Below are 144,179 nucleotides of genomic sequence, written 5' to 3'. Positions count from 1 at the left end.
ACTCTCGACTTTCAATACTCTGTTCTTTACCTGTGGTAGGGAATTCTCGACTAATTTCGTTACAAAAAGGTGTGGATATGATTCACTACCTGGTTTCAGGCCGCTGTTAATACCAAAACATTTTTCAAAACGAGAATAAAAATCACTAGTGTCTTCATCGGGTTTTTGTTTACAGGCTGAGATTGCACCCCAGTCTTCCTTTTTCGTACTTAATAAACGTGGCAACACTTGTACTAACAATCCCGGTAACGCTTTAACTTTGTCCCCAAGCCCTAGGCCTGGAACCCGAGTATTCTCTTCGTTCTCTAATGCTGCCCACTCAATCTTTGCATTTCCCACTTCCCACTCTTTTTCTTTAAGTTTCTCGTAAATGCCAGCAGGCAGTAGTACTTTCAGTATTTTCATAAGGTCAGGATAAGTGTAATCACCCATGAGTAACATGTCTTTTATTTCACGGTGAAAACCTGCGGGATCTTTGTCATGGCTGGGTACTAGTTTTTTCATTTCCAGTAATTCTATTTTTGTTATGGGTGTGTACACAAACACACGTCTAAGTGTATTATCAGGATTCTGAACTGGGTGCACTTCTCGTAACGGATTCTGTCTGTCCATGTAATACATTTTTCTTTCCATGGAATGTGCTGAATCAGACTGTGGACACAGGAAGGCACTATATCTATGCCGATGTTCTAAAATCACTTTAATTAGATCGGTACCTAGACCTCTCCATTTATTCATGAGCAGTTCTGCTAATATATCCGGCAGGGGCCCTGGATCAGAGTGTTGACTTCTATACAATAAGAGCAGATGTTGTATCATGTACATACCAGCTAAACGCTGTTCACTTGGTGTCATGTTCAAAAATGTGTGTGCTAACGCATCATCACTATATTTCCCCGCATCGTCAGCCCATTGTACTGCTGACCTAGCTAATTCTTGTTCATCCATCGAATCGAGTACATGGTACCCCATTCGTTCTCGAAGTCTGTTATCAGTGGCTTGGAATAAGTGTTCAGGAGTTCTCGGATTACACATGGCTTCTTGAAAAATTCTTTTACTTTCTGGACGCACTGGGCGCATTGAATTATTAAAGGGTCTTCCTTTACCTACATACGCTATTGTTTCTCTAACTGGTAATTGTGCTTGTCCTGTTCCCGTTTCTGGTTGCTCCTCCTCCCCTGAAGACTCAAACTTGTCTGATTCCAGTTCTGGTTCGGACTGTCTTGTTTCATGTATTTTTATTACTACGCTTCTGATTCTTTGATACATGTTTTTTATACAATTCTGTTTATCGTGGTTCCCATCTGCTATATTCTGACCCCATCTATGAAGTGCTTTCATTTCCTCCGGGTCTACACCCGGTCTATCTTGTTCTCTTATTAAGCAGTTTATAAAAAACCGTAATATCTTGGCTTGAGTGTCAACTTTCTGGTGAGCCATGGCCTGGCCAATACTCTCAGGGCCTTCCCCTGTTTGAACAAAATGATATATTCTGTCTAGATGATCAATCATTCCGGGTAGTGTCAATAAAAAGTTGGTGACCCGTCTTAGTCGTACTGATGCGAGTATTAATCTGTCATCATTTCTACCGGGTACTGGATCATATCTACAATCCCCGAGACGTTCCTTCATTATATCAAAATCGGCTGCCCGAGGGGTACGTTGTTGTGCTAGATCCCTGTAAGTCCATCTATGTGCTTGTGGTGGTGTCTGGAAACCTGTCGCCCCTCCTGACGCACCTCCAGATGCACCGTCTCCGAAGGGATTCAATGGGTGTAAGGTAGAAAGGTTAGTTGTAGGAGGAGGTGGAAGGACTGCTGGAAGACCAGGAGGGACAGCCGGGACGGGAAGAAGAGGAGGAGGAAGAGGAGGAGGAGTAGCTTGTCGCGGAGGTGGGGGCGGATTGTCTCGGGGTGCAGCGCCGCCAGGAGGAGGTGTGTGTGGCGGTGCAGTATTAACATATTCGGGGGCTACATCATCTAGATAGGAAGAAAGGAAAATGTCCTTTGCGGTTTTCTGATGTATTTTAGTCGGGAGCATTGGAGGTGGTAGATCTTTTGATACTTCCGGGGTGGCCTTAGGTAAACCTTCGGTTAAAAGAGGGTACATACCATTCATGAGTGTGTTTCGTTGTCTATCTACTTGTTCTATTTTTACTCGGATACCTTCCTCAACTAATACGTTTTCTTGGGCCTTGTCTGAATCCTCTTTCCTTTTCCCTTCCTTTCTGTGTGCTTTTTCTGTGCGCCTATGCGATTCTTTACGCCATAATTCAATGGCATCTTTCTGTGACTGTCTGGCTTTCTTTTTCCATAATGCTTCTTCTACTCTCATGATGCAATCTGCATCCCATGTCCCAGCAGCGGGCCATCTCTGATTCTCCGCTAGATCCTTAGTGTAGTCTACCCATAACTCGAGATATAAAACGGCATCTAGGCCATGTTTGTGGTACATAAAGTACCCTGGAGTGTCCCTAGGTGGAATGGGAACGGCTTCCTCGAGTATCCCTTTTCTAGTGTTTATTTGTCTTAATTTAGAGAATAACGGCATCTTAAAACCAGGCTACTTGATCCTTATTCAGATATGAATACACTAATCACAATAATGAAGATCGAACAATCACTCATACCACGACATTTTAAGACACATTAAAACATTTTAAGACGAACAACAAGGATTAGAATAAAACTAGCTGACTGCATGATACTGGATGTACTGCTAAACAGTACAGATACACTGCTAAACAGTGCAGACGAGATATACTGCTAAACAGTACAGATACACTGCTAAACAGTGCAGACCAGGCCTGTGTACCCAGACCCGTCTTGACCGGCACAAACTAATGCGCTCGTCTAGATGCGACCCCAGCAACGGTACTCACCGGGATGCACGGAAACAGAAGGCCTCGGAAACTCTGGACTGGACTGGACCGGACTGGATTCGGACTCGACTCGTGACGCGGATACTTCGGAACTTCGGAACCTGGTGGGCCTCCGTATACCTCGGATCTTGCTCTCTCAGCTAGGCTCTGGTCGGGATCCTCCGCACTCCTCACCGCCTCGTCTGGGTGTTGATCGCAGCCTCAGTCACCTCCGTTGGCCTGAGGGAGATACAGGAAATCCTGCGGGTACGCGTAGTGGTCCGTCCGGCTGTGGCAGGGGGCCGGGCCTGCAACGCACCTCCGGCGCGTGAGATGGGAGAGGGGTCCCTGTTCGGGCGCCAATTATGTGGTAAAATTAAATTACCTATACTTAATTTATGCGGTAAAGTTCAATAAGAATAACTCATGAAAAATAAGAGGCAAAATCCGTGATATTTGAGGTTTTAAAAAGGGGTTTTATTCCTTAAAAAGGAATTGGGTAATTGGCTCGAGCCAAGGTGGCATACCATTCCGTCACCACATAGGTTCGGGAAGGGACTGACAGACAACATTTTATTAACAGACATTCATATATATAGTCAATGCATTACAGTAATGTCATATTGCAGAAGGCGTAACAGCTGAGAGGGGAGATAAGAATGCATATACGTAATAGAAAAGGCGTTATAATAGGCGTGCATAAAGGTGTGAACTAGAAACGTCATTAACATGAGGTCACAAGTAGGTGGATCCATAAGTGAATCCTACGGTGTCAGCAGAATTACATGGCAGAGATGCGCACGCAGCAGCATGACGTGTGATTTACGTGTAACTGTTGGGTGAAGGGGGACTTGACATTTGGCCCTACATGTGAAGACAGAAGTCTGGAGTGTCAGATCAACCTAATCCCGAATCGTATCTAATATCTTATGTTTAAGGAACAGTATTATCTGGAAGGGAAAGGTCTCTCAGACAGAAGCTATTCTATACTGACTGTGAGTGCGTGTATAAGCGTCTACGTGTCTGCATGCGAGGGGGCATGGGCCTACCATGGTAACAGGAGCTATGAATTACTTGCACGGAGACAGTGAGGCCGGGCCCTTTGCTCTGCAGCTGGAAGGATGTTTACTTGAACTACGAGACAGGAATGTATTCTCGAGGAGCGGAGCAGATAATTCGAAGGTTGAATACAGTCTTGGCAGGCAACAGGCTGAGCCAAGCGCCGTTAGCCGCGCAGGGAGTAAGGCAGAGGTCACGGTACAGAGGCAGACCCAGGCTGAGGCCTTTCAGAGTCAACAGGCAAGAAAAAGCTTGATGGCAGAATTCAGGGCCTACTTCGCCAGAGCTGAAAAACGTGTAAAGTACACCACAAAAAGACGTTGGCATGGCATACTTAGAAGCGGACTATTCGACCCATTCAGGATGGGTCTGGAAGAGGACATGTTAACGTTGGACGCAAATGTGTTTGCGTCTTCATAACTGGCTCAGGAGGGAAGTTACATGCACTTTAAGTTCGTACATGGAAACGGTGGGGTACACGTTAGGGAACATTTCTTGACCATAAAATTTATATTTCCTCAATATCACACCAATGCTATTCATAAATACAATGCAAAGAGCTGGTACAAGGGCATCCTGGGGACTAAGGAGCACCTTGGCTCCAGGTGACAAGCACAATGGCAGTCCTTGATTGATTATGAAATTGATTTGATGACCAATAGAAATACATGGTATCAGACTATTGGATATAAGAAGAAATTATCCAACATCTGCCATTGCGCCTGCCACCTGGAGCCAAGGTGCTCCTTAGTCCCCAGGATACCCCTGTCCTGAAGAGACCCTCACATTTCAAGTAGGGTCAAAACGTTGTCAGCAACTTCTAAGGATAGCCTAAATAAAGTAAGCATCCGGTTCTTGGTCTGGACTATTGAAACAGAACCACACAAGAAATCCTCAGACAGTCCAATAACCTGTCGTTTGATTTAAGTCACTATGGGGCATATTAGGAAGAACCTCGTTAAAATTATCGCTGTTTTAGTGGCAGGAAACTGCTGCTAAAATGGCAATAATGGGTTTGCTAATATGCGTTATAGAATTCCAATAGAAGCCCAGGTTAGATGGGCAAGACATCTAACCTGGGCTTCTATTGGAACTCTATAACGCATATTAGCAAGCCCATTATTGCCGTTGTAGCGGCAGTTTCCTGCCACTAAAACCTGATAATTGTAACAAGGTTCTTGCTAATAAGCCCCTAAATGTTCGATAGAGCGTTGGTTATGGTCACTTCAATGGGGTCACAATTGTCACTGTTCTTTTCCTGTTTAGAAATAACAAACTTACAAACCACTGCTTTATAAATAAAATTTGGCATGTTATATGTCTGAAACTAATGAATAAACGTATTACTCATTTTGGCTGAAGTGAGTATAAACTATCATATCCCACGGCGCTACTTTCTTCTCAGAATAAATAAATATTATGTTGATTTAATTGATTAAGGGCAGATAGACTCTACCTTACGTTTAACTAAATCTATCTTTTTTGTCTTGGCTGTTTTGAGCTGCGTCCTCATCTCGGTCTGTGCACCCCTCCAGTGGTTTAGCCCGGCCCGGTGTTTGTGGTCAGTGGTTGCTGTCTTCACCAGCTCAGAGCGCAGTTTAGTGGGAAGGCTCTGTTCTGGATTTAGCAGTTGATGTTAGGTAACACGCGAATGCACACCCATAATATCAGAACTGCCGTGACATTGCTTGTGGAAAGTTTAACGCAACTTTCTATTGCAAACCTTTTAGTTACAAGTGAGATTGAGTGCAAGACTTTTAGTTGCAAGTAAGATTGTGTTGCTAGTCTTTCATTATAGCTTTCTGAAACAAGTTAACGTTTCCAGTTGAGCAAGGAAATGTTCAAGGGTCCCACGCTCTCCTATATTTGTGGATATTGAAGAGCGAGACCGTTATTGCGAGACATTGGTGTATCCTAAACCACTTATCCTTCCACATTGTGTAGAAACGTGGACTATGACAGCGTAGGACATGCATAGTCCTCTTATCTGATCCTGAGCAGAAGTGAAGCAACTTCTGATACATGTTCTACGCTCCAGTTATGTTATGTTATGTTATGCATGGTTTTGTAGCGCGCTCAATTACTAGGAGTATCCTGGCGTGTGAAAGGCAGAGAGGCATCAGAAGAAAAGGAGTTAGACTATCATTTTAAAGAGATGGGTTTTAAGTGCTCAATAATTCCTGTGCTCCGGTGGTGGAACTGGCCATCCGAGCGGTCCAACGCCTCTACAGTTGTTTGTTTAATTTGTTGTGATGTTTGTTTAAGTAAGTAAGGCCTCGATTAAGCATAATTGCTTTGAAAGAATACTTGGTGAGTTATGGGTAACTGTAGGAACTGATATTATTGTGTTCTTGTTACAGCAACAACCTGTTACTGCTTCTCTACTGAACTCTAAACTACACACCACATCGATAGGCAGCATTCCAGTTGATCACAGATACTGGGCCAACCATTCAGAGTGTTATCATAGGATCACGGGTGGGAAGACAATTCAACAGTGTGACTATTAGTAACCTCCACTCCTTTTTCCTTAAAGGTCCACAACAGGACTACTATCAGACAGACGACATCTCTGGACGGCCCCCCTCCTAGGCTTTATCAGTTATTCTGTGTGATTTCTAGTACATCCTGAGAGAGGTAGGGCACTAGGAGGTGGGTCCATATCGTCTCTGCAACGTTGAGGTGAACCTTAGCAGGTAAGTGTGTACCACAGCACCTTAGCAAGGAATTCTCAACCAGGATCCAGAGAACACCATCCACCCCTCACAAGAACACAGGGAGGCCCTCTCAGTCTTCTTCCACAGCAATATCGTCACAAGCGACAACAATTTCGGCCCCTAACCCACCTCACTCAACCTCACCAACCTCAAACACCCAGCACACACCAACCGAATGATCACCAACGGGTCTCCGCTCACCAACCAGACCACCACGGCCATCATGTCTTCAATACACTGCGGGGTTTCCTCTGACCCCTGTCCCCACCATCTTTTCAACCTCGGAACCAACCCTATCAGTACAGAACTCACCTGTATCAGCACACAGCACAGCACCACAGAAGCCTTCCCGATCAAATGGAAACACTTAGAGGTCAGACCCCTCCTAAAAAAACACTCACCCAACCCCAGCTATCTCAAAAATTACAGACCAATCTCGCTGCTTCCTTACTCTGCCAAAGTACTTGAGAAAGAAATCAACCTACAGCTCACCGACAACCTGGAACAAAACCATCTTCTCCATACCTCTCAATCAGGATTTTGTGCCAACCACAGCACTGAGACTGTGCTGATCGCGACCACAAATGACATCAGAATCATCCTCTACCACAGAGAAGTTGTGGCCCTGATTCCCTTAGAGCTCTCTCCTGCGTTCAACATCGTCTCCCACCACACCCACATCGAAAGACTCTTCAACATCGGCATACAGAAAATCACCCTTAAGTGGATCACCTCTTTCCTCACAGGGCGCACACAGAGCATCCGGCTCCACCCCCATCACCTCCAAATCTAAGGGCATCATATGAGGTGTACCCCAAGCCTACAATGCTAAACACCTGCCTAACACTCCTCACAGTTGTCCTCAGGTCCCACGATCTTAAAATAATCTCCTAAGAGACACCACTCAAATAATCTTCTCGCTCACTGAAGACCCCTCCAAAGCCATAACTAACTTCTGCGACGCCATGAACAACGTAGCCAAGTGGATGAGAGACAACTGCCTCAAACTTAACTCCAACAAAACAGAAGTACTGATTTTCAGAAAGAACACCTCGGTCTGAGACCACAGCTGGTGGCCATCAGAATTCGGACCAACACCCACACCGACAGACCATGCATGCAACCTAGGCATCATTCTCGACAGTAACCTGACCATGAAACAACAAGTTAACAGTTTAGATTATGGCTGTTGGTGGAGGCCACTGGATTAGAAAAGCATTCTACGGAATTTACATCTAGTCATGTAGCTAGGGTATGCTATGCCCCTCTGGGGCTTGCAAAGAAAAATTAGCTTTGGGGAAAGAGGTAAGGCAGGGTGTGTCTTGACAGCGTTTTTATTTTTATTTATATTAATGGTTTAAATCAATTTTTGGTAGATCGGGAAAGACCTCTAACAGGTGGAGAGAAGGTCAGTTACGGTACTGTTATACACGGATGATGCCATATTGTTATCAAGAACAGCAAACAGGCTTCAAATTCTGATTGATTCTTTTACCTTATTTATGAAGCATTTGGACCTAAATATAAACAGAAACAAATATTATGTTATGACTAGTGAGCCCAGAAGTACTTCAATAAAAACTCATTTGATTGATAACTTAAAAGTTGACAGGGTTCATCATTTCACCTACTTTGGGTTTGCCATTTGAGGCTACGTTAGAATGGAAACACTGATTCACCATCAGAACCCACAGATGCTAAGATCTTTTGAAGCAGTTAAGAGATTTGCCCCAAAGATAGGAGGTAGACCATCTAGAACCATTTTGGAAATCTACAGGATAAAATGTCTGAAAGTGAGCACATCTGATTGGAAAGGTGGGCAGTCGGGCATTGGTCGATGGGCCGGTACCTAAGGGTCAACCGTGGGCCGTTTATTGTTAGCTCTATCAACCGGCCCACTGATCGTTACTGCCTCTTCCGCGTTCAGCCACTGTAATTTGAAGCCAGCCTCATGGGCAGGCAGGCTCAGAAGGAGGAGCTTGCAGCAACATCGCTCTGTCAGTAGTCTGACCACTGCAGACTTTAGCTTGGCCCCCGTGGGGCCGGGGAAGACAGTCAGAAGCAGTGTCTCACTTCACTGCTGTGCTGTTAATCTGAGGCACCTGGCTAGGAGCAGGTTATGTGGCCATTATCACGGTAACTCCCCTGGAGCTGCTGCAGATCTGTTTCACCCCTCCCCTGACAGACCATAGCCCTGAGGCTTTTGCTGACTGTGAAGGGGGAAGAATAATTGAAGGGGCCCTCTGGGGACCTGTTGTTGGCACCTCAGTGCCAGAGTCTTTCAGGCCTTGTTGGGGGGGGGTGTATGTTTTCATAGGCCTCGCTGTGAGGCATCTTTCTCAGAGAGAAAACTTGAGAGGATGTAATGTTAGGGTCAGAGATGCTGAATTTGGAAATAGGTTCAAGTCCCAGCCTCAGCTCAACATCCTGTGATTCTGGGCAAAGGACTTCTTGCCGAAGGCCTAAAATAAAAATAAATGTGATCTTCTGTAATGGGACTGGTGCTCATATGTTCACTGATAATGTGTCAGCACAAATCACTTTACATGATCTATTTTGTACTTTATATATATATCTCCGGGGAAACGCTTTCTGCCAGTTATTAAATGTTTTAATATTCTCTCTTACAAGGAGGCATTTCTTTTACTTAAGGTTCCCGCTGAGCATTTACGTTCAGTTGTTTTATATTTTATTCGAGCATCCTTAAATACCACAAAAAGTTATGTGAATGAACTATGATTTATCAAGTATGCCATCTTAGAGATAGTTTTCGTACATTATAATAATTGTGCAAATCACAATGTTGTACTGTATTATTGATACTTTTGTTGTAGTGCCTCGACCATAGCCGAATAAAGACTGATTTTACTTTATTTGGTTTGGTTTTATCAGCTGACATGTTCAGCATATCAAATGTCATCCTTTTTTTGTCAATTCTCTTCAACACTCTTGTAAGACTTGGCCCTTTCTTGCTAAAGTTCCCTAAACTTTTTGCTTTTCCCCTAGACGTTTTTTCTGACACAGTATTGCCAACTTAATGCTTTGGTCACTTTGCCACTGTTGATTCTTAGAAATAAACAGTGTGGCTGATCATGGTTAGGCACCTCAGTTTCAAAGTAAACTTGTCAGTGCTTGGTTTGTGCACAGCACATCCGGAGCTTGCCACACATATGCTCCACAGTAGAAACAGATACAAACTTTTGAAAACAAGGATGGTGCACTAAGGAACAGAGTTCAGAGAGCTTCTAATTTTGCCAAAATGAGGTCCTTTATTTTTTTTCAATCTTTAAAAAGCCTCAGCCAACGCATTTCGTTCTATTGGAACTTCGTCATGGCTCGGATTCTCTTATGGTTCCAGCACAGAGGTCAAGAGCAGAGTAATCAAAGTGTTTTCAGTTCACATTCTCATCAAGAAGTCCTTTTCCCAATTAAGACAAAACAACATTTTCTCAGAGTTCAGATCAGGATCTAATGGTCCAACGCCTTTGCTCACGTACCTTGTGTACAATCTTTGTAAGGACAAAATTTAGCAACCTTATTCCTCCCGGATCAGAGGGGGTTCCAGTAGCACATAGTCTTGACACATGTATGTCTATATTCTGTGAAACACTTGGAAACGCCGTATGTTTCGAGTTAAAAATCAGATGATTCCAATATTAAGATCGTAGTGTGCCCATAATACTTGATATACAACAGGGCATATATAACCTCTGAAACACAAATACTGAACGGCCCACTCGTCTACATTCGTCCTCCCTTGCTGTTGGAAAGGCCACCACAATCTCCGTGAGCTTGAAAAAGCTTCGCGCTGAGCATTTACGTTCAGTTGTTTTATATTCTATTCGAGCATCCTTAAATACCACGAGAAGTTATGTGAATGAACTATGATTTATCAAGTATGCCATCTTCAAGATAATTTCGGTATATTATAATAATTGTGCAAATCACAATGTTGTACTGTATTATTGATACTTTTGTTTTTATGCCTCAATCGTAGCCAAATAAAGATTGATTTTACTTGATTTGATTTGGTTTTATCAGCTGACATGTTCAGAAGATCAAACGTCATCCTTTTTTTGTCAATTCTCTTCAACACTCTTATAAGACTTGACCCTTTCTGGCTAAAGTTCCCTAAACTTTTATCTTTCCCCCTAGATATTTTTTCTGACATAGTATTGCCAACTTAGATGCCAACTTAGATGCTGTGGTCACTTTGCCACTGTTGATCAGTGTCAAAGTGCAAGTGCTCCCTGTGTAACGTATAATGGGAATTTGTTGTCCATGATTGGTATGTTTGCCTTACGAGTAAAATCCCTAGTAAAGTGCACTATGCACTATGTGTGCCAGGGCTGGTAATGCAATTGCTACTAGTGGGCCTGCAGCACTAATTTTGCCACCCACACAAGTAGCCTTAAAGAGAGAAACTCAAACCTGCCACTGCAGGGCCTGTGAGCAGTTTGGTAAACTGCCATGTTATTCTGACAAGTGCACCAACTTGCCAGACCTTACCCTTCCCTTTCTATGCACATCAGACACACCTATGGTAGGTTCAAGGTACCCCCTAGGCAGGGTGCAGTGTATGTGAAAGGTAGGACATGTACTGAGGTGTGTACCATGTCCTGACAGGGAAATAATCTCAGTTATCACTGTTGAAAGGCCATCTTGCCCGTAGGACAGAATGGGGAGGCTATGTAATATGTTTTCCAGATTATCTTCCCAAAGGCTTAAGATGGAGAGGTGAAGTTTAGTATGCCTGAACTCACAATGTAATAACACATCTTTTTTTAAGGGTGGTTTTTGCATTGTGTGTTTTAGAAGCCACTCTTTTAGAAGTGGCTGGGTTTTTGTGCTCTAATATTTCCGTGTGTCTCAATCTGGTTGTGCATTGACTGTCTGGATTTGAAAGCAAAAGGATCTGGGGAATATCTTGATCCTAGGGAGGAGGTGAGACAGCAACAGGCTGACCTGCATCTGGAGTGTAGGGGAGGAATAGACCCTTGAGGTGAAGAGGCCTGGGTTGCTGCCATAAAACAATTGTCCCATCTCCTGCTGAGTGATTGAGAATCCAGACATCCACTAATCAAAGGAAGACGGTGTCGCTGGCAGGGAGACACCCATAACTGGTTTGAACAGGGGTCAGTGCCCACCTGAACACATAGACTTCAAAGACATTTAGGGGTATAACTATGAGAGCTGAAACCCCTGAACTTTGGAGAAATGGATTGATCAAGATTGAACAAGTCTGAAGCCACTTCGTGGTCAAGAGGAACCTTTGACAAGGAAGAAACCACTGAAGAGACTGAAGGACAGGACTGACCCTTGCTGTGTGTTCTGGGGCTGGCCTGCAGTTTGCTGTTTTAACCAAGGAGAGGCTTAAGGGACTTTGCTGTGTGCTGTGTCCCCTTGCTTGAAAGGACTTTGCTGTGCTGTGTCCTGAAGTAACTTATCCCCAAGTGCCCGAGGTGAGCTGACTCAGGAACACAAAAGTTTCCAGGAGAGTCTCAGCGACGCTGTGTGTGTGTGCATTGTGCAGCCTGAGACCCTCGTAAGGAGTGCTCTGTGATCGTGGGCACCTGGAGTCCAAGCGAAGCCCAGCGATGCTGTGTGCGTGTGCTTTTTGCAGCTTGAGGCCGTTGTGAGGATTGTCCTATGTGTGAGAAGTTGGCCTGACATATGCTGTCCACTATTCTAGTGGACACCTTGCACGAGTTCAAACAACCCTTATTGATGATAGGTTTTAAAACAACCTATATTGAAAGCTATCCTAGTGGTAGCTGTGGAGTAGCCTTCAGGCTAAGTCTTGAAGGAGTGTAAAGCAGCTTGGTTTACCAGAATATAACCTCTTGAATGTCTAAATGAAAGGAAAACCACACAATGTATATACATAAAATATATGTATTTATTACTAAACACTGTCTAGTAATATCTTTAAGAGATTACAGAACAAAGCACACAATTTCAATGCAATGGAACTTCAGCAAAGGGCACAATATACGTTTAGCCCTAGGGAAGTACCAAACCATATATTAGGAAAGTGGTATAAGAACCATGACTTGACTAGACACAAGGCCTAGAGCCTGTAGAATTGCTGGGACCCCAATGAACCACCCAAAGTAGTGACACAGGGGACCCCTGGGGGATGCGTGCAGTGTAAGAACACAGCCGCGAGACACCGTTAGCTTCTATGAGAAAAGTTGCAGTTGGAAATGTAAAGATTAAGGACACTTAGGAGAGGACTTTGAGCAAACCCCTTTAGTCTTAAGGGGTTCTAGGGCCAACACCCATGGGAACACCGGAGTACTCGAGCTACCTCAACCAGGGAAGCCAGGTGCATAGGTGTCTTTTGGTGTCAGGCATCGTCTTTGATTTCAATGGCGATCAGCTGCAAAGTGCTGCTGCCGTCGAAGTGGAAAGTGACTGGCATGATCCAAGCCTGGATCAAAGTAAAGAAGAACCTGAAAGCAGAGGGGATAGAGTCTGAGTCACTTGAAAGTGACCAGAGGCAGGATAGATGAATGCCCACCGATGTCAGGGAATTTCAGGTTGAAGAGGTGAAGCTTGATTCTGCAGCCACGAGGACCAGGAGGTGTCTATGACAACCAGGAGCTGGGTTTGAGCTGTCGTGCAAAAAATGTAGAGTGCTGCGGCGTTGGAGAACAGATTGAACCCAACAAGCCTTGGCAACAGCAACCCACACAGAAAATGAAGAAAGGCTTCGCTGTGGACCAGCAAGGTCCGAGAGACTCACCAAGTGGTGGAGAGTCAGGGCACATCTGGAGCAACCAGGGCAGGAAAGCTCAAGGAAAGTCAAAGTTGCCTTCACAGAGACCCACCAGTCAACAGACTGGGGATCGCAAAGGTACCTCAAGCGAAAACACAAAGGGCCGGCTCACGGAGTACTCGTGGAGTGTAGGCCAGCAATCTTCAGTGATAAAGGTGCTCGGAGTCTGGGCTACAAGTAAATCAATGCACAGTCTCGAGGGACATCAAGAAACGAATGCTCTTGCAAATGTGCATAGTGTCCAGGGGTTCCAGTTCCACGGTACCCACAAAGGCTGTGGGTCTCAGCTCTGTCGGGGACACAGTGCGGCCTCGGGAAAGGCTGGAAACCCACCTCCTGTGTTGCAAATACTTTGGAGTCTGGCAGGGGCTTCGGATATGCAAACCGGTCAGATGCTTCTTTGGTGCCTGCCAAGAAGGGGAGTAACTCCTTTACTCCAAGGGAGATTTTTCAGTCATCCAGCATCGTGCAGATCGTCACAGTTCCAGGATTCAGTATCAGAGTTTCATCAATGTGTAATCTAAAATCCTGTGGTCAGGTGTTCCTTTCTTATACCCAAAGAGGAGGTTGGACATACTCTGGGGACCCGCCTATGGGAGGTTTTCGAAAGAGGGGTGGCTACACCCATTTCCTTTGTCCTGTTTTGCACCAGAGCAGAGGCTGGTAGCCCCTGTAACTGGTTTGAACTGGGCTATGCACAGGGACACAACATTTGCCCCCAGTACAGACTTCAAAGCACACTTGGAGTGCACCCACCAGCCTGAATACACTAAAGCCTGTCTTGGAGGTGGTGACACCTCCCTGTGACAGAAAACCTATTGTTAAGGCCTCCCTTGCTGGGGTTTCATCCCGGCAGGAGGCCAGACTCATGTCTGTGGCTGCAGCATCCATTTTGTGATGACAGGGCTCTTTTAAACTGGTACCGGGTATACCGGTGTGTACATGTCTCTCCCTCTAGAAGGGTGGAATCTTACCCTACCCCCGCCACCAGAACTGGCGGGGGGTAGGATATCAAAGTGTTTGACATCAAACACAACATGTTTCCTTGCCGTCATTCCAAAGTTAGCATTTACCGCGAGGTTATAATGCACTTAAGAGTATATGGTCTGGCTGCATCACATAACAGCCCTAGAGAATAGGTTCCAAATGCTGCAGAGGGGTCCTGCTCATGCATGGGCACCCTACCACACAAAACCCCGCACCCTGCCTTCAGGATTGATAAGGCCTGCCATAGGGGTGACTGATAGGTTTATATGTGTAGGGAACCTATATCTAAGTAAGGGGTGTATACACCACCTTCTACAGGCTGCAGTAGCAGACCTGTGGTGTTATTTTGGAAAGCTTCCCAGGGGTGGCATAATGCATGCTTCAGCGCCTGGTAGGCCTCTGGGGTACCTATGCCCTTGGTACTTAAGGTACCATATACTAGGGACTCATAGGGGTACCCCAGTAACCAAACTGGAATGTACCTAAAGTACTTGGAATCAATTTAGAGAGGAAAGCAGATAGGCTGGGGCCCTGAATAGCAGGATTCCAGCCAAACTAAGTCAAAAACCATCAAAAGACCAGGAAAAAAAGTGGAGGCCAACCATGTAGTCAGATTCCACCTTCCTATAGTGTGATCGTGTGCACCGGAGTCCAAGTGAGTCTCAGCGACGCTGCGTGTTTGTGCTTTGTGCAGCCTGAGACCTTCGTGAGGATTGCCTTGTCATCGTGCACCCGGAGTTCAAGTGAGTCTCAGCGACGCTGTGTGCGTGTGCTTCGTACAGTCTGAGACCTTCGTGAGGAGTGCCCTATGATCATGCACCCGAAGCTCAAGGGAGTCTCAACGATGCTGTGTGCGTGTGCCCTAGCAGCCTGCGATCTTCGTAGCAGTAGCGGCCCGGACCTGCAGCCCTGGAGGAGCTGAGCCGCTGGCAGGAGCCAGCCGTTGCCAGAGTGGGACCTCGAGCCAACGTCGTCGAGGGAGGGCTCAAGTCCCACTGCCCGGAATTCACAAGGATTGCATCGGAGGCCCCAAGTCGCTGGGAGAGGAGAGTGAAGTTGCGCCCCCTGGTAACATGTGTCGACGCCTGGGGCGGGTGCTGGCTCAGAGGGAGACGCTCTCTGCCTCTCTCATTCCGGCAGGGCGGGCCTCTGCTTCGGCTCGTATTGCGGCCCGTACTTGCCAAGGGAGTGGCAGTACCGGGGCCGGAGTGCGGAGCTGCACTTTTTGTTACACCATACCCATGTTGGGGGAAACTGTTGACAGAGGCTGACTGCGAGTCAGCAGGAGTAATTGGGAGACCGCCTAAGGCACCGTGATCAGTGCTGGAGTGTATTACGCATTGCATTATTCCTGCATAACGCACTACCTGATTAGTGTATTACGCTTGGCATTATTTCTGCATAACGAACTACCTGATTATCGTATGATGCATTGCATTGTTTCTGCATAAAGAACTACCTGATTAGCATATTACGCATTGCATTATTCTTGCATAACGAACTACCTAATTAGTGTGTTACGCATTGCATTATTTCTGCATAACAAAGTACATGATTGTTGTTTCATTGCATTATTTTTACATTGTAAAGTGCCTGATTCTAGCATTACAAACTGCATAACATTATGTTAGGACTCCAGTGGAACGTTTAGAAGTGCTCATTCATATCGCCAGAACTTACAAGGACTGACTGCCTAACAACCGGCCAGAAGTAATATCACAAATACGCATATGTTGGATTTATATTGTGTGGTCTTATCGTATATCTTTTTATATAAATGTATACTTGTTTTTATGAAACTCGTGTGGAGTCCATTTGTGGTGTCATCATTGGTATGCTGTGAGCATGGTCGCAAATACTTTATACATTTGCCTTGAAGATAAGCCTGGCTGCTCGTGCCAAGATACCAAGGGGGTGAGCTGGGGGCTATCTGAGAAGGTGTCCTTTCCCTGATGTGGAAGCGAGGGTCCCTATTTGGCCTATGGTACCTACCTCAGCCAACCAGGGATCCCGGGTCTAACAACTCTCATGATTCTCCTCGCATCAGTTCTACAAAACCACAATGTCAGCCTCCACATATCCATCAATAACACCCAAATACATGTGACGCTCCCCAACAAATCCTGAAAATAGATGGGAAGTAAATGAATGCCTCACATATATGCATAAAATGGATGACAACAACTGGACTGGGGTTGACCAGCAGAAAAACGGAGCGGCTCCCCCTCAAGAGAGAGAGGGAGCCAGTGTGGTCTTGCTGTCTCTTAATACACCTCTCCAGTTCTAATTCGGTTATAAACAATGGAGGCATCACTGATACTGAGTTATCCTCCCAGCCAAGAATGTGTTATTTCTCTTCAGCCTCTATAGCATGGGTACTCACAAACTTTCTGTTGGGGGCCAAAATTACGGTGTAGTTTGTGGCCGAGGGCCGAACCGGTTGAGGTGGGGTCAGTGGGGGGGGGGGTTGGGGTCAGTGGGAGGCGGGGCTACAGTAAACAAAATCAAACCCGGTTCAAAACATTAGACAATGTGACTATGCTGTATTTCAAAAGCAGATGTAACTACAAAGAGCACATTTTGATAATACATTTATATTAGCAGACAAAAGCAATCTTAAGAGGCATTGCATAGCTTCATACAAACGTTGACCCCAATTCCATCACAGTCTCTCTCTCTCTCTCTCTCTGTTAGTCATTCTCTCTCTATCAGTCAGTCAGTCTCTCTCTCTCTCAGTTAGTCAGTCTCTCTCTCTGTCTCTCTCTCTCTCTCAGTCAGTCTCTCTCTGTCAGTCAGCCTCTCTCTCTCTCTCTTTCTCTCTCTGTCAGTCAGTCTCTCTCTGTCAGTTAGTGTCTGTCAATCAGACAATCTGTCTCTCTGTCAGTCAGGCAGTCTCCCTCAGTCAGTCAGTCACTCAGTATCTTTCTCAGTGGGTCAGTCAGTCAGTGTCTCTCTCAGTCTCAGTCAGTCTCTCTAAGTCAGTCTCTTTAAGTAAGTCCCTATCTCCCTCTGTCAGTCAGTCTTTCTCTCTCAGTCATTCAGTCTCTCTCTGTCAGTCAGTCTCTCTCTCTCTCTCTCTCTCTCTCTCTCTCTCTCTGTCAGTCTCTTTCTCTCTCATTCAGTCAGTCTCTCTGTCAGTCAGTCAGTCGCTCTCTCCCTCAGTCAGTATCTCTCTCTCTCTCTCTGCCAGTCAGTCAGACTCTCTCTCTCTCCGTCAGTCAGTCTATCTCTCAGTCAGTCTCTCTGTCAGTCTCTCTCTGTCAGTCAGTCTCTCTCTCTCTCTCTTAGTCAGTCTCTCTCTCAGTCAGTCAGTCTCTCTCGCGCTCTCTCTCTCAGCCAGTCAGTCTCGCAGTCAGTCAGTATCTCAGTCAGTCAGTTTCTCTATCTCTCTCTTCTCTCTTTCTACTCTTGCTCCACTTTCTTGCTCCCCACTGTCTCTCGCTCTCTCCACTCTCTCTCGCCTCTTTCTCTCTCTGCACTGTCTCTCTCCACTGTTTCTCTCCTTTCACTTTCTCCACTTTCTCTCTCTCCACTCTCTCTCTCCACTTTCTCTCTCCCTCTCTCTATGCTCTCTCTCCACTCTCTTTCTCCACTCTCTCTCTCCACTCTCTCCCTCTCCACTATCTCTCTCTCTACACTCTCTCTCTCTACACTCTCTTTCTCTCTCCCACTCCCTCTCTCTCTCTCTCTCTGGGGGGCCATGGGTACATTACCTGCAAAGTCTGCGGGCCCCCACGGAAGGCCTGCCGGGCCGCTGGCGACCCGCGGGCCCTACTCTGATTACCACAGCTCTATAGGATACCGATAGTGCTTTATTTGACATGGTGGTTGCCGGAGGGCCCACCGTCACTCACTCTTGGGGACTAGCTCTTATCATATCATAACATACCATAACAATACATAACATAACATGTGCATTTGTAAAGCGCAATTTCACCTGGGGCATCTTGGCATTGAATAACAGATGTTTATGCTTACCCAACTCTATGGTACTCAGCATTATTTGTCCTCAGCAATCTGTGAGCTGGAGCAAAAGAGGGAACACCGCAAAAGGGAGAAGGAAGGGGGAAGAGAAAAGTGGAGAACAGTGACTAGGGTGACCAACCGTCCGTAAATTTCACTGACTGCCCGCAATTTGGGCCACTTGTCCGTTGTCCGTAAGGGTTTCTTCCACGGACTCCTTATGTCCATAATTTCAGACATTGCTGTGAGCTGCCCTCGGCATGCAGCCTGTTACTCTCACTGCGGGGGGCCAGCTCACGCTCCTGCTATGATTTGTGGCCTGCAGCAGCCCCTCCCCGACCGGGCACAGCCTGCCATCAGGCCCATTATCATTCTGTATGTTGGACTAAATATTACCTACAGAATGATAATGGGCCTCTCTGCCCAGTGACAGCATTTGGGATTTTATATGCAAACACAGGTGTGTTCCACCCGCATACACAACAGATGCAGTGAGTGGAAGGTTCTTTCAACCTAAAAGAAACTTATTTCGACTTGTGCTTGTTTTGGTTGTCTATTACTTATGCACTATTGCGCAACTACCTCTGATGTGTCTGCAAAACGTACCTTCTGTCCTGAATTTTTGTCCTGAATTTTGACCCTTCGTCCTGAATTTTTGCATCCATGCCAGTTGGTCACCCTAACAGTGACACAGGGAGAAGGAGGGATGAGGAAAAAACCAGCAAGAGTGGGATAAAGAGCAGAGAGTGTGTATGAGGGTGCATTAAAGAGCCATTAGAGGAGCACAAAACTGGTCTCGAAGTTCTGATCAAAACCGGTCTCTGGCACTTAGTAGTTTTACAGATTTAGCACTGGTGCTCGCACTTCACGAGCTCTGAATCACCCTGTCCCAGCTGAGCCATTACGCGCTGTAGCGGAGTTTGAGAAGCCCTTGACACGAAAACAGTCAGCAAACTTCAAAACAGCAGCAAATGTTACGACCTGACTCGTTTTCATCTTGAAAGGCCTCAGTCCCCGCAGCGCGTGCCAGCTCGTGACCCATCATAAGGGCGCGTGCTGATTCCAGAACCATCTGCCCCCGCGCGGGAGCTCATCTGACGCTGTCATCACCCCGCTCGGCGCGAGCGTGACAAGGCTTACAGCCACCGGGGGCTTCTTACAGCTCTTTAACGACCCGGGTTAACCGCACGGACTTCTGGGAAGCCAGCAGTGCTTCTGGGGTCGTCGCAGGTATTGATGTGGGACGGAAGGCCCTCTCCCACGCGCTCTGGATCAAGGGCGAAACGCATATCTCAAAAACAGTCATAAATGTGTGGAGGCAAGCCCAGGCATCATGAGGGCGGCACATGAGGACGCTGGAGCTGCAACAAAGATATCAGGACACAAAGCCTTGCTGTCAGTAACTGCTAAAGGGATTTTTGCAGCATAATAAAGACAGGGTTCCCGTCTCGTAAATATTAAACTTCTAAAAGACTCGCATAGCACATGGACTCCTCGCATTGCCGCCAGATCTAACCGGAAACTCTGCAAAAAGAACAGATCTTGGGATTCAGTGGCCCGCGGTGCAGCACAGAGGGCGCGGGGGAGTCGAGGCAACAGCCTTACTCGAGTACAATCTGGAACTTGCATCAGTGCTGCCATTGCCACCATGGGGACTCGATGCAGCCATGGTGGATTATTCGATGCAACCATGGTGGATTCCTCAATGCCATCAATGGTGGATTGTTCAATGCAACCATGGTGGATTGCTCGATGCCACCAATGGTGGATTGCTCGATGCCACCATGGTGGATTGTTCAATGCCCTCAATGGTGGATTGTTCAATGCAAACATGGTGGATTGTTCGATGCAACCATGGTGGATTCATCAATGCCCTCAATGGTGGATTGTTCAATGCAACCATAGTGGATTATGCGAGGCAACCATGGTGGATTCCTCGATGCCATCAATGGTGGATTGTTTGATGCCACCAATAGTGGATTGTTCGATGCAACCATGGTGGATTCCTCAATGCCCTCAATGCTGGATTGTTCAATGCAACCGTGGTGGGTTGTTCGATGTAACCATGTTGGATTCATCAATGGTGGATTGTTCAATGCAACCATGGTGGATTGTTCGATGCAACCATGGTGGGTTCCTCGATGCCCTCAATGGTGGATTGTTCAATGCAACCATGGTGGATTCCTTGATGCCACCAATGGTGGATTGCTCGATACCATCAATGGTGGATTGCTCGATGCCACAATGGTGGATTGCTCAATGCCACCAATGGTGGATTGTTCGATGCCACCAATGGTGGATTGTTCGATAAAACTATGGTGGATTGTTCAATGCAACCTGGAAGGCACCTCGGTCAGTCCTGTCGGGTAATGGAATCCTTAATATTACTTGGGTGGTAATAGGGATTGTGTGGATTTCTAAACTGAGAATTGTGAACAGTGATTGTTCCCCAGTTTGCTAAAATTGTGAGAGGGGTGGGGTAACCGTTTGGTAATTTTCATATTGTCTGTTCCACAGCAAGGACATTAGAGACTCCTTCACCTATTTATCAAACTAAATTTCAAGAGAGGATTGGTCTCAAAAGGCCTAAGCAGTAATGTGAAAAGGTTCCCCTACTTTAAGTTCTGACCAAATGCAATGCTTATGACCTCACAACAAAACAATAGTAGCAACAGCCTAAAGCACAGCGTCAATAACAACAATGCAAAACAACACATACTCCAAACACATTATATTCATTGTGAGGTTTTGCAGATTTGCCAAAGCACATTATCACCCAGGTGGGTATCCTTGTGCTGAGCAGGCAAGAGACTAGCATCTTCTAAGGCCACAAGAGATTACTCGAAAAGCAAGGTCTTCGGCTTCTTGCGAAATTCAAGAAATGAGGAGGAGGGTCATATGAGTGTGCTGTCGTTCCACACTCTAGGAACAATGTACTAGAAGGCACAACCTCCTGCTCTGTTTCTTTATGTGCATGGGATGTGTGTGAGTAGAAGTCCAGCCAGGCAAGTTGTCCGGGGAGGTTGTGGAACCATATACAATTGTTGAGGTATGTTGCGCTTGAGTTATGTAGTACCTTGAAGGTATGGAGTTTTAGCTGTGCTCTTTTGAATGGGCAACAATTGTAGCTCCTTGGGGTGAGTTGAAATGCGTCCGCAGCGTGAAGTTTGAGTGTAAGTCTGGACAAAGAGTTCGGAATGGTCTGCAGCCTCCCGATGAGTTGCTTGTTGATTCCGGCTTAAAGGGTTTCCCCATAGTCCATCTTTATTGTGACTACGGCGTCAGTGATGGATTTCCAGATGTCAATTGGTAGCCACTTGAAGATCTTCCTCAGTGGCTTCAATGTGTGAAAATATACAAAACACGTGATGAATGGAAGGCTTGAATTAATCACAGCCACTGGTAATTACTCAGGCCACATCCCAATCCATTGTTATTTTGCATACCATGTCACTTTAGTTTGGACCAAGCTATATGCAAATCTGTCTTGACCCTGCTCCAATGGGAACAGTCCAGCCTGAAGTGCTAGGTCAGGGCCTCCCGGAACCAGAACACAAGCAGCCCAGGACCAGTTTCGCCAAGCTATGGGCTCATCAGCCAAATACAGCTTGGTTCCAGTGACACAGTGTGCACGGGACCCACATCTTGGCATACCCGTCGCACTTAGGGAGACACATCAAAGTATTCAAAAAAGTGATGGATGGAATGCTTGAATTAATCTACACCACTGGTAATTACTTGGGGTCGCATCATAATTCATAATTATCCAAGATAATTGTTAATTAATTATTATTTTCCATGTCACCTCCCTCAAATTGGAACCAGTTATATGCAAATCAGTCTTGGCCCTGCTCCGATGGGAACAGTTTAGCTCGAACTGCCAAGCCAGGTCCACCATGATTTGGAACACAAGCAGCACATGACCGTTTTCTACCTAGTTATGGACTCATCACCCAGGTACAGCTTAGTTCCCGTGCACAGAGGGTGCACCAGACCCACGTCTGGACTTACCTGTCCCACTTACGGCGACACATCAAAGTATACAAAAAAGTGATGGATGGAATGCTTGAATTAATCTCAACAACTGGTAATTTCCCACTCCAATGTTATTTTGCACACTCTGTTTGGCATCCTGGTTTGGACCTAGTTATATGCAAATCAGTCTTGACCCTCCTTGAGCCTATAACTAGGTTAAAAATCGGTCCTGGGTTTCTTGTGTTCTGGTTCAGGAAGTACCTGGGTTGGCAATTTGGTCTGGACTGTTCCAAATGGAACAGCGTCAAGATAGATTTGCATATAGCTGGGTCAAAACTGAGGCGACATGGTGTGCAAAAGGAATGTGGCCAGAGTAATTACCAGTGACTGAAATTAATTCAAGCATTCCTTTCATCACTTTTGTATACTCTGATGTATCTCCCTAAGTGAGATGGGTATGACCAAATGTGTGTCTCGTGCACACTGTGTCACTGGAACCAAGCTGTACCCGACTGATGAGCACATACCTAGGGCAAAACCAGTCCTGGGTTGCTTGTGTTCCGGTTCAGGGAGGAACTGCCTTAATAGTTCGCACTGAACTATTCCAAGTGGATCAGGGTCCAGACTGCTAGGCATATAGCTGGTGACATGGGGTAGAAAATAATGATTGATTGGGCTGCAGCCCAAGTAATTACCACTGGCTGAGATTAAGTGAATCATTCCATTCATCATTTTTTGTATACTTCAATTTGTCGAAGCACGAGGCAGTGGCGGCGTTGACTTGGACGGTCATGCCGAGTTTGTAGTCAATGATGAGCCTGAGGCTCTTGGCGTGGATGGCATAAACAAATGAGTTTTCAAAACCCTACGAAATGTTAGGATACTTGGCTTAGGCATAACTGAGAGGTAGTCTGTCCACCCCTGAGCTTGGGACCTGCTCGTAAGGAAGGAACAGATCCATCCAAGAACGGGTCCTCGGATTCTGATATTGAGTAGCCGTTGAATGAGAATGGAGTGGCAGACCATGTCAAATGTTGCGGAGAGGTTTAGTAGAATGATGGGCGCCATATCTCCTCTATCTAAAATCATGTGAATGTCATCTATGGCAGCAATGAGGGCAGTTTCCATGCTAGGGTTAATTCAGAAGCCAGACTGGGAGAAGTTGAGGACTTGATGGTAGTTGAGGTAGTCAGCATGCCATTTGTTGATGATCTCCTTCAGTAAATTAGCCTGGTACGGAAGCAGGAAGTTCGCTCTGTGGTTATTTAGGTATTGAGGGATCTGCAGGGGTTTCTTCAGCACAGTGAGGACTGTTACCTGCTAACAAGTGTCTGGGAAGGCTGCTGACAAGACAGAGGTGTTCAGAATGGATGGTGCTAATTGTTGACTAGTTAATGTTAACTAGTGTTAATGCCAATATGATGCGAAATCTGACCGGAAATATACGATTTATATCTTTTACAATTGCATATCAAATCAAGGGTAAGGTCATGAGCATTGCATTAGTTCTGCTAGTTAATGACTGTGAAGTTAACTATAGCCAGGGCCACTGGAATTATGTGATTGTGCGGCCTCTGCAATTTTCGTATAATTATAGTTTTGCTGATTTTGCTGCATAATCTATCTTTTGCTGCATAATCTGCAGATTTTAACAAAAAGTATAATGTTTGTATCTCAAACGGTTCACAAGTTACTAAAAATGCAACAACACATTTGCTGCTCAATTTCAAGGACTTTTGCAAAGCTGGACTTTTCACCTTTCTGTTGTTCATTGATATATTTTGTTAAATTGGTACTAATGTAATGGATCTAAGGGCCAGACAGTATTATCAAGTTTAAAAATTATGACGAAATGAAGCAATACTATTACAAAATGTGCCACATTATACCACATAATTTGCCTTTTCTTGATGCATAATTTACTCAACTCTGCTGTATAATTTGGCCCTCTCAGCCCGCATAATTCCAGTGGCCCTGACTATAACCTGCAGATTCCATTGGGTTTTTGTGTTTAATTTGTAACCATAATTGCACTTTAACTGTGTTTTTTAAATTAATGTACTTTTTTACACGCCCTCCAGTAGAAGTGATACTTTTAACTGTCCTGTTGGAATTTCCACAAAAGGGTAGGAGAACGTGGTTATTTTAATAACAATGTTAACCAGGCTCCTCCCAAAGTAGTGTTTTCAGAAGGACTCAGACCCTGCAGACTAGCAACACTGGTGTGGCACTCTGAGACTGTGTCTCTGAAAAGTCACATTTGGCAGAGACAGAGTTCAAAAGCGGATTTCCATTAAACCCAAGCAAACCCCAGGCCGCCTCTGAACTATGTCACCAAGGGTGAGTGGATTTTAATTTCTCATTTTCAAAACACTTACCATACACTGAACATTTGTACCCCATAAAACTCCACTGTGAGCAGCATGAATGCCATTAGCACATGGGACGGCGCGCAAGTCATGCGGCACTAATGTCCCTAGACTGAGATTTCATTGAATTTCTCGCATTTGATTGTCTTTGAACTCCTTGAAAGTAGAAATGTTTAACCAGCTCTTAGGAAAATAAAAGGTCTGCCATGGTGTGCTACGCTGGAAAGGTAAGGTTGTGTTTTTTGTGACAGCTGAACAATTCCGCCTGAGCAGCCTGGAGCTCACAAAACTGTGAAGGGGGTGCCCGCTGTGTTGGAAGGGTCATTGCTTGCTCAAAGTTAACCTTTTCAAAGGCGTGATTGGCGTAAACAAGAGGCGTAACTGCTGCGTCTCAAGCCAGTTCCAAACAGAGCAAGCGGGCACGCGAGGACAGGGAAACAGAAGAGCAACAAAACACCCACAGAACACCCACACATACAAAGCAGCAACCAAAAAGTTACATCGATACAGCTGTGATTGTTTTAATACCTCCAACAGGAACCACACCACTGCCCTTTCCATTGGCCAAGGGATAGGGGCATAGGGGCCTCGGGATAGATCCTCAAACATGTCACAAAAGTGACACTAACCAGCACAAAATGTATTTCCCAGCTCAAAACTTGTTTTCCACTGGAAAGTACCTTAAAAATAGTGCAAACCAGCATGAAGCACTGTTTTGCGTTACTTAGCGCCAAGGGGGAGTTACATGGGTGGTACATGGGCGTTTCCATGCAACTACCCCTGCCTTTTGAGTCAAAAGCCTATCTACAAAGATTTGTTAACGTCACTTCAAAGAAGGCGCTAACAGGAGAATGTTTTTATTTCTCTTTCCTTTTCTGACTTTGCATGCGTACTGCACTGTGCAGCACACGTACAAAGTGTGAAAAGCTTTTACACTTGTCAAGGCATGATATTTTGTGCAGGAAAACCCTATGCTAGACTCACGCACACACCCTAGCGCTGTGGGACTAAGGTGTGTGCATTGAGCTTGGAAGCTGAATTCAGCCGCAGCGGTAGGGAGAGGGGAGGAGATAACCATATCTCTGTAGATGAGGCGCTCTCCTGCTCCCTCCCCGTCATGCAACGCAGCACAGCTTCTTTGGGTGCTACTCTGCGTAACATGTATTTAAAAAAAATCTGGCCCCTCATTTACAATAAATTGGCTTGGGCAGTGCCGGAAGTCTTTTCGCGGCCCTGGCCTATCTCAATTTGAAAGTGCAGGAATGCACCATATTTACGTGATACCGTGCATACCGGTCCTTTCTAACTACGCCGGTGTACAATTAGGTGCCTAGCCCCAACACAGGAACCCTTGCACAATGGTGTCTGTATTGTTGGCAGGATTGTTTATGTGCAGGAAGGACCACCTTCTTGCACAGAAACTATCCATGGAGGTGTTTTCCTCCTTCTGCTGCAAAGTGCAGCACACATGGAAGGAGGAAAAAACAAGGAGAAATGAAAAAATGATCCTGTTACACCTGCATTGGGGAGGCATAAGGTTTTAGGGCTGCTCCAGGTTTATGTGATTTCGTAAATCTGGGGCAGCTTCAAAATCCATGGGTGTTGTATGGGAACATCCACCGCAATGCCCATGTAACAACTCCTTGATGCAGAGTAAGGCAATGCAGTGCTTCGCGCTGCCTTCCCTTGCTCCATATCTATGAGGTCATGCTAAGCCACGCAGCGCGGCTTTTCCATAACCTAATAGATATGACTGAGGGGCCGGTGCCACCAGAGCATCAAAACAAGTGACGCTTCGGTGGCACAGGTCTCTTGTAAATAAGCCTCTAGGATTAAAGATTATGGGGCATATTTGTGAGAGCTTTGTATTATGCTTGCACAATGCAAGGAGGTACATGCATGATGCAAGTCTCTAAGTCAGATTTTTGAGATAGCTTTGCGTGGCTTTATATGGCTTCATAAATCTGGAGTAAGGCATCGCAGTGCAGGGCAAATTGCTGTGTTGCATTACGCTGCAGAAGGGAGGCATTCCATGGGTGTTGTGCAGGTGTCACAGCTCCCATGGTTTTTGATGCATTTCCAGATTGACTAAACTTGGTAAACCTGGGAATGTGCCAAAAAGATAAGCCTCCCCAGGAGAGGCATAACGAGGAGAATTATGCTTATTTCTCCTTGTATTTCTCCTTCCATGTGTGCTGAATTCTAAAGCAAACATAGGAAGAGGAAAAAGCCTCAGGAATGTTTTCTACCTTCAACACAGAGGCACTCACACCAAGGTGCAAGGGTGCCTGCATTGGCTCTAGGCTGCCAAAATGGAGCCAGTGCAAGGAAAAGGACATGAATGCACTGTAACAGATACATTCCTGCCCTTTCCCTGTGATGCAGAGCAGCACGGTGACTTTCTACACTGCCCTCTGACACAAATTTAATAAATATGCCCCTAAGTACTTCAATAGTCCATCAAAACACAATATAAACACAAGAAATGAAGAAACCGGGAATGACCATGGTTCATCTGTGTCACAGAGAAAAAACTTCCCTGATCCTCCTGCCACACCTTAGCACTCGGAGGATACTGCAATTTTGAAACTTGTTTAGTCAACCTTCCTGTTAAACCTGTCAGCCTGAAGGTGTTCTTCCTCAAACTGTTTACCTTACTACTCCATTTTTTCCTGATCTTCCATTTTTAGTGGCTATAGGACTCTGGGCACTTTACCAAAGTAAAATACATGTGGTCACTTCCTAAAACATGTTAACATTGGCGGCTTAAGTCCCATTGCCACATTTAATTTTCTTGTAAATCCCTAGTAAAGTGGTACTCATGTGCTCAGGGCTTGTAAATTAAATACTACTATTGGGCCTGCAGCATTAATTATACCATCCACTCAAGTAGCCGTTTAAGCATGTCTCAAGCCTGCCATTGCAGCCTATGTGTTGAGTTTTAAACTGTAATTTCGACCTGGCAAAAGAAACCTTTTCCTGTCCTAAACCTTCATTTTTAGCTCGAGCATGAGTCAGTGTACATGCACTGCTTAGGCAAGCTGCAGTAGTGGAGTATGGAAGAGAAGCTCTGCCCACTTCCCACAAATATTTGTCATTGACTTGTGTCTTTGTCCTTCGTAAATGCTGGCTTCTGATTCCTTAATAGGCTTGTTAGTCCCTCCTTGTCTTCATTTGTTACCTCCCATGGCTAATGGCCCCTTTACTTCAGTTGTTCCACGGTATGTTTTATTTAGTCTTGTAAGCACTATTTTCGCTTTGGAGTTTTTCTTACTGCAGGCACGACGCACTTTCCTTACATTCAGCGCATCCGCCATGCTCTATTTCTCTTTCAAGCAGCCGGGACAATGGAGGCCACTTATTTCAGATGCATTGCAAATGTTTTTTTACTCTGCTTTACAATGGTGGCACTTACGATTTAGATGTAAACATCTAAAGCTAAAGCGCGGGTGCCGAGATTGCTTCAAAGTTAAAGCAATCTGAAAAAAATGCACCAAGCAAACAAACAAGCAAATCATCAATGTATTGCACCAACACTGAGTCTTCTGGCATTACCAGTAACTCTAAACGCTTTTTTAAAATTTGATTGAAAATTGAGGGACTCTCTGTATACCCTTGAGGAACTCAGCACCATGCCAAAACACGGTCTGCGAACCAGAACACAAATAAAGATTGGCTATCCGGATGTAAGGGTATCGAGAAAAATGCTTGGCATAAGTATATCACTGTGATCCATTCCGCATCACAAGGAATCTGGTAAAGAATCACTGCAGGGTTTGGCACTATTGTACAACAAGGTATCACTATCTCATAAATTTTCCTTAGATCTTGCAGTATTCTGTACTTACCACTCGGTTTCTTGATCCCCATAATAGGCGAATTACAAGGACTCCCTAGTTCCTCCCTCTATCTATTTTTACCCAAACAGTTTCTGTTGGAGAGATATTTCCCTTCAAATAGGTAATGACCTGGTCATATTTCTTCATCAGTTAATCTAATGGTGCTCCTGTCTTTGCATCCCTAGGATATTCTTCTTTTGGCCAGTCTACCACAATCTTACACCAATCCCATAAACAGCTGGAACCATCTAAATCTTTCAAAATAACTTTTGGAACTTTTACAAATCTTTCTACTTGTTAGTGCCACTCAATTGGTGTTTCTCTCCATCTGGGAAAAGACAGTATATTCTGCCTTGACCATGGAACGTGAACATATCGACCTCCTAGTACCTCCCTCATTGGATATACCATTTTAGTCACTGTTGTCTCTGTCCCTGTCTCTCTTACTAGAAACATCGATGAAGCTCTTTGATTCGCATCCATTTCTTCTTTCTTTTTAGCCCATCTGCCTTTCCAACGTTCCAATCCACTCCATCATCTCAATGTGTTAATCAGCACCTTAATTTGCAATCGCTTTCCAGAGGCAATCAAACTTTCCAAATCTTTATCACTAAAATATCAATCTATATGTCTTTTGTAAAGCCTTTGATTTTTCTGTCAACCCCATAATTTAGTGCAACTTCCGCAAATCTTTCATGAAGACTCCTCGCTCTCATTGTAATATTCTTACACAAAAACAACAATTCTTCTTCCTGAAATTTACTCAGTGTTTCAGGACTAATCATACCTAAAATCATTTCCTCCAAGTACACTTTTAGTCTACTCACATCCATGCTTGCATTCATTTTGTTAAACACATCCCCCTAATCCATTCATTCAATTCTTCTGGTGATGGTCCCATTGAACCTCCTGATATAGGTGTCACTTCTCTCACATTCTGCACTAATCTTCTTCGTTCCAACCGCACATTATGCCTTGGGGTTTCCATTGATCTTTCCGAAATATCAATCAATGTTCCTGTCTCACTTACTCCAGCACCACCACTAGTCCGATTATCATTAGCAGGTACTGTCAATGCATGCACTTGTGAAATATTTTGTCCCTCACGATACAATGGGACCATAAGACCAATAATCAAGAGCACTGATAAAGCTTCTGCATTCAAATTTATTTGAGTAATCTTTTGTGTCAAATCATCTTTCTCTTGACTCACTACATTTGTATTTTTCACTTGAGAAGGCTGAGGAATTTCTACTTGAATTATTGGGGCACTCGGGGTAATTCTTTCTTGATTCTCCTGAGATGGTAGAGGTCTAATCAGTAATAATTCATCCAACAACTCATCATCAATATGATTTAAATTTGGATCTGCAGACTCAACATTTTTCTTTTTCTCTTTATCCTTTCCCCCTTCCTGATCCTCTGCTACAATAACTGTCTGCAATCACATCTCTTCTCCACATATTCATCTGGGCATGCCATTTTGCCTCTGAGTTTCTACTCACAATGTTTCTGTATTTATTCTCTTTTACATGCCTCATGTTCCCATTCCTCAAGCGCTTCGAACTGCATAGGTCTAGCTTTTGGTCTCAATTGATTCACTTGATATCTCAAATTTTCTAAAATCCTTACATTAAAAGTACCAAACTCTGGTCTGTATACTTCACCCAATTCTCCAACCATGTACACGTGTGATGCCTCGTTCTAAAGACATAAAAGAAGCAGGCGTACCATCAGGCGGAATAGGAATTCCTTCTCTAATAAATATAGGCTCATCTTTCCTAAACAAAGTCTTCATCATTTTCAATAACTTCATTCTATTTTGTTTATCATGCTAAAACCCAAGCAAACTAAAGAAAACTCTTCCGTATTTACAAAAAACTCTATTCGTTAACACTGACCAAAACCAGTGCGATTCACACTAACCAATCAATAACAGCACAGCACACTTTTGTGACTATTCACACTAGCTGACCAATGTCAGCACAGCTCTCTGTGACATCAGTGTAACTCCTGTGACTGACCCTCCCTTTACAAATATATTCAGTAGTAAAATTACAAACTTTTCTCAAAGGGAAATAAAATTACAAACAACACATAACAAACCTGCTTGTCTGGTCCATTAAAAGAAAGAGATAGATTCAATCACACAAAGTATTCTTTCGCTACTAGTAGAATAATTGACCAGCGTAACTCCACCCTCGATCAAGTGAAAAATTCTCGGGACTTCTTCAGCGGCACTTTCTAAAGGTACCCAAATAAACCTCCACTATACTAACTTCAAAGTTCCCTATGCAATGTTAACAATCCATGTGTTGCCTAATACCACATCAGCTGACAAAGCAATACTACTTAGTGTATGCCACACTAAACCTGCCTATTAGGCTAATATCATCCCGGGATCTTATGCCACTTTAGACCCATCTCTCTTAAGGTCAACGGCGGACCACAACATACAACATTAATACAAAATGTTATTAATCAAAATCATTAATTCTGTCCTAATCAATTGCCAATTTAATCAATAAAAACCATCAAGTCTGCTACAAAAACTGATGCAGCAGACGGGGATTTTGCTAATATTTACTATCTGGACCCAATTTAATACCGTACCGTTACCGTCCCTTTCGCACTGTATAAGTTTAAAAAATGGTACCAATTTCTTTGCCTATTCTGGTCCTTTCTCCTCTCGCAAAGGATCTTGGAAAGTTGATGGGGATTGGCAAAAGACTAACAGAATTCTAATAATAAGGACCTGATTAAAGAAAAAGAATCATTCAATATAACCTTTGAACATTAATAAAGACACACTCTAATTTCTCATCAATAAGCTTTCACCTAATTAATATGAATGCTCATCAGGTTCATTACAGCTCGAATCATGGATCATCATACAAGAGAAACCTCAATACAGTATTTCTCAGAAACACATCTCAAATATGAGTGACATAAGAGAGTGGATAGGGAAAAGGACAAAAGAATAAAGACATTTGCAAATAAAATATATGCAAATTCAGAATATACGCACCATTGAAATAACTATAGCATGAATTGCTAATAGTCAGGAATGTTACCCTCCGGGCGAAAGAGTAAGCTGGGGCACCCTCAAAGATTGAGGAGCAAAGATGAGAGTCCGGATTAGCAGAACGAAAGCCAGCCAACAAGATTAGGAGACAGCAACGTGGCTCTCTCCTCTCGCAAAGTCTTTCCTAGTCTGCCAAACTATGAAAAAGCTGTCACTAATAGTTATACCCTAAATCACTAAAGATCCTCCCCCCCCATGTATCATCACAAGAAAAATCCCCTATCCCTATTGGTCAAAACCAGGGGGTGTCTGGTCACTCCACGTTCATTAGGTCTAACTTTCCAACAGATCCTTTGTCTTGAGACAGCTTTATCATTGACATTCAGTAGAGGAAACTTAGGGGCATATGTAGGAAGGCGTTTGCGAATTGCAAACGCCGGAATTGGCAGAATTCCGGCGTTTGCGAATCGTAAACGGCGTTTTGGAATGTAGGTGCCACAAAGCCCACTCTACCACCCCAGTTCAGACATGGCCATATGCAAATCATTCTGAACATGTGCCTCATGGGAACAATCCAGCCTGAACTGCCAAGCCATGCCTTCCTTGGACCGGAAACAAGCTTCCGAGGACCGGTTTCTGGCATTTCAGCCGTCTTCAGCCCGGCTTGCTTGAATCCAGTGGCAAAGTGAGCAAGGGACCAATCAAACACTCACACCCAGTCAACAGATCTGGGTTTAATCCATCACCGTTCTTTAGCCCACTCTGCCACCCCAGTTCAGACATAGCCATATGCAAATCAGTCTGAACTTGTGCCTCATGGGAACAGTCCAGCCCGAACTGCCAAGCCATGCCTTCAATGAGACACAGGGTCAAGGCTGATTTGCATGTCTGAACTGGGGACGTGTGGAGTGCAAAAAAAGATGGATTTAGGCCCAGATCTCTGTACTGGGGTGAATGTATGAAATTGTTCTGCATTCTGTCCATCACCTGTTGTTTTTACATTTGTCACCCCGAGTTGGATGGGTATGCTCAGACGTGAGTCCCGTGCTTTCTACACCACTGGAGTCAAGCTATCCTGGCTGAAGACGGCTGATAGCCAGCAACCGGTCCTAGGATGCTTGATTCCGGTCCAGGAAAGACATGGCTTGGCAGCTCGGGCTGGACTGTTCCCATGAGGCACAGGGTCAAGGCTGATTTGCATATGGCCATGTCTGAACTGGGGTGGTGTGGAGTGCAAAATAACGATGGATTTAGGCCCAGATCTCTGTACTGGGGTGAATGTATGACATTGTTCTGCATTCTGTCCATCAACTGTTGTTTTTGCACTCTCACATATCAGCACTTGAGGCTTTTCACAGATTTTGGTTCCTAACATGAGCTAATCAGTGCGTTTTGGAACACTTCGAATTTCGTTTTTCAAAGCTTAACAATATCTGTGAGCAATCTATTAAAATGTGTCCACTGATGGAGCAGGGTTTTGTGAAAGAAAACCTGCTCGGATCAAACTTCTCATTGTGTGAATCGTTAACAAATTGTGTGAAAATTAATACCGAAAAACTAAAAGGATGATGAAAAACCATGCAAGCCCAAACGCGTGCTGGCATAGAAAGCTGATTAATGCGAATGTATAATGCAAAAAAATTACAGCTCTAGAAAATAATAATCTTTTAAAAACATACATAACGTATAGAATAATTGCGCGAATAAGTGGAGTTTTGTAAAATAACAGCGATAATCACACATGTATTTGTTTTTCCTAGAGCACATTACACTGCTCTGCAGAGAACGCCTCGAGAGTCATTTTAGGTTTGATTTGCTAACTAAAATGTATGACACAAAAAAAAGGAATAATATTTGTTCTTGGAGAAGTTCCTGATGATGGCCAAGGCTATCTGGAGGAAATAATGAACATTATGAATGGAATCTATCTCCTTCCGCGTGGAGTATGTGGACACTTGTATGAGTTTGATACAAAAGCGATATGGAGAAATGTACAAACTGTGGAAGAAAGATATCTAAGGGGCATATGTAGGTATTTACATTTTGCGATTCTCAAATAGCGACTTTTAAGGACTCCCTATTTGAGAATTGCAAAATGGAATGTAGGTAATAATTCGCAATTTTTTTGCGAATCCCTAAAAGGTTCAAGAGGCCCATAGGAATGAATGGGGATACATTCTCAAATTGCGATTTTCTATGAAAAAATCGCAATTTTAGAATCGCAATTCCAAGGGTGCCAGGGTGTCCAAAGGACACCTGTTGCACCCCTGGAATGTGCCTGTAAGTACATGTGGCGCACAGACATGCCCTAAGGGCATGTCTGTGCGCCACATGGCACTCTGAATAAAAATAAAATGCATTTTGACAGGAAATCGTAAAATACCATCTACTTGGAGTAGGTGGTATGTTGCTATTCCTTAAGCCAAAATCGCAATTTAAAAGGCACCCCTACATAGCATTTGAGGAATCGCAAAATTGTGATTTCTTAAATGCTTGAGAAAAATAAGGAATCGCAATTTTGGATATTGGATATTAACACTGCAACCCACTTTTTTAAGCATTTTATAATTATATTAATGTTACTTATAATTCCTTGTTTTTTTCTAATTATGACTTTCCGTTTTTAAAATAGCATATGCTCTTTATGTAGTTCTTTATCTCATTTGTATGGGTAACTTTCAAGAAATCTGCAGTTTTAAGTAAACTTTTTTTAATTGATATGCTGCACTCTCACATATCGGTACAAAAGGGGGCGGTGATGGACAGAGTATCTGAACCAATCAAACACTCACACCCAGTCAACAGATCTGGGTTTAATCCATCACCGTTCTTTAACCCACTCTGCCACCCCAGTTCAGACATGGCCATATGCAAATCAGTCTGAACCTGTGCCTCATGGGAACAGTCCAGCCCGAACTGCCAAGCCATGCCTTCCCTGGACCGGAAACAAGCTTCCGAGGACCGGTTTCTGGCAATTCAGCCATCTTCCGCCCGGCTTGGTTGAATCCAGTGGCAAAGTGAGCAAGGGACTCACGTCTGAGCATACCCTGCCACACTTATGGCGAACAAAGCGGTACAAAAGGGGGTGGTGATGGACAGAGCATCTGAACCAATCAAACACTCACCCCCAGTCAACTGATCTGGGTTTAATCCATCACCATTCTTTAGCTCACTCAGCCACCCCTGTTCAGACATGGCCATATGCAAATCAGTCTGACCCTGTGCCTCATGGGAACAGTCCAGCCCGAACTGCCAAGCCATGTCTTCCCTGGACCGGAAACAAGCATCCTGGGACCTGTTTCGGATTCATAATCCTCATCAGCCAGGCTATCTTGAATCCAGTAGCCAAGAGAGCAAGGGACTCATGTCTGAGCATACCCTGCCGCTGTGCGATGCATCTCAAACACATCACCGACGACGGATTTCGCATCACAGCCCCTCAGCTCCTTGGAACCACTGCTGTGTGATGCATCCGAACGTTAGACCTCACATTGCAGCCGCGCAGCTCGACGGAACGGGCACCCACAGGAAAAGTTTAATAGAGTGGTAATCCACAAAAGAGAAGCTGCTCGCTGGCTCAATGGTCCAAGGAAGCAATGCTCTACTCTAAACTTATGGTCCAATGAACTTTTCTCGTGGACTATCCAAACTTTTTTAAACCACTCACTCACATCCACACATATCCCTAGGGCCCTCACACCCATGGCACCATACGGCAGGAACAGAAGATCTCAGCTAAAGATTCCCTTTATGGGTGCTCATCGGGTATTGCACTGCCGACCCGAGGACCAGCGAGTCCATATGATGAAGCATGACACCTGGCTTGCTGGGTGTGTGAGGACTCTAGATCCAACAAGGAGATTTCCCCTCCTATCTGTCTCCACTCACGTTGGTTCATCCCCCGCATTTGGGGAACTGCGTACTCTCCTTTGTTCCACAGTATTTGGGCACGTACGCTGGACCCCGTTAAACAGCCCTCTCAGTCTCTCTCTTAGTTTAAGATAATTTGAAGTGAAATCTGTACTTATCACAAGATCAATTCAAATCATATTAAAACTCTCCAGCACTTACATTGTAGCTAAGAAAGACGTCCTTGTTCTTCGGAATAAAATATTCATGTTGAAGAATTTTCATGAGTCAATCAAAATATTGTGTTAATACATGTTGTTGTTTTGTTTGTGACATATTTGCATTGTATCTGACCACAACAAAGATGATGCAATTCAGCTCAGATTTCACTTTAAAGTAGTATTTACTTCTCTCAGTCTGGCTTCACAGTAAAGGAGGTTGAATCTAGATGCAGCACTTTAAAAAGCCATTAGAGGGTAGCAGGAACAAATGAACCAGGACCGACAAAACACCTAAAGCCTGCGGATGAGCCTTTAGGCTATGCAGCTAAGAAACAGACACTTGTACGAGTTCTTTTCAAATGGTGTGTTTGGGATTATCTCTTTTTAGCCTATGATTTTGTTGAAATAGGGTACCATTATTGGTTGCCCGGAATTAAGGAGATGGGAGTTACTGGGGGCAGAATTAACAAATTCAGTCAGTATATGTACAGTATATGTATATAAGTGAAGTTTAGCCATGTACATCATTTAGATCAGCGGTACCAATCTCTTCAATTCTATAAATTTCCACTGAATCATTAATGGAAGTTGGGGGCGCCAGCCTAAGTAAACATAAAATATGGAAATTGTTCATTTTAATGGAAAGTTTGGAACTTTTCTACATTTAGTTGAGGCCACCCATTTTCCGTACTAGATTTTGTGTGATGTACTTGCATTTCTCCCCGAATTCATCTGGGGAGTCCAACTTAATTTTTAGCTTCCAGTTTTAAATTGTTCCACATTTTACAGAACAATTTAACATTTCAATGTTCCTTCTTTATTTTCATACACTTTATTGATCTGTTAATCTTATTTTATTTTCTAAGCATGTGTAACATGATCTCCGGTGTACAGTTAAGAACAGGTGGAGAACCACAGATTTAGAGAATTTATGCACATCAAAGAATACAGCACAGCTCATCCCAAAACCCTTGGAGTGGCTACCATCTAAACCAATTAATGGGTCTCTTGCTAAGACACATGATTACACTGTGTTTCTATGGAAGAGAAGTGGTCCACTGGAAATACCAAGTCTATATCGGTTTTCACGTTACATGTATTAAGAGGAACACACTCAAAAAATTCTGGACCGCTTGAGTTTTATAACAAATGAGTCTTTGGAGGGGGTGATGAGTGTGTTTGGCCAAGTTTGTTGGTGTCCTTAGGCTGAATCCTTATTCTTGTAATCAACATCAGGAGTCCATATGATGTGGAAAAATTGCTTTTATTAAATAAGATTAAAACATGAACAGCCGACACATGTTTCGCCCCCTGTGGCGATTTGCGCCGGGGCTTTTTCAAGGCTATTTACAATATCATATGTTGATTTTGCAGGTCTTCATAGTATTGATTTATTTTTCACAAACTCCAATTATTTTTCAAAATTTGATATGGACCGTCCGTCTGCCCAGCCTCATATCCGTTGTAGGTCGCTGGACACCAACAAACTTGGCCAAACACACTCATCACCCCCTCCAAAGACATGATTACACTGTGATGACCTATGGGCCTGCAACATGACCATATGTATACACTACCAATCTAGCAAAGTCAAAAGGTGAGTAGACTTGTTTTATGACTAACAACTAGTCACACTACTTATGTGAACAAAGTGTCAGGAAAGAAGAGTGTCAGCAGTAGCCAGAGCAAACGTCAGAGAGGATTCACCAAAGTTTGGGTCCACAGGAACTATAGGAAAAGAGAGTGAGTTGGGTGCATGAACAGCACTGAAGCTGGGAGATCATGGGCTGGATCCAGAGTTAAGATCCTCTATCAATCCTCACTGTGCATGCATCTTTGTATGCGTATGCATTTGTGCACATTTATGTTTGTTGCTGTCTGCGTGTGTTTTTTTTTTATTGCCGCTTCAGTTGACATGTAAATGAGTCTTGACAGAGGACACACAACAGTCCTCATTCTCTTGGACCTCTCTGCACCATTTGACTCAGTTTCACACCACATCCTCATCAGGTGTCTGCACGAGATTAGGATCCGAGGACCCACTCTTTGCTGGATCTGCGCCTTTTTAACAGATAGAACACAAGCTGTCAGCCTGACACTTTATTCCTCAGAAGCCCGCAACCTCATCAACGTGGTTCCTCAAGGATCATCACTCAGCCCCACCCTATTCAATGCATGCACAATTCTTCTGGACAATTTTATCCATGCACACATCAACAACCTATCCTATGCAGACCACACACAACTCATACTCTTTTTCATGGACAAGACCCCCAACACAAGAAACAAGTTCACCACCTGCATGACAGAAGTCGCTAACTGCATGAAAGCTAAGGCCTGGTATCCTTGGCATGGTTTTCTCTGACTTTTTTGCCTTGTGACCGACCTCCTGTTTTGCTGACTTAATTGTTGCTGGCTTTAGAAGTTTGGGCACTTCACCACTGCTGACCAATCCTAAAGTGCATGTGCTCTTTCCCTAAAACATGGTATCATTGGTTTATCCACAACTGGCATACGTAATTTACTTATAAGCCCCGAGTAATGTGCACTACCTGTTCCCAGGTTCTGTAAATTAAATGCTACTTGTGGGCCTGCAGCACTGATTGTGCCACCCACTTCAGTAGTGCTTTAAACATGTCTCAGTCTAACCACTTGAGAGCCTGTGAGTGTGTTTTGAACACACACAGTCCCTCTTCTATGTTGTGGTTACAATGCAGTTTTGAACTGCCATGTCTGGCCTGGTAAGTTAAACCTCTTGAGAGGCCCAAATCTTTCTTTTTAATACAAATGTCACCCCTAAGGTAGTCCCTGAACAGCCCCAAGGGCAGGGTACAGTGTATTAAAAAAGTTAAACATGTCACTTTTAAGTTTTACATGTCCAGGTAGAGGAAAACTCTTAAATTAATTTTTCATTGCTGCAAGGCCAATTTCTCCTAAATGGTGACATTGGGAATACCTTATTAGATTTTATAAGTGTAATTTCCAATTGGGAAAATATATATATTTCACGTTTTGTGTCTCTGGACTCACAATTTTAAATCACAGCTTATGATAAAATTGGATTTTAAGTTTCAATTCTGAAAATGCCACTTTTAGAAAGTTGGCATTTTCTTACTTTAACCATTCTGTGCCTTCTGCCTGCCTCTGAATATATATCTGGGGTGGGTCACATCTGGACTTTGTGCATTCCTTCTAGACAGCCACACACAAAGGGATCTTTGGTATGCCTGATGAGCCATGCTCATCCTGATGGGCCGATAACATCCTGATGGGTCATCCTTGGCAGGATGGGAGAGAGGAGCTGACACTTGCATGCAAATGGGCTGTGCCTGTCCCCACACAAAGAGCTGCATACTTCCCTGTAGTGAGTCTGGAGCCAGGGTAAGAAGGGCAGGGAACTTGTGTACTTTAAAGGCCTCTCTTTGATGTCTCCCCCACGTCAAAGGGACAACTGGGTATACGTGCTGGTCCCCTGGCAAAACCAACTCTGTACAGTTCAGGACCTGAGGACATTCTTCCAGGAAGGACTGTTGTGCTGCCTAAAGAACTGATACTCTGCTGGACTCTGCTAGACTTTGCTGGACTCCTGCTCTGCTGTGCCTGCCTTGCTGCCATCCTTGCCTAGGAGTGAGAAGGACTGTACCTGAATCTCTAAATCCCCGGAACCAAAGTAACTCCAAGGCCTTGCTGGCTTACTTCCTGTTTAGAAGTCTCAAGAACATCAGCAATTTCCACCAATCCTGCTACAGCCTCAGGACTCTGCCAACTGTGAGTCCTGCCTTGCCGAGTGGTGCTAATCTAGTCCTGTGCCTTTGGAAGTGGGTTTTCTGACTGCATTCCTGTAAATCCACACGTTTCAAGCGTTGCGGCCGGTTTGAACTGACTCATCACCCATTGTCGCCTATATATCGCTGCTGCCGCCAAGAACAGAGTCATCACTGCCACTGAGGTCAAATACTCCACGGCTCGACAAAGAGACATCATCTTCATCAGAGCATTGTTCACAGATGAAGCATCTCTCACTGCACGGATCCGAACCGACCCATCGCCTACATCTTAAGAGATCAGCGCTGACTCATCACCTCCTCTGCTCCTCGCATCGGGTCCTCAAGGCCGGTGCATCTTCCATTCAAGGTGCTTTTTAGTGGGACAAGGTTGTAGCCCGTATCCAACACTCTATTGCGGTCGGCCTGAACATTTGGATTTACCCCAGTCAAGCCCGACTGGATGTCCCCGGTTGGCACTTTATGCTTTTAAGCACTATATTTACAGATATTCTTTAAAAAAATCATAACTCCAGTTCCAGTTATTGAATTGTTGTCGTTTTGGTTTTTTTTTGTTCATTAAATTAAGCTCTATTTTTCTAACCTGTTGTGGATTATTTTTCCTCTGATGTTCTCACTGTTTTACTGTTTAAAGTGTTGCACAAATACTTTATACATTGCCTCTAAAGGTAACCCTTACTGCTCTGTGCCAAGCTACCAGAGGGTGGGCACAAGTACATTTAGAGTATCTATCTGACTTACCCTGACTAGGATTGTGGTCCCTGCTTAGACAGGGTGCATTCCTCTGTCAACTAGAGACCCATTTTCTAACAAAAGCCGACTGTCTCAAGCTCAAGTCCTGTAAAACAGAAGTAGTGATCTTCAGTATTCCTATTTCATACGCCAACGATATGCAGCTGCTATTTCCTTTTAGCAAATTCACCCCATCTGTTCAGTCGGCCTTCTTCTCTGGTATTAGGGCTATTTCCAGTTGGATGAAATGTAGTGTCCTCCAATTCAATGTCGGTAAGGCTGAGATCTTGCTCCTCGGAGTGGCCCCCTTACTGTGGACTCCTGAATGGTGGCCGGTAGACCTTGGTGCTCCCCCCGCCCCCGAGTCCCTTGTTAAGAACCTAGGCATTCACCTGGACCAGACTCTCACCTTGAAGGAGCACGCTGCTCAGACAGCTGGCTCCTGCTTTCATACGCTGGGCCTATTATGTTGAGTTTTTCCCCTGCTTCCTGACTCAACTTGGAAAACCCTGGTACAGGCACTTACACTGAGCCGTCTGGACTACTACAATGGCCTCCTGGTCTCAGCCAATGAGTCCTCGCTTTGTAGATTGCAGGTGGTCCAGAACACCGCAGTGCGACTGGTCTTGAACGCCCCCCTCCATGTCCGCTTCCCGCTCTCTATTGACAACATTTTTGAAAAACACGCAGTCATAAATGCAGCATTTCTAATGACATCTTCTACTTCTACATTAGATATAATGAGATATATTTGCGGTTGATTTATTAATATTTTAACAAAGTGAATTCCATTTTTATTTGGAAGTCGTTTTCTAAAGCAAACATTTCAATAGCATTTAAACTGTTCAAGAAATTAGTTCCAACATGGTAAATAAGTCCGTTTTCTGAATATATGGTCATTTTTCCCAGTTGAGATGCCATCTTGATGATTCCCATTATCCATCCATATCAATGTATGTCTGCCCCCCACAGCCTTTCCCATATGGACTTCTTTTGGCCTCATCTTTTATTCTTATACTGACAAGATTCACACCCATGTGCCACTGTGGGGAAAGCGTGCCCCTTCAACAGCCAGCCTGCATGACTATTGGGAGGGAGTAATGTTTCTAATACTCACTGCAGACCTCTGCACCTTTGGACTGTGTATTGTTCACAGATACAAGTATTAACAGTCACCTTTGTGAATTAAGTATTCACTGTACAACTTCAAGTGCCAGTGAAGGTCAGTCAAGGGCAAGATTCTCTGCAGGTGAGGATTGTCATTTTTGACCCCCAGCCCCCTTTGTTTGCCACTCTCACTTTATTAGTATGGCAAATCAATCCGTCGTCTTTAAGTTGGCACCATCAACCTAACTTTAGGACACCTAAACTGAGAAAAATCCTAATTTTAAGACTTTCGGTATTCACAGAAGGTATTTAGGAGTCCTAAAGTTAGGAGTCCTAACTTTACTACTACTAAATTGAGAAAAATCCTAATTTTAAGACTTTCGGTATTCACACAGGGCATTTAGGAGTCCTAAAGTTAGGACTACTAACTTCTGTGAATACCGAAATGAGTAAGTGCTTTCTGTGAATACCGAAATGAGTAAGTGCATTCTGTGAATACCAAAATAGTAGTAAGTTTAGGATTGAGTCTTAAGTTCATTCTATGAATCGGGCCCACCGTTCAGGCCCCACCCAAATGTGTCACATGATGAACTGTTTCATTTGCAAAATATTTTGGTAGATTTCCATAGAAGCTTTAATTCTATGGAACCCAGTGGCCTTGGGTTTCAGATAGGCCAGGCACGGAAGGCATCCTCCCTTCTAGCCTTTCAGTCTTCTTCAAAGACATTCTGGGTATCTCCTTAAAGCTAAGAATAACGAGGTTGAATTCCTGCACCTGCAGTAGGATGAGAACATACTGTCTTCGCATACAAAAAGGATTTGTTTAATTATTTCTTGAGCAACCAAGGAGATTTGAAACCAACAACAACCTGCAGTTTTGATCCTACAGTGCAGTCAACTTAAACGACACACAATTAAGTTATATGGTTATAATGTCATCCTGCACATTATGCATACAGGAATTATAGTTGTCTCTAATACATGTAAATCCTGCTTTAATGTGTACACTACATTTCAATACTCATATAGAGTCAATAAATGCATCTTAATGAGAATAAAACACTACAAACGATGAAAATATATGTGTGTGTGTTTAAACTATGAGTTTAATTCACCCATACAATTTAGAATGCTCTATCAGTCCCCCATCTTATGACTAGTGTCATAACACCAACATTCTATTCTCTCATAGCTTTCTCCTTGTAGAGGAGAGCGACCTAAACAAACGTTATAGCTTGCCGTCCCTGTCTAAATCTCTCTAACCATTTCAGGTGCAGATAAGGACTGTCCTGCAGTCGTTCTAACTGCTGCTCTCGTTTCTTCAAGGCGTTTTCATTATGATGTGCCTTATGCCATTAGTAAGCTTTAATGGCTCCCAATAGTAGAATTAAACAAATGACTGCTATTATGATAGGTTTTAAGATGTATCCCATTATCCCGTGTCCCAGACTTCCAAGCCAGCTTCCAATCTTCCCAAATTCCTTGCCAATTTGTTCGAAGAACCATAGCCCTTATCGAGACCATCTCCCCATCTACGAGTAATAAGATTTGAGCTGTATTCACAGAGAGCTTATCCACTATTGTTGCCAACTTTTTAATTTTCACATAATTCAAAATCACACCCACACTATGTATCATGTCTCCAAATACATCTCTAACAATTTCTCTAGCACTTGCTCCACGTTTTCCTTTGTGAGGCCCTTTTCCTTCCAAGGCCATAAATCATCTACTTGAAAATGTTTGGGAAATACCACAGCTAAATAACATGTACCACCAATTCTTAGGCAATTTCGAATAATCACTTTTTCCAAACACAAAATACACATCAGGTTCTATGGTTAATTTATCCAATAGCGCCTTTCTTACTGACTCCTCAATTAAGAAAATGTGTTCACAATCACTCTCACCCACAAATATTTTGTCATAAAATGTTGATAGGTGTCTAATGCACAGTTTTCCTTTTTGCTGAAAGTCCAAAGCTATTGGACCAGAACTTCCCTTAGCCTTATGATCTAATTCCTTCTGTGTCCATGGGATAACCTTATGTTTTGGATCTAAATAAAGTCTGCCTATGTCTATATTTTGTTTGATCTATGAATTTCTTTTTGATATTAGATAACATACAAGTCAGATTGTGTCTATGAGCATACGATGTATCCAATGTAATAGTGGGTACAAAATACTTAGACATCCTCTCTACCTCCTTATATTAATCATATTTATTCATGTGTTTAAGAACTGGGACTTCTGAGAGTACCACGTCATAATTTGAGAAGTAGTACTCAAAATGAGCCTTACTATAAAACATGCTCAACAACACACTACATGTAATGCCTTAGGTTACTAGTAAGTCGAGATATCAGATGCCCTCTTCTACTGATGCTGGCAGTTGCATACACACATCACAATCCTTTGCTTCCATTGTAAAATATATGTTAGACCCTTGGCAATGTTTGTTGAAGAAGCGGGGTTGTCGTTATTTTCATACGCGGACGACACTCAGATTATTTTGTCACTGTCTGCAGGAAAGAATTCAGGGATTCTGATCTTCGGACAGGGCTGACTAAAGTTGCATCTTGGATGCATGACAATTTTCTCAAACTGAATGGTGAAAAAACTGAGGTTTTGGTACTGGGGAAAGCCAAAGAGCTCTGGGATTTTCAACATTGGCCCTCGGAAATGGGTGCAGTACCGCAGCCTTCCCATCATGTTCGCAACCTTGGATTTATTATTGACAACTCACTGTCTATGCGTCATCTAGCCATGAAGGTTGCTGCAACCCGCTTCACCATTCTAAAGTGGTTGAGAAAAATAGTATGGATGCTCCCTGGCCCGATTCAGAGAACCGTAGTCCAGACTCTCATTACATGGAGACCGGACTACAGTAACATCCTCTATCTTGTTGCTAATAAAAATGTAATCCGAAAGCTTCAGAGAGTACACAACTGTAGAACGCCGAGAACGGCTTCGACTTCCACTTCCTTGAGAGATCTTCATTGGTTGAGAATTGAGAACCAGATTAAGTTTAAAGCTCTGAACTATATGTTCAGAATTAAGCAGGTCATGGCTCCTATGTATGTGCAAAATGTGGCCCACCCCTACTTTCTTTACCGTACTCTTATATCTATTACTCCGGCTAAATTGCTGGTGCCAAGGATCAGACTATCCCGTATGGGCGGCCGTTCCTTCTCATACTTGGGCCCTGTTTTATGGAATAATCTTCCGCTATCCCTTCGAACTCAGATGAATGTTACACTTTTTCGTAAATCCCTCAAAACCTGGCTTTTCAATCAGTAGGTTCCTTTTCCTTGCTGCTTCTGTTTCTGCCGGGCGCCGGGAAACCCTTTTTGGGTAGCTGTTGCACCTAGATATAAATATAATAATAATAATATCAACATAGTCATATAACAAGCGAGCATATGCATTCAGCGTGAAATCACCTTTTGACAAATCTACATTTAACATGCGACTAGTTTCCCTAATCATATCCATATCTTTGGCAGATGCCCCCCTTCCTACATCTGAGGTAAATGGGATAGGCATCACTTGTTTCCCATTCATTTCAGCATCGTGAGACCCAACCAAAGATGGAACAATCACCACAGTTATGGCAATAAGCACCACTACAATAAGGGTACCAAATATGCATTTCTGCTTGCGTCCCGACTTTTCAGTTTCCATTTTGAATTACTGCTTAGTTGAGATGTAAATGAACTTATCAAAGTCTCTGTTCTTCTTTTCTTTGTTTGATTTTGTTAATTACAATGTCTTTTGATTGTTCTTTTCATTTGATTATTGCAATGTTCAGTTTGATGATACTAAACCTATTGTAGAGATGTAGTCAGCCCTAACCCTCCTTTGTTCTTCTAATAAAAATCCCTATTTTATATCTTCTTCCACTTGGGCCTAGGTTATCTTCTTTCTTAGGCTAATAAGGTTTTCTTTCACAGTTCAAGCTTCATCATTTATGTGTTAGATCGCAGCATAGCAAGAACAGCAGCAAAATCTCTGTGTGAATCTCTCCCATTTCTTGCGTGGTAGTCTGTCAACCAAAGGTATGGAAAGCAACTTGGTTAAGGATCAAGAATCGCAAACCACTCAACCTTGGCGGATCAGGAACTGTCAGAGTCAGAATTCCGAAAGCATAAACTCCAGGGACTATTAACTGAATATCAATTGTCAGAGTGCTCTCTCTGTGAGTTATTGTACCGGTCCCCAACCTCCCGGATCTGTCCGGTCTCTGCATCTGCAGCCAGATACGTCCACTCAGGAGATGCATACTTTCGAGATGGTACTCTCTCTCTTCTGGATCGTCTTAGACCATCCGGTCTTTCTTCAGTTTCACTTTGATGTGATTCAGATTTTAAGTTTAAGTTTAAAGTTTAAAGGAGTTTATAAAGAGCCTGGTGACGCCTCCCGGCGTGTCCCCGCGCTGTGGAGAAGAGTGAAGTTTTATGGAGAGAGGAACCTATCACATATTGAAGAGGCATGTTTTCAATTTCTTCCTAAAAGAGGTCTCATTCACCTCTAATCTGGTGTCCAAGGGCAGGAGGTTCCAATGCCTCGCTGCCATCGTGCGGAAGGATCTGCCTCCCATTCTGGCCTTTTTAGGACGGGCAGTTGTGAGCAGACCTGTACCTTTGGATCTGAGGGTTCTGTTGGGTTCATACAAAGATGCCAGATCCGACATATAGGCAGGTGCCTTGTTATGGATAATCTTGTGACACCATAGCAGAGCTTTAAAAATGATCCTTTTTTTGATAGGCAACCAATGGAGAGTTGCCAGAGAGGGTCGTGAAGGGGCTCTACGAGGCAGTCTTAATACTAGGCGTGCTGCCGAGTTTTGTAGGACCTGTAATTTCTTTATATTTTTCTCTGAAGTACCCAAGAGTATTACATTCCCGTAATCAATCCGGGAAGTTATTAATGCCTGCGTCATAGTCCGTCTGGAGTTGAGAGGCAACAAGTCAAGGGTGCGATTGAGTGTCTTCATCACTCCGAAGCACTTGCCTACAGTTCTCTTTATATGGCTATCAAAAGATAGCTTGTTGTCAACCCAGACTCCTAGATTTTTCGCCTCCCGGCTAGGAGGGGGCAAAGGACCCAAGCAGGTGGGCCACCATTCTTTTGTCCAATTGGTCTCATTACCTCCAATGATGATGACCTCCGTTTTGGTTCCATTCAGTTTTAAACAGTGCTCTGTCATCCAAGAGGCCAGCTTGCTCATACAGTTATTGAAGTTATCAGCTTCCCTGGAGGGGGCTTGCGTCAGAGATATCAAAAGCTGCGTATCGTCGGCGTAAGAGACAAGCTTCACGCCGAACGATTGCACCACCTCTGCCAGGGGGGCCATGTATAGGTTAAACAGGGTGGGACTCAGGGCAGAGCCCTGAGGCGGATCACTGAAATAATATCGAGGGACAAAATATCGACTTGCCAAAATATCGTGGACAAAATATCGACAGTCAAAATATCGAGTTTGTATCTACAAACAGGTAAGTACAAAAATTTCGAGTACAAAATATCGTTAACAATAATATAGATGTAAAAAATATCGACTTTATTAAAAACAGTGTTAAATTAAATTAATATTAAATTTTAATTACTAAAATATACTTAAAACTACTTAAATTAAATTATAATAATTAAATAATAAATGAAAATAATAAAAATAATTTTTTACAATCTTATTTGTTGACCCTGAACCCTAAAAAAACCCCTTTACCCAAAAACCCAAAACTGACCCTGAACCCTAAAAATACCCCTTTACCCAAAAACCCCAAACTGACCCTGAACCCTAAAAATACTCCTTTACCCAAAAACTGAAAACTGACCCTGAACCCTAAAAATGCCCCTTTACCCAAAAACTGAAAACTGACCCTGAACCCTAAAAATACCCCTTTACCCAAGAACTGAAAACTGACCCTGAACCCTAAAAATAGCCCTTTACCCATGAACTGAAAACTGACCCTGAACCCTAAAAATACCCCTTTACCCATGAACTGAAAACTGACCCTGAACCCTAAAAATACCCCTTTACCCTAAAACTGAAAACTGACCCTGAACCCTAAAAATGCCCCTTTACCCAAAAACTGAAAACTGACCCTGAACCCCAAAAATACCCCTTTACCCTAAAACTGAAAACTGACCCTGAACCCTAAAAATGCTCCTTTACCCAAAATTTATCAATTTTATTTAATTACCAATTAATTATTAATTAACAATAACAATAAAGTAAATATATTAGAACATTAGCTGTAATTATTTTAATAATTAATATTATTTTTTCCAAATTAATTACTTAAAAATAACACAAAATTATATATATTAAAAATTTACTCTAATTAATGTAATTAACTAATTACAATTAATTAATTAACAATTAATTACTAATACAAAATATGTTCAAAATTATATTAATTAATTAACTAATTAATATTATTTAATTATCAATTAATTATTAATTAAAAATATTAACAAACATATATTAATTAATTAATTATTATTAAATTACTTCCCACCCTATTCCCCTATAAACCCACAACCCGCTACAGAATTACATTACGCAATTATTATAAAAACAAAATTCATTTAATAAAATATTTTATAACATTAATACACACTATTCACACATATTATTACATAAAAATACACTATAAAATATTATATATTATTAAAAATTCGATATTTTTGCTATCTATATTTTATACAGTCGATATTACTTCACTTACCTGAAAAACAATATTTTTGTAGTCGATATTATGTCCAGTCGATATTTTGTCCAGTCTATATTTAAAACTCGATATTATGTCCAGTCGATATTTTGGAGTCGATATTTTGTCTGTACACCCCCTGAGGCACCCCCTGTTCAAGCAGCACGCTGTCTGAGAGGGAAGTCCCTCTTTGGACTTGGAAGCTCCTATTGATCAAGAAGGCTTTCAGCCATCCCAGTGCCTTGTTGGTAACTCCGGCTTTGTTTAGACACTGTAGCAGGATGGAATGTGCTACAGTGTCAAACGCGGCACTGAGGTCGAGCATGATGAGGGCCATGGTCTTGCCCTCGTCTGCTCCCTCTCGTAGGGTTTCAGTGGCCCTAAGGAGAGCCGTTTCCGTTGAGAAGTTGGATCTGAAACCCGACTGGGATTTATGGAAGACATCATGTTCTTCAAGGTGTTCCATGAGTTGGATGTTAGCAATTTTCTCGGCTAGCTTAGCTAAGTATGGTAGCAAAGAAATTGGCCGGAGGTTGTCCATAATGTCTTGGCTGATATTCGGCTTTTTCTTGATCGGTAGCACAACTGCCTGTTTCCAATCCGCCGGCAAACAGGCAGTGGAGAATGAGATCTGGAGTAGATGTCTGTAATGAGGTTCTAGAGCAGGGAAGGCTTCAGCTAAAATTTTCGGAGGCGCCGGGTCTCGGGGAGAGCCCGATTTGATTCTATTGCACAATTTAGACAGGACTTCGTACGGGGGAACTTCAAAAGATTTTAGGCACTTTAGAGTCTTAATAAGACTGTCATTTTCTGTAAAGTCAGAAGCCGACTCTACCTGATTAGAGAAGCTAGTATATATTTTGTGGATTTTGCCTGAGGAGTACTGTGCAACTTTATTACAAGATTCCACAGAATCATTTTGAGCAGAAGCGGTCGTATCCACAACAGATATTTCTTTGTAAATCTGAAACAATTCCTTCGAGGAATTACCTGCTTCCATGATACGGGAGTGATAGTGCTCTGCCTTAGCCAAACGTACAGATTTGTAATACTCTCTATGTAAGTTTTATACTTCATTTTAGTTTCTGCACAGAAGTTCTGGCGCCAAGCTCTCTCAAGTTTTTTGCAAGTCGTTTTCATGGTCTGCAGTTCTTGGCTAAACCAGGGAGCAGCTTTTTTTAATCTCCTGGCATTGGTCATGATACGGCTGGGGGCAGTAATATCGAGGGCCTTGATTACGATATTATTTAGGTTATTGCTAGCTGCCTCACAGTCTTCCCCTTTAGGAGGGCCTTCCTCCTGGGTAATTTGAATAAAAGATTCTATTGAAAAGCTCTTCCATTTTCTGCGTTTATACCGCAGAGATTGGTGTTGGAAATGCTCAGTTCTGTCCAATTGAATCATGATCGGGATAATATAGTGATCCGACCAAGGTATGGGTATGGGCTCTAAGGTGTGAACTCCCTGCCAGTTTCCAAAGATAGGATCCAGTAAGTGACCTAATTGATGAGACGGTTCCTTGTTTTTTATTTCAAGTTGAACCGAATGAAGCTCTGTTCGAATCTCAGTGGCATCATTGTCTAGTGGATCTTCAAAATGAGCATTGAGATCGCCTAGCACTAGAAGTCTGGATTTTCTAAGTGCTAAGTGAGTGATGGCTTCCATTAAGGTAGAAGTGAAATCATACATTCTGCCAGGTGGACGATATATCAGGATGCCCGATAAGGAGTGATTGGGGCCGGTATTTATTGTGAAGGATCCAGCTTCACTGTGATCAATCTGTATAGGAGCTAAGGAGCAGACTAGAGGGGCTTTCGTAGCTATGGCAATGCCTCCCCCCCTTCCGTCTTTCCTGTCCAATCTAGAGAGGGAGTAGCCGTGGGGCATGGCCTGGATAATGTCAGGGTCTGAATACTCATCTAGCCAGGTTTCCGTCAAGAATAGAATGTTAAGGTTTTGGTCCTCGAGTAGATGAAAAATTTAGAGGGCGTGCTTGCGGAGAGATCCTCAATTGAGTAGTGCTGCTTTCATGGTATGACCCAAGCTGGTTGTGGGAATTTGAATAATGGGTTCAAAGCTACACCCTGTGCATTTACTTAACGGCTGTGCGGGCATGGCATGTTTACAAGCTGCAAGCGTGTCGGGTTGGAGAGCAAGCAAAGCATGTCTGCCGTACCTTATCGTGGTTTGAGTCGAGGAACTAAGGTCTGTGGCCCCGGGCCCCGTCCGGCCGCGGACGGGCGCAGACGGGCTGGACTTTGGCTCGACTTCGGCGCGCTTCCGGCGCGCCCGCTGCACGCGTCCGCTGCGCGGTCGCTGCCCCAAGCACATTTATACTAGAGGGAGGGGTCGCTAGAGCGCTGACCTCTGCTCCCTGAGCCCGGATGTGCAAGGCTCCTCCTCGCCCTCCGCATCAAACGCCCATGATTGGACGCGGCGGACCAGGGCGGGAGTAGGAGAGTAACTAAACAGCTAATACAAATATGCAGTTATTAACCCACACTGAACGTTTTTAAAAGAGATAGCCTCAGTCGCTACATTAAAAACTTTCGCTGTTACAACAGCGCGAGCAGTGCAGTGGAAAAACAGCAGTTCTGAGCGCTAAGTGAAGGAGGCTGCCTCTGCCACCGGCAACACTCTAATCCACAGCGCGTGCAGCGCGTGCAGTGTCACAGCTGATCTAAATAGACTTAAGCTTCATCATTTAGATGTTTCAGGAATGGGAGCGAGATTCTTCTCAGATGCAAGCCTTATGTTTAACCTTTCTTTCCTTGACGGCCACTTGCTGCTGCAGCATCTACTCTCCTCTCTTCCTCTTGATCTGATCCTTCTGCACCAGGCTGTTCACTCTGCTCTGGTTCAAAGTTCACTTCTGCAATTTCGTCTATCTTAGAATCTGAGTTCCACTCTGGAGCAGTTTGAGCTATTCTTTCTTGGCTGTTGCTTGTTCAGCCTCATCAAGAGTTCTCACGATCTGACCTGTTCCTTCAGATTCTGTTGCAATTTCAGTGGCACTTCTCGTAAGCAGGGGAGTCGTTTCATCAACAGGGTCAGGCACTCTACAAGAATGTGAAGCGTAGATCCAGTTTGGCAAAACTCCACACTTTACAGCCGTACTCATGACCAAAATCACTTGATGTGGTCCTCGCCAGTGAGCATCAAGGCAGCTCTTCCTCACGTGTTTACAAGCAAGCACCCAGTCACCAGGGTTAAGATCATGCAGCAGGTCTCTCGAGGTGGATGCAGTCGCAGCCTCGACCTGGGGGGACACAGAATTAACCACATCAGCCAGTCCCCTACAATAATCCATAACCAAATCATCTGTGATGTTTATCAATGCTGTATCTGGCACCATAGGCAATCGCATAGCTCTTCCCATCAATATCTTGTGGGTAGAGAGCCCTGTCGTCCTATCAGGAGTACTACGCAGACTCATCAATACCAACGGTAACGCATCAGCCAATTTAATTGAAGTTGACGAACAAACGTTTGGCACCCTCATCTTGATTGTGCCATTTATTTGCTCCACATGACCAGAAGCCTCAGGCCTGTAATTACAATGCAGTCTCTGATCAATGTTCAAGGTTGTACACAACAATTTCATTATTTATTTCTTTATTTAGTTTATTTGTAAAGCGCACTGTCACCTTGCAGGCATCCTGGCGCTAACTGACTCACGGGCAAACAAGTATCAGACAGGGCAGGACCACACAATCGGTCACTTGGGAAGCAACCAGGTTTTGATCTTTCTCCTAAATGGGAGAGGTTCCGTAGTTTGCCTTATCTCAAGTGGGAGCAGATTCCATAATTTAGCAGCTGCCACCTCAAAGGATCTGCCCCCTGCTCTGACCTTCTTAAATCTAGGTACTTTCACCAGCCTGGCCGCTGAAGACCGAAGAGGCCTGGCTGGTGTGTACCAGGTAAACTTCGATTGCAGGGAGGCAGGACCAGTTCCATGAAGAGCCCTGAACACCAGACAGAGGGCTTTAAATTGTATCCTCTGTCGCAGAGGAAGCCAGTGCAGCTTCGCAAGGGCAGCCGGTCCATGTGCTCGTCTAGGAAGCCCCAGAGCCAGTCTGGCAGCTGCTGATTGCATCCTTTGAAGCCTATCCAACAGAAACTCAGGGGAGCCCAGCAAAAGAGCGTTGCAATAATCCAATATACTGAGGATTGTGCACCTGCCACTTGAGCACGTGCCTAGAATGGTAAAAGTGGCAGAACTTTCCTCAGAGATCAAAGGATGGCAAAACAGCAGGCGGTCGTTTTTTTTACATGAGTCTCCACACTAAGTTTTTGATCAAGCATGACCCCTAAATTACGGACTGAAGCCACAAGCCCTACTTTAGTCACTGTTTCAGGAGGCCAAACATTTTCTGGAAACGGGCGGGAGATCTTATTCCCAGCGCTAAAAAGCACCTCCGTCTTACCAGCATTAAACTGAAGAGAGTTATCCTTTAGCCACCGTGACGTATCCCGCAGACAGTTGTGGAAAACTTCCACAGATGTTGAATCCTCTCCCACAAAGGAGAGGATCATCTGCGTATCGTCAGCATAGTTCACAGTCTTGATGTTATAGGATTTAATAAGCGAGATCAAGGGTTTTAAATAGAGATTAAAAAGTATGGGACTAATTGCTGAGCCCTGTGGGACTCCATGAGGCACCTGATTGAACACCGATTGAAAAGGGGGCAGAGACACTGCCTGCTGCCTATCCTGTAAAAAAGATCAAAACCACGCCAGGGCACTACCTCCCACCCCAGCCTCAAATAGACGGTTCAGCAAAATCTTAGGGTTAACCGTATCAAAGGAGGCAGACATATCTAACAGAATCAGGAACACTGTCTGTCCCCTGTCTGCACGCCTCTGAAGCTCATCCACGGTGGTCACCAGAGCCGTTTCGGTCCCATTAGCTGGCTGGAAACCAAATTGATCATTCTCTAGTAAATGATGCTGTTCCAGATGTTTGGAGAGGGTTGCACTGACCAGGCGCTCGACCACCTTAGCTGGAAAAGGCAGCAGGGAAATAGGCCTGTAATGTTTGGTGGCATTCGGATCTAAAGAGGGCTTTTTCAGCAAGGGAGAAATCACAGCCTGTTTCCACTGTGCTGGGACAGTACCAATAGTGATGGATTGGTTGCAAATTAGGCGGAGTGTGGGAAACAGTTCCTCCTCATACTCCTTCCAAATTTTGCATGGCACAGGGTCCAGAGGAGACCCGGAAGAGATCCCCCTAGCCAGCCCACGAAATACATCTTCCCTGAGGAGTGGGAATTAAAGTAGTGGTTTCCCCAACGCCCAAGCTGATTCGTCATCCCTGTCTACCATTGCCCCAGGTTTGATGTCATTAGGGTGTCAGGTGTCAGGGGGAGGCTCCAAATCCTCAATAATTTGCTTGATTTTCTCCTTAAAGAATTTAGCCAAGTTCTCACAGAGTCCTTGAGACGGGACAATGGCATTCTTAGAGCATTCAGGGCTGGTCAGGCTATTTAATATATTAAAGATGCTCCTGGAGCTATTAGCAGTCGTGCAAATCACAGAGGAATAATAGTCCGCCTTGGATTTCTTAATTTCACTATGAAAATGCATTCCTCTATCTGTCTTCACTGAGGTCGGAAATCCAAAGCGCAGTATCAGTTCCCTTAAGAGCAGTTTTGCCACTGTGAGACTGTCACATCGTCTAGTTGGATATGCCTCAACCCAGCGTGAAAAGATACACACCACCACCAAAACATATCTCAGCCTATTGCACCTCGGCATCTCGATAAAATCCAATTGTATCCTTTTAAAAGGACCCTCTGATTTGCCAATGAGGCTCATTGCAACCACAGTTCTCTTTCCAACATTCATTTGTTGACACGTAACACACCTATGACACACTGCTTCAGCATGTACATGAAATCGTGGGTTGAACCAAGTTTGCCTAAACACTCGTACCATGGCATCTCTCCCAAGGTGAACTGCTCTGTGAATCTGCCTTGCCATTGGGCTCAATAAACAGTTGGGTAACACTGCCCTTTCATCTGTTGACACCCAAATGCCATCTTCTCTCTTTTAACAGCCTGCTCTAACCCATGATGCAGCTTTCTCCACTGGGGCCTCATCCTGCAGCCGCTTCACCTCATCCCAAGTATCGGCTACAGCTAACATCATGCTGAGCTTGGTCTCTTCTGTGCTCTCACTCCTACATATTCACCATTGAAAATACAAGCATGTGTAGCACAAAAACAAGCTACCTCATCAGCATAGTTAATACCTTTGGTGACAAAGTCTTCTCCCTTCCCATGGACTGCACATTTGACTACAGCTATCTCTTTAGGTTTCTGTAAAACCTCCAATAATTGACATACATATTCTCCATTACAGATGGGGGATCCTGAGGATGTCACAAATCCCCTCTGAGTCCATAACTGTCCAAAGTCATGAACCACTCTTAACCCATAATGGCTGTCCGTATAGATAGTCACTCAGACTCCATCTGCAATGGTACAGGCATGTATTAGAACAATAATCTCGGCCACCTGAGCAGAGTATACTCTTTTCAAACAGGCAGCTTCAACCACCCCATAGATGGTACACACAGCAAAAGCTGCTCTCAAACACCCTTCATTGTCTCTTAAGCATGAACCGTCAACAAAAAGGATCAAATCAGATTCAGGCAGAGGTTGATCAACAATGTCAGGTCTGGGTTTGGTAGATAGTTCAGTAACATCCAGACAGTCATACTCTTCACAATTCTCTCCTTTCTCTTGCGGAAGAGTTAACAATGTTGCAGGATTTAAGGTGGTACAGTGTTTCAAAGTAACATTTTCAGAAGCTAATAAAACTTGCTCATTCTTTGTAAGTCGGTTATTTGTTAAATACTGTGTCTTTGTTCTTGTCATTAACAGTTCTACTGAATGTGGCATACAAACAATAGGGGGATGACCCATCACTATGCTTTCACATCTCTCAATGCTGACACCTGTTGCAACAATGGATTTGAGAGATTTGGGTAATGCAGAAGCTATGGGATCTAATGTAGTGGAAAAATAAGCCACTGGTCTACAGGCACCATCATGTGTCTATACAAGGACCGCTAATGAACATCCTTCCCTTTAACAGCAGAAGAGCGAAAATGCTTTATTGTAATCTGGCATTCCCAGAGCTGGAGCATGACATAGGCTCTCTCTCAGCTCATGGAAGGCTCTCATGCAGTCATTATCCCATGGTACCGGATGTTTGCATTAATCGCAAGAGTGGCTTTTCTTGCAATGAAAAATTTGGGATCCACTGTCGACAATAACTGACCATTCCCAAAAACATGCAGAGTTCTTTCTGTGTTTTCGGAGTTCTCATTTGCAGAATCCTCTCTATGCGATCTGGTGACACCCTTCATTTTCCCTTCTCAATCCGGTGACCAAAATACTGCACTTCTGTTTGACAATACTGAAGCTTGTTTGGAGACACCTTATATACATTCTATGCCACATGTTCAACAAAGCCACTGTGTCAATCCTGTAGGCATATCCTCAGTCTCTGAAGCGACCAAAAGGTTGTCAATATACTGTACCAGGAATGAGCTCTAGGGCATCAAGATTCTTTTTCAAACACGGGCCAAAAATAGAGGGACTTTCTGTATACCCTTGAGGGATCCGACACCATGGTAACACACGGTCGTCCATCTTAAATGCAAAAATATATTGGCTATCGTCGTGCAATGGTATGGAGAAAAATGCCTGGCAGAGATCTATGACTGTAAACCTTTCTGCTTCACATGGTATTTAAAATAAGATAACAGCTGGATTCAGTACCACAGGACAGCATGGGATCACAATTTCATTGATCCTGCACAAATCCTGCACTATTCTGTACTTGCCACTAGGCATCTGTAGTCCCATAATGGGTGATTTAAAAGAACTTCCTCTTATCGCCTTCAGAATGCCTTGTGCAATCATAGACTCGATTACCGGTCTTATTCCAGCCACAGTTTCTGGGGTCCATTTATACTGGGGAGTTTGTGGAAATTCAGAATTCAACCCCTCGAATCAATCCTATTTTCTCACCTGTGAAATCCCACACTTTCAGAGAGACCGAATCTCTTAAGTCATGTGGTAAGTCCTCTATTGTAAGAACCACAAACAGCTCTGCACACCTCCTCATATTGGCCATCTTATAATCGTCATCGTCATCATAGGTCTGCAACTCCACACCCTCCGGAGTGCAAGATATTGTACAATTTAGCTTGCACAGAAGATCCCATCCTAATAGACAGACTGGGCTTGAATCACACACCACAAATTGATGTTTGTCTCGGAATGCTCCTATTCTCACAGGTAACTCGTTTGTCAATGGGTTAGTCATTCCCAGATTGGTAACTCCCACCACTTGAATCGATGGTCTGAAAGGGATAAATCTGGGACTACTTTTGTCCTTACTGTGGAGCGTGCAGCTTCAGTATCTCGCAAAAAGGTAACAGGATGTCCATTCACCTCTGCATCTACAAATGGTTCACTTTCATCCACTTTTAGGGCAGCACCCAAGGTGCACTTTCCCTGCACCCCCTCTGACACTCATGTGGACCTTGTTTTTACTCTGATCTGTCTGTATTTCAAAATAGGGCATCTGATGGTGCATGTGATTATTTTGGGGTATTTTCGGAGGCTGAGGAATTTGCATCTGCGACTCACACCCTCCCCCATACATGGACTTTGGTCTTGTCACAGTGTTCAAACCTCCCCCTCATATTGCATTTGATTTGCTGGATTCAATCGACACTCACGCTTCCAATGCCCGATTTTGTGACAATAATGACTTGCTGTGACCCTTTTTTGATTTGCCACCCATCACCTCCGATACCAGCATCCATACCCCTTCCTCTTCCCTGTCCAGGTTGAGACGCCGTATGTTGATTCATTCCTCTACCACTTCCTCTTCCTCGACCCATCGCTCCTCCAACTCCTTGCATCCAATCAGGTCTTTCCGCATTCCTAAACCGTACCAACATTGATTTCTCCTTTGTTTTCTTTTGTGCTGCCTCTACCTGTTCACTGCAATACTTTGCATAACACAAGATTTTGTCTACAGATTTGTTCTGCCAACAGATCAAGTGGTGCTGTATCATGAGACTGATATCAGATCTCAATCCTAACACAAACTTCGAAACAAACTGTCCCATATCTTTTGGCTCAACAGTATCCAATCCAATCCACTGTGTTGTTTAACGGCCACTAAAAGGCTCTAATAATAGTCATGTACCGATTCCGTAGGATCTTGAGTAGTACGATCGAATTTAAGCCAATCAACAGTCTGCAGGGCTACTTTAGATTGCAACCATGTAATCACTTTTTCATATTTCTTCATTACCTCGGGTGAAGGACCATGATTTACCACATCTCTAGCTGGTTCTGCAGTGGGCCAATCAACGGCAACTTTACATGCTGTCCATAAATCACCTGGAACCCCTATATCAAACAAGGTGTTATGGATTACACCTTCGAAATCTTGACAAACCGATCGATTTGTTTATGCCAGTCGGCAGGTTTCTCCCTTAGCTGAGGAAAATCATTAGTGAAAGCTGCCAAATCACCCCTGCTCCATGGCACATGTACATACCCCCCATTCTGTACTTCTCTCAGAGGGAAATTTCCTTCTGTTCCTGGCCCTCCACCTGGAGGCAGAGTATCTCCTATCGCTTTCTTGGCACTTTTTTTTTTACCATCTTTCTTCGCATTTATCTAGTTCTCTCCATGGTCGCATCACTATTATCAAGTCTCTAATTTGTGCCTTAAATCCTGTTGTTCTCTTTTCTTCCAAATCTTGATCAGTATAATACAATCTACAGCTTCTCTGCATCGGTTTTGTCTTGGTCAAATCCACCTCACACCTTCGTGCTAACTGTACCAATGCTTCATGAGCTCGCTTTGCCTTTTTAGTAATACCCTTAGCTACAAATAGAAACTCGCTTGGGTCATATGTTTCAATCCTGTCCAATGGTAGATTCCCTTCTATCACTTCATTTATTTCTGCTTTTAGTCTTACCACATCTATCAATGGGGCCTTCATTGCCACTTCTATGATTCTCTGACCTCTTTCACGTCCTAATTCTTCTCTTCCACAACTTTGTGCTCTCCTTGGGTCTGCATCTTCCTCCATTCTCACCACGGGGCGACTTTCTCTCTCACTACTTCGACTTCTCCAGTGGTTATCCTCACACACACCCTGTGGTTCGAACAGTTCTCTTGGTGCTTCTGCTCTCATTTCCAGTTCCTCCCTCAGTATCATTGACTCTCTCACTGGCAGGACCGACATTCTGATGTCTGACCTAGAATTTGCCAAAGCTCCTGTTTGACTTCGCTCCGACCCACTGTCCATTCTTGATGGATCAGCAATAGCTTGCAATGGAGTACTAGCTTCCACTGGCATCTGAACGATACCTGTTCCACTCATTATAAGGCTCCCTCCAGAAATAGTCTCTTCCACTCCTCTTGTCTGCTCTTGACTTTCACTTGCTTTCTCTTTTTTAAAAAAAACCTTTATTTTTCAGTTGTTTGCAAAATACAAAGAAAGAAAACCCCCCTCCAAGGCATTGTTAAGAACATTTGCACACAGATCGACAGACTCATTATGGCACATCTCGGATTAGGACAATATCTGAAAGCACACAAGTTCATGCAGTACAGTAGTATAACAAGCAGGTAGCATATGACATCGTGAGGAAATCAGGCCAGGACCAGCTCCATGCACTGTTCGAATAACCCCCACAGTTGGACCCCCCTCCCCCTCGGATTCTTGCTCAGAGGATAAATCGCCACTAGTCCCTTCAGAGTCACTGTGTGACGAGTGCCCTTCTGCAGCCAACCCTGACATACAAACGGCTCGCCACGCCAGCAGGTCCTCCTGCAATTTCTCATCCCTCCTAGTGTATTGCATGTGTGTTTCCTCCCCGAGTGACCATTCCCTCACATCCTTGAGCCATGTGTCTACGTCTGGGGCCCTCTGTCCCATCCATGTGATGGCGACCCTACGCCTAGCCAGCACTAGCATCAATTGCAACAATTTATATGAAAGCTTCTGCTTCCTTGGCTTTGGGACCAATGCCAGCAGACAATGTAAGGGTGTTAGTTCGATTCAGATGCCAGTGGTGGCCGTTATACGAGCTACAACCCCTGTCCAAAACCTCCCCTCCAATGGACAATCGCAGGCCAGATGCTAAAACCCCGCTTCCACTGCTCTGCACCTGGGGCAGTTGTCCCTTCTATCCTCCAAGAAGCGGCTCACTGCCTTCGGGGTAAGGTAGGTGCGGTGCAGGAAGTTAAAATGGATATGTTTAAAGCGCGCATTACAGGACACTCGCCGCGTCAAGACCCCTATGCGCATCCGTTGTCCCTGATCCGGAGGCGCTCCCAGGTCCGCCTCCCAGGCCACCCACGCCGGTGGCACCAGAGGGGCAGAATCACGCTTCATAGCCGCATACAGCAAGGCTATCAATCTACATACTCTGCTGCAGGATAGTATGACATGTAAGGTATGGGTCATCGGAGTTATCTCCAGACACTGCAGCCAGACCGAACGCACAATAGAATGCAACCCTTGATAATGTAAGTATTGTCTGCCACTCAGACCAAATGACTCCTCTGCCTGCTCATACGTCACAAAGCTCTCCCAAGGGTTTAGATCTGCTAAGACCTCACAGCCCCCGTCTCTCCATTCTCGGAAGGACATATGGTGTTCAATCTCTGCCATTGGGGCCAATATCCCGATTGGTAGATCCCTGTGAAAAGGGGCTGAGCGTAGGACCCTTTCTATAAAACGTTGCCATACGCCTACCGTGTGTCTCACCACATAGGGTAGCTCGGCGTCGGCTCCTGCCCCACGCATCAGTGCCAGCTGAAGCTCTTGCACTGTCGCCCTACCTGCTAGTATTCGCGTCTCCCATACATCCACGTCTGCAAACCATCTGGCAGCCGGAAGTATCTGTGCTGCGTATTAGTAAAGGTCGAAGCTTGGGGCTTCCAATCCCCCCTCCTCAAAGGAGCGCACAACAGTGCGGAGGGCAACTCTGCTTCGCCGACCCGCCCAAAGCAGAGATGTGAGCAGCGTATTGAGGGTCCGAAAAACCCCAGGCGGAAGAGTGCACAACGTGTTCTGAAGGGCATACAGTGTCCTTGGCAGCATCACCATCTTAGAGACGGCCAGCTGCCCCATTAGGCACAGTGGTGGGTTGTTCCAAAAGGACACGGTTTTGCTGGAGAGACGTAATCACCCGGTCTATGTTTCGGGCAAGGGACGGCTCCTCTGTCGAGGCCACATGAATGCCTAGGTTTTGGAAACTGGTCTGTTCCCAACGCAGTCCAAGCTCTAGCAAGTCCTCCAGGGGTACCATTTCAAATCCCGATAGCGGGAAAATAAGGGACTTACTACGGTTAAGCAGCAAGCCCAACACCTCGCCAAAACGGTCCAGGTGGTGCAATAACCTCGGGAGTGCCTCCCTCGGAGTGTTCAAATAGAACAAGGCGTCATCTGCATACAACGACAGTACATTGCACCTGTCACCCACTTGAATACCCTATTGTGTCATCTCAGTCCGTATCATGACAGCAAACGGTTCGATGGCAAGGGCAAAAAGTAGTGGTGAGAGGGGGCATCCTTGTCTCATGCCCTGTCCCAGCTGCCACTCTTCGATCTCGCAGCTCCAAGGCGCACCCTGGCTCGAGGTAACCTATATAGGATATGAATCCAACGGCTAAAATTGGGCCCCAGGCCCACCTTCCGGAGGGCCTCCTGCAAGTAGCCCCAGTCAACAGTGTCAAACGCCTTGGCCAGATCTATGGAGACCAAGACTGTCTGTTCCTCCCTACCTCGCACTTCGTGTTGGATGTGGAGGAATAAAACCGCATTGATCATGGTGCACTTAGTGTTCCATGTGGGGGGCTAGCCATGTGGCCAATAATTTAGTCAGAATTTTGATATCAGAATTTATCATGGTAATCGGACGATAGGACGAGGGGTCATGTTTGTCCCCCCCTGGTTTCAGGATCATGCAGATTTCCCCCTGGGCCATGCTCTGTGGGAACTCTCCACTTTCGAACGCCTCATGGAAGACCTGCAGGAGGAGCGGAGCCAATACGTCTCGGTATTCTTGATAAAACTCCGGTGGGAACCCGTCACTTCCCGGCGACTTTGCACGTGGCAAGCGGGCTACTGCCACGCGGACCTCAGTCAACGTCAGGCCCACATCTAATTCCTCCCTGTCCGAGTCCGGGAGGGTCGACATATGCAGGCCCTGTAGGTAGGGGAGATAAGAGACCTCTGAAATGCCAGGGTCCACCGCGTATACTTGTCATAGATGGGATTGGAGAACCCCAAGGACGGCCTGCTCTGAGTAAACCACTTGCCCATTGAGGTCCCGTAAAGCTACAATACGCTCAGGAGTCTGCTCTCTCCTTAGAATCCAAGCCAGAAGCCGCCCTGACTTATCGCCCTCCCTGTGAAGGCGCTGCCTTTATTGGCCCAGGGTGTATTTGTTGAATCTATCTAGGATGTCGTGCAGCCGAGTTTGGGCTGCCTCTTCCTCTAGCTTCTGTGGGGCACTAGGGTCCGCTATATGTTGAGCCTCCAGGAGGGCGTCCTCCTCTTTCTGGAGATCTTGGAGGAGCTGTTTACGAACTCCATAGGTAAGCCCCATACTAGCGCCCCTCACTACTGCCTTCAGGGCCTCCCACCTAGTGGCCGCGGATAAACCCCCCTCTCCCCAGTTGAGGTCCACATAGTCCCCAATGGCCGTTTCCACATGCGCTTTTCCTACTTGGTCACTGAGTACATCTACCGGGAGCCTCCAAGTGCGAGGACGGACAATCAAAGGCCCCCATTGAACCACACAAGCTACTGGTGAGTGATCCGATCAAAAACGAGCCAGGTGAGTAACTTCCATAGACATATTAAGCTCAACATTTGCCAATAACACTCTATCTAAGCGGATGTAGGTGTTTTTTGTGGGGGAGAAGCAAGTGTATACCTTCTCCGTTGACGCCAAATACTATCGCCCCTACGTTTCCCATGACCTCCCTGAGCTGTACAGTCATACGGGGTTTAGTGCCGTCCCGGGGCGGAGACCTATCCAGTGCCGGGTCAAGAATACAATTAAAGTCCCAAAACCAAAGTGTTGTGGCCCCCAGGTTGTGTATCAAGACGTCTTGTAAGGGATGTATGATGTTACAACGCATACTTTTACCACGCATGCCTTTACAACGCGGTTTTTACAATTTATGCCTTTACAACGCATAGCGCTTTGGGGTGCTGGAAAGTGAAAAGTTTAATTTACTATTCCAACTCCAGTCCCCGTGGACACTAGGGAAGGTGTTGGATAGTAAATTAAACCTATTCCCTATCCTAAAGCGCCCCCCAGCGCAATGCGTTGTAATGGTTTGCGTTGTAATGACTGTGTTGTAATGGTAGTGCGTTGTAAAAGTTTCGTTGTAAAGGTTGTATACCCTTGTAAGGCCCTAAAGAAGGCCGGGTCATCAGTGTTGGGTGCATAGGAATTTAAAATGACAATGTCCCTGCCATCCAGTTTAGCACTGAGGAGCAGGTATCGACCATTAATGTCCGCTTCCATGTAGAGGGACGCATAGAACATCTATCCGCTCCTTTTTTTGCCTAATTTCTGTGCCCCGTCACCTACCAGGTGGGTCTCCTGGAGGCAGGTGATGGATCCTCTATGTCTTCGAAGGAAGGAAAGCACTCTGTATCTCTTGGTGCATGTGCCTAGCCCCTTCACGTTCCAGCTCAGAAACTTGTGTCCCTTGATTTCCCACATAATCTACTCCGCTGCAACTGCCCACTCCCAGTGTAGTTCCCCTCCGGTGCAGGAGCTGTAATACAAATGATGCCTAAAACATTCCCCTTCAACATCCCCTTCAAACAGTCCCCCCTCCCCCCTCCCCCCTCCCACGAGCAATATACCAGCAACAAGCAAACATGCCACTATGCCCTTTCCCTGCTGGTGCCAGGACGTGCACAGCCATCCCATTCGCCCAACGAGGCAATACACACTCAAGAACGAAAAAAGAAACTCCCCCTCCCACCCCGACCGCTTGCAAGACCCGATTCAAGACATTTACACTGGGCTCATACTGTCTAGCTCAAATCTGTATATATACTCACACTCCGCCTGACCATGCTCACTCCCTCGCCCTCACTCATACCGCACCTAGAGAAGAAAGGTCTCCGCCGTACGTCATGCAACACCTACACCCCTTACTAAATCTATCCCAAAGTGGACCGAGATCCTGCCTTATGTCATACACTCTTCACCCCAACCACTCAACTACTTCAAGAACGATCCACCGTCTCAGGATCCTGACCCCCGCAGTCTCAAGAATCACCGGGGCAGTTGGTAATATGTCCTCTGCCGTGACCTGCAGTGTATCTTTGACCAATATTTCTTTGGGCGCCGTAGAGGTCGAGGGCACCGCTCCATCTCCAGCTTCGGACGGTTTCAGATGCAACGCTCCATCAGCTCCCACCATTACTCTGCGTCTCTCCTCACTTTCAGCTGCCTTGGATCGGCGTCGGCGTCTGTTCATATGCCTTCTAGGTGCTCGAGTACCCCACGTCCCGCGGTGTCCACCACGTTCGCCCGGCGGAAGGTTGTCTCCTCTGATCTCCAACCATTCCCAGACCTCCTCCGGGGACTCAAAGAAGTGTGCCTTCCCCTGAGTCAGCACCTTCAGTTTGGCCGGATATAGCAGCATGTACTGTAAGTGCATCTCTCTGAGTTTCTGTTTGACTCCCAGAAAGGACTTTCTTTGCTCTTGGACTTGCTGGGTGTAATCCAGGTAAATGGATATCCTGCTGTTTTCAAAGGTGAGGTTCGCTAATTCTCTTGCCGCCTTGAGGATACAGTCTCTGTCCCGGTAAGTAAGAATTTTGGCGATAAGGGCCCGCAGAGTTGCCCCCGTCCGTGGTGGCGGGACCAGTGCCCTATGGGCTTGCTCAATCACAAAGACCTCCGATAGGCCCCTCGGGCACAGCTGTGTACGAATCCAGTTCTCTAGGAAGCGCTCAGCATTTCCCGCCTCCACCCGCTCCCGCACGCCAAGGACCCTGATTTTACTACGGCACGCCCTTCCTTCCGCGTCCTCTGCTCTTTGCTCCAGATCTCCAGTCATGGCCGTGAGTTGTGCGACCGTTTTTTTGATGGATGCCACCTCCCCTTGCAGCTGTTCTATGTTTCCTTCTGCGTCAGCGACTTTATTGGCCACCTTCCGTAGATCCGTCCGCAACAAATTTACATCAATTGACACCATTTCTATTTGGCGCTCCAGTGCCGAATGTGAGCCCTGGATCGCCTTTAGCAACTCTGCCTTGAGGGCTCCCCGGTAGCCTCCACCCCCTCATCTTCGCCCGACTGTCGTGTGATCCGCTGGGATGGTAGTCTTTGAGTAGTATATTGCTTTATTGTGTTGGGCTGCGTGGAGCGCAACATCCTATCCTTTCGCATTGCCGATGCCCCTTGTGTCCTGTGCGCCTCCCTGATGGGCGGCAAGGCCCTTGATGTTTATTGACTGTACTGCCTGTAGGCCAATCTCCAATCCCAAGTTCCCGGAAAACTCTTCGCAGACTCATGTGTCCACCGGCCACCACGACACTCCCAGGGGGCCTGCAGCTGTCAGGCAATGTTCATTGGCCCAGGGGTGTTCCTCTCTGCCCCTCGCTACCACATCAGAGGGTCGACGGCCGAGCCCCGCCGTTATTCCACTCACCAGGCACCACCGCCTCAGTGGGAGGTGGCACCCTCGGGCCGCAGGTAGGCTGCACAACTCACGGGTCTTGCAAAGTATTCCATCCGGGACCGACTCTTCGAATATGTGATTGCTCTCCCGGCCAAGGTTCCTCAGAGGTCCAGCACATCCAACTGTCCGCAAGCAGCTTCCGCCCACCTGTCCGCTGCACTTTGCATGGAAGCCCTCTATCCGCGACCCCGTCGCTGGTCCCACCACGGAGGCGGCTTAACCCTCAGCGTTGTGTCCTGCACACCAGGGTGGACGCAGGCATGCCTGCTGATCTCATCATCTTGGGGCCATCTCTCCGGATTGTGTTCTCAGTCCGTCTGACGCAGGGGGGTCAAGGGATAGCAGCCAGGTCCTATAAGGGGCCCTAGGACCTCAGCAATGATTCTGGCCCAAAGGAACCGCTGCGCCAGCTCTCCACCCTTAATATCCACTCTCCCTGAGGTTTTCCCTACCAGATCTCATCGTGGAATGTCAGATCCGGCAGTGCCCGGCCGGCTCCAGAGGCAGTCAGTCCCAGGATATGCCAGACGCGTTCCCAGCTGGGCCTAGCGCGACCTTCAGACCACGCGGGGCCGCCGTCTCTCCCCAGCGCCAGCAGGTGCATGGGGTCGCCTGTGCACCTCTTCGCCGACGGTCCCACTATGGCTGTCCTTCAGGTTCCGGGCCCCCAGAGGACATCAGGCCCCTCGCAGGTTCCACTCGGGTCTCTGCTTCAGTCACGATTGCCGTTTTCGCTAGGCCTTGGGGCCCCGCTCCCCTGGAGATGTAGGCCGCAGTCCGGGGCCTCGCCTAGTGACAGGCCACCTCCTCTCCCCCTCGACAGGGCTCGCTGGGCACACAAGAGACTCCCTCAACCTCCGAGGCTCCCGCAGACGGACAAGGATCCCAGCGGTGATGCCCCCCCGCGAGGCAGGCGCAGGTTCAGGGGTCTCAGCCGCTCTGCTAATTGCGCCCTCAGCCGCAGCGGTGCCGGCAGCGAGGGCTCCGTCAGCTCAGGCCAGGGCCCCCACAATACCGCTCCAGTCAGGCACTCGCCGGTTGATGTCCTGGTGCCGCCGACGCGGATCCAAAGCCTCCGGGTCTCCTCAGGTCCACTCTCGCCAGTCTACGCCACTCTCCAGAAGCAGGCCTCAGACCCCGGCCTCGCGTAGTACTAGGTCCAGGGCTCCACCGTGCAGGCAATTATCTTGGTGGCGCTGCCTGCGGGACGCCTAAGATCGCCCTAGGACTTACCCCCAGGTGTCAGGGGGATGTAAAGTACCCGATTTTACTCCTCAGGAGCCCTTACAGGATATATGTACAAGATTTCAGGGCCGATTTGCCGGGAGCCGGAGGAGCGCACGTCCTGTCGGCCATTCTGCTTGGCCATGCCCCCCCACTTGCTCTCTCTTTAGGGTTATAGATCAAAACCACAGGTTCAATGGTAACCGGTACAGTAAGTGAGTCTGGTAACTGCATAGTACATGCACTTCCATCATGCTCAGGTGCTCAGGGTCTGCATATCCTGGCCCTCCAGATCCCCCTGGAATTCTTATTCTCACTGCCTTGTCTGTTCTTCTGAACCCAGTCGTCCCACTCTTAAAGCTTCCCCCGTTTGCTGCGTTTTCTGCGGCTCCAACCTGGAGTCATAAGGTGGAGGACGTTCTGCTAACAGCCTTTCTAGAAAGCTACCACCTGCATCACTGTCCTCCTCTGTCTTACTCTTGCCTCCAGACCTTTCTTCCAGCAACCTGAACAGATATAATTGTTCTCCCTCTATGGTATCTACTCTCCATCTCTTCAGCTGTGCATCTCACCTGGCATCCCGATCAGCCTTCATTGCTTTCTTCGTTCTTACCTGTCAAGCTTCTCTTCTTTTTGCCATTGCTGCTCTCATCCATGCATCTATTGCCTCAAATTGTGTTGGTCTAGGAGGAGGTTTCAGAGAAACCATTACTCCTCTCAGCTGGTACAGCACCTCCATTTGTAAAGACCCATAACGAGGGAAAGCCATTTCCCCCTCTTTCTATGTGATTTTATGCCAATTTTGCAGCAACACTATAGTATGGAGTCATAAATTGGAGTCCTACATCGGGGTATTCTCTGGTGGAACTTCTTCTCCCACCTGAGTTACCACCCCTGTGTCGCCTCTACACAAATCACACAACACCCTAAAACATCTCATTGTAAAAAGCAATTATTTGCAATCCAAAATGAAATATTCAACTTCGGACGAACTTCGACCAAACCCAGGGCGGCGATACACCAACCGACCTATCCCAACGCGGCGCGCATGACATCACAACTCCCTCTTTGCAGAGGGTCACCCTCCTTTACAATTTCACTTTGTACACTCACTCACACATTCATACACAAGTAACTGTATATCTAAAAGTTATTAAACCAAGTAACTGCTTCCTGACACAACTACAATAACATACAGTTACATAAAACAAGTAATTGTCCGTCCGCTAAAAGATCGATAGAACACTCTTACAAGAACATCGTTCACTGTGACCCCCGACCTGAGTTGGTCACTCAATCGCCACAGTCTACCCCGGTAGCAGAGGTTTTCTACTGCGACGTACTCTTACATTCACACAAAGTGAATCGTCCATAGCCCTTCACGACACCCACAATTTTCATCGGACAATCACATATACAAAACTATCCCGGGATCTTGGTCTTCTCTTGAGTCCACTCACCAAACCTCCTGATCCGCACATGTCCGGACCAGTAATCTGATTAACCCACAATCACTCAACTTGCATCCCACCTTCGCAAGACATCACACAATTAATTCATAATCGCAATCTAACACACTAGACAATTTCATACTCTAGCTACCACTGTTTCCGCTGCACCATCAGCATCCGCCGACCTCCATCAATCTTCGTTTTCGCCGTCGTCTCCTCTTAGTCCAGAGCCTAATTTTCCCCCGGTTTTGCTCTAAATTCCTCATTCTCTCCTCACTTTAGAGGCAAACCATCCTCGGCTACTATTTGATTACGCTAAATTCAGTACTTGCCTTCCCTACTAAATTTAGCACAGATGGTCTTTTATTTGCCTGCTGAAAGTGGTTGAGGGGAGTAAACAATTCAAGTTTAAACTTACAATGTGGTCATACTTAAAAGACCACAGACTCTGAATTCCAGTTTATGGATTTTATTATAAGGCCAAAAATAATTGAATATAAACACACCTTAAAATCAGAGTTCATAGGTACATGAAAATCAATACAGAGCCTCGTCTACAAAGGTATTTCATTCAGCATAAAAGGCATAATGTGATGAACTCCAAAGTAAAAATTCAACACAGAATGGAAGCTTAATCTAATTCTCTTCTCATTGAGAAGAAAAACAAAAGTTATTTTTCCCTACACTGCTCTCAATGAGGGTCCTGCCTATCTCCCTTGCATCATACCTCAGAGATGTCAGCATGTCAAATGGGTCAGATAGCTTAAGGCTATGGAGCTCGCTCTAAGATGCTCCTTCTCCTCTGAAAAATGCAGAAGGCTCGATACTCTGGCCCTGTGCATCATACAAAAAGACAAAGTTCAGCCCCCTCCAAATGCATCACATGATGAACTGTTTCACTTGCAATATTTTTCAGTAGATTTCCATAGAAACTTTAATTAAGTTCTTCTTGTCTTCTAAGAATGAGCGCAAAATCCGTTCCGCTCGCGGATTTTGCGAATTTTCGGCAAATTCGCGATCCGCGAACTCCCGCAAATTTACCGAAAATTTGCAAATTCGCAAGCGGCGGATCCGGGGGGCAAAAGTTCAAGCCTTCAAGCTTGTAACTATTTTAGGATGGCGCCGGCAAGCTGCCAGCGCCACCCTAAAGTAGTTACTAAGTTAGCTTTAACAGGAAGCACTTATAGATAAAATAAAGCAGGTGCTCGAGCACCTGCTTTATTTTATCTATTAGTGCTTCCTGTTGAAGCTTATTTAGTAACTATTTTAGGATGGCGCTGGCAGCTTGCCAGCGCCATTCTAAAAGAAAACAGGAGTGGGGGCAGAGTGCAGAAGGGCACAGCAACGAGTGGGGCAGAGGGCAGAAGAGCACAAAAAACGAGTGGGGCAAGGGGCACAAGGGCACAACAACAAGTGGGGCAGAGGGTAGAAGGGCACAAAAAATGAGGGGGGCAGAGGGCAGAAGGGCACAAAAAACGAGAGGGTGGCAGTGATGAACCAGAGGGTGCATTGCAGGCTTGCACTAAAAAAAAACGCGAACACGCAAAGCGCCCCGCGAACACGCCAAGCGCCCCGCAACCTCGCAAAAAGAAAGAAATCCGCAAATTTGCGAGAATTATTGTCTTCCAGTGGCCTTGGATTTCAGATAGGCCGGGCACGGAAGGCATCCTCCCTTCTCACCTTTCAGTCTTCATCAAAGACATTCCGGGATTCTCCTTAAAGCTAAGAATAACGAGGTTGAATTCCTGCACCTGCTGTAGGATGAGAACATACTGTCTTCGCATGCAAAAAAGATTAATTTAATTATTTCTTGAGCAACCAAGGAGATTTGAAATCAACAACAACCTGCAGTTTTGGCCTGCAGTGCAGGCAACTTAAACAACACACAATTAGGTTATATTGTTATAATGTCATCCTGCACATTATGCATACAGGAATTATAGTTGTCTCTAATACATGTAAAATCCTGCTTCAACATGTACACTACATTTCAATACTTATATAGCGTGAATAAATGCATCTTAATAAGCATAAAACACTGCAAACGATAAAAATATATGTGAGTGAGTTTAAACCATGAGTATAATGCACCCATACAATTTAGAGTGCTGTAAGCACTCTATCAAGAGAAAGGACTGAAAAATAAACAAGCATTTGCAATGCAATCGATCTCGCCTTTGGGAGCTTATATGTATTCTAGCACATTAGCCTGGGTGCTGATACATCTCTTGTTCTTTAACATGGAGGGAAAGTAAGCACGAAACTGCTTGACACGCCAGGTATGGGACCACATGGAGAAAAATATTGCCTTCCAGTGGTTAATGGTATAGTCAAAAGCTCTGTTTTGAATATAAAATCAGGGCCTTTGGTGGTCATAACACAGAAAATACAAGATTTTAAAAAAATATTATTGTCTACGGGTGCTCATGGAAGACAATTCCTATGGACTGGAATCTAGACAATGCTAAAGTGATTCTGGTATTTTACTGACCTCTGCTGGACGTTTTCTCAAGAAAGTTAAATAGAGGCAGTTGCAAGAAAAATTAAAAAAAGAAGATCCCTCAACAGAAAGCAAATCTGGTATTTTACTGACCTGTACTGGTCGTTTTCTATCAAGATATTTAAATAGAGGCAGTTTAACGAGCAGAAAGCAATTCTGGTATTTTACTGACCTCTACTGGTCGTTTTCTATCAAGACAGTTAAATCGAGGGAGTTGAACAGAAAAAAAGTCCCTAAATAAGCAGACAAGTCCTAGGGCTGATCTCCAGAGCCCACAAAGTACATACTCATATAAGTATATGCTAAAGTATATACAAGAGGTCTCGAATGCTCAACCTAAAAATCACATATATCTCACAAGATGCGGTCATACAAAACAAAGGTATCCCTCAGGTTTGGCAAATCTCTCAGCCTGAAACGGTAAAGCTACTCAATTAACAGGAACCTTACAGATTCAGACAGCAGATATATCACTTGTTTATTTTATTTATTTTTTTAAGAAGTTTTATATAGAGCTGGCTTCACCCTTAGGTATCAGAGCGCTTTACATAGGGAAGACGCTAGCACATGGGTTACAAAAACAAATGGTAACGAAAAGAAACATTGAGATATGGTAGGCTTAAGAAACAAAGTGAATAACATATCTTGATTATGATACAAAGTGAAAGGAAGAAGCTATTTGCTAAGCAATATAGGGATAACAATTAAAAATTATTAAACAGTATAAAGGAACTAGACTCATTATTGTCGATACAAAGTGAAAGGATGGAGCTATTTACCGGGCAGTATATGGATAACATAATTACAAATGATTAAACAGTAAAAAGGAACTAGACTAATTTTTGTTGAAATGGAAGGATTAGGCGAGAGTGGGGGAGGGGCGGCTAATTTTAAGGAGAGGGGTGAAACGAGGGGGACGCAAGAGGTGTGGATGGGTATGGTGGGGGTGATTAGGTGTTGTTGGAGTGCAGGAGAAATGGGAGAAAGGGGTGAAGGTTAGAGATTCAAAAAGGAAGATACTGAACAGCAAGTATGCGCACAAAATGATTATGGACACTAATATTTGTTGAGCAGGTGCAGTTTAAGGTCTTTTTTAAAACTAACATATGAAGGATTCAGTCATAGGTCTTTGGGGACGATATTCCAGATTCTGGGGTCCTTACCAGAGAAGGAGCGAGATTGTGCTGCTTTCTTTTTTAGCAAAAAAGAGTTTGTTAGAAAGGTAGAGCGTGGTTTTTGATGGAGGGCTTTGTGTGTAATGCAGGTTAAATTATAGGAGGAGTAGGAAGCCATTTAAGGGTCTTTAGAGCCGGTGAGATGTGGTCAGTTATAATCCTAGTCACTAGGTTTAACACAGATTTGAGGAGGGGCTGGGTGAGCGTTGGGAGAGCTGGAGAGAAGGGCATTACCATAGTCTATTTTCGAAAGGACTAGGGATTGTACAACTGATTCGCAATCTTCCGCTGGAATGAAGGGTTTGATTTTTTTGAGATGTTGGAGCCTAAAAAGTGCACCTTTAGCCAAGTTTTTTACATGGGAGTTGAGCGTAAACTTACTGTTATGGGTGATGCCAAGGGATTTGACCGATTCGGAGAGGGAGAGGGGACAGTTAAGGGCAGTACGGTCAGTGATCCACGTATGGATAGGGAGAGAGTTGTTTTTAGGAGAGAAAAGAATGATTTCAGTTTTATTAGGGTCAAGTCTGAGATGATTGGAATAGATCCAGGTTTGGATATTAGTTAGGGCAGTACATCAGAGTGGGATTTAATTTTATAATAGAGCTGGGTGTCGTCGGCATATAGGTGATAGTTATTACCTGCTTGTTTGAGAATGAAGCTAAGGGGTTCCATGAAAAGGTTGAAAAGAGCAGGAGAGAAGATGGATCCTTGGGGGACACCAAGGGAGACTGGAGTGGGCTAGATAGGCAGTTTTGGATTTTTACTAGTCGGTTCTGTGTTGGAAGTAGGATTTGAACCAGTTGAGGAAGGTGCCATTAATGCCAAATCGAGATTTAAGTGTAGAGAGTAAGGGTGAATGGTTAACTGTGTCAAATGCCGCTGAGAGGTCAAGGAGAATGAGTAGGCAGGTCTCGCCATTGTCCAGGGCAAGGTGGATATCATCTACTATATTTAGCAATGCAGTTTCAGTGCTTCAGCCTTTACGGAAGCTGGATTGTGGGGGGTCAAGTAGGTTGTAGGTGTCAATGTGTTTATCCACGTGCTGAAGGGCACATTTTTCAAGGGCTTTGGAGAGAAAGGGGAGGTTTGAGATGGGGCGGAGGTAGTTCGGGTCATTCGGGTCAGCCTTAGGGTTTTTTGGAATGGGTGTAATTTGTCCGAGTTGGAGGGGAACCTGGATGCACCCTGAGGAAAGGGAGGAGTTGATGATATTGGTCCAATACGAGACAATGCTGGCTTTAGGTCTTGGATGAGGGAAGATGGGAGAGTGTCTTTAGTGTGGGAAGATGGTTTTAATTTGGACAGGATGTGTCAGACTTCAAGTTCAGAGACAGAGTGGAAATTCAGCCAGGAGGCGTTGTTTTTGAGTTGAGTGTTGTCGGTGGGAAATTCAGACCGGGTTACAAAAGGTAGGGGTGGGAAGGACAGAGGGGTGTGAGCAGAAGGTAAGGTGTTGAAGTGGTGTCCAGGGAACCGAGGAGGTTGGGGGGAATTTGAGTTAGAGTGAAGGATTGGTCAATTTTGGCAATTTTTTCAGAGAAAAAGTTAGCTATTTCTTCGCATTTGCTTGTGGTCACCGTCATGTTGGGGGGGCGGGGGAAGTTTGGTTTCTAATAATGTTGAACAGTTCTATGGGTCTGTTTTTGGACCGGGAGAGCTGTGATTGGAAGAAGGAAGCCTTTTCGGCGAAAATGTGTTTCTTGTACACGGATCTAGCGGTGTGAAGGAGGACAAGATTGGAGGGAGATGGGTGTTGTCTCCAGGTTCTTTCTGCCAGACTAAGTGCTCGTCTTTCATTATTGAGGTCTAGATAAAACCAAGTTTTGGAAGGGATATTTTTAAGAGTTTTTGGTTTGGGTGGTTCAAGTTGATCTAGGCACTGACAAAACCAAGCGAAACCACTTGACCTAATGCGCACTGTTGCACTTCCAGCTGGAGTGCTAATACTCAACTATTCAACAAAATTATTTTCAAATATTAAATACCGAAACAATTACATAATCAAAGAAATCCTTTCATTGTTTTTTTCATTGTTGTTTACTTAGTTCATTATTGGAATGTGAGTCACTTTATAACCAATTGCAAATTTCATTGGATTACATTTTTACATTCACAGTTATAACATTAACATTTTCATGCTTGCTTTCGACGCCCTATGCATTTCGGGCCCCTTGGCCCTTCCTCAGGGGCTGTATCTAAAAGAAATCAAAACAATTCATACTACTTGTTATCGTCCTTCAAACAATGTAGAGTATGCAGTCAGTGAGTCTTTAGCAAAATTACTCTATGTACAGAAATGTATATACATGCCACTCTTCTAGGTGAAATGACTAGAGTAGAGGAGTAAAAGAGGGTTAAATATGAAAAGAAATAGATGGCCCAAAACGTTGTGATTGATGTGAATGACGAAAAAAAGAACCAGTGCCAAAGAATTTACTATGCCCTCGAATCCCAAAGAGAAATTTGTTTGACCAATACCACAAACCAAATAAATAGCCTGCCAACTCACGTTTCCAACCTCAACTCTATGTCTGTCAAAAGGTCAACAAAAATCACTGGACGCGATCATGTGACTGAGCTGCTTCTGAAATATACAAAGAGTACCACTAAGTTGTCACACTTGAAAAAGTTCAGGAGGTTCTACGGCAGTAATACAAAACACACGCACCTTGGTGTTACGTGTTAGTCTCAAAATGACGAGCTGGGGCTGCCGTATTGCTTCTAGGGACGCTTGGTCGGCTCAATCTGCTTTCTACAAAAATGCGGAGAACAAAGTTCAATAATAGCTCGGTTTGGGAATGTAGACCCTAACAACTACAGGGGTGAGGCTTACCTTACGCTAATACTCCGCGTAGCTCCGCTTCAAGACGCCGGAGTTCGTACTAACTTCTTGATGATCAAGCACGCATGCGTGTGCTGTGCTCTATACACTGATACTAGAAAACGGGCTGTGGCAAGTGCTACGGGGCTCATACTTAGAATGGGCCGCCATTATTAAGTGGACTTGGCTAGCTAGGAAGATATTGTGTGTAGATGGACAGAAGTTAAAGAAAAGACGAATAAGGAAGAGGTGTAAGCTTTTTATGGTGGCTTTCAAAAAATCTGCAAACATTTCAAATAAATTAACAATATAATTGTTATATTCTGATCATCTCTTTCCCTGCTGCTCAGCCTGTGTGTGTGTGATGTCATTAGAATGTTCGTGTATGCATGGTTTGAATGTGTGATCAGTGTGAATGAGTGGGGCTGAGCAGCTGGATGCTGCTCAGCCCCACTCATTCAAACTGATCACACCCACTCATTCTACTTACATTACAAAGTACATTTACCATTGTAACAATAATGCATTAGAATACTTATTAAAACGAATGACATGTCTTTATGATTACATTCTCACATGTCCACTTGACACATAGAACTCAGGGCGCACGCAGGCGACATTAAGGCAATTACTAAAGGTAACATCCTAAATCAACTCGATCGTTGATCCCTTTCGGATCTTGAGAATCTAACCTCCTGATCCAAAACACTTCCCTTTGAAGTAGTAATCTAGTCAAATCCTTACCAGGGGTGGGATTAACTACCTCGAGCACCTGGAACTTAAGCTGTGTTATAGTGTGCCTGTTATTGGTCCAATGTACGGCTAAACTGCTATTTGGATTGTTATTGCGTATAGTGCTCTTGTGTTCTGATATGCGTGTTTTTATTTTCCGTTCAGTTTTGCCGATGTACAAGAGCCCACAGGGGCATTTTATGGCATATATCAGATTCATAGAGTTGCAGTCTGCATTGTGCCTTGTTTTAACGGTTTCCCCTGTGTGGGGATGCTTAACGGTGACTAGCAGAGACTAGCCACAGTTCAATATAAAGAAGGTCTGATTATGTGTACTCTGGACGTAAGAGCATTGTACACTTCTATTCCCCACATCGGTGGAATTGAAGCGGTTGAATGGGCTCTTCTTTAACAAGACGAACTGAGAGCTGATAAAGTATTCCTTTTGGAACTTTTACATTTTTGCCTTCATCACGGGTACTTTAAATATGGGAATGAGTTCTTTTTACAGAATAAAGGAACCTCCATGGGATTTTCCGGAGCACCCGCGTATGCGAACACCTATATGGCGAGATTTGAGGAAGAATTTTTACCTGCAGACCCAGAATGGATGGATAACATAACTCTGTATTGTCGCTACATCAACAACATCTTTTTGATATGGCACAACAGTAAAGAAATGCTTGAACAGAAAATACTTCAACTTAACACACTGGATGAGAATTTGCAATTCACTAAGACTATAGAAAACATGAAGATTCCTTTCTTGGATGTTTTAGTGACAATAGAAGATATGGAAATTCAGACTGAGGTATACCACAAAGTGACAGACAAGAACACAGCTTTGATGTATAATAGCTTTCACCCCAAAAACTTAATTGAAAATTTGCCGTATTCACAGATGTTAAGAGCTAAGAGGATCTGCACGGACACAGAGTCATTACAGCACAATCTGGAAATAATCACAGACAAATATCTGGATAAAAAATATCCTGAAGCTCTCTTGGAGAACACTAAACGCAAGGTAGAAGAGAAGACCAGGGAATCATTATTAACGTCAACAACCAAACCTGAGAAGAGTCGCCAAGTCTTTGTATCAAAATATTCAATCAGTTCCAGAGAAATTAAAAAGAGCATTAATCAGCATTGGGTGTTACTTAGTAATGAAAGTGACTTTCAAGGACAATTCAAAGAGAGACCCATTTATGCCTATAAAAGGTCCAAGAATATCAAAGAATTGCTAAAATCGTCAACAAGTAACCCCCAAGAGACCTATCGTGGCACAAGGAAGTGTCATAACTGCGTACAGTGCAACAACGTAATAGTGAGTGACACCGTTAAGCATCCCCACACAGGGGAAACCATTAAAACAAGGCACAATGCAGACTGCAACTCTATGAATCTGATATATGCCATAAAATGCCCCTGTGGGCTCTTGTACATAGGCAAAACTGAACGGAAAATAAAAACACGCATATCAGAACACAAGAGCACTATACGCAATAACAATCCAAATAGCAGTTTAGCCGTACATTGGACCAATAACAGGCACACTATAGCACAGCTTAAGTTCCAGGTGCTCGAGGTAGTTAATCCCACCCCTGGTAAGGATTTGACTAGATTACTACTTCAAAGGGAAGTGTTTTGGATCAGGAGGTTAGATTCTCAAGATCCGAAAGGGATCAACGATCGAGTTGATTTACGATGTTACCTTTAGTAATTGCCTTACTGTCGCCTGCGTGCGACCTGAGTTCTATGTGTCAAGTGGACATGTGAGAATGTAATCATAAAGACATGTCATTCGTTTTAATAAGTATTCTAATGCATTATATTGTTAATTTATTTGAAATGTTTGCAGATTTTTTTGAAAGCCACCATAAAAAGCTTACACCTCTTCCGTGTTCATCTTTTCTTTAACTTCTGTCCATCTATACACAATATCTTCCTAGCTAGCCAAGTCCACTTAATAATGGCGGCCCATTCTAAGTATGAGCCCCGTAGCACTTGCCACAGCGCGTTTTCTAGTATCAGTGTATAGAGCACAGCACACGCATGCGTGTTTGATCATCAAGAAGTTAGTACGAACTCCGGCGTCTTGAAGCGGAGCTACGCGGAGTTTTTTGATTCGCGTAAGGTAAGCCTCACCCCTGTAGTTGTTAGAGTCTACATTCCCAAACCGAGCTATTATTGAACTTTGTTCTCCGCATTTTTGTAGAAAGCTGATCGAGCCGACCAAGTGTCCCTAGAAGCAATACGGCAGCCCCAGCTCGTCATTTTGAGACTAACACGTAACACCAAGGTGCGTGTGTTTTGTATTACTACCGTAGAACCTCCTGAACATTTTCAAGTGTGACAACTTAGTGGTACTCTTTATATATTTCAGAAGCAGCTCAGTCACATGATCGCGTCCAGTGATTTTTGTTGACCTTTTGACAGACATAGAGTTGAGGTTGGTAACACGAGTTGGCAGGCTATTTATTTGGTTTGTGGTATTGGTCAAAAAATTTCTCTTTGGGATTCAAGGGCATAGTAAATTCTATGGCACTGGTTCTTTTTTCGTCATTCACATCAATCAAAACGTTTTGGGCCATCTATTTCTTTTCATATTTAACCCTCTTTTACTCCTCTACTCTAGTCATTTCACCTAGAAGAGTGGCATGTATATACATTTCTGTACATAGAGTAATTTTGCTAAAGACTCACTGACTGCATACTCTACATTGTTTGAAGCACGATAACAAGTAGTATGAATTGTTTTGATTTCTTTTAGATACAGCCCCTGAGGAAGGGCCAAGGGGACCAAAATGCATAGGGCGTCGAAAGCAAGCATGAAAATGTTAATGTTATAACTGTGAATGTAAAAATGTAATCCATTGAAATTTGCAATTGGTTATAAAGTGACTCACATTCCAATAATGAAGTAAGTAAACAACAATAAAAAAAAAACAATGAAAGGATTTCTTTGATTATGTAATTGTTTCGGTATTTAATATTTGAAAAGAATTTTGTTGAATAGTTGAGTATTAGCACTCCAGCTGGAAGTGCAACAGTGCGCATTAGGTCAAGTGGTTTCGCTTGGTTTTGTCAGTGTTAATGAGAAGCACAAAATGGACATTGTGCTAACCTAAGCAGCACGCATATAAGAATAGTATAGTCAGGATACATATATTTAAAGCTAAGGTGTGCCCAGCCTCCATTTCATTTTTTTGAGCATTTGTCCTTAGGGCAGGAACACCCAAATTGTAAGATGCCATTTGATGCCATAACTGGGCTAACAGAAAATAGAGCCAACACCCTGGCATACACAAACGAACAGGCTACAGAAATATACTCATTAATTCAGGATATACGGTCCTTCAATGTGCAGGGAAGCAGTCTTCCACAACAGCTCAAACAATTAGAATTTTTAACAAAAAGACAACTGAACCAGCGTTTGCACACGTCGACTTTAGTGCAATATCACCGAGCTAAAAGGATCCCGAGAGGACTGAGGATGCCCATCAAACCGATGTTATTTAGGTTTCATATGAAAAAGGAATTTATGGACAAATGGTACGCTGTACTAAATAAATGCTCCTTAGATTTGTTACTCTTATTAATCGAAGAATTGGCAGTGGTGATTAAAGAAATCACGGAAGAGATTTCATTGATAGAAACCGACTTAGAAAGTCGGATGGATGCTGGAGATTGGGCAAAATTTCTTGAGGACATGAACTCAAGATTAGACGTATATACAAAAGATATACAAGAAGGCAAATTGAGGAAGCATAAACGAGATACCCTTGATTATAAGCTGAACGAGGTGTATAAGTGGGCAGAAGTTTATGCCCAAAGGAGAACATACTTCAAGAAAACAACTAATACTTCATCTCAAGAGAGTGTGACCTCAGAGAGTGAAACCAGTGCCAGTCGAGCACCCCCAATCATTCAAACATCAGAAAAGACTACAGGAGCCACAGGAGAATCTAGTACAGGAGGAGCGTCAGGCAGCAAGACGTCTTTTTCTCCACAGGACGGGGATACAAGCCAACCACCAGGAAAATCAAAAAGAAAACCAGGCGAGCCAAAAGAAATGTCAAAACCAAACTTGAGGAGCACGAAACAAACGTAGTGGTGAACATCTCTACTCAGACTATGACTAACCAACAAATTAAAGTACTCAACAAAGATTTCAACTTCGTACCTACTTATCACACCAATCAACTTGAAACTGAAATTGATTTCTTCAAGTTCATGAGAGTATTACGCCTGAAGTATTTCTTTATGAACATTCCGGATCCTGGAACTACACATGCAGGAACTGAGTTTGAGGAGTTCAAACCAAAATCTTCTTTCATAGCTCCCAAGTCACACAAGATATTAGACGCTTTTGAAAACCTAGTATTGAATGATTTAAAGAAGATCAACACATGGAAGAAGAGAACCATGAACCTTTCCAAACAAGAGAGACAAATTTTGAAAGAACTAGCTGAAGATTCCAACATACGCATTGAGAGAGCCGACAAGGGAGGAGCCATTGTTATTATGGATCAACAGTTTTATGAAAACAGAGTCAGAGAGCATATTCATGATACTGAAATTTATTTGAAACTGGACAAAGATCCTATAGAAGACCTTAAAATGACCCTCAACCTTATACTTGATCAAGCTGAGAACATGAAATGGATCTCATCCAAAACCAGACAATTCTTAACGGTGCAGCACCCCAAGCAACCAAGCATATACATGCTGCCTAAGATCCATAAAGACATTCAAAAACCTCCCTTTCGCCCTAAAGTCAAAGGATGTGGAACCATCTTCGAGCCCCTGGGCAAGTACTTGGATCACTTTTTGCAACCCTTTGTACAGACCTGGTATTCGTACACCAAAGATACGACCCATTTTTTGCAGAGACTAGCCACAGTTCAATATAAAGAAGGTCTGATTATGTGTACTCTGGACGTAAGAGCATTGTACACTTTATTCCCCACATCGGTGGAATTGAAGCGGTTGAATGGGCTCTTCTTAAACAAGACGAACTGAGAGCTGATAAAGTATTCCTTTTGGAACTTTTACATTTTTGCCTTCATCACGGGAACTTTAAATATGGGAATGAGTTCTTTTTACAGAATAAAGGAACCTCCATGGGATTTTCCGGAGCACCCACGTATGCGAACACCTATATGGCGAGATTTGAGGAAGAATTTTTACTTGCAGACCCAGAATGGATGGATAACGTAACTGTATTGTCGCTACATCGACGACATCTTTTTGATATGGCACAACAGTAAAGAAATGCTTGAACAGAAAATACTTCAACTTAACACACTGGATGAGAATTTGCAATTCACTAAGACTATAGAAAACATGAAGATTCCTTTCTTGGATGTTTTAGTGACAATAGAAGATATGGAAATTCAGACTGAAGTATACCACAAAGTGACAGACAAGAACACAGCTTTGATGTATAATAGCTTTCACCCCAAAAACTTAATTGAAAATTTGCCGTATTCACAGATGTTAAGAGCTAAGAGGATCTGCACGGACACAGAGTCATTACAGCACAATCTGGAAATAATCACAGACAAATATCTGGATAAAAAATATCCTGAAGCTCTCTTGGAGAACACTAAACGCAAGGTAGAAGAGAAGACCAGGGAATCATTATTAACGTCAACAACCAAACCTGAGAAGAGTCGCCAAGTCTTTGTATCAAAATATTCAATCAGTTCCAGAGAAATTAAAAAGAGCATTAATCAGCATTGGGTGTTACTTAGTAATGAAAGTGACTTTCAAGGACAATTCAAAGAGAGACCCATTTATGCCTATAAAAGGTCCAGGAATATCAAAGAATTACTAAAATCGTCAACAAGGAACCCCCAAGAGACCTATCGTGGCACAAGGAAGTGTCATAACTGCGTACAGTGCAACAACATAATAGTGAGTGACACCGTTAAGCATCCCCACACAGGGGAAACCATTAAAACAAGGCACAATGCAGACTGCAACTCTATGAATCTGATATATGCCATAAAATGCCCCTGTGGGCTCTTGTACATAGGCAAAACTGAACGGAAAATAAAAACACGCATATCAGAACACAAGAGCACTATACGCAATAACAATCCAAATAGCAGTTTAGCCGTACATTGGACCAATAACAGGCACACTATAGCACAGCTTAAGTTCCAGGTGCTCAAGGTAGTTAATCCCACCCCTGGTAAGGATTTGACTAGATTACTACTTCAATAGGAAGTGTTTTGGATCAGGAGGTTAGATTCTCAAGATCCGAAAGGGATCAACGATCAAGTTGATTTAGGATGTTACCTTTAGTAATTGCCTTACTGTCGCCTGCGTGCGACCTGAGTTCTATGTGTCAAGTGGACATGTGGGAATGTAATCATAAAGACATGTCATTCGTTTTAATAAGTATTCTAATGCATTATATTGTTAATTTATTTGAAATGTTTGCAGATTTTTTTGAAAGCCTCCATAAAAAGCTTACACCTCTTCCTTATTCATCTTTTCTTTAACTTCTGTCCATCTATACACAATATCTTCCTAGCTAGCCAAGTCCACTTAATAATGGTGGCCCATTCTAAGAATGAGCCCCGTAGCACTTGCCACAGCCCGTTTTCTAGTATCAGTGTATAGAGCACAGCACACACATCCGTGTTTGATCATCAAGAAGTTAGTACGAACTCCGGCGTCTTGAAGCGAAGCTACGCGGAGTTTTTTGATTAGCGTAAGGTAAGCCTCACCCCTGTAGTTGTTAGGGTCTACATTCCCAAACCGAGCTATTATTGAACTTTGTTCTCCGCATTTTTGTAGAAAGCGGATCGAGCCGACCAAGCGTCCCTAGAAGCAATATGGCAGCCCCAGCTTGTCATTTTGAGACTAACACGTAACACCAAGGTGCGTGTGTTTTGTATTACTACCGTAGAACCTCCTGAACTTTTTCAAGTGTGACAACTTAGTGGTACTCTTTGTATATTTCAGAAGCAGCTCAGTCACATGATCGCGTCCAGTGATTTTTGTTGACCTTTTGACAGACATAGAGTTGAGGTTGGTAACACGAGTTGGCAGGCTATTTATTTGGTTTGTGGTATTGGTCAAACAAATTTCTCTTTGGGATTCGAGGGCAAAGTAAATTCTATGGCACTGGTTCTTTTTTTCGTCATTCACATCAATCACAACGTTTTGGGCCATCTATTTCTTTTCATATTTAACCCTCTTTTACTCCTCTGCTCTAGTCATTTCACCTAGAAGAGTGGCATGTATATAAATTTCTGTACACAGAGTAATTTTGCTAAAGACTCACTGACTGCATACTCTACATTGTTTGAAGGACGATAACAAGTAGTATGAAGTGTTTTGATTTCTTTTAGATACAGTCCCTGAGGAAGGGCCAAGGGGCCCGAAATACATAGGGCTTCGAAAGCAAGCATGAAAATGTTAATGTTATAACTGTGAATGTAAAAATCTAATCCAATGAAATTTGCAATTGGTTATAAAGTGACTCACATTCCAATAATGAACTAAGTAAACAACAATGAAAAAAACAATGAAAGGATTTCTTTGATTATGTAATTGTTTCGGTATTTAATATTTGAAAATAATTTTGTTGAATAGTTGAGTATTAGCACTCCAGCTGGAAGTGCAACAGTGCGCATTAGGTCAAGTGGTTTCGCTTGGTTTTGTCAGTGTTAATGATAAGCACAAAATGGACATTGTGCTAACCTAAGCACCACGCATATAAGAATAGTATAGTCAGGATACATATATTTAAAGCTAAGGTGTGCCCACCCTCCATTTCATTTTTTTCAAGTTGATCTAGGACCTCAGAGACAGTTTTATTGTAATGCTCAGTGAGTTCATTTGCATTGAGAGAGGGAGGTGTGCGACTGAGTTGAGCTTGGAGTTTAGCCTCCAGTAAACCTGGGGGGATACGATTAAGGTTTCTGGATAATATTGTGGTTTTGTTGATTTTAGAAGGGGCAGGCTGGGCTAAGGGTGAGATCAAGAACAGATGAGGTGGGGTGTACAAATCGTAAAGGCAGCTCAGTTCCCAGACATCTATAGTAACTAATAGGTCATAGCAACCAGTTTTAGTAGAGACAAGTAGAAAATGAGGAAATGTATGTTTACTTCACTTGAAAGTACATACCCACCTCCAGTGCTTTTTAGTGTCATGCTTTCTGTGGTTTCCAGAATATTGTTGTCAGAATATAAGTGATTAAGACTGTGCTTGAAAGCATTGACTTAAACTGTGTTTCAAAGTGTGAGATTTGGACTCGATGAGTAACTCCAGCTGCAAAGAATACAATTTACAACAATTGAGAAAGACTACTTTCAAAGTCCAAATGGGCATATTAATAAGGGGTTTATCGCAACAGGATCGTCCCTATTCACTCAGCACTTAGCGGGAAAGGGGTAGGCAATAGGTGTTGTGGGGGGCCTTCCGCCGCAACGCCCATTGCTTTTTGATGCTGCCCCATATATACAAGGCTGGCATAAATATGGGGCAGGGCCAGAAATAGTAACAGGGAAAACCACGTCTTAAGCTGGCGCAACAATGCACTGTGTGATTGAATAATTCAGGCCCAAGACTTACTGATCCCTGCCAAACGATCTAAGGGCCGCTGCTTTAAATCAAATCCCTGGTTTGATGACTCTCTGGCTGCTTTACGCAGCTTCTGTAAAAAGCTTGAAGGTGTTTGGAGAAAGGCATATGACCCGAAGTCAAAAAAACCCTATCGGGAAGCTATCAAACGTTACCACAGGGGTATACACCAGGCCAATCTGCCTTTCTCACCAATGAGATTAAGTCCAGCAATAATCCAGTCAAAAGTATCTTTAAATTACTTCATGACTTCAAAACTAGGAAAGATCCTGCCACGACATGTATTACTTCTGAACAACAATGTGAGGATCTAGCCTCTTTTTTTGTTCAGAAAGTCGTGACTATTTATAAATCTTTTACCACTGTCCTGACAGACCTTGCTCCCTCCACTATCTGTCAGCCTACTACTACTCTTGTTGTTATCCCTCCTATGGCCCACAACCAATTCCTTACGTTGAGTAAGAGGGTTAAATCTGGCTCCCCGATCGACCCTATGAAACCGGCCCAATTCAGAGACGCCTTATCTGTGCTATTTCCACCTATATGCCAGATTATAAACTCCTCCTTTAGTACAGGAGTGGTGCCCATGTCTTGGAAAACTGCTAGGGTGGTCCCTTTGTTGAAAAAACCTTCTCTGGACCCTGCTAAGGCAGAAAATGTTCGCCCCATATCACTACTACCCTGGGTCGCTAAAATTGCCGAAGCCCACGCTAATAAAATTCTTTCTGGACATCTGAGCAACTCTGGCGCATTAGACCGCACCCAGAACGGGTTCCGCCCGAGCCATAGCGCCGAGACTGCACTAATAGCAGTATGTGAACATCTACGCACCATCCTGGATGAGGGCCAGACTGCGGCACTTATCCTGCTCGACTTCAGCGCCACGTTCGATAGGTCTCCCATAAGATTCTCTTGCGCCGCTTGGAGGAGTTGGGGGTTCTTTCAGACTGAGCATTCTAGGTCATGGCCCTGTCAAAGCCCAGCTCACCTGTGAATCCGGATTGCTCCGTTGGAGAATTAAGACAGTCCGATCCCACCCTAAAGCTACTGATTCCTGTGCACTGACCATATACAGTGCACAAAGAACCAAAAGCTCAAGGGAAGGGGGAATTGGATAAAACAAAAAAAGAGAGACAAACACGTTTCTTCGGTTTCACGAAAGTCGTGTGGAAGCTATTTGTGGCTCACTCAGACTTCTTATGTAGTTGGTGCCTAGTGAGAGATAAACAAGAACACGTAAAGTCAAACTATTTCTCACCTAATACCTGACTCCCTCTGTCTCTCTCTTCCTCCCTTACTCAAAAAAATAGAATGAAGTACCTCTCTTATCCTGGTCTTTAGCTCCCAGGTAAATGTGCTTCGAAATTGTGGGATGTTCCTTCTAATACTGTGAAGTTATCTATAAACCAAATAAAACTGGGTTGAGCTTCTTTATAAATGTCTAGCTAGCATTACTTTAAAAAAAACTAAACAGGTCTCCGAGAACATCACTCAATTACACATTGTTTAGGAATTTCCAGCATTAATGAACTCTGCGCTCTTTAATCAAAACAGTGTATAAATCTGTCCTTATTCTAAACAAGTCCTGCAAGTTTCAGTTTTCACATTCCAGGCAAAACGATGTTTAAATCACAAAGTTCAAAGTTCTGGGAAGAAAGTTTTGCAGGCAACAAAGTCTACTTTTCAAACGGAAGGTTAGATTCACCTTATTCCCCTTGAAGGTATTTGTGAATAAATGTCCGACTTTTTCTTCTTTGACGCTTAAGAAACTCTCCGGTAAAAATTGATTATTTAACTTACTTTGTTCTTGAAGACAGGATTATTCAATCTGACCTTGACCTTTCCTTTTGTTTTGCAGAAGGGCAAAGAAGCCGACGATCAAGATGAGAAGAGGAATTCTCGAGTGCTGGGATGCAGTAGGAAGCTGGGGCCCAAGTTCGTGTTTGCTTTGGAAATGAATGCAGGACTTTACAGCTACAGGAGCGCCAGAGCAGGAGGATCCGTTTCCAGGTAAGCGAGGCTAGACGAGCACTAGCAAAGAGTGGATCACGATGTTTGCCTTTTATAGGCTGGGCTGGGTGTGTCCTCACACGCTGCACGTTGTTCAAAAGAAGCGTGCAGAACTTCAGTTTGTGTAACGTCCTGAAGGTCTCATGATCTTTAACAGACAATTACAACGAGGACACAACCACTTTAGTACGTATTGGTACTTTAATGACGTAAAAAGAAATACAATAAGTCAATGAAAAAGAGTTGCTGGAATCCTCCAGTCTTGATACGTTACCAACCCACAGCACGGATGGTCCTGACCGTCCTCTGCAAGTACGCCGGTCCCGGCGTACACCAACAGAGGGCAGATAACGTAATGGCCGAAAATGCCACTCGATATGCTGTGAGGGGCACGAAGAGTGTGTGGGAGAACAGAGGAGTAAGGGAGACACCCAGCCGGGGTCTCTACCTGAAGGGAGCAGCCGCTCTACCTCTTCCTCTGACTGCACCGGGATGCAGAGTCACCTCCTGGTGCTGCGTCACCGATGCCCAAATCAAATGTAGTGATGGGATTGAGAGCAGCCGCTCGATCGACCCTGGGGACCCCCTTGGCTGTGACGCGGCAAACACCTCCCGGTGTGCGTCACAGCTGGTAGTCCCTGAATCTCGGGTCGGGCTGGAAGCTTCGTCTCACACCAACCTCACTCAGCCGAGTCAATGCGGAGTTCAATGAATGTCCGGTAGAGCTTTCGGGACTGAAACAGGGTGAGCTTGGCAAGACACGGCCCAGGGAGTAACGACTCGACCTACCTCCGTTCTTGCTGGACTTTGTTTCTTTCTCTCCGGAACGCTGCTCTCCACGAAGCGGGGATGTCGGTGTAAACTCAATATCCGACAGCGCCCCTTCCCCAAGTTCCTCCTTTTATGGGCGTGTTTTCCTTGAGTCATGTAACGGCTCTCCCATTTGCATAACATCTCTCACGCTAAGCATCCTGGGAGTCGTAGTCCATCTTCGCTGGTCACAACGTTCCCCCGCACGTTGGGAATTCTTGACAGTACATCCTCCCTCCCTCAGCGTCTCCCCGCGGGGCCAGCGCTGGAAGGAAAATGGCGATGAAACAACGAGACCAAGCGCGGAGCGTGAACCCCCTCAGCAGGTTCCCATGATTGCTCCTCAGGGCCGTAGCCTTTCCACGCCACCAGGTACCACACCTTGCCCCTACGCCATTTGGAAGCCAGTATGCCGGATACTTCGTACTCTACCTCCGACTCCACGCATACCGGCCTAGGTGTCACAGTCTGCTTGGAGGTCGCTGGTTTGAGCAGTGATATGTGAAAAACTGGGCGAATACGCAACGACTGGGGTAAGCACACCTTCACGTTCACTGGACCCATACACTTGGTAATCCGATAGGGGCCCATGAACTTGGGATGGAACACACTGTTCTTTCGAAATCTCATGTTCCTCGTGGGATCCAGACGTAGTCTCCAGTTCGGTACAGTGGCCCCGGTCTTCTCTTCCTGTCAGCCGTTGCCTTGTACTTCTTCTTGGCCTCTATCAGGACAGCCCTCGAACGCAGCAGTGCGTCCTTAATGTGTGCCACCCTGTCCGCCGTGGCGGGAATCTTGTACTCTTTGAGAGGATGGAGAAATGGCAATAGGATGATGGCCAAAGTTGCTGTAGAACGGAGATGACTGGGTGGAGCTGTGTGTGGCGTTGTTGTATGCTATCTCTGCCACCCATAGCAAGTTGACCCATTCTTCCCTACCCTGGTCCACAAAACATTGCAGATACTGCTTGAGCGTCTGGCCGTCCGTTTGAGGGTGGTAGCTGGTGGACAGGGCAGTCTTGACGTGCAGCGCCGTGCACCAAGTTTTCCAAAATTGAGCAGTGAACTGCGACCCCCGGTCTGACACAATCACCCCTGGCAAACCATGCAATCGTACCACATTCTTCAGGAGTAATGACGCTAATTCTCCAGCTGTAGGGACTCTTTTGCAAGGGATAAAGTGCCCCATCTTCGTTAAATAGTCCACCACCACCAGATCGCCGTCATTCCTTGGTCTACCGGCAGACCCACCACGAAGTCTAGCGATATATTATCCCATGGTCTATCAGGGGTAGGAAGCAGATGGAGGAGTCCTTGGGTTCGGCCGTGGTCGGCCTTCATAGTTGCACACGTAGGACATGCCTGTCCCCACCTCCGGACATCAGCCCTCATGGCTGGCCACCAGAAATGCCGTCCCATGCTAGCCACCATTTTTTCGAACCCCAAATGACCTGGACATGGAGAGTCATGACACCAGACAAACGCTTGTTTCCTCAGTCTAGGCGTGGGTATCAGCAGGCACCTGCCTTTCAGGGGTATACCATCCTTCACCTGCCATTCTTTGTGACTGAGGAGCCACCTCCTTCATGCGAACGAACGGATCCCTCTCTGGACTCCCCTAAGGAAGGTATGCGGCTGGATAACCCCCAACACCATCTGAGGGGGAATGATGGAATGCTCGGCAACAGGCGTAGGTTCCTTAACTGCAGACTGACGCGACAAGGCGTCCGCCTTCTGGTTTTCCGACCCAGGCCGATAAGTGATCTGGAAGTTGAACCCTGCGAAGAATATCATCCACTGCAACTGCCGGGGAGAAAGGTGTTGTGCTGCCGTCATGAACTGCAGCTTCCGATGGTCCGTATAAACCGACACTACATGCCTGGCCCCCATCAACCAATGCCTCCACTCAGCGAAGGCGTCCTTGATCGCGAGAAGCTCCTTCTCCGCTATGTGATAGTTGCGTTCAGCGTCGTTAAGTTTGCAGGACATGTACGCTACAGGATGAAGCACCCCCGTGTCTTGATCACGTTGGGACAGGATTGCCCCCAGTGCCACATCCGACGCCTCCGCTTCTACCACGTAGGGGAGATCCGGATCAGGGTGAGCCAACACCGGTGCTTTACCAAAGGCACTTTTCAGGGCTTCAAAGCTTCATGCGCTTCCGGCCACTCTTTCACCGCCTTGATCTTGCGTTCCGCCATCTCTTGTCCGTCCGGACTCAGCATCACTCCGAGGAATTCCACGGATGTGACGTGGAAATCACACTTGCTGAGTTTGCAAAACAGCATATTCTCCCTCAGCTTCTGGAGTACTGTCTTGACGTCGTTTACGTGCTCCTCCTCATTGGACGAATAGATGAGTATGTTGTCGATATATACCCTACGTATTTATCCAGCACATCTCTAAATACCTCATTCAGAAAGTACTGAAAGGCCGCTGGGGCGTTGCACAGGCCGAACGGCATGACGAGGTACTCAAAAAGGCCGAACCTGGTCTTAAAGGCTGTCTTCCACTCGTCTCCGTCCCTCATGCGCACAAGATGGTATGCCCCCTTCAGATCCAACTTTGTGTATATACGAGCCTTTTTTACCTGTTCCAAGAGAACACTGATGAGAGGCAAAGGGTAGCGATTTTTATTGTTATCGCATTCAACGCCCTGAAGTCCAGGCAGGCTCTCAGCTCCCCGTTGGCCTTTGGGATGAAGAAGAGTGGCGAGGCGGCCGGGGATTTGGACGGACGGATGAATCCCAGCTTTAGGAGCTTATCCAGGTACCCCCGGAGATGCATTTTTTTCAGTTTCCGTCAGGGCATACAGTCGGCCACTGGGAACGCTTGCCCCTGGCAGCAGGTCGATCTGGCAGTCAAACAGTCTATGTGGAGGGAGCACCTCGGCCTTCACTTCATCAAACACGTACTCAAAACTGTGATAAGCCCGAGGGAGTGCCACATCCTTTTTCTGCCGCTGTAGCCATCGTCTGCCTCCCGCTCTCTTCTGCGTCAGGGGGTTCCGGTCGCATTCCACAGTGCTGTTTGCAATACGGTGACGTCATCTTAATGCTATGCGTTGGCCAGTCCACAGATGGGTTATGCTTCTGTAGCCAAGGCAGTCCCAATATGACACCGTATTGGGGTGCTCTGATGATGTTGAAATCAATCCGTTCCAGATGGCTCCTTCCGTACTTCACCGGAAGGACTCCTGTGTCCTGCCCGATGGGCCCCCGTCACCAGTCGCCTCCCGTCTACTGCGTAGACATCTTCGGGTATGGCCTTGGGAAGAAGCACTAGCCCCAACCTACATGCCTCGTTGTAATCCATGAACATGCCTGTGGCTCCCGAATCCACCATGGCTACAACGGGTATCCACTGGTCGTGCACACCTACATGTACCGTGAGGAATAGGTGTTGTTGTCCCTTAGTGACTGAATTAGATAGTGAAGGGATGTATGCGTGACTCCGAGATGCCCCTTCATTGGTCTGGAAGTCCTCTAGTTTTCCGCCGGGACATCCACCACGGCTGTTACCGACCGGTTAGCCCGATAACGTGAGGTCTTCGGTTTAGAAGGACACTCACATACGTAGTGACCTTTCTTGCCACAGTACAGGCACAATCCCTGTTTACGGCGGGATTCTTTCTCTGTGGCTGTGAGACTCGCTCGTATCGCGCTGATGTCCATGGGTTCTCCCTTGGCTGCGGTTGAGGTTTCGGGACTTCCCACCGTCACGTAGGATGGAAGGACTCTTCCTTTTCTCCGATGATCACCTTTTCATTCGCTTAGCCGATGTTCCAACCGCAACACCAGGTTGATAAGGCCTTCACATGTCTTGGGTTGAGGGTCGATCTGAGCCACAACATCCTTGAGCTCATTGCACAGCCCTTGGTGAAAGAGCGCCGTTTGTTTCGCGACAGGCCACTTGGTTTCCGCAACCAACCTACAGAACGCGTTGAGATACTGCACCAGATCGTTGGATCCCTCTCTCAACTCTAGCATTTCACGGTCCGCAGCGTACGAATCCGCCCTTTGGTCGAACACCTTCAGGAATTCTTCGCGAAATGCCCCCCAGTCGCATAGGATGGGGTCGTCCCTGCTCACCAGAGGTACGGCCCACTGCGCCGGGTTTCCAGCCAAATAGGAAATAAGGAATGCCACCCGGGCTTGACTTGTAGGGAACGCCTTAGGTTTGCACGATAGATGTAGCGCCACCTGCGTGAGGAATACCTGCACTGTGTTGGGATCCCCACTGTATCTCTCCGGTGTTGCCAAGGGTATGGCAACCGGCATTTCACCACTACAGCTGGGTTTTGGTTCGTGTGGGAGGCGCTGGGCGTGAGCGGGTCGCTCTGTAGGGCATCCAGCCTGGACCTCACATCGGCAGTTTCTTGCCTTGAGGCCGTCAACTCTACTTGCATGGTAGCTAAAGCGGCCAGTACGTCATCAAGTGTTTCCATGTCTGTTATCGACCAGGAGACAGTTAATGTTGTAAGGTCGGATATTTTGTAACGTCCTGAAGGTCTCAGGATCTTTAACAGACAATTACAACGAGGACACAACCACTTTAGTACGTATTGGTACTTTAATGACGTAAAAAGAAATACAATAAGTCAACGAAAAAGAGTCGCTGGAATCCTCCAGTCTTGATACGTTACCAACCCACAGCACGGATGGTCCTGACCGTCCTCTGCAAGTACGCCGGTCCCGGCGTACACCAACAGAGGGCAGATAATGTAATGGCCGAAAATGCCACTCGATATGCTGTGAGGGGCACGAAGAGTGTGTGGCAGAACAGAGGAGTAAGGGAGACACCCAGCCGGGGTCTCTACCTGAAGGGAGCAGCCGCTCTACCTCTTCCTCTGACTGCACCGGGACGCGGAGTCACCTCCTGGTGCTGCGTCACCGATGCCCAAATCAAATGTAGTGATGGGATCGAGAGCAGCCGCTCGATCGACCCTGGGGACCCCCTTGGCTGTGACGCGGCAAACACCTCCCGGTGTGCGTCACAGCTGGTAGTCCCTGAATCTCGGGTCGGGCTGGGAGCTTCGGCTCACACCAACCGTACCCGCTGGTAATGTCTTAGCACCGCAAACACCTCCTGGTGAACGAGTTAGCTTGTAGTGCGGCCAGGTACCTATAGGATCCACTGCGGCTGGGAGCTACGGCTCCAACCAGCGTAAGTGCTATAGCGCTTTGACTGAGCCGAGTCAATGCGGATTTCAATGAATGTCCGGTAGAGCTTCCGGGACTGAAACAGGGTGAGCTTGGCAAGACACGGCCCAGGGAGTAACGACTCGACCTACCTCCATTCTTGCTGGACTTTGTTTCTTTCTCTCCGGAACGCTGCTCTCCACGAAGCGGGGATGTCGGTGTAAACTCAATATCCGACAGCGTCCCTTCCCCAGGTTCCTCCTTTTATGGGCGTGTTTTCCTTGAGTCATGTAACGGCTCTCCCGTTTGCATAACATCTCTCACGCTAAGCATCCTGGGAGTCGTAGTCCGTCTTCGCTGGTCACGGCGTTCCCCCGCACGACGGGAATTATTGACAGTTTGTATGCAAATAAGAAAGCATGTGAAAAGCTTAACTCTGTACTTGTAAGGAGTGGTGTCAGGCAAAGCCTTGGTAAGAGCAAATAAAATAAAAAGTTTATCACGCTAAGCCAAAAGAAAAACTATTGAATCTGACTACACCTTATATTGGCAGAACTATTTAGGAGGATGTACTGCACATATAAAAGGAGGGTAATACAGCGTGTGAAAAGGGAAATATAATGTGAGGTACAAAGAACATGCTAAAGTAAATTACCAGAGGAGCCACTACTGTAAAGAAAGGGGGCAAGCTCTTTGTGAAGCACAACAGGCCCCCCCTTCCTCTCCAATGCCCATGCCATCAAGCATGCCATCAAGCAGGGGGTTCCTCAGGGCTTGGCTCTTAGCCCGGTCCTGTTCAACCTCTACGTTCAACCACTGGCGACTGTAGCAAGAGACCATGGTTTGTCCATGATTTCGTACGCTGACGATACTCAGCTGGTGGTGGCCTTTTCTGAAGACTACACTCGGGCTGCCGCTCAGTTCCAGGCTGGTCTTGCAGCGGTCGCGCAGTGGATGACCATGAACTGCTTACAACTCAATGCAAACAAATCAGAGGTACTATTGGTAGGGAAAGATAAGGGATTGTGAAGCAAACACTGGTGGCCTAATTCCATGGGTGGTGCCCCCACTCCTAAATCGGCAGTGAAAAACCTGGGGATCTGGTTTGATACCAAGCTTGATTTTCAAGAACATACCAAGAAGATAACTGGTTCTTGCTTTGGTCTTCTCTGAGGTCTTCGTCCCATTCTTGGTTTCTTTGACCCTCCCACCCGCCAGCTGATAGTCCAAGCTACTATCCTGTCCAGGCTAGACTATGCCAATTCACTTCTACTGGGAGCCAATAAGGCAGAAGTCACGCGCCTCTCAAGAGTGCAGAACGCAGCTGCTCGTATTCTCTTGCGACTCACTAGAACGTCCTCTGTGACAGATGCTTTGCGTCGGCTGCACTCGCTGCCTGTGCCTCGGAGGATTCAGTTCAAAGCACTATGTTTAACCTTCAAAATTATAAAAAAATCTTCCCCTGACATTCTGTCCAACTTACTGATCCCCTATGTACCTTCACGCCAGCTACGCTCGGCCGAGCACTGCCTTGTCACGGAGCCCCGGGTACAGCGACTTAGAGCTGGGGGTCGGTCCTTTCGCTACCTTGCTGCTAAATTAGGGAATTCTCTTCCTGTGCAGATCCGCCGCTTAGACTGTCTTCTGATTTTTCGTAAAGCCATTAAAACTTTTTTATTTCCCGGGGACTAGTCTCTACTCTCGGGCCTAGCTTCTGCACTCTGTTGGCTTGACTTGAAGCGCCGGGACGCCCCTCTGCTGAGGCATCTGTTGCTCTATATAAAATTTCAAAATAAATAAATAAACTTTGAAATGATTATTTCTCTTCGTTTTTGCTGTTTCTATGTGTGCTGCATTCTTCAGCGCACATAGTAGAAGCAAATCACCATTAGTGATTTTTCATGTGCAGGAAGGTGTCCCTTCCTGCTCATAAACAATCATTAAATACTGATGAGTTGCAACTTCTCTATGTGCTGCATTCTGCAGCACATATAGAAATTACAAATTGCCATTAGTGATTGCTTTTGTGCAGGAAGGGTCACCTTACTAAACATGAACAATCATTCCTTGCAAAGCAGGCATCCTTGCACTAACCTGCAAGGGTGCCTGCATTGGTGCTAGGCAGCTAAATTTAATGCCAGCGCTGGGCAAAACGCAAGGGTGCACCGTATTATTGTAAATACGGCACATCCCTGCGCTTTCAGAATGTCAGAGCGCAGTGTTACCAATTGTGGCCCAACATCGCGCACTGTCATTCTGTTGTGAATACCAAGACTCATATCAAAGAATAGACACAGCATCAACCTGTGGGATCCATACCACAATAGTGAGGCTTATCTCCAAGAAGAGAGTCTTACATTGAATGAGGCTGTGCTTTGAAGTATAGGACTCACACTTTATACATGAGACTGTGTTCCAAGGTATTGAACTCACCCCACATGATATAGGCTCTACGCTAAAAAGAAAATGTCAATATGTGCTTATTTCAAGGTGTGTGACTTAAACCCAACTAGTAAAGCTGCTCTTGATCTCCGCTCCTGTCCCTTATCTCTGATGTGCTCCCTTTTGTTGAAGAATATTTTGTTGTGAATTTACCTGCCATCTGCTCTGCTCTATGAGCAACTTTCTCTCCAGCTTTGTGGTTTCTGTATTTAGCTGATTTTTGCTTTTAGACAATGGGGCAGATTTCCAAGCCCCATGCATCATTTTTGCGCTGCCGTAGCATCAGTTTTTGTGATGCAGCGGCACCATAAAAATGCGGCCCATTTGCAATGTGGCGCATCTAGGCAGATGCGTCACATTGTAAAGCCCTGCGTCACATTATACCTGCGTCAGGTATAATGTATGCTGGGTGGGCATTCCCATGCAGAAAAGCCTTGCAAAAGTGAAGCAGTGAAATCTACAAATTTCACGGCGCCACTTCTAGGACGCCACTGTGTCAAAACCTTATGCCTGCTTGAAGCAAGCGTAAGGAGTGACGCAGCACAATGAGGATAGGCCTCAACATGCATTGCTGGAGTTGCATCGTGCTTGCGACACAACTCCAGCAATGCGTGACTTTTGCGCCAATAGATACGTCAGAATTTCTGACGCATCTGTCAATCTTTGCACCATGGTGCACCATGTTTTAAATATTGCGCATCTATGGTGGCGAAAGGGTTTCTCAGGGTGGCGTAGGGAAAGTGACGCATCTGTACAGATGTGTCACTTTCTTGTAAATGTGCCCCAAAGACTTTGGAGCACCAGAAATGAGCACATCAGCACTAGAAGACCTATTTAATAGATGAAATATTTCCATGTGAATTATGAAATGTTATGTTATGTTACTATTTTGTCAAGCGCAACAGCTGCCCCAGCAAAGGGGCATTCCAGCGCTAATGATCCATAAGATAATATACAGGGGACGGCGAGACTGAACAGAGAGCCTTAACAAGAAGGGAACAAAAAAGTCTTCACAGCCTTCCGGAAGGCAAGCATGTTGTCAATGCCCCGGATGGTCAGCGGGAGGGAGTTCCAGAGCCTAGCTCCCAACACCGGGAAAGAGCGGCCACCCATCCGGCAAAGCCTGCTTTTAGGGATGACTGCAAGGTGCTGGCCAAAAGAACGAAGATTTCGCTGTGGTACGTAGAAGGATAAAAGGGGCCGCAAAATTTCTGGGCTATGCAGTTTAAGGATCTTGAATGCCAAACAGAGTGACTTGAATTGAATACGGGCGTCAACAGGCAGCCAGTGCATTTTTTTAATCTTGGCCCATGCCGAACATCTCCGAGGGAGGCCAACCAGAGTCCTGGCTGCTGAATTTTGTACTCTCTGGAAGTGGGCTATTTCCGCTTTATTGGCACTTAGTAGTAGGACACTAGCGTAGTCTATGCGTGACAAGATAACAGCTTGCACAACATGCTGACGCATGCCAGGTTCGAAAAAACCCAAGATAGGGCGTAGACTCCGCAACAAGCCTACACATGTCGCAGCCACTCTCTTGGTGTGTGTCTCAAGCCCAAGAGAGGAGTCCACCCAGACACCCAGATTTTTCACAGAGGTCCTAGGCTCAGGCATCCCACCTAACGAGGGAGGCCACCAATGATCGTTCCACAGGGCTGTGTTCTTCCCTAGCAGTAACATCTCGGTTTTACCGGCGTTCAGCTGGAGACAGTTGTTGGTCATCCAGTGGGCCTCTGCAGCGATACCGTCCCTAAATCTTCTGGCAGCGACAGAAGGGCTCTCAGAGAGTGCGACCACCAGCTGAGTATCATCAGCGTATGATACCAGGGTCAGGCCCCACTCTCTGGCAATCGCCGCCAACGGTTGAACATAAAGGTTAAAAAAGGACGGGCTGAGTGCCGAGACTTGAGGGACAGACACTTGAAAGGATCTGTCCTGGAGAAAAGAACGGAACAACTCAAGGGCCCGATCTCTCACTCCTGAGTCCGCCAAACGACGCAACAAAATGTTATGCGACACCGTGTCGACTGCAGCGCTGAGATCAAGTAAGATCAGCACTGCACTCTGACCGGCGTCTAGGATTTCTCGGAGGTATTCAGTAGTGGCCAACAATGCGGACTCTGTGCTGTGGCCAGGTCTGAACCCATTTTGAGAAGGGTCCAGAATGTTATTTTGCTGCACAAATTCCCCCAGCACAGCGTTAGCATGGGCCTCGGCAAGTTTTGACACCCACGGGAGAAGTGATATGGGTCGAAAATTCTCCAGCTTAGCGGGATCAAGAGTCGGCTTCTTTAATATCGGAGAGACCCAGGCCTGTTTCCAGGTAACAGGAACAGTGGCCGTAGAGAAAGACAGATTAAGTAAAAGACTCAGAGAGGGTAAGAAAAAGTCTAAGGAGTCAACAAATTGTATAGGCCGCATAGGGTCTGCTGGACACCCAGATTTCACTTTTTTGCAGATAGTCGCTAGATCAGTAATAGTGACGTCGGGAATACATGTCAAAATAGATTTACCAGAGCTAACACTAGTAGGATTAGCAGATTCAGGAGTACATTGTGGGAAGGTGCTATAAATCTTATTGACTTTTTCAACAAATAGGTAGCTAGGTCCTCACAATGCTGTGCCGAAGTAACACAGGAGGTGGGGGCCTGTTTAGTTTGCAGCTCCTGCACTAACTTAAACAGGCATTTAGTGGGGTTTGGGCTGGTCTTAATTTCAACAGCATAAAAAGCAGCGCGTGCAGCACAGATGGCCTTATGATACAATTTTAATTTGGCCAAATACAGGCGCTTGTGCTCCTCACTGTATTCTCGCCTCCACAGGCGTTCAGCCCTCTTGCAGTCTTTCCTTAGTGCTTTAAGGGAATCATTATACCAAGGGTGAGAGGGGGACCTACTCCCTTTGGTCCATTTAGCAGGAACAAAGGCGTCAAGCCCCTTAACAATCCACTTATGGAAGTTGGCATATGTAGCTGTCACATCGGCTTTCCCATCAGGGAACATTCCCAAAGTCGACTGGAGGTCGGAGGGTTGGAGTTTGTGCCATGGTCTCTTAAAGGCCCGGTTTTCCCCCATGATTTGTATAGGTTCCCTGACCCGCATGGTGGCCTTAATCAAAAAATGATCAGTCCACCCCATGGGTTTTGGGGCGTCTACCTTAAGCTCCAGAATGTTAGAGAACAGAGGGTCGAGCACATGGCCCGCCACATGTGTGGAGGTATGGACAAAGGATTCTAACTGAAGCCCTGCCAAATCACTTAGGAGGCTTCTAATAGCCACGTCCTGGCACACATCAAAGTGAAGATTTAAGTCTCCCAAGATGGTGAAGTTAGACAGTCCTAACACTAGGGGACTCACTACCTCCAGTAGTGATTGAGTAAACTTGGAGGCAGCTATAACAGCAAATGACCTATTGCACCAATTTCTATTTTCTGTTTAACAGATTTATACCACACGTGGTTACCCACAAAGGCTTTCTCAGCGATAAAATAGTTTGCACCTGTCAACTGATTTATCTGACAAGGCATGTCTTAAGCCCTTTCCTAAATGCTAATTAATCTAAAGTCATCCTCAGGGAAAGAGGCATGTCATTTCACAATTCCAAAACCAGGAACGAGAAGGAAAGACCACCATCCTGGCTTTTGTATATTATAATTTTAAAATATGGCATAGCGTACTTGGAGCTATATTATTATCAATTTTGTGTGCTATATATAAGGCCCTAAAATGAATGTGCTTTTCTATAAGTAGCCAATGTAACTTAGGCAAAGAGGCTGATGCCGACTGATGTCTAGGAATCCTTAGCAGAAGATAAGCTGTGGCATTTTGCACCAATAGCAGAGTGGGCTGAGGGTTGAAGGATTCTGGACAGCAATGAGGATAACAGAGATTTAGGTTATTCCAGATTATCATCACTTTGGTCTTGTCTCTATTAAGTTTTTTCGCCAGGAAGCCATCCATTTGACTTTTTTGGTGAGACAAGATTTTAACAGGCCTTGGCTAAAGGATGATTCTCGGCTCATAGAAATGAGGAACTGGGTGTCGTCCGCGTAAGAGAAGCCAAACGACTTCACAATGGTTAGCCAGCGGTCAAACATACATATAGGGCCATATTATCAAGGACGGGCGATACATTATCGCCGCTTTTATCGGCAGGAAACTGCCGATAAAGCGGCGATAATGGGATTGATAATATGCTCTAAGGAATTCCAATCGTAGCCCATGTTAGATGTGAAAACATCTAACATGGGCTTCGATTGGAATTCAATAGAGCATATTATCAAGACCATTATCACCGCTTTATCGGCAGTTTCCTGACGATAAAAGCGGCGATAATTTATCACCCGTCCTTGATAATATGCCCCATAGTCCCTCTAGTTCCATGAGATATCATATCAAATGCTGCACTAGGATCCAACAGGATCCAGGCTTCTAAGCCACCTCAGTAGATTGTGATTTTGAGAGCTCTACAACTGCACAGAGTACCAACCCAGTGCTATTTCCAGGCCTAAAACAAGTTTGAGAGGCATTGAAGAGATCATTGTTTTTCCAAAAATCAGTTAGTTCTTGCTCCAAGATTTTTCCCAGAAATGGAAGCCAGGAGATTAGCCTCTAGATTTCAGGGAGGAGAGTATTCAAGGTGTGTGTTTTTTTATAGTGGAGTCACCACTGCATGCTTCCAGGTTTTTGGGACCTGATCACTAACCATGACTCAAGATCCCAATTATGATTGGAAGAATAATTCTTGCTGCCCTCAGAAAAAAATAAAAGGAGGGACAGGGTACAAAGGGGAACCGGCCTTACCCATGTCATTAAAGTAACCAGTTCCACATCTTGTATGCCTGAGGAGGCAGACATCACTGTTTCAAAGATTAAGTCCTGACTCTAAGGCACCTTCAGTAGAGACCAAGGTTCTTGGCCATGAAATGATGCATAAATAGTTGAAATATTATTTGAAAGGAAACACAATATATCATTTGCTTATGCTGTAGATGTTGTTACAACAGGATTACTGTCTACGGGGTACTTCATAGATTTTACAATAGAGAACATCTCTTTTGCCAAACTTGCTACACTGTCGATTCTTTGTGCAAAGTAGTTGGCTTGAGTAAGTCTTATCATGCAGTGGTAATTATTGCTATAGCCTGTTTTAGACTTTGCATAATAGTATTTTACCCATTTTCTTTCTAGCCTTTTACAATTTTTCTTTAGTTCCCTTAACTGAGAGTTAAACCAGAGTTCTGTTTTTTTATTTGTGGTAACATCTATTTTCCTTATAGGAATTATCTAGTCTAAAGCTGAGGTAATCCAGTGCTCAAATTTGAAGTCCAAATCTACTATATTGCCAACCAAATTAGGTCTGGTATTTGAAAGCGCCTCTTCTACACTGTCCAGCTTGGCCTAGTCTTTCCAGCACGTGTGCTTTCATCGCTTTACTAGATGGAGGGAAAGCCTAAAAGTGCTCAGACCAAGTTGCTGGAAATTGTTGGATTACTACCATATTTGGTTGTTTTGAGAGCACTTGATCTAAGAGGTGACGTTTCTTATGTCTGGGGGACTTTATCAGCTGTATCAACTGCAAAGCCTCCAAACCAAATAATAATTTGGATGCTGTCTCACAATTTGAATCATTAAATGAAGGATGAAATTAGTTCTTTTAAGAGCTTGCAACATATTCATCTCCCGTAATACTTTAAAAAATTTTGCCAATCAATCAAGGCACCGGAAAGTGTGAAAGAGGCAGCCTATTCAATAGAGACTAATGCACTCTCACAATCAGGCACTTCCCAAGGAGATAACATACAGAGTAGGTTTGACTAAACCACAACGGCAATTTCTCCACCTGGGGGCATATTATCAAGACTCGGCGATAAAATTATCGCCGCTTTATCGGCAGGAAACTGTCACCTTTTAATATTGCTAATCTCATTAAGGGCCATAAAACCTGTTAAGCACATTGGTGCATAAGAACAAACTTTAAATCTAGAAGATGATGCTGACGGGTCTAACAAATGTTGACAACGCCAATTCACATTTCATTAGTTCAGACTCGATGTACAATAACTCAGCCTTCTTTTTTGAGAAGCATTAGGGTTTCTGGCCCCTGCCCCATCAGGAAACAGACGCACACAGATGAACTTACCTTTGGCATGCCAGCGAAGCACCCACTATTCGCTTACACTGCCTGTCTGTGCCCCGGGCCCAATTAAATAGTATGGACGGGAAAAAAGACTAGAGCACCAACCAAGATGGTGGCTCTAGATGTCACCACAAGGGTGGCAGAGACTGTGCTAAAAATACAATAAAATAGAATAAGAAGGGCTCAACAGACTCAATCAAGACGCAAATGGATCAAAAGTGGCTAAAAACACCCCCAATAGTAAGGTGCAGCAATAGAAGTATATAAAATTCAATGAATGAGAGAACTTTTTAAGTAAATGGCTTCGTACATTACAAATTCAATATCACGTCTCAGATTGCCAACCAAATTTGAAACGAATAAAAAGATAGGTCAATGAGTTAGCAGTTTTCCAAAGACACATCATTTTCAATTAGTTTAACAAGGGAATTACATAAGCAATCGTTTTGCAATCTCAGAATACATTATCAATCAAAAATGAATTATTGAAATGATTGTGTCCCTAAATTTCAGCATGCCTTTTTCTTAGCCATGCACATTTCAAATTCAAATACTGGCATTTCATTTCTACTTCATGAATTAGTGTTTTTTTAAACATCTTCTTCTGTATTCCCCGAAACATCCATATTTTACACTGAAAAGTTATTTTGTACAAACAAGCTTAATTCTTCAAAAAGGCTTTTTTGTTCGTTATTTCAATAACATTTATTGCTGCTTCATATAGACAGATTCTGCTCTACTTCCGAAAGTATCCTAATCACGAAATGAATAATATAAGATAGGGGGCCATATGTACGACCCTTACAATTTGCGAGTCGCAAATTGCGTCGTTTTGCAACACGCAATTTGCGATTTGCAAAATGTAATTTACAACAGTGTCTCAAACCCTGTTTGAGATTCCTAATGGCGTCGCAAGTTTCCTGTATCATTAATATTCAAGAGGCAGGTGCAATTTGCGACCCCGTTAGGAATGGCTAGCACTGCTAGGGATGGTGGCCTGCTGGGGTCAGTAAACCACCTTGTCTGAGACTGCTTTTTAAATAACATTTTTTTTTTAATATGCAGAACGGGATGCATTTAAAAAAGAAAAATTAAAAAAGTGATCCGTGGGCCTACTACTTACTATTAAAAAATATTTTAGCATATATTCACAAAAGGTAAGGGGTCTCCTAGGGGCCCCTTCCCATTTGTGAGTGGCTTACAACTAACCCTGGGCATAATACTAACGGAACATGCAAAGTTTGTACTAATTAGCACTTTGTAAATTGCACGTAGTACAGTACCATAATTGTGCTTAATCACGTAGCGTAGCATCTAAATCATCAACATTCTCAGATGCTTTAAAAAAGCAATTTTACATGCTTAAAAGCATACAACCAACTCACAAAAGTAAACTTTTATAATGAAAATATTATGCAATGAGAGAGCTGATGATTTTGGGGTCCCCCCTAACCTAGGGGGAGGACCAAGCAGATGACTTGAACACAAAGAGCATAAACAAAAAGCACATTTTGTTGAACTTCAGTGGTGGTCCCATCCTCTTAGGACCACCCCAAGCACAGTTATTTGCAAAAAAAACAATCCAAACCAAAGGCCCTGCAAAGCATTATGGGACGAGATTAGTAGTGGGCAGTGAATATTATGGTATCCAATATCAAAATAATTCTACAAAGAGCTGCAGCTCACCTAGGGGCATATTATCAAGCCTGGGCGTTAAAATTATCGCCGCTTTATCGGCAGGAAACTGCTGATAAAGTGGCGATAAAGGGCTTGATAATATGCTCTATGGAATTCCAATTGAAGCTCATGTTAGATGCCCTTCACATTTAACATGAGCTTCGATTGGAATTTCATAGAGCATATTATCAAGTCCATTATCGCCACTTTATCAGCAGTTTCCCACCGATAAAGCGGCAATAATTTTATCGCCAAGGCTTGATAATATGCCCCCTAGTCGTTACTAGATGTCCCTCACGAGTCAAATGCAAAGCATTGAAATTATTCTTACATCAAGTTGCAGTTCAACTAGTCGTTACTAGATGTCCCTCACAAGTCAAATGCAAAACCATTGAAACCCTTTCATCAAGCATTTGCATTTGACTCGTGCGGATTCAGAAGAGATTGTGGGCAGCCAAGAATTCAACTTTGAAGGATGCAATAGGAATCGCTAAAATGGCAGAGGAGTTGGAAAAATGCATGCGAGAACTAAAAAACATTACCTTGGAGAATACATCTGCTGATATTTCTTTAGTATCTGAGGATGGGGAGCAAGTTAATGTAGTGAAAAGCAAAAACTCGAAGAGTGGACCTCTCAAAGGTAGCTTTACCAAAAACATGCCTTTGGGGCAAGGAAAGCCGTTGACTTGCTGTTGTTATAGGTGTGGTAGTAATTCACAGACTCAAAACATTGCTTTGCCATGAGTAAAGACTGACTTAACTGTGGGAAAAAGGTCACTTGGCGCGCATGTGTAAAGGGGTGGATAGGAAGGTTTTGGTTGTGGAGGACGACAAGTCAGAGGTCAGAGTTCTGGTGGTACAGGAGGGAGTTAGTGAAGATATGAACATTGAAAGTAATCTGGATGGTGAAAAAAGGAGGGTGAGACCCAAAGCAAATTTTGTAATTAATAACAAGGTTGTGTTGTTAATGGTGGATATGGGTTTGCTGTATATGATAATTCCCAAGGAGTTGTTTTGGGTCACATGGCCTGAGTGAAAATTGGTGGCATCTGATGTCATACTAAAAGGGTACGGGGGCTGATATTGGTGTCTTGGGGTACATGCCTGCTCAGATTGAATTTGCTGGGAGACAAAACGGTGAAAAGTTTATGTGGCTGTCAATGGTCTTCCCATCCTGGGATGGTCACATCAATACAATCTTAACATCATGGTGAACCAAAGGGCTGAAGTTCAAGTGCCATCGGTAGAGGATGACAGTTTGAATGAGGTGCTTTTGCGTCACAGTGATGTGTTTACAGATCATTTAGGAGTGGCCAGGAATTACATCCATGAGATAAAAATCAAGAAGAATGCTGTGCCCATGAAGCATACTGCAAGAAGTTTCCAAAAGCTGCCAGACCAAAGTCAAAGAAATAATTCAACAAATGTTGGAGGAAGGAGTGATAGAGGTGGTGGAGGCGACAGAATGGTTATCTCTGGTAGTCATTACTAAGAAACTGGATGGGTCTTTTAGATTCTGTGTGTATTTGAGAAGCCTGAATGAGTGCGCAGTGATGGACAATTTCCCGTTACCCAACATTAATGAGTTGGTATTGAAGGTATCAAGGGGGAAATGCTTCTCAAAGCTTGATTTGAGGAGTGCATTTCACCAAGTGAGATTATCTCGGAAGAGGTATTGACATGCATTGGTTGTGCTGGACTGACTCTCTGCAAGGAGAAATGTGTGTTTCTGGTCAAGGAGGTGGAATATTTGGGACATATAATTATGGGGGATGGTGTAAAGCCCAAAGGGAATCTTGTGAGTGCTATTGCTATCTCCCAAGGTCCACACGACAGGGATTCCCTCAGGTCCTTCATGAGGCTGGTGGAATATTATTAAAACATGTTCAGAGATTTTGCACATAAGACTGAACCGCTAAGGGAGTTGTTGAGAAAGGGGAGAAAGTTTTAGTTGGGTGATGTGCAAAAAAGAGTTTACTGAGGTTAGAAATTACATTGCCCGGGCAAATGTCTTGTCCCCGTACCATTCAGGTTTGAGAACTATAGTCGCTGTGGATGCGAGTGCTGTGGGATAGGAGCTGTCCTCACACAAGTGCATGGAAAGGTGTAAGGCACTGTGGCATTTGCGTCACGTTTCCTGACTGAAACGGAACAGAACTATTCCGTTATACAGAGTGAGGCGTTGGCTGTCGTATGTGCAATGAACTATTTCAGGGTATGATTGTGGGGCACTGCATTTCTTTTAAGGACGGATCACAAACCCTTGCTTAACATAATGGGTCCTGGTGGTGCTAAGAATCAGCCAGGCTAGCAGTTAAAGTACAGATGTTTAACTGTAAATTGGAGTATGTGCTTGGGCGGAAGAACAAAGTGGCTGATTGCCTATCCAGATTATATAAACAAAAGGAATCCTACTCGCAGTGAAAGGGGAAAGTGTCAACCACAGGGGTGTGGGGGCACTCAGTGTTGTGTAAAATACCCCTCACACACCAACAGGCCCCTTGGTGTCATGCTTCATCATAGGGGTCTTCGCACCCGTCTAACGGGATGCCGCGTGCTACGACACATGCAATTGCATGTGTCCTGAGCCAATAACCACTGTAGGCACATTATAGCCTATCATCTTTCATTAAAACACTGTAAATAGTCCTTTTTTGTTATTTACACAAAAGTAATAGATGATACGTGAGTAAGGTGGGGAAGTTGTGCCCCCGTCCTGAAGAAGGAGCATATGCTCCGAAACATGTCGACGCACACCTGAGGTACTGTCCATAGTCATGACAGAGAACTACCTCGCACTGCACCTCTTTTAACAGTACCAGCCCGGGGTTGTGATTAAAGCCCAAGTAGGTGCCACGATCTCTTCATGTATGTTCCAGCTCCGAAAGATCCGGAAGATCAGGCACCTACTACCACATGCGGCACTGGTCCAGTTTGTCATGTCCCTGGTTCTTTCCCGCCTGGACTTTTCTAATTCTCTTTATCACGGACTCCCATGTTCTCTTGTGGGCCGTCTCCAGGTTGTGCAGAACCAGGCAGCCCGTCTTATTTTCAAAGTCCCAAACTGGCAGTCTGCGAAGCCCTTGCTCCATAAGCTCCATTGGCTGCCAGTAGAACGGAGGGCGGCCTTTAAGGTGGGCTGTCTTACGTACAAATCCCTCCACTGCACCAGTCCTGCCTTTCTTAACTCACTGATCACTCCGTACCAACCTGCACGTAACCTTCGGTCAGCTCATCATCACCTACTTGTCACTCCGAAAGTCAAAACCAGCAAGGTTGGGGGCCGTCGCTTCGCCCACCTCGCACCTAAATTCTGGAATTCTCTTCCAATAGTCATTAAATCTAATGGTTCCTTACTCCAATTCAGGAAGCTTTTAAAAACTTTTCTGTTCTCCAGCACCGGTTAAGTTTCTGCCTTGGGATTCTGTTTTTGTTCTGTCAGTTAGCGCCAAGAAACCTCTGGTGTTAGTGCGCTTAAGAAGTTTCACCTAACATAACATAACATAACATAACATAACCTATACACCCATGAGCCAGGTACTTTTTCAAACTTCACTATATCCCACCAGTCACATTAATACCCCAACCACGTACACCACATGCACCACACATAGCCAATACTATCAGTGCTCCCGCGTAGTCGTAGGTCGTAGCACGCCGCATCCCGTTAGACGGGTGCGAAGACCCCTTTGATGAAGCATGACACCAAGGGGCCTGTTGGTGTGTGAGGGGTATTTTACACAACACTGAGTGCCCCCACACCCCTGTGGTTGACACTTTCCCCTTTCACTGCGAGTAGGATTCCTTTTGTTTATATAACTGTGCCCGTGGTGTAAGAATCCTACTTCTATACTCTACCTCCCTCTCCTGATGTTTTTTTGCCTATCCAGATTGCCAGACAAAACAGCTGAAGTTAAAGAAGTGGAAATTGAGAAGTGGTGGCGAGTATATAAGATGTCACAGAGGAGTCCTTGGGGTCTATTTCTGAAAAGGAGTGGATAGCTGCCATGGAACAGAATTCCACACTTGCTGTGGTTAGGGAGATGGTCACAAGAGGATTGAGGAGGGATAGTTATGTGCCTGAAGTTGTGAGGTCATTCATTAAGGTGATGGATGAGTTAGACATACATGTAGATCATTTGTTGTAAGAAAGTATACGTTTGTACCACCCTGAGTTATCTGAGTGAAATTGATCAAGGTATCCCCTGAAAGGCATAAGGGGCAAACCATGAGTATCAAGAGATTGCGTGAGAAGTACTGGTGGCCTCTCATGGACAGTTAGGTCCAGGAATGGGTTGAGAGATGTGAGACATGCAAGGGGTCGGAGAAGCGGCTGAGGGTTGGCTTGGGTCGTTTGCCTGAAGAGCAGAATGTGGCTGAAGCCAAATATGTGTGGGAAAATGTTTACCTTGATTTTGTTGGGCCATTTGGAATGCTTCCTGAGCATAAGAAATTTAACACGGTTTTGGTTGATAGCAAGTCAAAGTGGTTGCAGGTGGTTTTCATGAGGAATATTTCTACTAGACACACTCTCTAGATGTTGAGTGAAGTCGTCAGAAGGGAGGGAATACCCTCCATATTACTTACTGATAATGGAACCCAGCTTCTTTTGCAGGAGATGAAAATGTTCCTGGAGTCATTGGGGATTAGGCATGCCAGTTCTTCTTTGTATAACCTCAAGGAAATACATTGGTGGAAAGGCTTAACAAATTGGTGAAAGGAACCATGAAGTTAGCAGGTTTGTCTGTTCAAGGTACATTTAAAGATATTTTGTGGGCTTATTGGACCACAGTGGATTCCAACCTTGGTATGTCTCCATTCAAAATGATGCGGGCAGGAAAGTAGGCACAAAACTGGTTCCTTCATGGATGCGGGGAGGTACGACTAAACATGCAAGTGGCGGTACCTTGAGAAACATACAGAGGGAAAGATTCATCAAGGTGGGGGATTGGGTTTAAGTATAACCTGGTGGGGTAAGTAGTGGTGTGACCAAATTTAGGGGACCTTTCAAGGTGACTGTTCTTGGGGTTAATTGGGTCAAGATAGAAAATGGACCGACATGGAACCTTAGACAGGTGGATTGTATCAAAGAGGTAGCGGGAAAAAAAACGAAGGGTTGTGACTGAGTCTGGTTATGCACAAAAAAACAGACAGTGGGGGAGAGGCAGAGTGAAGATCATGCCTATTGCTTTGAGAAGGGAGATGGGTGGAGTGAGCCTGTGACTGCATCACCTAGGGTTCTGTTATCTGCTGATACTTCACCTCCAGATAAATTACTAGAAAGGAGAGTGGTAAGAATGAGGAAGCCTCCCAGATACCAACAGGAGTATGTGTGTGGTTAAATTGTCACAGGCCTTAGGCATGATGCCATTGTTGCTTCTGTTTTGTGTCCTTCCTCATAACAAAATGAGATTTTTATATTTGTGTTCTGGGGTAGGGTTCTGGTGGTCATTATGTATAGTTCTGTTATTGTTTTAGCTTCCTTTTATAAGAAGGGGAGATGTGTTGTAATGTACTTATTTGGCCCGAGCCATGCATGACGCTCACACACTCATAGCTCAAATGATTGGTTGCGAGCTGCGCCTGGCACAACAATGACGTGGGATGTGCTCTCGATTGTTCAATAAACTTCTTGAAAGAAAAGGAGATTCCTCCGATTATTAGACGTACCCTCCCACTATTACTGAACAGTCCTAAGAGACTGTAAGTGCCCCACTGAACACCTTATCAAAAGAGAGATTGGAGATTTTACGTAAATGATTCCGTTTGTCTAATTTGGGAACATTAATCACTTTGAGATCAATCTCAGACCGATTATTGTTTTCATAAACCTCTAGACTTTTTTTCAGGAATTGCTAGATTTATTTCAGAGTTCCTTAATTTGTTTAATTCATAAAATTTAAATATCATAAATTAATTTCGTGAGGGAGCCACCTCATCCGAATTGTTCACCCTTCTATTAATTTCGCCCTTTAGAATTCTTTGTTTTTAATTACCTAACCGTGTCCTTCGCTTTGTTAAATTTAGTTTGTATAATCACAATCAAGCTTTGCATCACTTACCTGCCTGGACCCAGATATTCCTCACTCCACAGACACGTGCAATGCCATCAATGCCATCAACCCACCGTACCCCCATACCTTTATCTTTTTATAACCTGATCTCTTTATTTAAATTGTGTTTTACCCTTTTTTGTAACATATTATACGTTACTTTAACCCAACGACTTAGCTCTACCCTTCTTGCTGTTTCTCTTTTCATTCTTTTGGTTTCCTCACATTAATTCCCCTGCGATGTATCTATCCGATTGCTTATCCTCTAATATTAATAGATCTCCACAAAATGATCCAAGTTAAAGTTCATTGCCCTCTGGAAACATGCCCGGATACAAAGTCAAGTCAAGTCAAGTCAAAGTAATTTTTATTTGTTTTGGTACTCTATTGAGGACCACAAATTTTAAAAAATTGCACACAGTTTGTTATACGATTCAATACGCAATTCAATACATTTTCAATGAAACTTTTAACATGCCCGGATACATCCCTGGAGCTCTGGAAGAGAGTTCTGTGTTTGTGACTAGATGTTATAACATGGACAGAAGTGTGAGCACAGGCCTACACCGGGGCACAACGGGCATGTGCGACCCCTTTGGGCATCCTTCAGGTACTTTGAAATTACAGAAGGGGCTGCACCTGCCTGCAAAAGGATCTACATCCCTCCTCAAAGTGCAGGTAGGTTGCTACCTGCACACGGATACATGGAGTGGCTATGAAGCCACCGCTCCACATTTCACTTGAATGCGCTGCCCTGAGGGTAGCAGGAGTTTGCGGCTGCCCTGAGGGTAGCCCAATCTCTGTACTTTTACAGTTTGTGTACCTATTTAAATGTGCATCATGGCACAAAGTGGAAAAGTGTGCTATATGTGTAATAAGGGCCCTGGTGGCATAAATCTTCATATGGAACTACACAAGACAAAAGAAAATTCAATGACATGTCCTCAGTAATGTGCATTGGCTTTAGTAATAACAACTATTTGGTAGGAAACTGCACACTTCTGCCCAAGGAAACACTTTCAGTGGCAAGTGTACAGAACTGGGTCTTAAGAATCATACAGAAAACTGGGGATCTGTGTACAATGCATGTATTACCAATCCGGATGAGTAGAAAATGAAATGAAAAATTACACTTGTATAGCGCGTAACTACCCGGAGGCCTCGCAGCGCTATTGACTGATTACTGTGGCGAGCTACAGGGTAGGTCAACACGCTTTAGCGAACCCCCACATCTTTTAATCTGTTTCAAGCAATCTTAGGTGACGATGATAATGGAAGTGAACATGTCTCATGAGAAGTAGCGTCATTGCCCTGATTTCACTCACTCTTACTGTACAACAGAGTACAACATCCAACAGAACCCTGGGGCTTATTATCAAGAACGACTTTAAAATTATCGCCGGTTTAGTGGCAGAAAACTGCTGCTAAATTGCCGACAATGTGCTTGATAATATGCCTTGGAGAATTCCAATAGAAGCCCATGTTCACACCAGAACATTGACTTCTATTTAAATTCTCAAGGGCATATTATCAAGCCCATTATCGCCGCTTTAGCGGCAGTTTTCTGCCGCCAAACTGGCGATAATGTTTAATGCCATTCTTGATAATATGCCCCCCTGTCTTTATTACATCACAAGTTAATAGTCAATGAGTCTCTGCGATGCATCAAATGCACCAGAAAGGAAGGGTTAGCTGACAAACCAACCTTCCTGCCATGAGAGAACCCACAAGCGAGCCAGAAGCACCCCTGGAGTGTTCGAAGCTGATAGCCTCACAATACATTCACTTTCACACATTGCATTGGTCACCAGAGAGGTTTTCAAGATTAAGGTTGAGCTGGGCAGAAAAATGTGCCCAAAATGTGATATGTAAAATGTTAACTTTGAACTAACCGTGCCTGGAAAATGTTTGGCAAACTGTTATAATGTATATGATCTTGGACATTGCAATTAAGAATAGCTAATCTTAAATTATATTTGGTTTATCTAGTGATCTAGCTTGCCAACTTGTAAAAAGAACGTGCCGTTCTACATTTTTGTTTTTATAAATATATTTTTATTTGAGCAAGGTAAGAAGCAGTGAATATAGAAAGTATAATTCATACATTATTCATCAATCCAATCCATGTCAAGTACGACAATCTCGAAATCAATTCATCAAACCTATCACACTGTTCCAAAATTCATGACCGCCTTAAATAGATTCATAGCTTTCTAAACAGCAGCATCAAAACTAAAGTGTTGAAGTGCAACTATAAAAACATATACTGTAGTATTGATCAAAAGGCATTCTATCCTAAAATACACTCTTTAACCTGTAACAGTATAAAAACTATAGAAGGACATTTCTACAATTGTGCAGGAATATACAGTACTAATCTTGGTTAAACAGCCTACCTTAAATACGGTCTTAGAGTCTTCATAGCATAAATAATATTATGAAAGTGCATAGACTTTGCTAATCGCAACTAGAAAGAAGGTAAAAATGGGCAATTCTGTTACAACATACAAAGCTAATCATTTATAAGGATGCCATCGATATTCAAAAAAGAACCTACTACTTAGCAGCATTGATACTATTAAAGTGCATGAAAACATTAAGCTAAAACATTGAATGTCAACCCCATCAATAAACCTAAAACTAGATTATATACAGATTATTCCATATTCATCGTTGATGAAGAAAAGCAAGTCCAGGTCGCCATAAACCCACGAAGCGCACCTAATCGTTTGGCATATGCCTCCTCGAAGGCATCTTATTCAGCCATTGCCCTACTGTCGGTACCGCTTTTTCCAATTCTACAAAATCAATGACCTGGCCACAGCTACTGATATTGAGATGAAGTATCATTTTTATTAGGTCTCGCCTAGCGGTGCAGCACATGTGCTGCTCACTTTGCGAGGCATGCAGTATACACTATAGGTGAGGAAAGCCCCGCCCACTCCCCCACCCAATTCTTCATTGGCTTGTGGCTTTTTCCTTTCTAAAAACTGCCTTCTGATTGTAACTAGAAACCCATGCACACAACAATGGAGTATAGAACAGTGTGTCAGTGTACACCCGCGGGTCACTGTGTTCCTGGTTGTGGTTGGTCCACAACCAGGAACACAGTGACCCGCGGGAGAGGATCTCGCTCAGCTTACAGCCTAAAGGTCCCATTAACACGAGGAGTTATCCGTTCCTCATTTGCAATCATCTCTTAACCTGCAGGGTTTGGCATACAGAACAGCCATACACTGCATCTTTTACAAACGTGCCACAACTGGCTTATCGCTTGTGACAATTTTTCAAGTTTCTCACGCTTTCGGAGACGTCGGATTAACTACCACTTCTTCTATATCATCCGATTCGTTTTCACCCACCTAGCAAATAATTACTAGAGTCTTGGGCCCTGCCGGGTTGGAATTATCACCGGCGGAGCAACCAACAAAATTACTTTTTTCGTCGAATACAGCCCTGAGGAGTCACGGAAATACCATTCCACATGCGACGAAACATGTGTCAGCTGGCTTGCTTGAGAATTAAAAGAGACTCAACTGTTTCCGCATCACACAAGATTCCTATTGCATTTTTGTTGGCTTTGTTTTCTGAATGCATACATGTCTACACTTACACACTGTTCTATACTCAATTGTTGTGTGCATGTGTATCTATAAAAACTTTTGCACTATGTTTGTATTTTCCATCACATAATTGGGGGGTTATAGGGTTAATCCCCTTACCCAAGTGACCTGTTTTTTACTGGACCTGACCTTGGACCTTCTTGCTCTTGCTGTGAGGGAAACGGCTCCTTTATTCTGCGTCCATTACCGCCGTGAGGGAAACAGCTGCGCCATCACCGCGAGGGCCAGGAACTCCATTTCCCAGGTGACCCGGGGGCCACGGCGCACTTGTGACACCACTGCTGCGCCCGGAGGAGCTTGAAAACAGAGGAGTGCCGAGCGCTCAGTGGGCGACCTGTTTTTTACTGGACCTGATCTTGGACCTTCTTGTCTTGCCGTGAGGGAAACGACTCCTTTATTCTGCATCCATTACCGCAGTGAGGGAAACGGCTCCCCCATCTGCCACACCATCACCACGAGGGCCGGGAACTCCATTTCTCCATTTCCATTTCCAGGTGCCCCGGGGGCCACGGCGCACTTGTGATGTCACTGCTGCGCCCAGAGGCGCTTGAAAACAGCGGAACGCCTCCCGCGTCGCGGGATCACACGCAGGGTGCACCGGGAGAAGCCCGGAACAAGGGCGGGACCGTCTGAGGCCATCCGAGGCCAGATGAGGTTGGGCTGGACCCTTTCCCTGACATTTTCAGACATTATGGTCAGTAGTAGTTTATAGTTGATGCACGGTGGCGATTGCTGAGTTTTAGAGCCCATTTGAAAGGACTATCTGCATCTACTTACTCTAAGTTACTAGAGCGTGTATTGTAACAGGAGGCCCTTGCTTATGTTTACACTGGGCTTAAGTTTCGTGCCCCTCATTTAGGTATATTGGGTCGTATAATTGCCTGATTTTGGGGGGATAAAGAAAGCAAATTAAAGTTGATGGTAGATCATAGAGTGCTACACTTTTAATTCTTGATTGCACGCTGTAATCACCACTCTACCCATTTCAGTGCTTCCCAGATACTTAATAGCTCCTTAAAGTACATGATAAAATCTCCTTTGAGCGAATTTGGACACTTCGAATTTTATAAGGTGTGTAGCTCAATTCGGGGGTCATGACCTCTAAGTATAATGTAGTGGGGCTAAAATCAGGGGTTGGGGGAAGTTTTGCTGGTACTATGGACGCCTTTCTGGTTAGAGCTGGGAATATGCTCCAGCAGGAAATAAAGCTAACAGAGAAAAGGCTTACATTAGGAGTCTATGCTGCTCAAAAAAGATCTTCTATGGACCATATTCAACTTGTTAAGTCCCCACAGATTACGGCCCAACCTTTAATTCCTGCAGATATTTTAGATCATTCACAGGGGGTTACGGGGGGTATAGCCCTAAGTCCAATAATTGAAGTGAGGGCTGGGCATAATCAATCATTTGTTGAGTGTATTACTGATGTGGTAAATACTGTTTCTGTGGCTGTTCAAGATAGGAGTGTATAAATACAGACCCAACGAAGGAATTTATCAAAATCTTAACAACCATTGTACAAAATGCAGTGGACCAAGGTACTATAGGTCCCAAAGAAAAAGAGTACCTCATAAAGGGCAACCCTACCATCCCTTACATATACATGACACCCAAAATCCATAAACATGCAACATTACCTCCGTTAAGACCTATTGTATCCACAGTTGGATCAATACATGAACCAGTAGGAAAATACCTGGACAAACACTTTCAGAATATGGTACAAACCAGTTCCACATACATCAAGGATACAACTCACTTTCTAAATATCCTAGAGGCAGAAAAAGCTAATTTCACCACAAATATGATCATGGCCAGTATAGATGTCAAATCGCTATACACTTCCATACCACATGATTTGGGCATGACTGCCGTTGAAAGTTTTCTAACGCATGAGAATAAACCAGAAGCACTTAAAGTATTCCTAATGGAACTACCACATTTCACGCTATATCATAGCTACTTTAAATGGGAAGACAACTTTTTTGTGCAAATGTCGTGTAATTTCATGGGCAATTGTGCCGCGCCGACCTACGCCAATACATTCATGCATCGATATGAGCTAGACCATATACTAAACAATGAAGAGTGGACCAAGAACCTAATACTGTACAAGAGATACATTGATGACATCTTCGTATTATGGAAAGGGAACAAAGAAAGTCTAATCAATGTTTTAAACCAACTCAACCGGATCAATGACAGAATACAATTTACCTTCACCATTGACAAAGAAACATTATCGTTCTTGGATGTGCAATTGACTAACAACAATGGAACCATTACCACAAGTATATTCACAAAAAAGACGGATAGAAATAATCTACTCCATTATAAAAGTTTTCATCAAGCGCCACTCAAACAACATCTACCATTTTCACAATTGTTGCGGATAAAACGTATCGCTTCAACCGATGACCTGTACCAAAAACATAAGAAAGAAACCTTGGAAAAATTCAAAAAAAGAAGATATCCTCAATCCATCTTGGATTCTGCATCAGAAAGAGCGGACAAATTACAAAGAGAACATTTGCTAAAAACAAGAGAAAAAAAGGAAGAACACAGAACCGTATTTGTATCCAAATTCTCAACAAATAGCATGAAAATCAAAAAGTCAATCAAAACACACTGGCCAATGTTGGCTTTGGAGGAAGATTTTAAAGCCCTATTTAAAAATCAACCCATCTTTGCCTATGAAAGAACCAAAAATTTAAAAGAATTGGTCAAAGAAACAAAAAAACAAGAACACAGCATGCATAAAGGTACTCTACCATGTCACAATTGTGGCAACTGTTCGGCAATTATCAAAGGCAACACAATAAACCACCCAACCAAAGGCACATTGGTAAAATTGAAAGTCACAGGAACATGTGACACTTCCAACGTTATCTACATGCTGAGATGTCCATGTGGCCTCTCATATGTAGGGAAAACTCAGAGAAAAATTAAGACAAGAATAATAGAACATAAAAGCAACATTCGCTTGAGGAATGAAAAATCCATGATAGCAGTACACTTCAATGACGCCAGACATAATGTGAGCCAATTAAAATTTTGTATCTTGGAAAAGTGGCAACTCTTCCTGGCAGAGACAATAACAGCCATCTACTACGCAGAGAAGTCTTTTGGATTGACCTTTTATGCACCTTACAACCAAAAGGGCTCAATGAAAGGATGGATTTACATTGCTATTTATAAACTGAACTATACTCTTGTGAGTTAGTCCCCATACGTATCACTGACATGCTGTCCAGCTCAAATAACTTGTGAAGATATACTCACACACTCACTTCCAGGAGTGTGCTATTTACGATTTTGTTTTGTTATGTAAACATTCACTTTATTTTACTTTTTCCTGCTTTATTTCAAACTTCGCAATACCATGATAAATCTGTGAATCCTTTTTTACATCTAGCCCCGACACGAGAAACACGTCCGTTGTCACGGTTACGTATAGACACTACCCACCAGTGTAATCTTTATTTATGTTTACTCCACTTCCGTACCACGTGAGCACTCTCGCGTACCACGTGATCACGAGTTGTCACTATAGAGTCGAGAATGATAGAGTACAGCCGTACAGAGCGTTGCACGCCGAGCGTAGCGAGGAGAGTGTTACCGATCCACTGACTCGGTAAGAAACGGCTAATCTATTTTGGCAAGTACCGTTTAGAGTACATTCTCATTTTGCGGATTTATGAGACGTTTTATTTATATTTTTGCAGCACACTTTGACACGCTGCATTACACCAACCAAGGTTAGTGTACATTTTCGTGACTTTTATCTTTCACTTCGTACGTTTTTTCTCAGCACAAACCCTAACTGGGGGTTTAAAGGGCAATCACCAAAATCTGATGTTATCATAAATAATGCCTAAACAGTGATTCATTATTGTTGAATGTTATATGCAATCATTTTGTTTTGTTTACATCATGTTACCAATGACGACATATTACTGTTTCTAGATATAATGGAAGCCCCCTGAGGAAGGGCTATATGCTTGAAATGCATTGGGCAATATAATCATTTTGGAATATGATATAAAATATTCTCGCAAAATATTCTTGAAAAATACATGATTTTTGAAGATCTTCGCTATCGATAAACGAATTACCAATCATTGAATAACGTTTCATGGAAAATTTATGAAAAGTTGAAAGGAGTGCATGGATGGAATGTATCTTGTGACACAGGAACCATATCTTTATTCAAGATAGGAGTGTGACACCTCCAAATCCCCCTATTGTGTCCAGTCGTCCTGATGATATTCCCTCTGACATTAACATCCACGCAACTACTAACACGAGGGAAATTTGTGAGACTCGATCCACTAGGCCAAATGGCCGACCAGTGAATGTATTGGAGCAAATGGCAGGCGGGTTGAGCCCTTGGCAAAACGTACAAGGGGTGGCCCAGCAACTCAGTCACAAAATAAGACCAAAAGGAAAAGTGAAGTCCCCAAGGCTAAAACGGCAAGTATTTTTGATCCCAGGCATGATCACGAGGAAGCTGTTACCTCTATTGTAAGTGACCCATGTGATCCAGGGGGCTCTCAGGCTTTCTGGGTGTGCATGGAATCACTGATATCGTCTTCTCTCGCCCCCTTTTGGTCCAAGCTAGAGGTCTTGGAGAGTAATATTAGTAGTTTGGCCAAAGAGTTTAAAGAAGAAAATAGCGTTCACCAATTAAATGCGAGGGGAGAAGGCATACCCTCCACTCCTATAGGGAATTTAGAGTAAGGTGGGACTTTGGGCAAGTGTCAGAATCTCCGGGGCGCAGTGGAACCCGCTGACCACAACCGCTGCAAAGAAGGCAGATCTACACATCACGAACGACTCAGGAACCACAAGGTCCAGCATGCTGAGTGCGCACATCACGCACCCGGAAATGCGTACTTAATGCGCATTGGCGGAAGGGACACTGTCGAATATTTTGATTGCTGGCCGGCTGTCTGTTGTGTCCCGCTTTATCTTGGATCCCAGGAACAAGGACCTGTGAGCAGTTCGGCGTCTGGAGTAGGTTCCGCAGTTCGGAAATCCGGTATTGTTTCCTGGAGGCGAGCGGCGGCTCGTTTAATACTACCGACTTGGTGTCCTGGTAGAGCGTTGGTTTCTACGCTCCAGGGACGGACAGGAACAGAGACGCCCACCAAAGGAGGTGGTTGCTGCGTCTCTGTTTTGGGAAGTTTTTGCTTTTCAATCAGACCCCTCGGTAGAGCGCCAGGCCCGGTGTTCCCGAGGCGAGTTGCAGACTAAAGAGGACGCCTCAGCGTGATTCACCATCAGTCGTCCTCGAACGGCATTTTCGGCCGTTTCTCTGCACAGTGTCCTCGGCTGATGGGTAACGTATGAGAGACTTTGCTTTGCGAGACTAAGAATCGCTCTTACTATTATTTTCCCTAACCTATGTGTACTTGTGCATATTAAACAAGAACATAGCAGTCCAATTGTTGCCGTGGGTTTTTCTTACCAATACCCTCGATCCCGAGAAGTAGGGGGATTACAGCAAGCAGGGAAATTTTACCGCTGAAAATCCTCTGAACATTGGGAATGTTAGGAAAGTTGCCCTAAAATCACTAGTGTCCGATGGGAGTGTGCCTCTTGATAGCCAGACACGAGCAGTTGGTGAATCACAGCAGAATCCAGCCCTAAAAAGTAATCTACAACACCCAGGGGTGAATCATGTGCAAGCTGTGAATAACCCAACTGGACTGAAAACCATGCCCAAAATAGGGCAAGCATGCAGGCCTGATAACCAAATCCACGGCTGTGGGTCGAAACCAGCTCAAGACGTTATAGATTTACCCCCAGCAGCAAGCCCCCTGGTGGTAGTCTTGGCTGGGGTCCCCTCATTGAGGGTAGACCAAACTGAGACTTGGGCCGAGCTACAGAACAAAATGGTGGATTGGCTTATTAAGCACAAAGGCTTTAGACCCTTTCTTTCAAACCACATATTGATGGTTCGCAGAGTGGCCTGGCTTGGGAACTCGCCTAAAAAAATAAGGGGCGACTGTGTCATCATTAATTTTAATAGGTGTGATTTTGTTCAGACTGTTTTGGAAGCACATGATTATTCTTTTATTACCACATGTATTGCTGCTCTCCCTTTGGGCTATTTTTATAAACCACAAGCAAGATTACAAAGGGGGATTAATTTACCAACTCCGGTATCAAACGGATATGAGGTTCTATCTGGTTTAGACGCCCAAGGTTGACTGCAGGACAGGCATGAGCCCGAAATGCCACAGCCAGTTACTAGACAAATGGCAGAGGGGAATTTGACGCCCATTATAGCTGACCTTGATACAGACCCCACTCACCAGCCTGCCCAATCTAATTTAGTGAGTACACTGACCTAGGGGGAAAATATACCAGGGCAGACCGCAACCCCGAATAAAGTAGAGATCCTCTCATGGAACATCCCTGGGTTGCGGTCAAAAAGAGGGGATATAAATTGGGAGGGCTTTCTGTCTACATGTCATATCATTGTGTTGCAGAAAACATGGGAGGCTAGAGATAGTTATCATTTAGATGGTTATCTCTCCTTTAATAAATTTGCTGAACCATCGTCAATGGGAAGATCGAGGGGGGACTTTTGTTAATATTTAGTTTAAAATTATTATATAGCCCAGAGTTAGTTGTGTCAAATTCTCCAAATATTTTAGCAGTTAAGTTGGAGGGAAATGATAATCTCCCAGCCTTACTAGTGGTAAATTTTTATAATTCTTTTACTAGGGCAGATGAATTAGACCATTTAAAAGCACTGTCCTCATTTTTAAACGACTTTGTAGCAAATAATGATGCTCCTGACCATCTTATAATTCTTGGAGATTTTAATATCCATGTCTGTCACCTAAATTGCTTGCAAAGTATTGAGTATGAGTTCGCCCCGCAGGGGCTCATACATTTTGAGCATACGAGAAGCGGGTCATATCTAGAGAGTCTTTTATCTGCCCACTACTTGTTTTGCACTGAGCAATCAGACATTTTAAACCTGATTCCAACCTATATAGGTCAAGGCCATGACAGCATTATTGATTACATTCTAGTGTCATGTCCCTTGATGGACTAAATTGGCTCTTTTGGAGTTAGACAGGTTGGGATGAGTTATCACAATCCCCTTAGGATGGACATTAAAATCGAGGCCCTTAAATGTGAGTCCCCTCCGACTCTTATCTCAAATTCTAATATAGTTGCTAATTGTCAGGGTCGAAGGCTGAGATGGGAGGGAATTGCTCCGGCGGATTTTTTTGGTAACTTTTATAATAGTAACTGTGAAGACTTTAGCCTCTGTTCCAATATGGGCGCAGAAGCCAAAGAAATTTTAGGTGCATGTGACCACATCACTAATCACATAGCGATCAATCTGACTTGGCGGGGCAAACCAAGGCCAAATAAATTTAAAAATTGGTTTGACCAAGTATGCACAACTTCACACAATGCCCTAATGGTGGTCCTGAAGGATCCTGTAAGGGACACTATTAGGATCACTGAAGCTAGGAGGATTTATAAAAATGCAATTAAATCACAGAAAATTGAGCTCAAGGAGATGGCTTGGGATGAGCTGAATGAAGCTAGTACCCTAAAAAGTAGTACCCATTTCTGGAAAGTAATAAATAGTCCAGTTTTTGATGAGGCAGACAATACTACCAAGGACTGCCTCATCTCTCCAGAAAGATGGGTGGAACATTCCGTAAGTACTCACCTGTTACCTACTCCTCATAGGGATTTTAATCAGGCACCAAAAATTATTTTCAGAGAGGAGGAAGTTATGGAGGCAATTGCATCCACAGCCAAGGGAAAAACACCGGGCCCGGATGGGGTCCCTGCGGATTTGTACAGCACTGATCCAAGTGTGTGGGCAAAGATTTTAACTTGTGTTTTTAATGCTGGCACCAAGGCTGGTTTCCCAGCGTCTTGGGGGAAAGCAGTCATAGTCCCAATATATAAAAAGGGTTCAAGAGAAGATCCGACCTGTTATAGGCCAATATCACTCTTGGACTCGGCTGCTAAGATTATGGGAAAAGTTATACTAGTGCGTCTCACAGATTGGCTGGATAATAACTCCATCATTTCTGATTTGCAGTATGGTTTCAGACAGGGGAAAAGTACGGTAGGCCAATGCCTTAATTTGCATTTGGTCATAGGAAAGTAGACGGTTGTAAAGCAGGGGGACATCCATTTAGCTTTTTTGGATTTGTCCACTGCTTTCGACCTTGTAAATAGGCAAAGGTTATGGCCCCCTCTTTCTGACATCGGGCTGGAACCTACTCTAGTATCCTTCCTGGCTGATATACATGCGAAGAATACTGCAGCAGTCCGTTATAACGAAAATGGGAGTTTAACTGAAGCGTGGCAAGTTAAACATGGAGTAAGGCAAGGATGTATCCTTGCCCCTTTACCTTTCTCGCTTTATATAAATAACCTGGGAGATGCATTAATATCATCTTGCAAAGATATCCCAAGAGTAGGTTTAAAAAAGATCCCAGCATTACTATATGTAGACAATGCAGTTTTGGTGGCTAGAACAACAAGAGGGCTGCAATTGCTTTTAGATCGTTTTATTAGTTTTATGGACTCTCTCGATTTAATAACCAATTTCAAGAAGTCACACTCTATGACGATAGGTGGGTAGCGGGCGAAAAAGGCAGGATTTTTCTGCAAAGGCCTGGAACTCACTAAAGTACCAACCTTCCCATACCTAGGGATAGTATTTGATGAAAGAAGGTCATGGGTTATGCAGCGTATTCTTAAAAAGAACAGCCTATCTAGATCTACGGGGGCCGTCTTGGGTTTTGCAAAGTGGATAGGTTCAAAGCCACTCCCAGCCCTCATGAAAATGTATAATACAAAGTGTATCCCCATGGCACTATACGGGAGTGAGGTATGGGGCTACACAGATGCTAGTGAAATACAAGTAGCAGAAAATACCTTTTTACGAAAATTGCTGTAGCTCCCAGCATCTGCTACTACTTTTAACATACACAAGGACGTGGGCGTTGGTTACATTCAAGATCAGATAGCTGTGACCCCATTATTAGGCTGGCTAAGAATTTGGGCGCAACAATCACATAACATAAATCAATTGATAATCCAGGACTGTATGTCTCTAGACAGAGCCCTTGACATCCCGTGGCTCAGATATATTAAAACAAAAATGGATATATTGGGCAGTCCCGACCTGTTTACAAACCCGAGGGCGTTAAGCAAGGTGGCTATTAAAGCCATAAAATCCCAGTTTCTAAACAGGTCAATGTTATTGAGAAAAGAAGGGGAGCTGGTCAAACCTTCAGTCAGGAGCTTTGTAATGCTGAGCACAGGAAGAGGAATCCAGCCATACTTGACCTATACAAACAAGCCATTTCATTTTTGTTTGTATTGACAAGATTCAAGTATAACATGCTCCCATGGCTATTATCCTTCCCAAGAGGTTTTTCCAAGGAGGGAGTTCTTGGGCCCTGTCCCTGTGATAATTTCTCAGAGCAGAATACTTTACATATGTTTTTTTGTTGTTGTGATTTTTATGTTTTAATATGCAAGAAATGTATATTCCCATTGTTAAAGGGTTGTAACTTTGAACAGGTTAGGCCGGCCTTAGCATATTTGCAATGCCTGAGGTCCCCGTTGGTGTGCTTTGGGGTAGTGTACCGACCAGATTTTTGGACCAGATGGAATCCGCTCCTAGGAGCCCCTCTACTCCAGCCGGAACGTAAACAGCTCCCTCCTTAGAACGTATTTACAATGAATATAGACATATGTATGACATCTCGTACCTAAGGATGGGGAAAATAGTAATAAACAAGCATTGGTTTTATAACATCCTATTCACACCTATTAGTCTCGCGGCCACATAAGCCCAGACTAGTCTACCCTAGGGCAGGTCTGATAATGTACCATTTATCCACTTGACACGCAATCCGGCGCATCTACACACGTGGGCCTGCAGTCCCAGTGCTCTCCTTTATACCCGATCTACAATCCGGCAGATCTACACACCCCTCAATCTTGGGTGCTCTCATTAACACACGACCTACAATCCGGCAGGTCTATACACCGTATCCCCCAGGTGCTCTCATTAACACACAGTCTACAATCCGGCAGACTTACACACCTACTCGTAGGTGCTCTCATTAACGCCGTATACCAACGACGATCACTTTCCTATGAATCCTCAGGGATGAAATCTGCAATTATCTACTCAGGGTAAAACTACGGCAATGGAAATCAGTGTAGTGTTCAAATTGAGTGTGCCTTCTGCTCTTGACATCAACTGTTTTCTGTCTCCCTACTTGTTCAGTCATTCCTTACCTGACCGGGATCCACATCCGTTCATGTAAATAACATCCGACTAGAAGTATCAGACCACAACGATTAAACAAGAATACAAGGCATATGTCGGGTCACCAATAAATGGGAGCATTTATTACAATATAAAGAATAAACACAATACTACATGATATATATTTATGTATCTATACATATATAGGCTGCAAAGAAAAGATAGAGGTTAAGGTGCGCGCTTCGCAAGGGAAGGGGCAGAGATCACCTGGTTAATATGAAGTTTGGACTCGGCAGTCATCTAGGTTCTCGTCTCGTCTCTCTCTGTGTCTTGGCTCGTCTCGGGGGTCCACCTCAGCCGTCACAAGTACACGTCTGCACCGCTAGGCTCAACCTCCTCTGCTTCCCTCCAAGGCACTGGAACCTGGTTCTTTATTAACTACCGTCTCTCTCTCTCTCTCTCTCTCTCTCTCTCTAGCTCTCAGAGAGTCTCGGTTTTCCTCAGACTTCAAAAATGGCGATTGTCTGCCGCGGAAATAATTAATGATAGAGATGCTAACGGCTAGCTGCCGCCTACGGACTGACTGACTCAGTGCCTAACACCTTCACTAATATCAAAGCTGTCCCTTCATGGAAAGTTACGGCCAGTAACCTGCCGCCCACCAAATTCTTGTACCTCCCCGTACCAAGGACACGTTCCCAGCCGGCCGGCCTGAAGTTGTGTCTTCGGAGTGGAGAAAAATACAGTCTTTCGATAAGGGCCAGCCTGAACCGGTTCTCTCCAAGCGAACAACACCTTGAAACTAAAACATTACATTTAACCTAGAAAGCCTCTCCAGCTACTGGGCAGATGACAAGATGGAGTCTGTCCCGTTTAAGGCCTGCAAGGCCCAAAATGTGTGTGACTCCATAGAAAATGAACTAATACTCTTACAAAAGGACGGATCATCCCTAATACTTATATATCTATCCCCTAGCTTTAGCTTATAAGCCCTGATCTAAAGAAAAGGGTACGAAAATGCACTACTGTGCCTTATGGATAGGTCCTACTTATAGTCCTAATCCCCATACCATAGGGGATAATAGGCTGGAGTCACCATTCATCATCCTCCTTCTAAACAGGGTCGGAAAAGTCGGTTATTACATTTCACCCTTGACTACAGTCTATTAGCCAAAGTCTAAATTGAACTAACATCCGTAGAGGAATAATAAGAAACAAAATTAACTGATCTATTCTTTCTACCAATTCTAAAAAATTGCAATAAAGAGGGAATGCACTGGATAAAACAGCAAATAGCTACTAAAACACAAATAAAGATTATAATACCCCCTAAAATCTGTCGTAAGGAATGTAAGTCTGGCAACCAATTAAAGAGCCAGTCGAACCAGCCCTGATCAATATGTCGTCTAACTTCCGTAGTCAAATCGTGGAGTTTGTCAATATGGGCTTGGATTGATGTAGAATGGTCAGACAAATTAAAACAGCAGAGGCCCTCAAAGTCAGAACAGTCATGTCCATGTTTCAGCAACAAATAATCAATCGCAGCGCGATTCTGTAAAATGGCTCGTCTTTCACCCTGGGCATCTAATAATAAGTCAGATAATACAGTCGAGGTGTGGTTAATAGATTTAACCATCCAGCAAGCCATCTTGCCAATGGTTTTAGCATTGTAAACAGCCAATGCCGGGACACCAATAATAGAGAAAGCTAAACTAAGATACTCCGATTTAGAATAAAGATGAACGGAGGAATCACAGTCTTCTTGTAATGTCATAGAGTCTCGTACCATACGGGAATGGGAACCAGGGTGTGAGGAAAACATTAGTAAGCTCAGTCTAGTGATAGCACACGGACCTCCAGTAACATTAGCAGGAATATAGGGCCAAGAAGTATTCCCACACGAAAATAACCAGCCATTAGGCAGCAACATAGGACGATAATAGCTAGGAACAACTAATAAACTTTTACATGTCATATTATTCCTAACAGAAATACATTAATTTGGAAGTCTTCGCAAACAAAGTAATCGTTGATGAGCAGAAAAAGTCGTGGCAGCTCGTAATTTTAAACGTAGACATTCCGAAATCGCTTTAGGATCACAAGTGAAAATAAAACACAAATCGCCCTGTGTAATATTATAGGTGGTAATTTGGGAAGGAATCGGAAGGGCAGAATCAGAAAGGGTAGAACATAAAGGGCAAAATTCATGGGCGGGAAAATCGCCCAAAATAATATTAGGACGGGCACTCGAAATATTGAAAATGTGCCGTAGAGTCTCAGTGGAGGCAGGGACAGCAACCAAACAGGTCGCCAAAATATCAGTCACGGATCTCATAGGGGTAAGACAGAAATGTGGAGAGTTCGTAACCCTTTTTGCAAGGGTAATCCAGAAATTCGCGGAGGCATCCCACGCAGCGAAGGAACGCGGAACTCGGGTTCTCCAATCAACCGAAGTCGGTGGGTCCTCTCCTCTCCCGGCGTAGCAGACCAAAAGGAGTCCAATGCCGGCACATCCTGCAGCAGCAGTCCAGAGAATGATCTGAAAGAATACAAACACAGGCCTTAATCATTCTCGCAAGTAACATTTGTCAGCTGGGACAGCTTCCCAGCTATCTTTCCCTGGCTTCATTACCAAAATGGTGTTGTCATGACCGGTCGCAATAATTTCAGCCTGTTCAGGAGGATTTTTAGGCGATTGCACCCAAATTTTGGCACCAGGGTTGTCCGAAGAACCAAACCCTTTTTGACCTCGTATCGTTAGCAAAGTCGGGGCAGAGCCTTTCTTAATCTCACCACTGAAAACAGGCATAATCAGCAACTGAGCAACACGGTCAGATTTCTTGATCAATAAGTCAAGCTCACTGCTATTAAGCAGGAGAGCCTTAATCTCTCCCTGATAATCGCTGTCAATCACTCCTCCAAGAACCTGAACACCTTTTAAGGCAAGGCCCGATCTAGGGGCAATCAGTCCAAAGCTACCAGCAGGTATACAGACACCAATGCCAGTTTCAACAATGATTCGGTCTCTACTTCTCAAAAGTGCATCATTCATAGCATGCAGGTCCAAGCCTGCGGAACCTGGGGTCGCTCTGCATGGAGCCAAAGCTCCGGGGGTAATTTCCCAATAAAGAACAGTATGAGACATCGAATTAGGTTTTGCATCAACAGCAGGAGGAAACAAACGCATTAAAGGAGATTCAGCATGCAACAAAGGACGATTATTTAAAATTAACAATGCCTGAAGTAAAACATCCTTCCAGTTCCGGTAATTATCATTGGTCAATTTACGCAACTGTTCTTTCAACAAGCCATTCATGCGTTCAATAAGGCCCGAGGCCTGCGGATAATATGGAATATGAAAAATCCATGAAATGTTATTTTCCACACAGAATTCCTGCACCAATCTTCCACGGAAGTGGGATGCGTTATCAGATTGAATTTGGAATGGGACACCATAGTACAATATTAGTAATTCAAGAGTTTTAATGGTATTGACTTGGGTAGCTTGTTTACAAGGGAAAGCGACCAACAGGCCACTAAAAGTATCAACAGCTGTGCAAATATACTGGCAATTTCTGCTCATAGGGAGCGGACCAATATAATCAATCTGCCAAATTTGAGCGGGCATTTTTCCTCGATGCAAATGGCCTTTAACAATATGGGGCACTGATCGTTTTTTAGCATGCTGACAGATAGGACAATGCAGAATAACATCTTTAATCAAATTTAAGGGAATATGAATTCCTCGATCGGAAGCCCACCTGCTAGTGGCTCTCTCTCCAAAATGTCCTGCTTTTTGGTGGGCCCATTTCGCCAATCCTGCCAAATCAGAGTCTTGCATGTCCACCACTGCCTCAGAAATTTTAGACTTTTCATCTGCAATGTTATGAAAGAATTTGTCAAGGGAATCGATCGGGGTATGAGCATCCACATGAAAGATTGTCACAGTACTCTGTGGGAGCAGTTCCCAAATTTCTTGCCATAATTTCTTTCCCCACAATACTTTTGAATGCAATTCCCAATTATGAGAATGCCAAGTTGGTAACCATATCGCCAGTCCATTAGCAGTGGACCAGGAATCAGTGAAAATATGACATGTGCCAGGTAATTCTTGCTTCAAAACTTGATAAACCGCGTATAACTCAGCATATTGACTGCTCTTTCCTTCACCAGTTGTACTCAACAACTTTTGTGTAATCGGGTTATAAGAAACCGATTTCCAGTGCCGTTTTTCACCAATGAATTTCGATGAACCATCTGTAAACCACACATGTTTTCTGTCCTCCACGGACAAATCATCAAATGGCTTACCCCATCTGACAGGAGATTCCTGAACCACAGGCACAGAACATTCATCTGCAGTGTCATCCGAGGGCGCCTGCGCCACTCGTTCATGCAATACAGCTATACCTTTCGGTCCCACACGCGCTCTGTCCTGGATGTACCATTTCCACTTAATCACACTCGCCTCTTGAGCATGTCCAATTCGATGGGATTTCGGCGAACTCAACACCCACTGCATGATAGGAATTTCAGGTCTCAAAATCACAGTATGACCCAGAGTCAATTGCTCGGTATCCACCAGAGCCCAATAACATGCAAGCAACTGCTTCTCAAAGGGTGTATAACGCTCACCAGCCTCAGGTAACTTTTTAGTCCAAAAACCTAACGGCACTTTTTGTCTGCCTTGCTTTTGCCATAAACTCCAATTGGCATACAGACCATCCACGGAAACATTCAAATCAACATCACCCTCGCTCACAGGCCACAAATCTAAGGCATACTGAATAGCTTCTTTCGCCAAATTAAAAGCATTCTGTTGTGGTTCACCCCATTCAAACGCATTCTTCTTACGGGTGACTCGATACAATGGGGCCAAAATTTGACTCAAATGAGGAATGTGCTGACGCCAAAAACCAAATAGGCCAATGAAACATTGAGCCTCCTTTCTGTTCCTTGGAACAGCAAAATCCAAAATTTTACGTTTCACCTGTGGGATCACCTCTCTGTGACCTTCATGCCAATTAATTCCTAAAAATTTAACATTCTGGGAAGGGCCCTGCAATTTATCGGCATTAATCTCGCCACCTTTAGCACGTAAACAGTCAAGAATCTGGTCTAAATGGGATTGGACCTGGTCTTGCGTCACACCTTGAATCAAAATGTCATCAATATAGTGACACACCTGAATTTGGGGATGAACAGGCACTTCAGATAAATGCTCCGCCACCAGCCGGTGACAGATCGTAGGGCTATGTACATAACCTTGAGGAAGACTCCGGAACGTCATTTGACGTCCATTCCAGGTAAAACTGAATTGTTCCTGACACTCCGGGGCAATCGGGATTGAAAAGAAAGCATTAGCAATATCAATTGATGCATACCACGTACCTGGATGCTTTTGAATTCGCTGAATTAAAGTAACCATGTCTGGCACTGCAACAGCCAAATGTGGAGTGTGTTTGTTCAATTCTCGATAATCAACAGTCATGCGCCAAGAATTATCACTTTTGTGCACGGGCCAAACGGGATTATTCCAAGCAGAAGTGATTGGAGTTATAACCCCAGCATCAACCAAATCTTGAATAGTGGCAGTAATTTCCTCATGACCACCAGGAATACGGTAGTGCTTCTGGGAAACCACTTTCGTAGCCAGAGGAATATGAATGGGGGGCATTCGCAAACGACCAACCCGTACGGGTCTGGACGAAATATAATGTTTCGTTCCAAATTGATAACAACCATCATCCAAATGCAAAGTCATACCTTTTAAAATGTCAATTCCAATTATGTATTCTAGGAGTGGCACAACTAGTACAGAATATTCTTTGCGGGGAAGTCTGCCAATTCTCATGTCAAGTGTAGTCTGCACTGCGGGGGTCTCTTTTCCACCCAAACCAGTAATCGTGAAAAATTGTCCTTTAAATTTCTTAGATTTACCATGAATTAAAGTGGCCTCCGCCCCAGTATCCACCAACGCTCGGGCCCTTTGGATATTACGATGTTTCCAAAAAATTTCGATATCTACATAGGGTCTATTGTCTCTGTGAGCCCACCTACGTACTGGAGCTTGACCTATTTCCTAGTCATTTTTACTGTGGTCAGCCAACCAAGACAAATCAGGATAAATGCTTTCAACTTTCTTCGGGATCAGAACGTCCTGTTCATATCCATCTCTATTACGAAATGGATTATTGTCATGTTCAAAGAATTGTGAATTGCGGTCAGAAAGCCTATGGCGATCATCCCCTCGTCTAACATCAGGGGAATAACTCCTGTGACCTCTGCGCCTACTAGAGACACGATCATCACTCCCTATGCCTCTCACCCCCTCCCTCACCCTTGTATTATCACGGCGGGGAGAAGCAGCACGTTCATAGCGCCGGTCATCACGGCGATCAGCATCCACACGATGTCTCTCATCGCCACTGTCATCAGAACCACGATCACAATCATTCTTTCGTACTCGACGGGCACCCTCCTTACGATCCAAACCACGCTTACGAAACATGTCCCACAAGCGATTATTAGGTTCACCATCGATGTCCTCCCTTTTCACACCATCAGCCAAAAGTGCAAGAAACATGTCACGCCTAGAGAATTTATAATCCCCAGCGGTACGACCCTCGGGTCGAGATTGCCTTTCAGGTTTAAACCATTCACCCAACTCACCAAGCTGACGAACAGATTCCAGCACCATAGACAAAGGATTGCCAGTTTGATTAATCAACAAAGTCATCATAACCTGCTTATAAGCAACAGGCGAAGAACGGATAATGCGATTACGCACAGAAGATGTCAAAAGACCATCCAACAATCTGTCAGAAGTACTGAGAAAAATCGCAGTTTTCATCACTTCCTCTTTCAAACGTTGCGACGCATCGCGCAAAGTGTACCATGGCTTGTCATTGACAGGCCAATCAGATTCAGTAGGGTATTTATGGTTACAACCATCATTCGCAAGTTGGAGCAAACTAATTTGGCCAGCACCATTATAATTCCGAAAATGATCTTGTACAGTAGAATCGGAACTCAGAGAGCAAAAACGTAAACAATCACCAGCATCAAGCATAATACCGGCAGCGCCAAGTTCATAAAGGCGCACCATCCACGTAAGCAAAGATTCACCGGGTCGCTGTCGAAAGCGTTGTAAAATGTCACTAACCTCCTGTTGAGTAAAATCTTCAATACTATCCAAATGAATACCATTCGGCATACCAGGAGCCTGTTGTAATTTGCGTCGAAACACAGGGTGAGCAGAAACCTCCGGAAGAGCTTCCGAGGAAGCCCGGTCCTTAGATTTAGAAGAACAATCAGGGCGTGATACGTCATCAGAACGGGTAGAGCGACAACTATCGCCAGAAATATCATCTTTGTCACAAGAAGCAGATTTACAATCACGTCCGGAGCGAGAAGATTCACGCTTGTCACCCTCCTCAGCCGAGGAGCCAGAATCATTTGAATCCCAGATATTACCATCCCACTCGTCGGGGTTCCAATCCAGTCCGGCTTTCGCCACGACCAGACGTACTTTCCGCGTAGACACACGACCACGACGGTGTCTGTATTTATATTTCGCAATGCGTACTGCAGCCCTTTCGGCTATAGTTTGATAAGTTTCAAGTTTATCGGCAAGCAATTTATTTTGACATCGCAAGAGAGTATGAGCATTTTGCACTTCAATAAACTTTTCTTCCATATCAACAAACCGCTTCTGCAATTTAGTAAGCTTCTCATGCAGCAATCTGTACGCAGTCAACACAATCCAACCTCTGCGTCCTAAAATAGGAAGCTCCTCACCCTTCACTACTGGCGCTTTTTGCAAGCAAGAAACCACATCAGCGGGCTCCGCCTGCTCCAAACAAGAAACCCAATTCTCACTCAGACCAGTAGAATCGGCCCACTCACGGGCTAAAGCCTCATACGGCGTTGACTCCCAGCCGGGAATATCAGCAGGCAACTTAAAAGTAGATTTTGATTTCTTTTTTGAAAACATTTTAACACACAAAAAATATATATATACAAATATCAACAAAGAAAATACGTACGAGCCGAGCGCAAACCAGCAAGATAAAAACAATACAGCGCACACAGGCTTCGTAAACAGTTCGTGACGCCAGATGTACCGACCAGATTTTTGGACCAGATGGAATCCGCTCCTAGGAGCCCCTCTACTCCAGCCGGAACGTAAACAGCTCCCTCCTTAGAACGTATTTACAATGAATATAGACATATGTATGACATCTCGTACCTAAGGATGGGGAAAATAGTAATAAACAAGCATTGGTTTTATAACATCCTATTCACACCTATTAGTCTCGCGGCCACATAAGCCCAGACTAGTCTACCCTAGGGCAGGTCTGATAATGTACCATTTATCCACTTGACACGCAATCCGGCGCATCTACACACGTGGGCCTGCAGTCCCAGTGCTCTCCTTTATACCCGATCTACAATCCGGCAGATCTACACACCCCTCAATCTTGGGTGCTCTCATTAACACACGACCTACAATCCGGCAGGTCTATACACCGTATCCCCCCGGTGCTCTCATTAACACACAGTCTACAATCCGGCAGACTTACACACCTACTCGTAGGTGCTCTCATTAACGCCGTATACCAACGACGATCACTTTCCTATGAATCCTCAGGGATGAAATCTGCAATTATCTACTCAGGGTAAAACTACGGCAATGGAAATCAGTGTAGTGTTCAAATTGAGTGTGCCTTCTGCTCTTGACATCAACTGTTTTCTGTCTCCCTACTTGTTCAGTCATTCCTTACCTGACCGGGATCCACATCCGTTCATGTAAATAACATCCGACTAGAAGTATCAGACCACAACGATTAAACAAGAATACAAGGCATATGTCGGGTCACCAATAAATGGGAGCATTTATTACAATATAAAGAATAAACACAATACTACATGATATATATTTATGTATCTATACATATATAGGCTGCAAAGAAAAGATAGAGGTTAAGGTGCGCGCTTCGCAAGGGAAGGGGCAGAGATCACCTGGTTAATATGAAGTTTGGACTCGGCAGTCATCTAGGTTCTCGTCTCGTCTCTCTCTGTGTCTTGGCTCGTCTCCGGGGTCCACCTCAGCCGTCACAAGTACACGTCTGCACCGCTAGGATCAACCTCCTCTGCTTCCCTCCAAGGCACTGGAACCTGGTTCTTTATTAACTACCGTCTCTCTCTCTCTCTCTCTCTCTCTCTCTCTAGCTCTCAGAGAGTCTCGGTTTTCCTCAGACTTCAAAAATGGCGATTGTCTGCCGCGGAAATAATTAATGATAGAGATGCTAACGGCTAGCTGCCGCCTACGGACTGACTGACTCAGTGCCTAACACCTTCACTAATATCAAAGCTGTCCCTTCATGGAAAGTTACGGCCAGTAACCTGCCGCCCACTAAATTCTTGTACCTCCCCGTACCAAGGACACGTTCCCAGCCGGCCGGCCTGAAGTTGTGTCTTCGGAGTGGAGAAAAATACAGTCTTTCGATAAGGGCCAGCCTGAACCGGTTCTCTCCAAGCGAACAACACCTTGAAACTAAAACATTACATTTAACCTAGAAAGCCTCTCCAGCTACTGGGCAGATGACAAGATGGAGTCTGTCCCGTTTAAGGCCTGCAAGGCCCAAAATGTGTGTGACTCCATAGAAAATGAACTAATACTCTTACAAAAGGACGGATCATCCCTAATACTTATATATCTATCCCCTAGCTTTAGCTTATAAGCCCTGATCTAAAGAAAAGGGTACGAAAATGCACTACTGTGCCTTATGGATAGGTCCTACTTATAGTCCTAATCCCCATACCATAGGGGATAATAGGCTGGAGTCACCATTCATCATCCTCCTTCTAAACAGGGTCGGAAAAGTCGGTTATTACAGGTAGCTAGCTACATCACGGGGCAATTAGACGAAGAAATAAGATGTAGTAATGGTGATATCAATTCCCCATCTTTGTACATATAGTGACTTTATGAAAGAGGAAATTTTAATTCATATGAAAATGTATTTATGTAATTTTAGAAACTATACTCAATGGGTGACAACATTTTTTTAATTATTTATTTGAACTCCAAGTATTATGTTATCGTGGGGTTAGGCAATTTAAATGTTTTTTTGCATTATTCATAAGATATGCATATTTGTATACTGTCAACTACATTTAATGATTGTATGTAGTGTATTTTTATGCTTCGAAATTTTGTGTTGTACTGTGCTTTGATGGTTTTAACATTTTAACCGAATAAAGCTTGTATTGACTGACTGACTGACTGACCCTTACCCAGTTGCTCCACAATTCGACCTTTCCACACCCTTAACCACTGAGTCCACTGTTAGCAGAGCGCCCAGTGATTTCCCTGGTACACTAAAACCCTTTTGTGAGCATATATGTTGCCTTCTGATTGGTTTAGAGGCTGCTAGTCCCGCCTTATGGTGGCCATGTCTCCTTCGTGGAGAAGTGTGGCTCAGGGGTTAGAGGCGGCAGACCCGGAAGCTGAGATCGGCCCTGGACCAGGGTTCAATTCCCCGCCTCAGCGGGTCTTGGGCTAAAAATTCCACGGACTCGATAATTCTCGCTCCGGTGCCTTCTCAACTCATGGGTTCACACTCTGCGACTCTGGGCAATAGCTTGCTTAATCTCCACAACGGCCCCTCGCGGCAGGATGCCTGGCTTTCACCTTGTGGATACCCTGCCGGGGTTATCTCACTGGGGAATACCAGGACGGGTTCCCTAAGCAAGCGCCGGGAAACCCACTGCGGGTAGCTGTGCGCTATATAAGCTCAAATACATTTACATTTACATTTACATTCCACGGCTATTGGCCCCTTTACTATGTGTTTCCTGAGCACTACTTCGCAGCCGATCGTCATTTGGGCTTCTTTTTGTTAGGATGGTAGTTAGTTTTGGGCTTTGTTTTAAGGAGGATTGGGTTTGTTCATCTTGTGAAAGCTGCTCCTGCTTTAGCGTGCTCTGTGTACAGGCAACATGCTTAAAAGGCACATGCTCTGGGCACCTGGTGATTTGTAACTTTTAATTTCTCCTCACAGCACCCGCTTTCACTTTTGAATATTCAGCATGAGGGCAGCCTTTACTTTAAAATACTAAATCTTGGCCCGTCTTCATTTCTACGTCTAAGCAAGACGGCCACCTTTACTTATCCCACATTCACTGTTTTTTCTAAGCATTACAGCAGCCTTCACTTTTAATTACTAAGCATGAGACACTCCTTCACTTTTAATGTGTTAAAGCATCCAAGGCATTCAACGTTTTAACTCACATTCCATTCCAACATGGCCCTGAGCTTTGCTGCCTCTAAATCACGCCCCCGTTTGCGGCCCCCGTCTGTATGTGCTTCCCCCCTTGTTTATGGTCATGCTTAGTATCAAAAGCATGCAGACAAGGTTTGGTCATCCCGAGCCTCAGGGTGAGACACTCCTCCCACAGAAGAGCAGCGTTAGTGCTCCTTGAGCTTTTTTATGTAAATTTTTAGGTGCTTCGCGCGATTACCCTTCCCAACCTGACAATAACCCTAGCTCTAGTACTGTCCCTTGGACAGCTGTGTGTTTTCCGCCCTAAGCTAGGTTTCCTGTTGTATTCTCTACACTTATGTTTTGCTGTATCCCTTTAAGTCTGACATTCAATTTTCATGATGTCATTTTCTACTGTGTCCTGCCTAGTCAGTTAGCTCCCTGCTTTCTGATGGGATCACCAGTTATTCTCTGTGGTGCATAATAAATGCCTTATATCTTCTTAAGAGCCTCTTTACTTCATTTACATCACATGGCGACGATGAGCAGCGCGAGCTAAACAACTACAGAGGGAGAAGAACTCCACTGGTGAGAGAAGAACCACGCAATTATTTTAAAATATTTGAGTCTGGTGAAGAACTTGATAAAGGAGAAAAAGAAAAAGATTTCATGCTGAAAAGAAATTGAAAGAAAAGAAAATCACCAGAAGAAAATAAGATTCACAAGCATCATTCAAAACCAGTTAAAGGAAAACTGCATCATCTTCATGGAAAGTTCTATTAATGAAAGAGACATTCTTTGGGAAAAGAACAACCATAAAGATTAAAGGAAATCGACATATGACAACTTATTAAAACTATTGGTGAGTTCAAAAGACTTAAATATAATTTCGAGTTTAACTATGTCTCCTAACAATAGTAGACAATCGTCGTTTGAATTCTCAATTTAATTGAAGTAAAACGGACCATTATTATTTCATTGCCTATTCTCCTTTTGATTGCCTATTCATCGACTGCTTGCCGCTGAAAAAATGCACCATTTTACTCTTTTGTTTACTGATTTTAAACGTGATCCACTGGAAAGAGTTTATTGCATCTTTTAAACGTTCCGCATTTTTCAAGTGCGAGCAGGAGACAGCGCGAGCAGACAGTCCTTACCTAGCCTTCCGAGTGTCACCGCTCGAGCCAGCCATTGTGGACGTTTCACCGAGCGTGCAGCAGGAAGTCAGGCAATCAGCGTCAAGCAACGTTAGGAGGAAATGACGCATTAACGCAACGTAGACGCCATTTTGTTTCCACGGCAACGCGCTATACGAGCGCTGTTTCAGGCAATTGATCAGTAACTAAGCAACGCGCTATACGAGCGCTGTTGTCAGCAATATAACGACGAAGGATTCAAACAACGTGGCCAAAGACACACTCCGGACTAACCACTCAATAAACCAGCATCAACCAACCACGTAAGGAAATTATTTCATTTTAAAAAATAAAGCACAAGTAGTTTCTGAAGCAATTTACTTTACCAGAGTGTGTACAAGATGACTTTAAACTAAATAGTCTATTTTAAGCACCTTACACTAACTTTAAACTGAATGGTCTATTTTAACCACCTTACAGCTTAGAAATGCGTTCCTTTTGTTCTTGGTTTCGAGTGAAAGAGTACTTACGTCAATTTAAATTGACCACCGTAGGTAGAGAAGAAGAGTAGTGCCTACACTATTTTTTTTTAAGCCATATTTCAATAGTGTGCAATTTTTAAAAAAATTTTTTTAGAAATGGAAAACCTTAATGGTATTGTACCTCCTATGTTCCTTCAAACTACTGGAGATCCACCCATTGAGTGGGATAAATGGATAGATATTTTCGAGAATTATATAGAAGCGCTTGATGGGAAGGATTTCAGCGCAACAAGGAAAAAAGCCCTTTTGTTAAGTGCCTTAGGTAAGGAAGGTCAACGTTCATTTAAATATCTTCCAGTAGGACTAAACCAAGATGGAAGGGCAATAACCAACGTATACACAGAAGTGAAAGCTCGCATGAAGAAGCAATATGCAAAGGAAGTAAATATTGTTATGGCCAGACATAAATTTTACACTCAACCTCAAAGGAATGAAGAATCAGTAGACCAATTCGTGGCTAGGTTACGTGAACTGTCCATCAAATGTAGTTTCGGAGAGATAAGAGACGAAATGATACGAGATCAGTTGATAGTACAATGTCGCAACAAAAAGATGCAGGAAAAACTGTGGGCTGCTAAAAATCCTACCTTGCAAATGGCCATCGACATAGCGAAAGTAGTTGAGGAATCGAATGCTTGTATGAAAGAGATGGAAAGGAGAGATAATGGAAAGAATAATGTGCAAGGGAATGGAGTTTCTTGTGTTGAACAGGATGAAGTTGCTGCCGTGAACAGGAAAAGTGCAGATTTGAGTGAGAGAGGTCCGAGGAGATTCAACAATGGGTTTTCAAGTAATGAAAAGAACAGATTTCAAGGAAGGATGTGCAGTAGGTGTGGGAGCACTTTTCATAACTCAGATTTTAGGAGATGCTTTGCAATTGATAAAGTATGTAGAAAGTGTGGGAGGAAAGGACATTTCTCCAAGATGTGTAGGGGTGGTAATACAGACAAAGTAGCTGTTGTAGAAGACAGGGAAACAGTGAGAGACATTGTTGGTGTTGAGGGTGCCAACAAAATATTGTGTTTGGGTGAGGATGGTGTGAGTGAAGGTGTGCCTGGTAGAAGATACAGGCCAAAAGCTCAATTTCTTATTGATGAAATAGAGATCCAGTTAATGGTTGATCCAGGGTCATTGTGGACCATTATTCCCAAGGATATGTATTTGGAATATTGGAAGAATGTGCATTTGTTGCCTAGCGATATTAGTCCTTGTGGTTACCAAGGTGAGAGTATAGATGTAATTGGATTTATGGTGTGTGTAATATCATTTAAAGACCGTTCCGTTAAAGGGAAGGTATACGTGGCCAGATCAGGTCCAGCAATCTTGGGATGGGGGCAACAGTATGACCTCGGTATAATTATTAATCCCAGGGCAGCACAACAGGTGATGGTTGTAGACAGCATAACCACGGATTCAATTGTTGAAGGGATGAATGGTTTGTTTGATGAGCACATCGGAGAGTTGAGAGGTTATGTGCACAAGATTGTACTGCGTGATGATGCTGTGCCTATGCAACACAGGGTGAGGAAGGTTCCATTCATTGCACGTGAGGAAGTGAGGAAGATGTTGAAGGAGATGCTGGACCAGGGAGTGATAGAACAGATCGAAACATCACCCTGGATTTCTCCCGTAGTTATTACAACCAAATCTGACGGAAAATTTCGTTTTTGTGTGGACCTTCGCACCCTGAACCAGAACATTGTAGTAGATAACTTCCCGCTACCAAACATCAACGAGTTAGTTTTGTCACTAAAAGGGGGGAAGTACTTCTCTAAGCTGGATCTCCGCAGCGCATATCACCAAATAAAGTTACATCAAGACTCCAAGGCATTAACAGCTTTCATAACAACTGAGGGAATTTATCAATTCACACGTATGCCTTTCGGACTTGCCTCTGCAGCTGGGGTGTTTCAAAGAATGATGGGGGCTGTACTGAAGGGAGTGAACAACGTTGTGTATTTCCAAGACGACGTTCTGATATTCAGAGAGACTGTTGAAGAACACAATGTGATTTTAAAAACTGTTTTGGAAAGGATGGAACAAGCTGGATTAACTCTAAAAAAAGAGAAATGTAAATTTGCAGTGGAGGAAGTTGAATACCTTGGATATACTCTATCGGTCGATGGGGTGAAACCCAAGAGGGATTTGTTAGAATCTATCAGGAATGCACCAGTTCCAGGCGACAAAGATCAGTTGAGGTCATTTCTCGGCCTCATTGAGTACTACGCTAAGTTTGTAAGAGACTTTGCAGAGAAGACTGAAAAAATTAAGGTGTTGTTGAGGAAAGGATGCAAGTTTGTGTGGGGTGTGGAACAAGAAGAGTGTTTTAAAAAGATCAAGGTTGAGATTTGTGATGCAGGCATCCTTACACCATTTGATACCAACCGTAGGTCAGTCTTGACTGTTGATGCGAGTGCTGTGGGTGTTGGTGCGGTATTGGCTCAAGTACATGAGTCTGGGCTCAAGACTGTCGCTTTTGCTTCGAGGACACTCACAACGGCTGAGAGGAATTACTCTATAATCGAGCGGGAGGCGTTAGCCGCAGCGTGTTGTTGTGAGTATTACAGGATGTATTTGTGGGTGTTCAAGTTTACGCTGTTGACAGACCACAAGCCCTTAGTTAAAATCCTGTCACCTGGTGGAGCCGGCAAGGGTTCTGCGAGGTTAGCCAGACTCGCTGCTAGGATTCAAGAGTATTTGTACACTGTTGAGTACATTCCAGGTTGGAGGAACTGCCAAGCTGATGGACTCTCTAGACTTCCACTACCTTGGGAAATGGTAGACAAGTTGGGAGTAGAATCACTCAATTCTGAAGGGTCTGTGGCTGCTGTGGATGAGGTAGTGGATATCTGTGCTGGGGCAATTAGCAAGAGTCTGTGGAACACCTCTATGGCTAAGGATGCAGTGTTGAGAGAAGTAAAACACTTGATTGTGAAGGGTCCTAGGAGAGAGAGTTGCTTATCCCCCGCTCTTCGGCCATATTTGAAGGTTCTCGAACAGTTGTCTGTCTTGGATGGTGATGGTTTCTTGATTTTAATGGAAGATAAATTTATTCCTCCACAGGATGTAAGGTTTACCTTATTCAAGTTAGCCCACGAGGGTCATCTGGGCCAGTCCCTCACCAAGAGGAGAGTTAGGGAAAATTTTTGGTGGCCCGGGATGGACTTAGAAATCTCTCAGTGGGTGGAGAAATGTACAGACTGCTTGGAGAGCGAGAAGAGGCTTAAAGTTGGTGGTCATGCTGGCTGTGGCTCAATAGTTGACCCAGGGTGTCCATGGCACACTATATGTCTCGATTTCATTGGCCCGTTTTACCAGTTGGGCCAAGATATGAGGTTTGGGTTGGTAGTAGTTGATATTTCTTCGAAATGGTTAGTGGTTAAATTCATGAAGGAGATCACTACGAGTAACACTATTACTGTGTTGAGTGACATTTTTAGAGAGGAAGGTTTTCCAACTAGGATTATCACCGATAATGGGACGCAATTGACTTCCCTGGAAATGGCTAATTTCTTGAGGAAGTGCGGCATTGCACATTCGAGAACCTCACTTTACAACCCCCAAGGGAACGGAATAGTCGAGAGGGCGAACCGGATGGTTAAAGGCGCAATTCAGATGGCAATCTCTTCTAGGTCAGATGTGAGAGGATTAGTTAATGACCTGGTTTGGGCCTACAGAACCACTGAAAATGGTGTGACTGGAATGGTCCCTTTTAGTATCATGAGGGGACGTCCAGCTGGTACTAAGCTGGTGGCTGCATGGATGAAGGAGTTGATAAACGTTGGTCCTGACAATTCTGATGTTGTGAGTGAACCGGATGGAAGTTGTAAAATTGCAGTAAATGATTGGGTGAAAGTCAAACCTGGTCGAGTTGGGGTTGGGTTTACGAAGTTCAGGGGACCATTTAAAGTCAGGTCTGTCTATAAAAGATTCGTAACTCTATTCAACGGTGAGAGTTGGAGTTTGAGGCGTGTGGCACTGTACAAAAAGGCTGAGTGTGGCCTTGTTGTTCCTTCTAAGGAAGCCAGTGCCAAAGCTGGGTGTGGCCGTGACGTTCCCTCTAAGGAAGTTAGTGTTGGTAGAGCTCAGAGGGTGAGAAGACCTCCAGGCCACTTACATGATTTTGTCTGCAAATAAGGTCTCCCTATGTAATGAAGAGCATGTGCTTGTATTTTTTTTTTCTTTTGCTTCTTCCTTACGAAGGGGAGAGGATATGTTGTATTCTCTACACTTATGTTTTGCTGTATCCCTTTAAGTCTGACATTCAATTTTCATGATGTCATTTTCTACTGTGTCCTGCCTAGTCAGTTAGCTCCCTGCTTTCTGATGGGATCACCAGTTATTCTCTGTGGTGCATAATAAATGCCTTATATCTTCTTAAGAGCCTCTTTACTTCATTTACATCATTTCCATTGAGTCCCTGGAGCGCCATTCATTTTTCCAGACCCGCAAAAAGCACGTGAACCCTGGGTCTGCACTGTGCGAGGGAAGCATGCATTGTTTCTCAGCATATCTGCTAATGCGATCTCCACAGAGGTGATTAGGCGCGTGACAGAGGTGCGTTATCACACCCCTGCCTCCGGCGCTCTTCACAGGAGGAGTGCAGTCCCGAAGCATTCAGGGACTCGCTTGCTTCAGTCATTCCACTTGCTTGTTTGTAGTCTGAGATTACTGTGTGGTATGCTGGTGTTTTGACAGCATTCCTGAAATGTACATCAGACAGGAGTCTCCTCATTTGAGAGCCGCTCTCATCGAATGCAGAAGTTGTTGATTTCCCGGTGCCTCAGGTCCTTCAGTGAGTACCCAAAGTGGGAGGTAAAAACAAGCAGCGTACACAGGGCAACGTGAGGGTGAGTGAGCGCCACAAGCTGTGCCCCTTAAGTGACAGTGGCAGGTGAACAGTAAGGGTTGAAGGGACTAGAGAGGCGTGCTGGAATACATGAGGAATGTAACGTGTCTCTATGACAGTGAAACAGTATGGTGGGCAGTATGGTGCTGGAGTTCAGACTTTTTTCCTGACAACACACAAACATACATCTAGATGCAGAGCCTATGTTCTCTGATCGTATACTTACCATACTCCACTCAGGCACCCACCGAGTTGACATCTAGGGAGCATATTACCAACAACTAGCGATAATTATCGCTATGTTGGCTTAGCGGCAATGTTATTATCGCCAAGCTCCGCCGATTTTTATCGCAGATAAACCTTGCTATTATCAAGGTTTAACTCAAAAGCGATAAAAATCGACCGAAATGCATGAATATCGCTGAAAAGTCAGCGATATTCATGCATTACCGAGCTAATGCTCCCATGTTATCCACCTACCATTGGATAACATGGCTAAGAACTGCTCTGGGCAGGCGTTAGCTTTTGGAGATATTGCGCTTAGCGCGAATATTTCCAAAACTAGGTAATAGGAGATAGCGATGTTAGCGACTGTTTCCAGTCACTAACATCTTGGCACGCCCACTTTGCATGTCATTAGCGATAATTATCGCTGACATGCAAAGTGGGCCCCAAGATGATCGCTATCTCCTACTAGCTGTCGCTAATTGGTGTTAGGGACAGCGAGGTAATAGGGCGATAAAATTATCGCCGCTTTAGCAGGAAAAATTCCCGCTAAAGCGGCGATAAGGCCCTTGGTAATATGCCCCCAGATTCTTTGGCCATACATCTGTTGTACGTCTTTGGCGATGGGCACAAACAGTCTCAAAGACCTTGACACCACTAGCATACCAATAGGAGAGCGAGCCAGATAATCTCTGATACTGGATCGGGCACCCGCCCCCGCGATCTATAATTTTTCTAGAGCATTCTTTCCCTATACCGAATCTGACCACAATAATACTGTACATTACATAGTTAACAACTATTTGCCTTTGGACTTCATTTCGCCCTAGTTCATCGTCCACAATCTCACCTACCCCAGGACTAATTTCAGACAGCAATACCACAAAGGTGACAAAACCGATCTTTACATAACCTGTTATATTTAAAAAACACAAAGGGTACACTTAAAATATAGAGAGTGACGGATGTCGGTTGCCGCTCATGATGTTGAAAACCATTGCCTCATAACTCTGAATCTATTCTCTGTTTTATAAATTTTTTGAAAACCTTTCCTAAAACATGGCACAAATTAAACACTGCAGGAACACCTCTAATGTATATTCTGGTGCCTCGTAAAATTCGAGAAAATAATCCATACTGTCATACTTGGAAAGTTACTTTTTCCAACATTATACCTTTTAAGTTCACTTCTGATGCACTGTTAGTGCCTTATTTTGAAAGCCCCTTTCATTATCTGTTGTTAAAAGTTCTTATCTCTAGCCATCTTCAAATTACTTCGAGGTTAATTTGTCATGAGCATTTGTCAAAGTTCCTTTAGTCTCATAGGGCCTCATTTATGAGAAATGACGCATCGTTGCGTGAAAGCAGCGATGCGTCACTTCTCAGTGCGCACTCCTTGCGACATACCTGATGCGTCATATTTACTGTATGATGCATCATGTCGCAAGGAGTTACAGATACGTCAGCATTTCTGACGTATCTGGATGGCACAAAAGTGACGCATTGCTGGAGTGTGTCACAAAAGTGACGCAACTCCAGCAATACGTTCTTTCACATGGGGCAATCCCCATGTGAAAGGGCCTGCGTCAGTCTTACGCCTGCTGTGAGGCAGGCGTAAGATTTTGACGCAATGGCGTCCTGGAAATGACGCATCACTTCTACGAGGATTTTTGCGGGGGAACGCCCCCCCCGCATACATTATACCTGACGCAGGTATAATGTAGCTCAGGGGTTTACAAAGTGATGCATCTAAGCAGATGCGTTACTTTGTAAATAATGCGCAACAGGATGCATGTTTCACGCCGGCGATGGGTCACAAAAAGTGACGCATCGGAAGCGCAAAAGTGACGCAAGTCCTCAAAAATGAGGCCCAAAATGTTTATAATACCAAATCTCAAATTATTAAAGATGCCATAGCTAACAAGCTTTGCTACCTGTAGCTGTTGTGACGATTAGAGCAATAATCACATCAAGCTGTATGCTGATTTCGAATTGTACACACAAACACATTTGGGAAAAAATACTTGTTGTATGTCTATCCATTTAACAAGTTGTGCGATTAATAACGACCGCCCACTGAGTGTATCTTTTTGTTGTGTTTGTGCTTTGACTTTACAATGTGTTGCAAGTTTAGTTTTTTTCCGAGGTTATGCATAGCCACACTACATTTCATAGGCAACTCTGGTGCTTTTCTTATGAGAAGAGATGTTAATTTTGCGGACCTGGTCCTACTTGTGACAGAAAGGCCTGGATGCCGCCACTGATGCTCTGTATCCTGATCTGTTTGATTCACTGCTGGCGGCAGGCAGGATCCAGGGGCCCAGTGTGGGCAAAGGCTGGCTAACACATATGTGTTTTTGTAGTTTAGCTAACTTCCTATGGCTATTTAATTAATCAATCAAATTAATGCTTCACTCAGTCTGAGCTGCCTGCATCCCTGGCCTGTAGTGTACTGATTATAAGTACTGTGCAGCCACGCTGTCTGACTGTTTTCATCTGCCTGCTATTAGCGCACTTTAGTTCAATGACGAGTGCCTCGTTGCTCAAATGGGTGTAATTTCTGATATTTATGTTCCCTCATCTTCATCACTTGATTTTACTCACAAGCAAGTGTCACTCATAGTTGTTGCCTTAACATACAACTGACTAGTCATGTTTTTGGTCACAAGGGATCTAAACAGGGCAAAAGGGAACAAAACAAATGTGTCCTCTGCTTATGGATGTGTATTTACAAGCAGGACCAATGATTAGTAGAGATTGCATTTTGTGTGACCCTAAAGAAAAGTGAATCTCTCAATTCCAAACTTTTCTCAACCAAATACTGCTTTTAGTGAATGACTGTTATGCAGCTGGGTTTGGGTGGATGTCTGTAATAATACTTTATTGGTTAGATTATATTATATCATATTTTCAGCATTTGTATACTCACTTGTGCCAGTGATGTGCCCTTATATCAGTCTGAGCATTTGGGACACAGTCTTTATTGATCTGACTGGAATCACTCTTATAGTGTCTCTTTGTTTCTGTTGTTACTCTAACACTTGCTGCATTTATGAATTAGGTCCTATGGGCATGAGGATGAACTTTTGTGTTTAATGTGTCTTTATAAATCTACAAATATTATTTCTGTGAGTAGTGGGGTTGTGCAGTTGGTGGGCATAGTGTCACCACCTATGTGGCTTTAATTCTGTGTTTGGATGGAGCAGAAAATGTGAGTTTAAAATTGTTCCCTATTGTACGCACTGGTGAGCCGTTTTATAGAATGTTGAAATGCATTTCATTATTCTGATTAATGAACTTGCCTCTATAATACTCTGTCTGGAGCAATTGGAAACGCAAGAATAGGAAGTTGCTGCTTCCGATGTTTTGTTGCACTGCTTGAACTGGGTATTCATCTGTTGCTTTTGTGTACGCTCTGTAGATTTTAATGCTGTGGTTTGAGTATTTTCCCACTTATGGAGTGTTGTTTGAGTGGCCTTCATTGCCTTCTAAGCGGTGTTAGGTTCTGTGTTGATTGAGAGTATGAAGTTGTTGAGACAAGTGCCAAATCTACTGCCACACTTATAACCACTGCCACACTATCCATTGCACTAATGTGGGATAATATAATGCATGGCTAAACACTTATAAGGTCCCAAAGGCGGGACCGATTGCATTGCAAATGCTTCTTTCTTTAGCTGTTACACCTGATTTGAGGAACCAAATAAGAACAACATAGGTGATGGAAAAACCATACTAGAAATGCAATGACTAATAACCTCAAAAACATAATCCCAAAATTGCTGTAGATTAGTACACTCAAAAAGCAAATGAACCCATCCACCCACACCATTCATCTTACACCTACAACATTAATCAGGGAGCAATGGGTACACCCTGTGCAGTCACCTTGCTGTTCTACAAATACATAACTTGCTAAGAGTCACATTTGCTGCTGCTGGATTAACCAAGCTACTTATTTGGTTTCTGATTGATCTAATGCACTATAGTATTCGTATAACATTCACAAGTTCAAGTAAGAAAGCTGCTCTGCCATTGAGGTCTACATGACTTAAATATTTGGGGTCAAAACAAGATCTGTTGGTAATCCTGGTGTTTGTTTTCACTCACTACCCTCTTTCCACTGATCTCACAATACTCCTTAGGTCAAAGGTGCTATCTTGGGTGGGTTGAACGTGATCAGGTCAGTATTCTAGTGTCTCGGGATAATTCACGAACTGGCCCTATGGACGCTAAATAATACGACCTGGTGCACGTTTGTGCAGCTAGATTTCCACACACTTCCTTTGACTTAGGTTTTATTGTGGACTAAGCCTAAATTTTACTGCACATTGTGACTCAGATTTATTCGAAATGTTAGAACTAAGGTAAGTTTAGATAGAGAAATTGTCCGAATTGTCCGAATAGCTGACCTGTCACTGACCCAATGCATGCTATAGGAGATCGAGAGCAGCTGGCTGAGAGATAGGGGTGTGACGCTGGTGTTGCACTTAGTGGAGGTCACCTGTCATGATCTGCACCTGTCTTGTCCCGTGGGCACCAGATTAGTTGGGAGCCTGGTCCTGATTTGCCCCAGCCCATGACCAGGATTGGTCATTGCACCATTCTAGGTAAATATAATCCATGTGGTATGTCCTTGTGCTATTTCCCTTTCTCACCCTTCCCAGGTACTGATGTTTAAAGGTGTTACTGTGATTTCTTACAAGCTTTATGTCCTACTGAT

This window comes from Lissotriton vulgaris, chromosome 4_1, assembly GCF_964263255.1.
Source record: "Lissotriton vulgaris chromosome 4_1, aLisVul1.2, whole genome shotgun sequence".
NCBI classification, from domain to species: Eukaryota; Metazoa; Chordata; class Amphibia; order Caudata; family Salamandridae; genus Lissotriton; species Lissotriton vulgaris.
The sequence above is the reverse complement of the archived record's forward strand: the minus strand, read 5'-3'. Positions refer to the sequence as shown.